Here is a 124241-nt window from a genome sequence, read left to right on the forward strand (position 1 = left end):
AGAGATTAGTGCCTAACCACTTTAAGAACGAAACAGAACAGAACAGAACAAAACAAAGGCGACATTTTCCCTCACCAGGGGTGTCAAGAGTCCGACTGGTAGAACTCCACTTGGAGAACTCCGACCTTCAGTTCTCGATTCCAACCTCACGTAGCTGCCCTGGAATTACGTGTGAGCCTAGAAGGACCAATTACGGCAATGCTCTTCAGGAGACGGGAGGTCTCTGCATTGCAACCAAGGGTGGAGGTGGCCAACTTTCACCCACAGTGGAGATACCCACTAGGCCAGTCCTGACATCAAGCTCCCGTCTAGGATTTTGGCAATAAAACTGAGTTTGATGCATTCCTACGCTAGGTTTTCTATCCAGTCTAGTAAAGTAAAGCACCTTTGGATTAAAAATATTGAGCTCAACAGCAACTAGACTTCTCAGTTTTGTATTTAATTTTCCTTAGGTCTCCATGGCTTAATAGTGTTCTGTTGCCAGAGAAAAATATCAATCTGTGGAGTCCAGACTTTCTGCTGGAGGGGCATATTTCAACCTAAAAGTACCTAGAGAGGGGGAAAAAAAAGAGATCAAATTTGAATCACCATAGAATTACTGCCATGATCTGTCCAAAGTTATTTCCAGAGTCACTGGTCAAGATCTGGGTGCTGGAAATCCAGACCACCTGTTCTGACCACTCCCAGCTCCCCTGGCTCCACCCCGCAAACTGGACGTTATCTTAACAAGTTTATCAAATCAGAGAAGGGGTGAAAAAGACTGAAGAGTTCCCAGTCTGTTTCTTCATTCTTTGGGAGCTCAGACAGCACAGAATTGGCCCCCTTCCTTGGGACAGGGCAAGGGAGGCCTGGCCGCCACCACAGGCCTCCGGGCTCGCTGCGTCAGGAGACGCAGCACCACCTCTATCAACGGGGGAGGGGGGGCCCACAGCCCACAGTCACTCCACCTGCCACCAGACCTGATTCCAAGTTGTCTGTAAAGCTCTCCAGGTGACTAAGGGGCACAGGCAGGTCTGGAACAACCCTCAAAAGTCTCCAGAAAGCAAGTGGCTGACTATCCAAGGTCGCACAGTGAGCAGTCGCAGGCTGGGACCCGTTTTCCCAACGCCCAGCCTAATCTTTCCAAGGAAAACAGCAAGAACAAACCTGGTGTGGTAACGACAGCAGACACACACTTGACTAAAGGAGACAAGAAAGAGTAGCAAAGGGGGAAGGAAGAAGATGCAGCACAGAGAGTGAAAACACCACGTAGCCGCCACACAACGCCCACGGCCATGGCCACTGCCACTCTAGACGGGGGAAGGGAAGCGGGGACAGCGAGTTCCACCTGTAGCGCCTGAACTCACATGCCACGCCCTCGGTTCTCAGTTAAACACCGGCGGCGGTGGCACTAAATCACCCATGCTTCCTCCCCAGTCACGTGGCACAAAAATAACAGACCAAGGAGCCACTGGGCCACAGCCAGCTAGCCACACTCTAAAATGAGAAGCAGGCTGAAATCACAGAGACAGTCTCAGAACCAAAGCAGACCTTCTGGGGGCTGCACAGCCCATCAAGAGTTTCGTGCTTTTTCAGAGAGCATTTGAAAAACCACTTCTTGCTTGCTTTAAAAAAAAAAAGGAAGTTGACTATTACTTTCACAGAAAGGACGCTCCTGTCTGGAGCTCTCCACCTCGGGGGCCTTTACCTTGCCGGTTGAAGTCCATGGACGGCTGCTTGCAGTCCTGAGCGCGGTGACCGGTGGCCCCACAGTTGTAACACGACAGATTCCCGCTCTTTTTGTGACTGGAGCCGTTGCTACTACCCACCAAGCCCTGGGCCTGGTAGACGCCCGCCGCCCCCATGAAGTTCTGCACGGGCGGGACGGTGAAGGCCGACTGGCCGCCCAGCACGGGCTCGGGGCCCACGCCGCTGCTGTAGGGCGAGTGCACGACCGGGAAGGCGCCGCCGCCGTACTGCTGGGCGCCCACGTAGCCACTGCCGCACATGGGACTGAACGGCAGGAACGGGAAGGGGAAGACGGACGGCCCCGAGAACGGGTGCTGGAAGTAGTTGGCGTAGCTGACAGTTAGGCCGCTCGAGCCGCAGCTCCCGCTGCAGCCGCAGGACGTGCACACGACGCAGCCGGGGGGCGGGGCAGGCGCGGGCTGCTGGGGCGCCGGCTGCTGCTGATGGTGGTGGTGGTGGTGGTGGTTCTGGGCCGAGGCGGGGAGGTTTCCGGGGGAGCCGCCACCGCCGCCGCCGCCGCCACCACTGCTGCTATAGAAGCTGCTTTCGGGGACCGAGGAGAGTGCGGGGCTGGAGCTGGGGGCGGGGCAGCTGGGCACGGTGGCCATGTTTGCAAAGGACGTGGCAGGGTGGCTACCGGCAGAGGCAGTGTTGCTGTTTGCGCAGAAGCTGCCCTGCAGGGGGCCCACGGGCACACTGCTCATCGCAGAGAAGGCAGCTTTGGTGTTGGCTGTGTACAGAGCAGTCCGAGGGTTTATTATGGCAGGGGGCACGCTTATTTGCACGTTGCCGGAACAGGACGTTTGCCCAGACACGGCAGAGTCTGCAGGGACAGATGAAGACACCAGAAGTTTGATGGGTGGCCGAGCCACATGGAAGACGGTGCTGGACGTCCCTGCGGCAGCAGTGCTGGTCTCCACCACCAGGGCCGGCTGCTGTGCCGGCTTCATCACCCTGTCGAGGGCGGACGCGTGGACGACTTTGGTGCGGGGACCAAAGGAGACGGTGGGCGACACAGAGCTGCTCTCGGTGAGTCCAGAAAGGACCTGCATGGGCTGATGGGGCGTGGACGCGGGTAGCATGTCCATCATGGTGCTGCCGAAGTTCTTGTCCACTTTGATGCCGCTTCTTGGTCCAGAGACTTTACTGCGCTCCTCGAGAGACAGCAGCGAGTGCACAGAGGACGAGAGGAGCTTCATGTCCGCGCCCCCCCTCTCCGCCTTGTGCACGGAGTTCAGCATCCGGATGGGCGCGATGTGCGAGGCCGCCGTCATCATCTGCGGGGGCAGCGGGTGGTGGCCTGACGGATTGGAGCCTGCTTCGTTCTGCACGGGGAGGACCTGGGCTGTGGGCCTGGCGGAACTTGAAGTGAAATGGTTCAGCAGCATCACAGGCTTCTCCTTGTCAGAGCCCTCCAAGTGGATCTCCACACCTAGAGAGGTGGAAACAGCGTCAGCACAGCTTCCGCAGACCAGGGCGGGGCAGCACAGCGCGAGCCACACGGGGCGTGCTTACGTCTGTCGTTCTCCTCCGCGCTGTCCGAGCTCTCTTCCCGGGCCTGCACGCCCATCGGGCTGGGCGAGGAGCTGGAACATTCAGAGGAGCTGCCTTCCCGGGCCGTCTGGTGCGGGGGCTGCGCCACCTCCACCCGCAGTGCTGCGGAGAAGGCACAGGTGACAGCCCGGAGGTGGCACCAAGGTCCGCGAGCCACGGGATGCCGACGGGGGCTGTGCCAGCCGGCGCCGACCGCGCCCTCTCCCACCCGCATGCATGCCTATCGGGCTCATTTTCTATCCTGTCCCTATTCATACAGGGCTGAGGCTCACAAGCTCGCCAGGCGGCGGACGCACACGTGGCCGTGCTCTCAGCCTCCCCAAGCGGACGCTGCAGGACAGGAAAAGGACCCCCAAACCACCGGGTGCTACAACAGCCACACTCCACAAACAGACACCTCCGTTTTCTGAGGACCGGGGACATAAGACCTTTTCAGTCAAATAAGCACTGAAAAGATGCACTGACATTTTTTCTTCCTGGTTTACTGTCACTCTTGATATTTCTAGTGCATGAGGAAAACAGCAGAACAGCTGTTACCGTGACCCTCCCCCTCCTGCCGAGGAGAGGACGGCAGGGAGAAGAGGAGGAAGGCTGGTGGCGCGGCATCAGGGACTTCAGGATGGACCTGCAGGGCAACGGCCTGAAGCCGCCTCCACACCTGCCGTGGTGGGGCGGGGGCGAGGCTGTCATCTATTTTGCATACTTCCTACTCTCTCCCTTTCACCAGAGCAGTTTCTGGGTCTAATGCTTTTGCCCAAACCACTTCAGGCGAGTCACCAGTCTCCAGCTTCTAACACAAACGTCTCTTCTATTTTCCTGTCGCATAAACTATAAAAGCTAAAATAATGAAAAGTAACTCTTAAGTATGAGAAAATGGAAACAGCAAAGTCCCAATTTTGGGACTTCCGTGGTGGCTCAGTGGTCAAGAATCCACCTGCCAATGCAGGGGACACGGGTTCAAGCCCTGGTCAGGGAACTAAGATCCCACATACCGTGGAGCAACTAAGCCCGTGCGCCCCAACTACTGAGCCCACGAACCTAGAGCCCATGCTCTGCAACAAGAGAAGCCACTGCAATGAGAAGCCTGCACACCACAATGAAGAGTGGCCCCCACTCGCCGCAACTAGAGAAAGCCCACGCACAGCAACAAAGACCCAACGCAGCCAAAAGTTAAATTAATTAATTTAAAAATAAAATAAACTAAAATAATGAAAAGTAACTCTAAGCACTAGAAAACAGAAAGGGAAAAGGGGCGTGACCTGTGGCCTGGCCCTCCTCCGAAGGGTCCCAGGTCCAGGCGCGCCCGGCCCCACCCACCTGCAGCATGGCTGCTTCGCACCGGCTGCACAGGCCCCACGTGGCTGGTGGGAGGAACGCGGGCCACTCCGCTGCTGCTGACTGGGGGAGGGGCCGAGGGGTTCAGGCACCGTTTCTCTGACTTCTCCCTGTGCGACAGGAAAGCACAGCAACAAGCGAGCGTTCAGTTCTGCTGCAGAGCCTCTCCGTGTTTCAGTCTCTGCTTAATGCAGAGCCTCTCCGTGTTTCAGTCTCTACTTAATGCAGGGCCTCTCCGTGTTTCAGTCTCTACTTAAGAAGGCTGATTTCTGCCAAAATAATCTCCAGGGTGGAAGATAATGCATTCTGACTTCTCAGATTCACTCTAAAGGGTCCTTCCTAGCAAACCAAAGCCACATTTGTAGAATCTTAAGAGCATTAATTAAGGTTTGATAAGCAATCAGCAGTAATAAGTCCTAGCGTCTGTTCCGCATGTTAGAAACTAAAATGAAGACACATTCTGTAAACAATCTCACACTCACTTCTCCAACTCCAGCTGAGTCTTGAGCTTCTTCTTTGCTCCCATGGTGAGGGATTCAAATTTATTTAGATCTTCTTCCGTAAGGCTCAGAAACTTCCACAGAAGAAACAAATTACAAAGTGTGAGAATTAATTAGGATTCTGAAGACAAAGAACTTGGAGTTTAATTTCATAAATGTATTCTACCTCTAGGATATGTAAACAGATCAAACTTAAGTAGATAATGAAAGACTGGGGATCGCTGTCAAACATTTACTTGCTAAATGACTTGGTGTCCAGGGTCCAAAATATAAGACGCTCATTGTGCGTCTGAGGGTCACGGGCTGTGCCCACTGAGCCTTCAGCACAGGCGTCCGAGTGACAGGTGGGTGAAGACTGGGCACCTGGAAGGTCCGTGCTATGCGGGCAGGAGACTGAAACAGTGTCTGCGTCTCAACTGCTGCAGAGATGCAGCTGGTGGAAGTGTCTCCCCTCCCGGGGCTCTCCCGCCAGCGACAGGAGCAGTCTTCTTTAGTGGCTCTTTTTTCTTGAGATCATGGTCATTTTAGGGACAACAGCAACTTTGTTGGGTAGCCAATGATCCAGAAAAGTAGATGCCATCCAAACTGAACGGCGCCCTAACTCACTGGCCTCATACTAAGAAAAAAGATACTTGGTTCTCACAACGGTCCATAACGTGATTTGTGATCTTAGCCTTTTCAACTCATACATTACGCTAAAACTTTTTAAACTGATCATGACCAAGGTTAGTAAAATCTGTTGTTTTTAAGACTTGTGAATCCTAAACTGAGAGTATTGAAAATTTACTTAAAATGTATTTTTTATTAGCAGTAAAAGCTTGATTTCTAGATTCTTCAATTGCAGATTTTTGGACAAACGCAACGTTTGCAGAGATAAAAGGCACCAAGTCACTTTATCCAGCAGGGGGAGCTCAGAGTTCAAACATCACATACAGGTCCAATTTACTTTTACCATTGACACTGAAACTTAAGAAATTTCAGAATTTTTTTAACAGTGAAAAAATGCTCCTTGTCAAAACTGTATTGTAAAAGATAACTGCTATGTAGGATTTCTTGAAAGACATAAAATTCATCTATTCCTTTAGCTCTAAGAGCCTACATGAAGGCAGGTCATCAGACAACCCTTTTGCACTGGGCTCTTGTAAAAGGCTACGCTGAGGGGCGTCTAAGAAAGGGGGACGCGGGGCCCACAATTCACTACCTCTACCCACTGAAGGGCTGCTGGAGACGTAGCCCTCAGTCACAGACAGTGAGTGTCTCGTTTGGGAAGACCCCAAACTATCCTAAGAAAGCTGTTTACAGACAACTGTGATCCAGTTTTTGCTTCAGCTGCAGGTCGCCTCCAAATTCAAATCCACGGCCCCTCCAGCAAGCTCACAGGACTTGCGGGGACACGCATCTGCAGGTGTTAAGGACCAGGTGGTATGACCTCCACGACACACACGCTGCAGAAACCCAACTCAGTTCCTCTAGGAATGAGGTCCAAAGAAATTGACGGGTTACCTGAGACAACAAGCACGTTCTTGCTGCCTGCTAGTAACCAACGTACCTTCTCCATCGTGAGCTGTTTAAAGACGGGGTAGTACTTGTGCAAACGCAGTTTCCGAAGCCAGTCTAAAATCCCATTTTGCTCCTGGGTCTGCGGGGCCTGCAGGCTGGAAGGCATCAAGATAGCGGGCGAGCTGTCCATCGGGGTCCGGTAGGCCAGAGCTGAGCCTGCACCCCCCGCGTGCGAGCAGTGGGGCAAGGCGGACGTGCTGGCCGAGTGCTGCACGTGATGCTGGGTGCCGCCCTGAGACGACGGGATGCCGGCCACTCCGCACACAGGCCTGCGAGGACAGCAGACAGGTAGTTTTCAAAAGACCACGGCCTCCACCGAGGACCAGCTCCTACAGCCTGGACTGCATCTGCAGCCACGTCCACTGCTGGCGCCAGAGCTACAGCCACCACCACCCTGGGGTGAACGTGTGAAGGCGTGGACATGTGCGTGCACGGACGTGTATGTACCCATCTAGTTGCTGCGCTTGTACGTGTGTACGTGTTATGTATATGTACACGTCTGTGTGTCACCACCAGACTTGTGGCTTTGCTGACTAGTTTCTTTCTGTTGCTTCTATCACAGGATGATACTGATAATCATATATTAAAACTCCAAAATCTTTAATATTCAAATTAAATTTTTTTTTTGAAAAGTAAATTCTAGAAAGCTGAAGGACCAAAGCATCACCCTCTGTCCCTGCCCCTTCCACACTAAACTGCAAACTGACATATTACATGTTTACACACTCCAGGCAGAGGGTGAAGAAAGTCAGCACCTTCAAAGACCTCATTACCTGACTAGAGCTCACAGAACCGTGTGTGTGTGTGCGCGCGCGCACGCGTGCACACACCGTCTGTGATGTTAGCCCATCTTAATGCTGGCTGTCAGTCCAGATGTGCAGTCTGTCTGTCACCCGCGCACTGCCACCATCACTGTCGGGCCCTGTGCTGGCAGAGGGGCCTCCAGAGCAGCGACTCTGGCCCTTCGTGGGCTTAATCACTCCCCAGGAGCTTGTAAAAATGAAGATTCTCAGAAATTTTGGTTTCCTAGAATGTGCAGGGCCCAGAAACTGGCATTTGCAATAAGGGTCTTTGGGAATTTTAATTCCAGGGGCTCTGAGAACCACTTTTTTTTTTTTTTTAAGAAATCAAAAAGTGGATTATCTCTATCCAATTCTTCTCTCAATATTATTATTCAAGACTAAGATCAAGAGTGACTTAACTCTAGAAACAACTATTTACACAAAATGAAAAGCTAGCTCTGCAACAAGGCTGACTGGAAATGTGTTGGTTACATGGTAGAAGTCTCACCTTCCAGACACGCCCATCATGGTACCGACTTTAGACAGGGAAGGGTTGCCAGGACCTACAAGTTAAAATAGATATAATTTATTTACAGACCATAAAAATGTTTCTACTTTTATTGAATTATGTTTTACAAACTCACCTGGACTTTGAAGCTGTTGGGTGGGAGATGAAGTGCTGAAAAATTTCTTAACATGGTCATTTTTTAATATGTGAGAAGGTAATGAAGCCAAATACCTAGAAATGAAACAGAGTGGTTTTATCAGCATCAAAACGTGTTACCAAAAAGTAACTGGCAGAGAAATTTTAACTTTCAATTAAGAGATATATATAGCAGAGAAAAACTAAACAGAAGTGCCTTAACCTATATTCTTCCTGCTTTATTCAGTTTCATTCTTGGTATGATTCATACTGTTTCCTGGTGCCCCTTTTCCTTATTTACACTGTACTACGCTGTATGAATTGAGTCTCTCAGGGCCCACGACCCGGGCCATGAGCACAGCTGGGGCCGTCACAGCTGCTGTGTGGCACTCTGATGTTGGCCCCAGTCCCCGGGGCCCTCTGTGCGCACGTACAAGACCAACGCGCCAGGACGTCATCAAGGGTCCAGAGCCACTGGGCCCAAGAGACTTTTTATTAGGTCCTCATTTTATCCTTTCAACTACAGGACAGAAGCAGATTTTATTTCATTAAGACTGTCAAAATTACATTAAATGGTGGCATACACTTTGAAATTCCTTCACTTATATATTCTCAAAATCATGCCTAGATTATTAAAATCCTTCAAATTCTCCATAACTGATGAAAACCCCTAGAGGCAAACAGGAGACCTGAACCATCCAGACCGCATGTCACCTGAGGAGCCCCTCAGATGCCTATAGGCAGCTCACGTCGGGCCCCACCCGCACTGCACAGGGCCATCGGCGGCGGCCCGCACTGCACAGGGCCATCGGCGGCCACAGCGCCGCAGGGGGGCCGCTGGCCGTGGCCTTGGGTGGGGTGACGAGCATTACCTCAGGTCCGCTTCCAGATCCATGTGGTTTCGCTCTACATAGAATGCATCTGGGCCAGCTAAGCAAGGAATGAATTTCTCCAAATTTTCTTCAGGACACAGCTGAGATAACTGAAAGACGAAAAGGCATGGGAAGTATGTCACAATTCATCTTACGGAACCAGAACTCCTCACTGCGGGAAACACTTGGGCAGGTCCTGGCTGCTGACACCTGCTGCTGTGATTCTGGGAGCCACCTGGGCTTCTGGGTCCACTTGGGACGCAGGAAGCAACGACCCACCACAACATCAAGAAGAAGCTCGACACCCCACACCGCTGTGCCTGCTCTTGAGCCCAGCAGAGGGCTGAGCTGCAAGGCCACCAGGTGAACCGAATTCCAAGACGGACCTGCCCCTCTGAGGACACAGGGCACGTGAACTGTCTCAGCCGTGGCAGAGCCCGCGGGAGAGGTGGCTGCCATACAAGCAGGTAGAAGAGATCGGCTGGGATGAACACATCCCCACAGGCTGAGTGTGCGTCAGTCAGCAGTCAGCCCGGAGCCCAGACACAGGGGGCCTGTGTCCTCATTCCCGAGCTCCCTTCCACAGGCGGGAAGGCTGGAGAGAGTCTGCACAGGTGGCACAGGGGTGAGGCAGCTGCCCCTGGGGGTGAGGCTGGAAACCCCATGCCTTTCCCTGGAGCCTGCTCTCAATCCAAAGCAAAAAGCCCGTAACCCGCTGGGGGAGGGACGAGATTGCTCGTGCTCCCAGAGCTCAAGCAAAACCCCCCGTTTCTGGGGGCTGAAATGCCTTCATGCCTCTGGAGGAGGAGGGGAAAGTCCTCCCGGCACCAGGTCACAGGCAGAGATACCCTGCTTCTCAGGGAAGATGAAAACAAAACCCCTCTGGCCCCAAGGAAGGGGCAAGAAAGCCCTCCTGAGCCGAGTCAGCTGCTGCTGGGGAAGGAAGGGGCAGGGATGCTGAGAAAGGCCCCCCACGACCCTGTGGCTAGAGCTGAGGCTGCACCAGCAGGACGGGGAACCGCTCCACCCTCACCACGCATGCATCACCACGCAACAGGTGACAGCAGTCTCCCAGGGAGGGAGGAGTCAGCGGAGCAGGGAGACCCCTCTGTGCCACAGGTGAAGCAAGACCACGCCAGGCTCCTCTCAAGGCTCAAGGGACCAGCAGGCCTCCCTGGAGGAACCTGAGGCCTGTGGTGCAACAGCAAAACCCAAACCCAGCTCCGCTCCTGATGACATCAACCTGAAGCCCCACCGCCGGCCCGACAGACGCAGCAGCAGGCCCGTCTCCAGGCTGGTTTCTAGATGTGACGTCTCACGTTCAGTCAAAAATTATAAGATAAAAAAGAGGGGGCAATCTATCATCAAGATAATCATCGGAACCAGACTGGAAAATAACCCAGATGTTGGCACTATCACACGAGGACTTGAAAATAACTATGCTGAACATACTAAAGGACTTCGTTTCAAAAAATGAACAACATGCATGAACGAGTGGGAAATTTCATCAGAGAGATGGAAACTTTCTATTAAAAGACGTCATCAAACGGAAAAGCTACAGAAAACAAAAGAACAAAAAACCCCAAAATCATGGTACTAGAGATGAAGGATTCAGCTCGTCAGCAACCTGGGCAGAGCTGAGGAGAAACGTAAGTAAACTTGAAGACGGGGTCACGTACACATGATTCAAGGCCCGGAAGAAGAGAGAGTGGGGCAGGAGAAATATCTGAAGAGATAATGGACAAGAAGTTTCCAAAATTACTGGCAGACAGCAAGGCAGAGACCAGGCAGGGCAGAGAACCCAAAGCCAGGTGAGTATCAGCCACTGCAAACACCCAGACAAAAGGGTGGCAAAGTCGGCCGGCATCAGCGGAGTCCAGAGAAGCGCTTTTTCACAAGACAAGAGGATAGGCACAAAGGAGAGGAAATTCAGTGTTCTAAGTGGTGCAGAGGAAACAGGGAACCCCCGGGGAGGATCACTAATCAATCCTAGAAAGCACGGCACTGGGGCGTCCTTCAGCGTATGGCAGGCCTGAGTAAGAGGCACACGCAAACAACTTCTGCCCAAGCTTCTCACACAGGATCCATCCACTCGATTCTCTCCTACGGGATTATAGCCTTAATTTTATAATCAAATTGCAAGGCACACCTTGGAGACACTTCAGCTATGTTATTCCACACAACAAAGGTGACTACTTCAGCTGAACAACTGCGGCAAAGACAGTGGTTCACTGCTCCGGCACAGGCCAGGCCAGGGGACTTTAGACACACAGGTGTGTACGTATATAACACGTGTACATGGGGGTAAAGAGGTAATTCTTTAGTAGTGCAGCTTGTTCAAATGGTAGTTTTTGAATCAATTTTAAGCCAAACAGGTTGTACATCATCTGTATTTCAACTTTAAAAAATAAAAACAAACAGGAAAATTCAATATGTAAACGGAATAAGGTGGAAAAAGGTGACCTGTCTGCCCACTGCCGCCACGTGAGCCCCTCACTCAGCTTCGGCTGAGCTGTAACAAAACACCCCTTGGGCACCTTCACACTCACATCTTTCTGTCCCATCTCGTTCTCCACAACCGGAAGGAATGTGGACCGTGGCCCTGAGGGCCACTCGCCCTGTTGGAGCACGAATCCCCGGCACTGCACTCACTGCACCCGCTGAAGGCTGCAACCACGGAAATTACCTGGCAGTCCAGTGGACCGTGGGGAATGAGACCCTTTTAATTTTTGTAAGAGCCCTTAAATCACCTTACCTTTGAAATAAATTCAGTCACTTCAGAGGAAGATTTGGTTACTGATGTTACTGAAGAATCAGACCACAAGACCTTAAAAACAAATAAACAAACAAACCTTAAAAACAGACGCCACATACTTAATTCCCAACACACTTGTCCAGGGATTCGTGGCCGGTACAGGCGCAGTAGTGGGACGAGCCCTAGTGCGCCTCTTGCCTGGAGCGTTTATATACCCCTTGGCTTGTTACAGAAAGAATGTTCACGTAACTCAAGTGCATTAAAGCTTAGCTTCCTGTTTTGCGCAATTATTCAAAGAGCAGTGTTATCACTCAAGTGTGGAGTCTAAGGCTGCTCCTCAAAGCGTCAGAAAGTCCCTGACGACCCCGACTGCAAGCATGTGTGTGAGCACAGCATCCTCACGGGGACCTCCTCCGTTCAGGTCAGTCTACGCAACTGTGGGTGTGGAATCAAGAAATTACCAGAAACGAGCCCATCCAAACAGTAAGTACTCCATACATTTCAGTGCTGGGGGCATGCTGACGGGAGGAGGCCAGGTCCCAGCCCTCAGGAATCTGACAGAACTGCGGGGGGGGGGTGGGGGGGTGACACAGGCCAGGGCAGTCAGTACCAGAACAGCGGAGAACATCCTCCATTGCAGGGGGCGGGGTAAGAATTCGGGGAGAAAACATCAGAAACGTCTTTCCGGAAGTTCTACAAAGCCCGGTGTGTCTGTTTTCCCTTCCTGCACCTACGACAGCAGCAGTTTTAGTTCATGACTCCACAAATGGACCGTTCCCCGGGGCAGAGGGCTTTCCTGCACCGAGGAAAGCGTGAGCTGAACTCAGAAGGCGCGAGAAGGACAGAGGGGACAGGATGAGATGGGAGGGAAGCAGGGTCCATAACAAGAAGGGTTAAACCACGAACAAGGACGTTTACCCTAAAATCCAGAAGGAGCGTTGGAGGATTTCAAGTCGGGAAATAAAATGACTGAGTGTATTTTATCACCAATAGGAAAGCGTTGTATTTACACTGATTTAGAGAAAACAGGCTGGAGACACCAAACAACTCTCATGCTCTCCTCCCACCCCGTGCTGGCCTTCATCTTCTGAGAAGCAGCCCAGCATGTTTGCTGACGGTCTCCGGGGCCTGAAGCGCTGGCCGTCTCTCCTCTCTGTTGAAATTCACGTGAGTTCCTCTCTGCTCTGGTGGCTGTCACATCACATAACAATTACTAAGGTATGTTTTTCAAGCCCCCACAAAATACAAGCCAATCAAGGAAAGGGACCTCTCTTCTTCATCTCTGAATTCCCTATGCCTCCCAGAATTTATCAAGGCAAGTGCTGGCATTTCTGAATGAACGTGCTGTACCATCCCAAATCTACCTACACTAAAATCAAAGCACCTACGCCATTTTTTCTGTCTAAAATAATTAAATCTTTTAACAACACTAAAAGGAAGTTTGGGGGAGAGTGAGCTGCTCCGCACATAAAACACCAGTAACATCCAGGATTAAAGGTGAGAACTTTCTAGCATTACATGTACGACCCAAAGTACAGCTGACGTGGTTTTCTCAGTAAAATATGCCGCATGTCACGTGGCACGAACGCACCCTAACCCAACTAAAGCGTGAAGTCCAACACCCAAATGGGGAGCACGGCATGGACACACCATTCTATGCTGAAACAGACAATCTGCTTCCCCGACAATTACATATTTTAAATAGGCGCAACTATTCTAGGTTGTCTGCTCCCGGTATATTTTTCTTTGACTTCCAAAAGGACTTGCTGCTCCAACCAGGGGCAAGGACTGGAAACCAGCAGACCTCAGCAGCACTCTGCTCTGCAGGTGACGCAGGCTGGCCTGACCCAGTCCCCTGACGCAGGCTGGCCTGACCCAGTCCCCTGAGAGGGCGGGCCCCTGGAGGGGCATGGACACGGGAGAGCAGCCTCGCACTGTGCCACGTGCTAGAGACACGTGATCTACCACGTCCAAGACAGCATCGATCATAAGCTACCCCACTGCTGATGTACCACCAAGAAGAAACACTGCCAATCAAATGACGGCACAGTGTTTTTCTACCACCCATAGTCGCTCAAAGAGCCACTGAGACCTGCTGAGATGGATTTTAATGTATCTTAAACATACACAAAAAAGCATGGGGACTTCCCTGTGGCACAGTGGTTAAGAATCCGCCTGCCAACGCAGGGGACACGGGTTCGAACCCTGTTCTGGGAAGACCCACACGCCGTGGAGCAACTAAGCCCGTGCGCCACAACTACTGAGCCTGCCCTCTAGAGCCCCTGAGCCACAACTACTGAGCCCACACGCCTAGAGCCTGTGCTCTGCAACAAGAGAAGCCACCGCAATGAGAAGCCCACGCACTGCAACAAAGACCCAACGCAGCCAAAAAAAGAAAAGCACGGTATGCACAGAGTACATAAGGGTACTGAGGATTTCTTCACACTCAGAGTCTAACTCCTCTGACCCACTGTCCGTCTCAGCTCTCAGCACCCTCTGGAGAAGGGGCAGCGTCTTCTTCACTCACACAGGCAGCAGCTCAGGCAAAGGCCCTGCCACTGCTCAGGCCACAGCCCTCACGTGAGCAAGCAACCCAGTGCCACCAGACCTGCCACCAGACCTCTGAGGAGCTCTGAAGTCGAATACAAGGACAGGCAAAGCAGTCACAAAGAACAAGGCAGCCTGGAGGTGGCACGGACCATGCACTCAAAACTCGCTTTTAAAACTAAAAACTATCAACGAGATTCTCAGTGAACTGAGAGCAGACAGCATCGCCAAGAACAGGATGCTACGAAAAAAGAATCGCCAGGGAACAGAGGTCTCTGTTGTTAAAAACAGGACAGCAGAAGTGAAACGTTCACTTCAAGAGATGGAAGATGAGGGAATCTTCCACAGGACAGATCAAAGTCAAAGGGAAAGAAAATAGAGGGAAAAAAAATAAAACAGAGGACCAGTCTTGAGGTCCAACAGGCAGACAGCAGGAGTTCCAAAACAAGAAAACTGAGAAAAACAGGACAGAGGAAATCAAAAGGAATGATTCCAGAAAAGGAACTCAAATTAATGGACTTAAGTTAAAAGGGCTGACTTGCATCTCAGCACAGTGGATGGTAACCTACACCCAAGCCTGGCTCTGAGAAACGTGCAAAGGCTGGGGACTAAGAGAAGATCCTAAAGCCTTTAGAAATTATAAAACAGCGCCAACACTGGATCAGGGGCCAGAGCAGATCCATGCTTCTCAACGGCCACACTGCAAGACAGTACATAAGAAGTGCCTCCGAGTTCCTAAGGAAAAATGACGCCTGCTCCAGAACCGTATTCCCAGTCACATGTCAGGTCAGATGGATGAAGACACTGCCAAACATGAAAGCCAGAAACCGCACCTCCCCGGGACCCTTTCTAAGAAGCTGCTAGAACAGCTATTAAAACCTAGAACTAACCCAAGGCAATAGATGAGTTAAGAGCTGAGAACAGGGTATCAGAGCCAGGAGGGAGGAAGGGACCCCGCGGGTGATGGTACGGGGGCCCCGCCATGAGACTGCACCAGGCCGAGTCCAGGTCGGAGCAGGGCCGTAGCTCCAGAGACGAAACCGATGGAATGCGGGATGCATTTGAACACAACCAGGGAAAACTTTAGGGGTGACTTTGTTTTCTAAGTACTTGTTCACAAGCAACAAACAAACAACAAGAGACAATTAACTCCCGGTAGAATAAAGTATTGGAAAGGAAAGGTACTAAATAAGCATATACCACAGGGCTTGGGTAGCAACAACCTTCACACAGTCAGGCTAATTACCATACAAGCAATGAGGTGTACTATCACAAGAAACAGTTCCCTGCTCCTCCGGGTGTGTAGGCACAATTACTGGACTCTCTGCACACAGAGAGCTGATGAAAACAACTAAAGAAAAGAAAAATAGTTTTCAAGACTCATCCTTAGCTAATAGTGATAAAATGTTCAGAGCAGTTAAGACTGTTTCAAGATGAAAAACTTCTAAAGAAAAGATACAGCACTAAAATAAAATGTAATGTCTGGGTTCTTAACAAAGACTGGCATAAAAAGAATGGGTGTTTTAATGAGTATTGCTCCACAGTTCCTTTTAAGTCAATACAGCTCTCCCATCTACAGGCGTTTCAAGTGTTCGCGTAATCTTCTGATGTTTTTTTCCCACCCTGTCCTTCATGTGTAATAAGTATACTTTAAAAAAGTTTTAGTTATTCAACAGTGAATTTGGAAAAGCTGGTAAAATTTGGACATGTCACATGTACACAGATACAAAATAATTTTTGTATTTTCAAAGATTCTGTCATTTTCTTCCTGTATTTGCTTTCCTCAGTAACTAGTAATTACAACTTCAGCAAAAACAAAACCAACTCCATGAAAAAAAAGAACAGGAAACTCAAACTCCTGCTTGCAGTCCATTTGTTACTTACGTCTTCCTATAAAATAACAACCTTTCATTTGTCTCCTGGAAAACAATGACACATAAAAACTAAAAGTAGAGATAAACAAAGCTGAGAAAAAGGGGAGGGGGAAGTCGCTGACTTCTCCTTGAATGAGTGAAAGCTTTCAGAAGAAACCGCTTCTCGAGTCTTCCTATACTGTTAGCAGTAGAGGGTACATCTCACCGTGGTTAAGGCAAAGACTCCTAATAAAGTTCTTTATTGTTCTGGCCACAGCACGATAGCTATTTATATCCATGTTCAAAAGACAACCTATTTAAAGGACAATTTATCCTAATTATTTAGGGCTCTGTGGACAAAAATTAATCCTCAGGTAAACTTCTTTCTTTCTTTCTTTTTTTGGCTGCATTGGGTCTTCGTTGCTGTGTGCGGGCTTTTCTCTACTTGCGGCAAATGGGGGCTACTCTTCACTGCGGTGCACGGGCTTCTCATGGTGGTGGCTTCTCTTATTGTGGAGCACGGGCTCCAGGCACGTGGGCTTCAAAAGTTGTGGCATGCGGGCTTCTCATGGTGGTGGCTTCTCTTATTGTGGAGCATGCGCTCCAGGCACGCGGGCTTCTCATTGTGGTGGCTTCTCTTATTGCGGAGCATGGGCTCTAGGCGCGTGGGCTTCAGTAGTTGTGGCACGCGGGCTCAGTAGTTGTGGCCCGTGGGCTCTATAGCACAGGCTCAGTAGTTGTGGTGCATGGGCTTAGTTTCTCTGCAACATGTGGGATCTTCCCGGACCATGTGTCCCCTGCATCGGCAGGCGGATTCCTAACCACTGTGCCACCAGGGAAGCCCTGGCAGGCAGATTCTTAACCACTGTGCCACCAGGGAAGTCCCAATCCTCAGGTGATGTTTTTAAAGGTTTTATTGAGTATAACTGACAATGAAATGCACATATTTAAAGTGTACAATCTGACCAGTTTGGACATACGTATACACCCATGACACCATCACTCCGATCTATATAATGAACATACCCACCCGTCCCTCCCCAGGAAGCTATTGATCTGCGTTCTATCACTGCAGTTATTTTGCATTTTCTCAATTTACATAAATAAACGCATACAGTGTATGCTCCTTTTTTCTGGTTTCTTTCACACAGCACGATTACGTACTTTCCCCCACACTGCCAAGTGTATCAGTAATTCACTCCTCTATTCTGAACGCTGAACTGTGTGGCTGCGATACCACAGTGTACATCCAGTCTCCTGATAATGGATATTTGGGGCGTTACAAACAAAGCTGTTATGAACATTCGTGTACAAACCTTTGTACGAACGTGTACTTTCATTTCCTTTGGTTATTGACCTAGAAGCGGGACCGATGAATCAGATTTTAGGGATATGTTTGACTTTTTAAAAATTGCCGAACTGTCTTCCAAAGTAATCTCACCATTTTACACTCCCATGGCAGTCCTTCCACACACCTGCCAGCAGCTGTCAACTTCAGCCACTGTGACGGGCGTGCAGGATGAGCTCACCGTGGTTTTAATCGGTGTTTTCCTAATGGCTACCGATAATGAACATCTGTCACGTGTGCTATTTGCCATCCATACATCTTTCTTGGTAAAATGTTCACTTTTTTATTGGGTTATTTTCTCACCATTGAGTTTTGAGAGTTCTTTTTCTAGTTTGAATACAAATCCTCTATCAAACATGCAATTTGCAAATGTTTTTCTCCCGGTTCTGTGGCTTGGCTTAACTTTCTCCACAGCGCCTGTCAAAGAGCAAGTTTAAACTCTGATGAAGTTTAATTCATTTTGTCTTTTATGGCTCATGTTTTTGGTATCCTACCTAAGAAATCTTCGCCTGTTTAAGTCACAAACTTTTCTCCTATGCTTTCTTCTAGAAGTTTTATGGTTTTACGTTGTACATTTAGGTCTGTGATCAGTTTTGAGTTAATTTCTATATAAAGGGTGAGGTTTGATGAAGGTTCCTTTTTTTGGCATATGGTTATCTGCTTCTGAACCATTTGCTGAAAAGACCGTCTTTTCTTCACTGAAATGCCTTTATACCTTTGTCAATAATCAGTTGACCAGGGTGGTGTGGCGTCCGGGGCCCTTAGCCCGAAGCAGACGTGGCCTGGCCCGCGGGATAGAGCAGTCGCCACCGCCAGGCCCCGAGCCGACCCCAGGGCCACCCTGCAAGGAGCCGCGGGCAGCGGGAGCCTGAGTTGCTGCCAGTGCTGGCACCAAAACTGACAAGCTGCTCCTAAAATTCACATGGAAATGCAGCATCCCCAGAAGAGCCAAGACAATCCTGAAAAGGAAGACCAAACCTAAGAGGACTCACACTTCCCAATTCCAACGTCAAAGCCACAGTACTCAAGACAGAGCAGTGCTGGCCTAACAACAAGAGAGATGAATGGAACTGAGCGTCCAGAAACAACCCCTCACAATTTCGCTCAACGGATTCTCAGCAATGGTGTGAAGACCCTTCAGTGGGGGAAAGAATGGTCTTTTCAACAAATGGTGCTGTCCAATAAAGATGTTAAAAAAAACTGTAAAATAAACAAACAAACAAAGGGTGCTGGACAACAGGACGTCCACATGCAAAAGGACACATTCGAACCCCTACCTCACACCATACACAAAACATCAATTCAAAATGAATCAAAGACCTAAATGCAAAAGCACAAACAATACAATTCTTAGCAGAAAACACAGGAGTGAATCTCTGCGACCTTGGCTTAGGCAACGACTTCTTAAATACAATACCAAAAGCACGAGGAATGAAAGAAGAAGTAGGGAAACTGGACTTTATCAAAATTTAAAACTTTTGTGTGTCAAAGGACAGCATCAAGAAAATGAAGAAAATTCCCACCCAATGGAAGAAAATATCTGCAACCCAGTAATTCCAGTCCCAGGTGTGTATCCAAGAGAAATGGAAGCACTTGTCCACACAAAAACTTGTACGTAAATGTTCATAGCAGCATTACTCATAAGAGGCAAAAAGTGGAAACAACCCAGAAGTGCATCAACTAACTGCTGAGTGGATGCACTAAATGTGGTCCATCCACACGGTGGAATTTCACTCAGCCATAAAAAGGGAAGCACTTATGCATGATATAACATAGAGAAGTCTTGAAAACATTATTTGCATGAAAGAAACCAATCACGAAGGATCACATATTGTATGATTCCATTTATGTGAAATATTCAGCACAGGCAAATCCACTGAGGCAGAAAGTAGGTTAGTATTTGCCAGGGACTTGGGGAGGAGAAGTGGGGAATGACTGCTAATGGGTATGGGGCTTCTTCCTGGGATGATGGAAGTATTAAAATTAAATCGTGGTGATGGTTACAAAATTCTGAATAAATTAAAAAAAGCCACTGAACAGTTTAAATGGATGAATTTTATGTTATGTGAAATCTATCGCATCAGAGGTGTAAAGAAGAAAGTCAATTAGAAAATTTTAAAACCGTCTAATCTTTAAAAACGCCACCAAGGATATTCTCCTAAAGTCTTCAAAACAACCAACTGAGCGCTTTACATGTGAGTCTAGCTAGGGCCCCACTGCCCCGGGGCACGGCGTCTCCTCCCTCTCAGCAGCACCTTTAACACGGGTGCTGAAATCGGGTACCGTGAGTCTTCCAGTGTTTTCTTCGTTTCAGAATTGTTTGGACTGCTCTATAGTGTTCTCCATATAAACTTTATTTTATTTTATTTACTATTTATTTATTTACTCAGGCTGCGCTGTGAGGCTTGAGGAATCTTAACTCCCTGACCAGGGACTGAACCCGTGCCCTCGGCAGTGAAAGCGCGGAGTCCTAACCACTGGACCACCAGGGAATTCCCTCCATATAAATTTTAGAATCGTCTTATTGATTTTTTTTTCTTTGAAATTTATTTATTTATTTTTGGCTGTGTTGGGTCTTCGTTTCTGTGAGAAGGCTTTCTCTAGTTGCGGCGAGTGGGGACCACTCTTCATCGCGGTGCGCGGGCCTCTCACTGTCGTGGCCTCTCTTGTTGCAGAGCACAGGCTCCAGACGCAAAGGCTCAGCAGTTGTGGCTCACAGGCCCAGTTGCTCCGCGGCAATGTGGGATCTTCCCAGACCAGGGCTCGAACCCGTGTCCCCTGCATTGGCAGGCGGATTCTCAACCACTGCGCCACCAGAGAAGCCCCTCGTCTTGTTGATTTCTAAAACAGAAAAATGCTACTGGGACTTACTTTTGCCGGGTGGTCATGTAAGATGACAGAAAGTTTGTAAGTTTAAAGGTACGTGGAAAGATGTTCTCCCACTGTCCACAGGTTCTCTCTCTTACAGAACTGTAGTCCTGACCACGACAAGCTAGAGAGATGGCGGTTAAACGCCCGAAGCTATGTAACTACAAGGCGCTTCACTTTTCGAGTGTGACAGGAGTCCCAAACCTAAGCACATGCATATCACACATTCGTATCCTACAAGCAGCCACTTATTTACGAGTAGGAGAGTGCAACTCACCTGCAGAGAACAAGCACACAGTTTAAGCTGCACAAATGAACCGTGTGCTTTATAAATAAGAAGATGGTTGTGTTTTTTTAAATCTTCCTTGTATCTTTCCTTTGTGCCTCAAATTACCATCAACAAATGTAGTGTGGGCAGTAAATCCCTCAGGGCGTATCAAGTTAGTATCCCAAAAGAAAATGAGTCGGACTGCTGGCTAGTGAAGGATTATCACTTTCCTAAACACAAGAATCCTTTTATCAGTTATCGCATCAGGAAAAGCAAGCTTTTCCGATAACCAAACCTTTTTCTTTAAGTACCAAAACACTTCATTCAGCTTAACCATTTGGGGTTCGAAGCGTCTTAAACTGAACTTCAACCCAGCTGTCCGCTCTGCTTTCAGAAGACTCACGGCGCCCTATCCTGCCAGCCTGCCGCCTCCCCACCCTGATCACAAGGCCCTCCTCTGGGGAAAGGCCACGAGAGGCCAAGTGTCTACCCTGCCAAGGCTCATTTCTTTGCAGAGAGGCTGTGGACTGGGGCCGAGTCCAAGCCCAGTTTGATCAGACGGGCTGTGAGTGGGATCTGAAGGGCTGTGAGTGGGACCTGAAGGGCTGTGAGTGGGACCTGAAGGGCTGTGAGTGGGACCTGAAGGGCTTGACGCTCAGCAGTTCCCACACACGCAGGCCCTGTGCACGGGGACCACGCCCGCCACCAGCCCCTCAGGCGATATCCGCCAGCCAGAGGCTGACTGCAGAGGAGAGGAGCCAACACACCCAGCGTTTCAGGGCCTCGCTGGGCTCCCCAACCCCAGCAGGCCTTGATGATGCTGGGGTCCTGAGGTTCTCTGGTTGCTGACACTTGGCTGCTGGTCGCAAGCTCTGACAACCTCCAAAACCGAAGGGAAGCCTTTCCCGTACATCTATGGAGTGACAAGTGATTTGCACGATGCAGGACTTCCCAAATCAAATGAGGGTTTTACCCTTGTGGTATTAAAAGTACCTGAAGTATTCTGATGTAGCTACACTCTTGGAAAGGTTAGTAAGCGCCACAGTGCAAGTACTAGACGCTAACCAGAAGCTGCTATGCCTGAGAACACTCTCCAGTAAAGCTGGAAGCAGATTCTCCTTATCAATCAGTTTCCTACGATGCATGTGGTCAAAGGAGAACCTCGCACAACAATGGGGTAGTAGCAGAACCCTGGTGACACAGCCAGCCACGCACACGCAGCTAAGCGGGACCAGGAAACTCAGTCTGGCCAGTAAGACATAAGTGGAAGTGTCTAGTGGCTTTTTTTTTGCCACGCCTCGTGGCATTTGGGATCTTATTTCCCCGACCAGGGATCGAACCCACGCTCCTGGCAGTGGAAGCGAGGAGCCCTAACCACAGGACTGCCAGGGAAGTCCCTCTAGTGGCTGTTTTTAAGAATGCTCCATGAAAAAGAGGTAAAAGTAACCTTTCACTCTCCTCTTCATCCCATGTCCTGTTGCCTGGAATGAAAACGTGAGGGCTGGAGTCCTAGCTGCCATCTTGGACCATGAGGCTAAGGGCCACCTCCTAGAGATGTCAAAGCAGTCAGCTGGAGGGAACCTGGCTCCCTACGTATTTTATGGAGCACAGATGCCATTCCAGCCCCAGGGCCGACTCCTTGTACACTCCGATGTTGTTTAAGCCACTGTTATCGTAGATCTGAGATTCTAATGAACAGTATGCCTCAATTTTCACAGTTCTCTACTTTAGCCAACTCTGGTGACCAGCCACCAGCAGCTGAGCATGTCAGTCTAGAGAATGTTCCCCACACACACCAAGGAGTTTCTGTCATCCAGGAGGCACAGAAGAACAACAGCTCATCTTTGCAGCCACTTACTATATCCAGACCCTGTACTGAGTGCTTTGAATGAACTGTCACATTTAATTCTCCCCCAAACTCCATCCTGTTCGACTGAATGGAGGTGCTGGGGCACAGAGGAGTCCAGCATTGTCCTCGGTCACACGGCGAACAGGAACACAACAGGACTGCGCACTCCAGGCTGTGGCCGAGCCCAGCCCCTCCCCCTCGTGGAGCCTGCTGAGGTCCAGGGGGAGCAGCCCCCCAGGCCCAACAAGCCCACCGTGGAGACGGTCCACCCACAGGGCCCAGTCCCCACTTCTGTCTCCCGCAGCAGTGGCACAGTGCTTTGCAAAAGACTCGTCTTTTATTTAGAGACATAAAAGTACCACTTCATGGTAAATGTTTCCTTCCTATCCCTTAGAGGAGAAAAGGAAAAAAAAACTTAGCATCTTACCTCAAAGGAACATTCAACATTTCTTTCATTTTTTTTGTGTGATAATCCCTTCAGGTCTATCTTTTCAACACTCACTGTAAAGGTAAACAAAACAAAACAAAACAACAACAAACAAAATTATAAAAATGAAGTAAGAGCTTGAAGTACATATGATTAGTTTGCATTGATACATTAGCAACTTTTCACAGTACGGCTCCCAACACCCGGCCCCGTCTCCTCCGTGGTGGGTGAGCTCGCCAGGAACGAGGAACGCTGCTCGCGCGGGAATGGAAGGCGAAGTTGAAAGTGACACAGAAAAAACAGGCAAAAAATAAAAACAAATCATAGAGAAGAAAGAGATCGGTGCTTGAAAATGCACAAGTGCACAGGCCATAATTATAACTGAAGATTAGTTATGATCTGTTCTCATTTCTGAAAAACTAATGCTCAACGTTTTCCACAGTGATTATTTAGAGACACAGTTGCCCAGAACCTCTCACTGGCATCTCCTCATCTCCTCCTCCTAGGACAAAGCCAGGCTGGAGGTGTGAGGAGAGCAGCTGCGGAGGAGACCCTGCAGACCCCCAGCACTGCCTCTGCAAAACAGAGCAAGGACGGGCAGAGGCCGCAGTTGCACAGGTGGACAGGGATGAGAAAAGGTCGTCACCGTTAGAGTTCCAAAGCCATCACCTCTGCATACCTCCCTTTTCACACGCAAGGGTGCATTTTTTTCTCCTCAAAAAAGAAAATGATACAATTAAGCTTCTAAGCCCTTAAGCTTTAAGATGCAAATATCTGAGCACAAATATTTGTTGAAAATAAAACAGCACTTATCAAACATGATGTAGTTTCCAAACTCCCAAACCACATTAAGGTACGTATGTCCTATTTCTGATTCAAATACTAAAGTTTCTCAAGTACCGAGTTAACTGATTCTTCAAGCTTATGAACCTTGGGCAGGCACACGGGCAGTCAGCTCTTATGCAAAGACCCTGGCAAATGAGGGAGGCTTTACTTTCTGAACAGCACACGCACCTTCTTGCACTATTTCTCACCGACATTTCCAGAGGTCCCTTGGCTGTGCACTATGGGGATTTCTACAAAGCTTCAAAACATGTCTAGCATGACACACTCAACATAACTTATTAAAGCTATTAAGTTACACTTTCTGCAGACGCCCCATCTCCTGGTCGGCCATACCTTCCATAGTTTTCTCCGGGCCACCCCCAGAAAGCTTTGTGCTCAAAAGTTTGGAGGGAAAATCTGAGAAACTCCTTTTTGTAGGATGCCCATGTACATTAGCATATTAAAGGCTCTGAGAAGTCCTGCAACAAATAAATCTACATTTTTAAACCACAATTCCTCAATTTCTTTGGCCACAGAACTCTCTCCTCCCCTAACACGTCTGAGCACCCCAGAGAGCAGCGAGCAGCTCTGTGCACCGGGCTTCGGGGAAGGTTCTAACCCTGCACTGCCCACGGCTGCAGCCACTGACCACATGGGACCACTTAAGTTGGTACTAATTACAATTGAGTAAAATTAAAAATCTCACTCCTCGGTTGCACTAACCGCATTTTAAGCGTTCCCACACGTGGCTAGCAGCTATACCATACTGCAGCAGACACAGAAGCCCGGTCATCCCAGGGAGCTCTACTGGGCGGCACTGTTCTAAGCGAGGGGCAGGCAGGCTGCAGGCTGCCCTCGGCCTGTCTGCCTGTGTAAACAGGCTCCGGGGCACACAGCCACGCCGTGGGCCGACGTACCGTCAATGGGTGCTCTCCACCCCGCGACGGCAGAGCCCGGCGGCGGTGCCAGACTCCGCACGCTTCCCAGAGCCAGAAATACTGACTTTCTGGATCTTTGCAGAAAAAAGGGTGCCAATCCCTGCCCTAAACCAACAACTGTTCATTCACCAACTCGTCTTACAAAGCTCCTGCTGTGTCCCGGGCTGTGTTCCAAGGGCTGGGCACACAGCGATCAGCACCGTCCATGGGTTCTCGCACTCACAGAGGTTACGGCCTGTTGGGGAAAAGCGCTTTCACGCCCTCAACTTTCCTCACGAGTCTCCCTAATTTTATAAAGTTGCATCGGGGTTGATATGGATCTTGGGAGACACTAGAACCCATTTGGTTTAGAGTAGTTTTAGCTTAAAATAGCTCACAGGAAGGAATTACTCTAAAAAAAAAAATAAGAATGTTTTCTTCCTTTCTGGCAAAACAAAGAAAACACTACATTTAGCAGCTGTGCACTGCCCGACCTCACTCAGTGAAACTACTCACTGTTCCTGTCTGACTTCCCCAGTCAGATTGTCAGCAAATAAACAGCTCTTATGTTTTCCCAATCACTATTTTTAAAAACTTACCCACAATGACCTCACCCTAATCCAGATCCTTTACTTTTTTAAACAACAGAATATACAAAGTCAACGAATACAGAAAAATGTTATTCGGCATTTTCCCAGGCCACAGAACACCAACGTGTACCTAAAAGTTCCAGGACTGAGTATGAGGATTTATGAAAAAAAAAGAAAAAAACCCCAACTGGACTGAAAGCGGGAAGTGACTCATATCTGGACAGGAAAATGTGAAAAGCAGATGAATGTTACTCAGCTGTTTTCAAATAAAAGAGGCATTTTGGACCACAGGACCGAAATGCTTGTGAGACCTCTTCAGAATCACCAGCCCACCTGACGCGGTGTTCTGTGTCCGCGCCATTGGCCCTCTGCAGGCAGCTGCAGCGGCCCCGGCACTGCCAGGATGGCTCTGGACCACATACACGGCCGGCTGACGAGTTCTGCTGCTTTTCTCTTGGTGCCGCGCCCACTGTGTGGCCACTCGGGGCTCTGAGGGTGGGAGGACGGCCTGCTGGGGCGGGGGCAAGGCGGGTGGGAGAGATCGTGCAGACGGACTTCTGTAGCAGATGCGAGTGGCGACGGTGGCTAACACAAGGGGCAGCTGGGGGGTGCTGAACCGGGCGGGCTTCAAAGGTGTGTAAGCATACTCTCGACTTTGGAACTATTAAAGACTATGTTTATAAAAATTAAAACATGAAAAATGCTTATAATATTACCTGAAAAATTATAAACTGTATGTATAACATGATTATAGTTGTTTAAAATGTTAAAGAAAGACTAAAAATAAATTATCAAAAATGATAGGGTTGGGCTTCCCTCGTGGCGCAGTAGTTGAGAGTCCGCCTGCCGATGCAGGGGACGCGGGTTCGTGCCCCGGTCCGGGAAGATCCCACATGCCGCGGAGCGGCTGGGCCCGTGAGCTATGGCCACTGGGCCTGCGTGTCCGGAGCCTGTGCTCCGCAATGGGAGAGGCCACAACAGTGAGAGGCCCACGTACTGGAAAAAAAAAAAAATGATACGGTTAATTGTGTTTGGTTGTGGAATTATGGGTAGTTTCCCTGCCAAATTTCTGTAATGCGGTTTCATAATTTTAGAGTGTTTACCTACACGCATATAAATTTGTTGACGACCCACTTAAAGTCTACTGGTAGATAATGCGGCCTCCCTCCCTCCCACCACCCTCGTGAGCCCTGCAGACTGTGTCATCTGTCACACACGAAGTCTCAGTACTTTCTGAAAAGGGCCAGCAAACTTGTGTCAACTTGAGGGGCTAGATACCAAACCATCACCTGCAGGGAGAGAACACATCCGAAGACAGGATTAGCACCAACTGGAAAGACCCCGAGCCCAAACGGGCGCGATGGGAAGAGCGCTAGGGGGCTGGGAAGGACGTGAGCCTCGCTGGGGTCCAGACTGTGCAGAGGCTCAGGGCAGGGCACCCAGGGCTGGGAACCCGGGACTCGAGGCCACCAGCCTGCTCTCACGTAGAGATGCAAAGAGCAAGGTGGTGTGCTGTCTGCTTTTAACATTTTGTGTGTTCAAACCTTTCTTCTTTTCTTATTCACGACGTACACTAGGAATTCTCCTCAAATCTTACAAGTTAGAGCACACCGCCTTCACTAAGATGTGTAATTGCACTGAACTACCATTTTTATAATTGGATCGATGCCTAATTTAAAAACCAGAACACTAACGTAACTGAAAAAGGAGGGAGGGAGGGAGATGTGCGTAGAAGAGACTGTAAAAGGCCCCGCAGTAAGAGCCCAGGCAAGCATCCCCAAAGGCCTGAGCGGGGTCTGGCGGACTCACAGATGGACCAGAAAACCACTCCCCGGACCTCAGCCAGGGGAGCTCCTGCGAAAACCGCCACAGCCTAAGGGCCTCCAAAGGCCTTCAAAGGATCTACAGGAGCTGATGGCCGGCCACCTCACACCGAGAGAACACGACACCTAGAGATTGATAGCTTTAATATGTCCCAAGAATGCGGCCCTCTTTTGGAACATTTTCCCTAAAGTCTTCTGGAAAAAACCGGGTGGTTGGTAGTTTTCTGCCAATTATGTGTTTTACTTGATTTCAAAGTATCTTTATGAAACAGCTTAATTCTGTACACTCAATAACAAGAAACCACAAATTACCAAAACTGTGCCAAAAGAAAGCAGAGTAAAGAGGGTATTATTCACGAGGAAAGGCAAAGATGGAGACAGTCATGTTCCAGCACAACACCGTCTTCTCTCGAGTTGTATACAACAGTACTCAGTGTCTTCATACTTAAAGACTAATATTTGAGATGCCTCCAGCTTTACAATCGTTATTACTGAAATCCAGTTTTCATCTAAAACTTGAAAACCTGTATTCTTAAAAGTCTCAGGTGAATAATGACGTTCCTAAAATATCAAGTTACTTTCTCACTTTCATTTAGTTGTCTGTGTTGATGGGAATAATTTTTTAAAAACACTGCTTCTTTTAACTGTCCTTAAAATTCAAACATACACTACTATGCTGATCCTCTTTCCTACATCTTTTTAGGTCATGTTATATTTAAGAACTCTGTAACTTATTTTTCTTTGATTTTTTTAATCATCTAGCTACCTTGCATTAATTTGATTTGTTAGTTCTCCAGAAATATAGAAACAAAAGCAGTACATGATCCAGAAAACATAAAGCTGACAGAACATATTTCTAAAGCAGCAAAAGTAGGAGATGAACACACATGCCATTGGAGCGGTTAGTGACACGCACTTGAACCCAGGGCCTGAGGAATTCACTTGCTCACGTATTAAGGCAAACGTTTTATTCAGCCTTAGTACGCACAAGGCACAGGAGCAGCCGTAAGTGATGGAAAAGGACACAGTTCACAGCAGTGCTGTGGGGCTAGACCTCAAAGGGAAGGGCCCAGCGGGCAGAGCGACACGGGGGTCAAGGCCCAGGGATGACAGCACCTGTGCTGGACGAAGCTGTGCCGTGGCGGAGACGGGTGACAGGAGGCCAGGGCAGAGAGGACAGACCCACAACCCACTCGGCAGGGCCAGGGAAGCCAAGGGGCTCTGCAGTCAGACAGGCTGTCTGAAACATGACACTTTCCAGCTCCGTGACCTTGGGCGCAGTTATTTAATCCCTGAACAAAACGTGCTCTGTGGGACTGCGGCATCATCTGGCAGGCTTCCACAAACTCCAAGTGGCTTCCCGAGGAAGGCTGTACCTGAAAATCTTCACAATCAATAGTACAGAGAAAAAGGTAATGCTTTCACTTCATGTGTACTTGAGTTTCCTTTTCTACTCTCTTCTAACACAAGTGTTGGGATCCCAGCTTATCTTAGGAACACTGCTTATCTGTGACTCAGTCCTCCTGTCTGTGAAATGGGGACTGTTGTTAGAATGAACCAGCTCATACCTGAGCCCCACAGGTTCTTAGGAAGATCAGATGAGTTAATGTATGTAACGAGCTTGGACACCACCTGACAAGAGCAGTCAGGGTTTCAGATTGTCCTTACTGCTGTCCCCTGAGCTTCAGTACTGAAGAAATACAAAAATCTGACCTCTTTACAAGCTAAATTGTGTCACTGAAAACTTCTAAGAAGCAGAGACAACCCACAACAGAAGTGGGATACAGAAAAGACAGCAAGAAAACTTTAATAACACTCAGAGTGGCTTCAGACTTTCCGAAGAGCAGTAACAGGGCACCAGGGAAAGTGCGAACGACAAAACCAGGTTTACCTGCTGGTCAATTTCTGGGCGGAGGAGACCATCATCCCCATGACCACTGGCTGGAGAATACCATAGATAATTAGCAAGGTCTGCCTATTCTCTAAGGATTACGATGTCTGAGCGCAGACAATAACGGTCCTACCACAGATCTGCCTTCCCGCACCCAGGCACATCGGCAAGCGAGTGACAGACACAGCCGTTCAACTGGCAATTATATTAAAAAACAGGAACGAGGGGGTCTTGATAATTGTGCCTACAGGAAAAAGCACAATGGTGAAGGAAAGGCCTTCCCCTTAAGACTGCGAGGGTGTAGGACACAGGCTCCAAAGGTGCGGGGACGGGCTGGGGACAAAGGAAGCAACGCTCCATCGGGAGGCGCTCCTCCCTGGGCGACACATGCAAGGAAGAAGTCCCTCGGAGCGAGTGAGCGACAACCACCCACCCGGAAACTGAGGTCCTGCTGTGTCTTCAGAAAGACTGACCCTCCAGCTGAGCCAGAGGTGAGCCGACCATGCGCTCCCAGGGCTGCTAGGAGCGCAATCTTCCCCCCACACACACCGAGCGCGTTTCCAGGCACCCGCGCCTGGCTCTAGACCAGGAGGCCCAGAGAGCCCTGTCTCTCCCCAGTGAGCCCCCCAAACCCCGCACAGCTGGCCGGGGGACAGCCAGCCCGACTCTGTCTAGTGTGGCTGCACAAAGCCAGACCTTCAAGAACCAGGGAGCTCGGCCTCCTCCCAGACGTGCCCTGCCGTCTCCAGAGGTGCACTGTCCACACTGAGCTAGTGCAACTGCATGAAATAAATCTAAAAGTTCAGGTCCTTACTCGCGTGAGCCACATTTTCCAGGCTCGGAAGGCACGTGTGGCTGGTGGCAACTGCCTCAGTGCAGAGAGAACATACCGTTACTACACAGAGCGCTACAGGGCGGCGCTGCCCTACAATTCAGGACCCACTGCCGTGTGGGGCGGGGAAAGGCACAACAACTTTCACTTTTTCCCCCTTAATAAACATCAAGATGTGAGATGTTTACAGCCGAGATCCACTCGTGTGTAACTTGCAGAATTTAGAAAAACAGTACATCTCACTAAGACTAGCATCCCCAAAGATGTGAGAGCATTTAACCAAACGCCACTGCGAACGTCTCCCCCTACATCCGACGCTGCTCCCCTCTGACCCTGCAGACCAAGCGCTCACCTCTGGAGTGCTTCCCTCCAGGCCTCTTGGGCAGCGACTCCTCAGTGGAATGCGCGGATGTGTGCAGGGCGTTCTCCAAACTGTTACCGACACTGCTGACGGGGGTCTCCGTCCTGGGAGTGACCTCAGGGGACAAAAATAGAAACATCTTATTTTCTTCCATGTAGTTCATATGGAATGATTTCCATTTTTATTTAAAAGACATTTAAGTTTATTGTATCTTCAAACTTTTCTATAAAATGTGTATTGCTAGTGCAACTAGAAAGCACTTCCAGCAAAAGACAAAAATTTCACCAACCCAGTCCTCACCACTGAAACTTAAAAACATCCCCAGTTTGAGCAAACGTGGAAGTTCATGTCTTGTGCCAGTGGTTCACTCGCTGGATAGAAACTGTTAACCAAGCCATCAGGAATCATATACCTATATGTGAGGTACAACCTGATTTTTTATTTCTTTAAATCATAGAGTTTCCTATAAAATTAATTACACAGCAGAACTTAATACAGTCCTTCTATAAATCTTGAAAAAAAATAATAAAATGCTCTAAAAAAACCCCAGTAAAGAACAGAATACAACTTGATGTATTGGGGGGGTACATTTCTAAAAAGCAGATTCTAAAATTACAATTCCATTTCTGGGAATCTGTCATACGAAGTACTTACACGTGAGAAAGATGTGGGGCGGGACGCTCACTGCAGCATTTGTAATAGTAAGATACTGAAAACACCTTAAACAGCTACTGATAGAGACCCAATAAATAAAGGACTGCTGCCCACAGATCCCCACTCTGCACGATAAGGAAAGCTCACCTAGACCAAGTGTCCAAAAGAAGCCAGAAGGAGTGTTCCCTGCCCCCTCCCGTCTTAGGGTTACAGTGAACGTGTCCATGTGTAAATAAACAGTCAGGGCCCGGAAGGATACGGCAAACTCGTAACCGTAAGTGATTTCAAGACATGAGAGGAGGCTCTCTTGGGCAGGGTGGGGAGGGTGCAATAACTTTCTTTTTTTCCCCGTAATAATGACCAGTATTTGAAAATTTTATAGCCAAATATATTTACTACTTGTAGGATTTAGAAGAATAAAAATGACCAATGCTTTAATGTCTTCATATTCACAATTTAATGTACATCAAAATTTCAAAGGACAGTAGAGAAAAATTAAAATTTTAAAGTTTATCAAAAGAGGTGAGTTTTAAAAGGTGGAGAGGGGCTTCCCTGGTGGCGCAGTGGTTAAGAATCCGCCTGCCAATGCAAGGGACACGGGTTCGAGCCCTGGTCCGGGAAGATCCCACATGCCGTGGAGCAACTAAGCCCGTGCGCCACAACTACTGAGCCTGCGCTCTAGAGCCCGTGAGCCACAACTACTGAGCCCACGTGCCACAACTACTGAAGCCCGTGTGCTAGAGCCCGTGCTCCACAACAAGAAAAGCCACTGCAATGAGAAGGCCGCGCGCCGCAACGAAGGAGTAGCCTCCGCTCGCTGCAACTAGAGAAAGCCCGCACCCAGCAACGAAGACCCAACGCAGCCAAAAATGAATGAATGAATGAATGAATTAAAAAAAAAAAGGTGGAGAAACACCATGCTACATACACAACAAAGGAGAAGATCTGGGAAAAAGTGGAGCATGCCTTCTGGTCCCAACCCTGACCCGTGTCAGGAAGCTCTCCGGCCTTCACTGTCCCTGGTTCTCCTTGTTACCTGGACAGCAGGTGGGCGGCAGCACAGCCCCATGCCCTGCTGTGTAAAGCCCGGGCCCAGGGCATCAGGCAGAGGCAGAGGGCGTGGAGCAGGCGGAGGTGGCACCACTCCTGCAGGGCAGGACGGTACATGCCATCTCGGAGACAGGACACCCAACCCTGCACAGACGGAGCCGCAGCGACACCACAGGCTGCCCGCAACAAGCTCCGCCTGCTCTCCCTGCCAGCCTCTGGCCAGGAAGGCCTCCTGCTGTGCACGGGGACACGCAAGGACCCCACGCAAGGACAGCAACTCACCGCAGGTCTGGTTAGTCTGCAAGTTTATGTAGCTCGAGGAAAGAACTCCTCCCCACCCAGTATTCCTCCAAAAGGTCAATTCATTTGATAACATTTACCAAGATGTTATCAAGACAGCTACATTTTTCAGTTACTTATATTTATAATTTAACTAAATTGGATTATTTCCTTAGGTGTGGCAAAGTTTCTTTCATCATCCAATGGTCAGAGTATTCCAGAAATGAACTTCTCTCCTATTAAATAAGATAATAGCACTAACAGGTACAAGTAATTACTCAAAGAGCAAGATTTTAAATTCCAAACAGTAAATATTACTTTGGGAAACAACTCAGGAGGTTACTATTTTCAGCTACACACTGAACATAACGGCAGCAGACTCCCCGCATCTGACCTGACTCCTAGGAACCCCTGTGTTCTCTTAGCTGCCCCGGCAAGTAATTCTAGGTCCTGGTCCTAAGAAGAGAGAGGCTGAGCTGTCTCAACAACCGACAACGGAAACACTGGGCCTGCTGGCCAGTGAGGAACCTCTCCGCCCCAAGCAGAGACACACATGCCCCTGCCCACCCTGCAACAGCCCAAACGGCGAGAGCAGAACGCCATCCTCCAGACTCAGCCTGTGGGGAGGTGGATGCAAGAGTGGACCAAGTGCCCTCCAGTCCCTCTGGTTAACACTGTGGTTGGAGAACGCAGCTTGTGAAGCAGGGGAAGCAGACCCACACGGGGTTCTCAGCCCTGACTGCACGGGGAACCCTGGGGCACTAAAAGAATGCAGGCCGACACCCCGCCAACCCAACCAGGACTTCTGGACTGCGGCCGGGACACTGGGGTGGTTCTTTTGTTTTGTGCGTGAAGCTCCCAGGGCCCCACGTCCAGATGTCTGACTGTCCCCAGAGGAGAACAGCGAGCTCCTTCCCTGGATTCACAGGAAAAGCTACAGGGTGTAGGTCAATGTGCCGTGGCTACGAACAGAAAGGGGAGAATCTGTGAGTTCCCCATCGAAATGTATGCACTGCATCTGACATAAATACATGAAAGAAAACGCTTTAAAACTGTAACTACTGGGAAAAAAATATTTGTTTTCCTTGGTACTTTTTCCGCAAAGCATTTCCTCCTACTCTTCCAAATGTTCACTTTTTCCAACCAAGCCTTTATCTTTCCTTTGCTCCTTTGTTTACATTGAAAGCTGTCTTCACTTGCATTTCCCAGAAATGCTGTTTGGGGTTATTTCTGGTCAAGTTAATTTGCCCCACGTGACCTATGCAGTTCAGCTCAAGTGCTCTCTGACTCAGGCTCACAAGCAGGGCCCAGTCAGCAGCTTGGTGGACACGAGAATAAAGACTCTCTCGGTTCCCAGTGTCGCCTTCTGCTGCTGCTGGGCAGGCGCTGAGAAGATGCTCTCCAATGACAGAGCCCAGCTCGACCTGGACGGATGTTTCCCATTAGGCTCAAAGTCCCTTTTCCTGCAAGCAGCCGGCTCTATTTCTAAACGACGCCCGACGTGCTTGCCGGCCAGCTCACCTCCCGTTTCACCTTCACAGCTGGCCTCTCCTACGGCCCGCGGGGTCTGGCTCCTGTCACGGCCCTGACATCCCCCACGGCTCCCCTCTGCTCCATCCACTGCGGCCACCGGGGGTGGGACCGATGGCCGGGAGGCCTTTGCCCCAGCTGTGCCCTCAGCCGGGAGCCCCTCGACCCCATCTCGTGCACGGCTCCGGCTCCACAGCTGCGGCCGCAGCCTGCTGACCATGCCACCATGGCCAAAACTTCGTCTGGCAACGTTCAGCTTCCTCCACTGCACCTAGCTCGTAGGGTTTTTGTGAGAATTAAATGAAAAGCATTTAAAGTAGCTAAGTGTGCTGGAAAAACAGCCAGGATTCAGTGAGATGTTAGCGGCTGCTACGACCATTGCACGTGCCGGCCAGCCATGAAGGCCATTACACAGGCTCAAGTGCCAACACACGGCGCTGTGAGGACACGTGGAGGCGACAAATGCCCACGAGGTCCCGCAGAGAAGCTCCCCTGGGCAGCCTCGAATCCGGGGGCAGCGTCCGTGCTCGACCCCACTGTCCGCACCCCGAGTGCAGCACGCAAAGCTGCACTGCTGACCACGCCCAGGGTCCAGGTCCAGGGAGCCCCACGGTTTCCACATCCCCGTCCCTGGAATCTGGGGGCTGCCTCCCCCTCTAAATAGACACTCCACCTACAGATGGACTCTTCCGTGACAAGCGATCAGCGCACTGCAACTACAGGTAGACAAATGCCCTTACGAGCAATGATCACATGTCACAGGCGAGCAGTCTCATCCCCAACCAGCAAGTGCAAATCGGTGCAAGTGTCCCAACAGCAATTAGGTGCATGTAACGGACTTTTATTACATCTGTACCTTTGGACCCACTAATCCCGCGGGGAGGAATCTATCCTAAGAATACAGCCAGCGATACAAAGGTTTGTGTGCAAGAAGGTTCATCTTAGCTTTAGAAGGACAAAAATAGGGAATTCCCTGGCAGTCCAGGGGTCAGGACTTCGAGCTTTCACCGCTGAGGGTGTGGGTTCAATCCCTGGTAAACTAAGATCCCGCAAGCCGTGCAGCACGGCCGAAAAAAAAAAATGACATAAATATCCAGCAAGATTAATATTTAAGTACGTAAATAAATTTACATCCAGGGGCTTCCCTGGTGGCGCAGTGGTTAAGAATCCACCTGCCAATGCAGGGGACACAGGTTCGAGCCCTGGTCTGGGAAGATCCTACATGCCGCAGAGCAACTAAGCCCGTGCGCCACAACTACTGAGCCTGCGCTCTAGAGCCCGCGAACCACAACTACTGAGCCTGAGCTCTAGAGCCCACGAGGCACAACTACAGAAGCCCTCACACATATAGCCCGTGCTCCGCAACAAGAGAAGCCACCACAACGAGAAGCCCGCACACCCCTTCGCCACAATTAGAGAAAGCCCGTGCACAGCAACGAACACCCAACACAGCCAAATAAATAAATAAATTTACATCCATATGATTAAATATTACGCAGCCTTTAAAAAATAATTTCAGAAAATGAAAGGCACGGAGAACACGCACACTTAGATGTGTGAATTTTGTAATATATAAATTGTGTAGATACATATACCACAGGCATTGAAAAAAGAAGAAAACACGCCATAATTTTAATAGTATTTACTATCTGAGTGATTAAAAATATACTCTTCTGTTTTTCAATTTTTCTGGAAGGAACAATCACTATTAGAATTAGGGAAAAAGTTAAAGATACTAAGTCTAAATGAGAGCACCTTCCTACAAGATGCAAACAGCACGAAAAAGTCCAACAAAAGCAAGTTCTAAAGCCGCAGCTGCTCATCCCTTGCGCGGCTGTCCTGCCCCCCCCAGGCCTGGAGCGGTCTGGGAGCTGTCGGAGGTGCTGAGCAGCACCGGCAGGACAGGAAACCCCGTGGTCTAGGGAGGACGGCGGAGCTGAGGCCTCGTGGGACCGGGAGTCAGCCAAGCAAACACCTGCAGGAAGGGCTTCCAGGAGCAGGGACAGATGGGTTGGGGCCCCGAGTCTCCAAGAGCTGGACAGCAAGGCCTCCTTGGCCGAAGCTCATGAACGCCAGGGACCTCCAAGCACAAGCATGAACTCCAGCAACTACAAACAGAGTCCCTGATTTTCAACGTGTTTTCCAAGTACCACCTCTATACTGGAAAGAACAACATGTTAAATACTTCTAAGTCAATGGGAAAAAAATACATAAAATCAAAAAGAAAAGTGATTTGTAAGCATTTTACTAAAATAGTGATTATGTGTCTCTAAAACCCAGAACAAGAAAATAGATAGTTTAATAGTGAAAGCTATTTGCTGACTTAGGACAAGCGGAAGCCAGAGCTAACCAAAAACCGTTTTCCACATAAAAACACTGCTTTTAATATTTCTTACCCTAGGGCTCTGCTCATTAAAAAAGAGAAAAGGAGGGAGAAAAAAACGATTACCACTCAAAAATCTCAGCACAAGGTAGCAAGTACGTAACCAGATGAGCTCCAGCAAAGCGGCTCGAAAGCATGCTCTTCCCTAGCAGCCTTCAGGGCGGTGCAGCCCCACCGCGCACCCAGCCTCACTGTGCACACCGGGAAGCTCAGAAATTCAACTCCAGGCCACCATGCAGCCGGCAGCCGGCAGTTAAACCAGAGCCTGGCGGTGGCGGAAGGCGCCCGGAGCCTGACACCTAGCAGGGGCCACCATCGTCCAGCTGGTGACATGGCCGAGGCGCAGGGCGTAGCAGGACAGGCTTCGTCTGCAGAGCCGCACTGCCAGCCTCTCATTCAGAGGTTTATTTTAAGCAACGTCAACAGCTTAGGTGTGTTCTCCTAGAACTGAACAGACAACAGGCAGCAAATTTAAGGCAGGGGCGGGAGAGCATTAAAAACAGTGGTGTCGAAAGAAAGGTGCAATGTTAGTGGTGAGGACCATGAATGACGCAAGGGGTCACACAGGAGTATTATTAAACCCAGAACTTCGAAAGGCACAGCCACGTGGGATCTCAATAAACTCTGAAGACAACACTGAATGTAAAATACATTCAGGAAGGCAGCCCCACCCCCTTTAGGAAAAAGGTAAGGCGTGTGACCGGTGTACTCGTGGAAACCACTTCAAATGCAGGGCTGCGGTCTTCTGCACGGCAGTGTCAATTTCAGGTAGAGTTTCTTCTCGTGGACATCACAGCCAAAGTCGGTCCTTTTTACCCTCAGGACTTTTGACATTAAGTGCATACTACACACCATATTGTTAGCGTGCGCATTATGGCCAGAAGTGTGCTTAAATATTGGGGTTTTCTTTGAGAACATGAGTCAAAGTCTAGTCATAACGAGTAAACTGGGCTCTAATGACCATTTTGGTTCTAGATTTAACATTCAAGCACCAGAGATGAACCTCGCAGAGCAGCACACGTTCCGGTGGTTGCTGTTGGACCCCCCGGGGTGCGAGCCACGATACGGGTTCAGTGCAGAACACTGGGGCATCCGGGATGGGGGACAACAGGCACCCAAAGCAGCTGGAAACGAGCAGCAGCCGCCCAGCTGCAGACGAGGACGCACCGAAGGTCCAGAGAGCGTGAGTAACACGGGCCCTGGGGCGTTGCTTCTACAGGAGCCACCTGAGCAGACGCCTGTGACGAGCACGGCCAAGCTGCTCAGCCGCTCAGGGCCAGGTAGCTGCTCAGGGAACGATCAGGCCGGAAAGGGCCCAACGCGTGATCAGAGAAGACACTCAGGTCAAGAAATTCAAGAGGCACCTCCAGCCGCAGATGGCAGCAGATCCTGCACCTGAGAGGCACACGGGTATGGGCGCTGGGCCTGCCCTTTCACACACCAGACCCTCCTCAGCACCCTGAGTGCCAGAACACCTCAGCAAGCATCTTATGTGTTGTCTCCAAAGGACACGCTGATCTCAAGGCACCGGGCCAGCCCATTTCTCCGCCTCTGCCCAGAGCCTCACCTTGACAGTGACGCGAGTCCCAGCAAGCGGGAAGCACTCCTTCACAGCTATACTTCCTCGGGGAGCGTTACTCCTTCTTGGACCCATGGTCTACACTGACCACAACGCTTGGATTACAAAACACAGGTGGTTCTCCATTCAATAACAGCTGAGTAGTCAGAGCAATATTTTGCAGATAAGCATAAGCTCTGGAGAAAGCATATAAAACAATGAACCAACACAACCAAACACAGGAGAAACCAGGGGGAGGTCTCAGCTTGGAAGTGAGACGTGCACGGGTGAGCTCCTGTGCAGCAGGCCTAGGCCGCACCAGAGAGAAGAGCAGCTGAAGCTCAGGGAGGGCCCCAAGCCTCACCAACTCAGAAAGCCAGAGATCGGAATGCTGGTGGACTCCAGCAGCTGGAAAGCGAGAGGGAAACCCCGAAAGGACAGCGCCCGGAAGGGGAACGGCAAATCCTGCATATGACTCCTGCCCACGCTCCGCGTGAGCCCTGAGCCGGGCGCCAAGGGCAGGCTCCTGGCGGTCACCCCAGGACCAATCAGCCGCACAGACCGCAGCAGCCAGCGGACACCGGAGAGGGCCTGGGAGGAGCCCAGCCAGGTCCACTACACCAAACAAACGCAACTCGGCGCCAACACCCTTCAGGAGGACAGCACAAAATCCAGAGTTTCTACAACGCCTCCCACACAAAGTCCAAGAAGCGATCCGTAATTACTGGCCACATAAAGAAACGAAAACGAGACCCACAAAGAGAGAAAAGGAGGGCAGGCACAAGACGAGCCGGAGCTGGGGCCCGAGGCAAGGGGCGAGAAGCGGCTGCTGTAACGAGGCTCCAGGACGGGAGGGAAAATATGCCCATGGTATACGAACCAAAGGGAGATCTCAGGAGACAAACAGAAACTGTTTCTAAAAATGGAAACTCAGGAAGCAACCAACGTCCTTCAGTAAGTGAATGGATAAATCAACTGTGAACTTCCAGACAATGAACTATGACCCAGCTCTGCAGAGAAATGGGCTCTGCAGCCATGAAAAGACGTGGGGGAAGCTTAAATCCATGTTCCTAAGTGAAGAAGCCCATCTGATCCCAACCATGTGACATCTGGAAAAGGCAAAACTATGGAGACAGTCAAAAGATCAGTGGTGGCCAGGGGTTGGGGGGGGGCGGGTATGAATGGGTGGAGCACAGAGGATTTTAATGACAGTGAAAATACTCTGTTACACTGTAACAGTGGATATACGTCATTACACATTTGTCCAGACATATAAAATATACAACACCGAGAGTGAGCCCTAACGTGAACTGTGGACTTCGGGTGATCATGATCAATTTTTCTGGGAGCCTACAAGTGCTCTAAAAATTGTCCTAAAATAACAAAAAAAATTTTTATGGAAATTCTAAAACAAAAAGTGCTATTTCTGAAATAAAAAATCCACTGGATGGCCTTAACAGCAGTTTGGAATTAATAGAAAAGTCAGTGAACTTCAAGTCAGATCAGCAGAAAGCGTCCAATCCAAAACACAGAGAGAGAGAAATATTTTGGGGGGGGGGGAGAAGAACAAAGCTTCCAGGACCTGTGGAATAATACCAAAAGGTTTAACATACCTGCAGCTAGAGTCCCAGAAGGAAAGAGAGATGGAGACAGGAAAACCGTGGAGAAATTATGGCTGAAAATCTCCCCAATTTAGTAAAAGACATAAATTTACAGATCCAGGAAGTTCAAAGAACAGCAAACGAGATAAATTCAAGAAAACAACATGGTCAAGCTGCTCCAATACCAAAGCCAGAGGTGATCTTGAAACCAGCCGGAGGGAAAGAGCACTTTGGATACAGAACCATAAACCGAATGATGGCCAGGAGACATGTCTCAACGCTTTTAAAAGCTAGAAGAAAAAGAACAGTCAACAAAGAATCCTACATCCAGTGAAAACACCCTTTAACAATACAGGGCAAAACAAAGCATTTTTGGATAAAAGAAAACAGAGAATTTCTTGCCATCAGCCCTGCACTCCAAAACATGCTGAAGAAAAGATTTCCAGACTGAAGGGACATGGTAACAAACCGGTTCTTCTGTAAGAAATGGCAAATACGTGGGTAAACGTAAAAGACTATATTTTATCTTAACTTAAAAAATATATACTCCTATTAAAGCAAAAAATATATTGTAGGACTAAACAGCCTATATAGAAGCAACACATATTTAACCACAGCATGAAGGACAGAGAAACCTTATGGGTACAATACAACTGCAAGGTTCTCAGTCTCCACATGAACTCCTGGAAGGCAGACTGTGAAACTTCAGGAACCCCTGGACCAGCCACTAAAAATCGTGCAACGAAGCAAGCCCACAGCCCAAATGGAGTCTATGAGTCCCCTTAAATGAAGCTCCAGAGAAGGTGGGACTAATCAATGGTGCGGGAAAAATAGAAGAGAAAAACAAGAAAAAAGGCAGGAGGTAGGAGATAGCAGGGTTTGGTGGCAGTAAAGGTGGGAACTGACCCAAAAAAGAATGAGGACATTTTCTGGGGTGATAGTAATGTTCTGTATCTTGGTAGGGGTTCATTCATTTACCAAAACTCAAGTGGTGAAAAACACTCACTCACTCACATGATACACTTAAAATGTGTGCATTTTGTGATATACCACCTTAACAAATTGAAGAATAAAAACCATATTATCATCTCAATAGATGAAGAAAAAGTTTTTGATAAAATTCAACATCCATTTATGATAGAAACTCTTCAGAAAGTGGGCAAAGAAGGAATATACCTCAACATAATAAAGACCATAGATGACAAACCCACAGCCAACATCATTCTCAACAGTGAAAAGCTGAAAGCGTTTCCTCTAAGATCAGGAGTAAGACAAGGATGCCCACTCTCACCACTTTTATTCAGTGTAGTTTTGGAAGTCCTAGCCATGGCAATCAGAGACAAAAAAGAAATAAAAGGAATCCAAATTGGAAAAGAAGTAAAACTGTCACTCTTTGCAGATGACAGGATACTATACATAGAAAATCCTAAAGATGCCACCAGGAAACTGCTAGAGCTTATGAATGAATTTGGTAAAGTTGCAGGATACAAAATTAATGCACAAAAATCTGTTGCATTCCTATACACTAACAATGAAAGATCAGAAAGAGAAATTAAGGAAACAATCCCATTCACCATCTCATCACAAAGAATAAAATACCTAGTAATAAACCTACCAAAGGAGGCAAAAGACCTGTACTCTGAAAATTACAAGATGAAAGAAACTGAAGTCGACACAAACAGGTGGAAACATACACCATGTTCTCAGATTGGAAGGATTAACATTGTTAAAATGACCACAGCACCCAAGGCAATCTACAGAATCAATGCAATCCCTATCAAATTATCAATGGCATTTTTCACAGAAATAGAACAAAACACTTTTTAATTTGTATGGAAGCAAAAAAGACCCTCAATAGCCAAAACAACCTTGAGAAAGAAGAATGCAGCTGGAGGAATCACGCTCCCTGACTTCAGAGTATACTACAAAACAGCAATGGTATTAGCACAAAAATAGAAATATAGATCAACGGAACAGAACAAAAGGCCCAGAAATAAACCCACACACTTACAGTCAGGAGGCAAGAATATACAATGGAGAAAAGACAGTCTCTTAAATAAGTGGTGCTGGGAAAACTGGACAACTACATGTAAAAGAATGAAATTAGAACATTCTCTAACACCATACACAAAAATAAACTCAAAATGGATTAAAGACCTAAATGTTAAGACCAGATACTATAAAACTCCTAGAGGAAAACATAGGCAAAACACTCTTTGACGTAAATCATAGCAGTATTCTTTTGATTTGTCTCCTAGAATAATGGAAATAAAAACAAAAATAAACAAATGGGATCTAATTAAACTTAAAAGCTTTTTACACAGCACAGAAAACCATAAACAAAACGAAAAGACAACCTATGGAGTGGAAGAAAATATTTGCAAACAGTGCGACCAATAAGGGATGAATTTCCAAAATATACAAACAGCTCATGTGGCTTAATATCCAAAAAGCAAACGACCGAATCAAAAAAATGGGCAGAAGGACTCCCCTGATGGCGCAGTGGTTAAGAATCCACCCGCTAATGCAGAGGACACAGGTTCAAGCCCTGGTCTGGGAAGATCCCACATGCTGCTGTGCAACTAAGCCTGTGCACCACAACTACTGAAGCCCGTGCACCTAAGAGCCCGTGCTCCGCAACAAGAAAGCCACTGCAATGAGAAGCCCACACACCACAGCGAAGAGTAGCCCCTGCTCGCCACAACTCAGAGAAAGCCCGTGTAAAGCAACAAAGACCCAACACAGCCAAAAATAAATAAATTTATTTTTTTAAAAAATGGGCAGAAAACCTGAATAAGCATTTCTCCAAAGAAGATATACAGATGGCCAACGGACACATGAAAAGATGCTCCACATCACTAATTATTAGAGAAATGCAAAACAAAACTACAATGAGGTATCATCTCACACCCGTCAGAATGGTCATCATCAAAAAGTCTACAAAGACCAAATGCTGGAGAGGGTGTGGAGAAAAGGGAACCCTCCTACACTGTTGGTGGGAATGTAAATTGGTGCAGCCACTATGCAGAACGGTATGGAGGTTCCTTAAAAACTAAAAACAGAGCTATCATGTGATCCAGCAATCCCACTCCTGGGCATATACCCAGAAAAGATGAAAACTCTAATTCAAAAAGATACACGCACCCCAATGTTCATAGCAGCACTATTTACAATACCCAAGACATGGAATGTCCACCAACAGATGAATGGGTAAAGAAGATATGGTACACACACACAATGGAATATTACTCAGCCATAAAAAGAATGAAATAATGCCACGTGCAGCAACATGGTGGACCCAGAGATTATCATATTAAGTGAAGTCAGACAAAGAAAGACAAACATCATATGATATCACTTATATGTGGAATCTAAAAAATGGTACAAACGAACTTACTTACAAAACAGAAATAGACTTATGATTACCAAAGGGGATAGCGGGGCGGGGGGACAGGGGGACGGTATAGATAAACTAGGAGGTTGGGATTAACATACACACACTACTATATATAAAATAGGTAAACAACAAGGGCCTACTGTATAGCACAGGGAACTATGTTCAGTATCTTGTAATAATCTATAATGGAAAAGAATCTGAAAAAGAATATATGTATGTATAAGTGAATCGCTATGCTGTACACCTGAAACTAACAAAACATTGTCCATTAACTATAATTTTAAAAAATGGTTAGCAAATATAAAATACCTAGCTAGTGGGAAGCAGCCGCCTAGCACAGGGAGATCAGCTCAGTGCTTTGTGACTACCTAGAGGGGTGGAATAGGGAGGGTGGGAGGGAGACGCAAGAGGGTGGGGATATGAGGATATATGTATACGTATAGCTGATCCACTTTGTTATACAGCAGAAACTAACACAGCATTGTAAAGCAACTATACTCCAGTAAAGATGATAAAAAATAAATCAGTTAAATTAAATTAAAAAATGGTTAGGGCTTCTCTGGTGGCGCAGTGGTTGAGAGTCCGCCTGCCGATGCAGGGGACACGGGTTCGTGCCCCGGTCCGGGAAGATCCCACGTGCCGTGGAGCGGCTGGGCCCGTGAGCCATGGCCGCTGAGCCTGCGCGTCCGGAGCCTGTGCTCTGCAGTGGGAGAGGCCACAACAGTGAGAGACACGCGTACCGGAAAAAAAAAAAAAAGGTTAAAACAGAAAAAAAAAAGTGTGCAAGTCACAGAATGTAAGTTTTACCTTTAAACTAAACTATACATACACTGAGCTGTAATACTGAGGATATCAACGACAGGCTACTGAAAGAATAAAAATGAATGAGTAGGGGTGGGGTGGCTGGGAGAAGAACCACATCACTATGACAAAAGGTTCCGAGGAGCAATCAGAGCCGCCCAGAGGTGGCTGGGCGCCCGCAGCTCACATAACTGCCAATGCCTCCCACTTCCTACTCCACGAGCCACAGAGCTTAGCCTCCTTTGTCTTCTCATTTCATATTCTTCAGGATTTTCCTCTCACTTTTAATGATGAAGTAAAAAACCCCACCACTTTTAACATAATTTTGGTGTCACATAATACACACAGCCCCTTACTCATGTCACCTCTGAAGTTACGTATCCTTAAGCCCTGTGTCTGTCTCCTTGCTGCCAGAATGGGGACAGGACGGGATGGGATGGAACCTCCCTCACAGGCTCACTGGGAAGACCGCGCACACACATGAGAAGCAGCCCGCAGAGTGCCCCGCACAGGGCACGTACCCCTCTTGTGTGCGTGCTACCTGTCCTCTACTCATCTCTTTCCTAACAATTCTGAAAGAAAGAGAGTCATTGTGATTGGTAAATCAGCCTCCCCAACACGAATATGAACAGCACACTGGTTCACGAGCTTCACACCCAGTCTTTAAAGTACAGGAAAAAACCCACACAAAATAAGTGTTTTCAGAAAAATCCCAGCCTGCAAAGTACCCGTACCAGAAACATACTCTGTCAGGAAGCTGGCGACAGGAGGATCATCCTCCCACAGGGAAGAGCGGAGTTCCGGAGAGTATTTTAATACTTAATTGCGTCCAGGTGGAGTACACGCACCACCCAGCGCTTCCCACACAACCTCAACCCCCAGTACGTTCAAAGTATGTCATTAATTTAATTGACTTTATTATAGCTAGGTTGTTACCATTATTCCCAAGCTTTTAATTTTTATTAAAATGCCCAAATGTGATGGGAGAAGGGACTGTTTCTCTTCCCCACAAATTAACTCTCCTCCTTTTTCAGTTATTTTTTCTAGCCTAGACTATAATATTTCTAGAAGTGGTTCCTACATATACATGTTTTAATTAGATTCACTGTGAATCAGTAAGAAAATTGAGGATACAATTTCTTTCTAGTAATTCTACTGAAGTTCTTATGTAAAGTCCCAAATAACTAGGAAATGATGCTGTAATGCTCCCTTCTTATGATGAATCTGGTGTCAATGTTTAAAGTATAAAAGACATACAAACTAACAACTGGGATGATAACAGTCGCTCGGTTTACTGCCGTTCTATAGCGCATTAAAAAACATCTAGGCTTACCATGATTTACAATTCTGCAAACACTAAAGGAAAACAGCGAAAGAGCCTTATGTTTAGAGATACGAGCTCTAAGCCACCTCTCCAAGACGACTTGATCCACATGCACGGCTCCACAAGTGGCCAGCCCACCAGAGCACCGGACGACCACACGCCCTGTCCCCAGCTCTCACCTCCTCCCCAGCTCTGGGTGTACTTGTCCATAAACTTAGTTTTGTCACAGCGTAACATAAAGCCAAACCATCCCACTCAGAGAGTTTCTCTCAACAGAAGCTTTTGCATGCTGGCTTTTGAAAAAAAACCAAGTAGGATACAGATGTTAAAATTTCGCTAGAATCTACGGCTGTGTAATGCGTAAGAGAAACAGCCATTGGATAAAGGCTACGGAGAGTGTGAGATGGTAACAGATATTACTACTAAGGCCACAGAGAAGAAAAGCACTAAGGAAGAAAAGGTTTTCACTGGGGGGGGCCTTTCATAAACACCAACAAGTCCCTTCCACTGGGTTTTCACAGACTCTCAGGACACAGCTCCTACTAGGTGGCAGGGACCGCTGGCCTCTGGGATTGAAAGACAGAGACACAGTCTCTGCCCTCCAATAAGGCAAAGTTTGGTGATGAAAACTTAAAGAACCCTACCATAGTAGGGTAAGGACTAGGTCAGCAGGAGCCAGAAGAAGGCTTATTTGATACGTGTGCACCAGGAAGTGTGGGCTAGGGTGCCCCTGGCAGCAGGTGTCCCATCTGAGAGGACAGCAACTGCAAAGGCTCAGGGCAACGAGGCAACACAGTGAACAGGAGCAATATAAAAGCTGAATATAGCCAGGCAAGGGGCAGATCACAAAGGACGCAGCACACCATGCTGAGAGCTACGTGCCAGAGAACAACCCTCCTACGGGCATCTTACCAGGACCGTTCCTGTGCCACCCTGGGAACTGCCGTTAGAGGCTCAGAGGGGCCCAGGGGGACTACGGGGTGCTACAGTACACAGACCCAGGCCAGGGAGACAAGTAGGTGTGGTACTAGACTACAACCAGGTTAAGGTCGGCACCTGAACATGTCACTGTTATTTCTAAAAGGAGTTAAGGTACCGAAATTTGTTTTAAATTTAATCAACAAACAAAAGAGAGAAGTTATAAAGTTGCCTCTTGTAGACTTAAAACAATGGCATCAGTTAATTCTACAAAGAGGTCGTCACTCACTCACATTCCCGTCTGCTTCTTGACTTGGGATGAGGCGGGGCCGTGTGGGGCTAGGGCTGTGCTTGTCCCCAGAAGATGGCTTTAATCTGTACCCTGAATCCCTGATAAACCACCCCAAATCCACCTACTAAGGAGTGTCCCACAGATGTAACCATCATGCCAAGTGTGTTAGGGAGAGGTGAGGTGGGGAGAGAGCAAGGGACAGACAGACAGAACCAACGCTGACCCGGGCTGCGGCAGGGCCGATGGAGAACAGTAAGTCTGTGGAGATGCTTGGGACCCGAGAACAAGCTGGTTGAAAACGAGAAAGCAGGCGTGGGCGCCTGGCTGGGGCTCAGGACAAGGGCGCAGCAGTAAAGGATGGGAAGAGAGGACCCTGCCTCTGGACACGCTGAGCTCCCTGGGACACCCAGCTGCAGCTCAGTCCCAGTTAGTTAGAGATTTGGGGGTAACCAGAGAGAGTGGCAAAATCACAGCTGAATAGGTCATGAATTATAAAGTTAACAAGAGAAGAGAGAGGAGGAGAGAAGCCTGAGGAATACCATCATCAAAAGGGCAGGAGAGAAACGGAAAACAAACGCTCATAGAAGCAGGAGGAAGTCGGCGGCGCCAGAGAAGTAAGGGAGGGGGCCCGGCTCCCAGGCAGCGGGTGACTAGGCCCCGCCCAGACCCTTTAACCCAGCATCTCAGCAGCCCCATTTGTTTAAAAAAAAAATAAAATAAATAACACCATCCCCTGGGGAATTTCACTGCGCAGGGAACCCACGGAACAAATGAGAGATGAGAAGGATAAGGGCTGAAAAGTAGCCAACGAATCTGGCAAATAAGAGGTCATCAAGATAGAGACATCAGAGAGACCCAATAGAGAGTCTAGAAGTAAACCGAAACATACTTGGGAAATACGCCGTACCGTAAGAGACAGCACTTCAACTCTGAGAGGGAAAGGATGCATCATTCAACAAATGGCACTGGGACAACTAGGTGGTCATCTGGAAAATATAGACGCAGCTTTGTACCTTACACCAAATAAACTCCAGATGGATCTGTTAAATGTAAAATGAGAAACCACACGAGTTTCGTAAGGAGACACCACCGGGAACGGTTATCATGTATAATGCATGATGTGTGTATGAGCACAATCCATGCATATGTCTAGTACTAGGCACGACACATTGTGTACACTGCATTTCTAATTGGGACACAACACCCAGAAGCCAAACGAGACTGGTAAGAATGACATTAAAAACAAACAAACAAACAACAAGAACTGCATAGTAAAGTCTTTTGGAAAAAACCCAAACCTGGAAAACAAATACCTACAACTTCCACTAAAGACAAAAGAACAATTTCCTTGAAACTTAAAGAGCTCCTAAAAAACAATAAAGAAAAGATCAACAACCCAACAGAAAGGGGCAAAGGATACGGAGAGCTCAACAAAGATAAATAAAATGGATCACCTGCAAACATGTCCCTGCACTGAGCAGCATTCCTCGCCTAAGTGTCCGGCAGCAGCCAGCGGTGCGCTGACGCCTCGCAGGAGGGGAGGGACGCAGACAGGTGCTCACACACGCTGTGGAGGTCCCACAAGGTGCAGCTCGGCGACACCCCAAATAACTACATAAGCGCAGACCATGTGACCTGCCACCAACGCCACGTCCAGGCTTCTGCTCTGGAGACACACTTACCAACATGTGAAAGGCCACATGCAGGTGACGTGTACATGGTATGGAAGTGACACACACTGTCTGTAACAGTAAGATGTGCTCATCAGTAGAGACACACAGGGCAGCCACGAAACAGAATGAAGCAGCTGTGGGCTGACATGGGAGTGCTCACCAAGAAAGTCGCCGAGAGAAGCAAACGAGGGGCAGACCTGTGTGTGCAGCAGGACACCAGCTACCTATTTGGAAACGCAGAGAGTCTTTCTAGAAGGTTCTACAAGGAATAAAGAGGGGAACGGAACTGCATGGGTTCCTGGGTAAAAAAAAAAAAAAACCAAAAACTTGTTTTTTTAATGTGATATAAAAGGTATCAACAACCAGGTAAAGGAAAGGAACCTGGAAACGTCCTGTGTGTCCTCCCCTGATTGCATGGGGGATGGGGGAGGGGCAAGAAGGGGATGTTTCGTTGAATATTCTTTTGTAGCTTTTCAATTTTCTTTTTACTTCTCATTATCTATTAAAATATTTTTAATTTAAAAGATTTATTGGGTTCCCTTTAATAAAAACTGTTCTAGTTGAAGAGGCTGGGGGCAGAAGCCAGGTTCCAGGAGGCTGGCTGTATTCTCTACCACTGGGGGTGTGTGTGTGTGTGTGTGTGTGCGTGTGTGTGTGTGTGTGTGTGTGTGTGTGTGTGTGTGTGTGTGTGTGTGTGTGTGTGTGTGTGTGCGCGCGCGCGCGCGCGCACGCACACACGGGCAGAATAGCATGTATGGGAGATCCTATTTGTATTTAATTATGTATATATGATGTTTTCAAAGAATACATAAGTATACATTTATATAGGCATTAGAACATCAGAAGGATTCACACCAAACTGTTAAAAATGGGCTCTCCCTGGAGCGCAGGCCTGCTGACTGCTCTGGGGCAGGACTTGGTCACAAAGGAACCAAGAAGTGAGCGGATGACGGAGGAGACACGTGGAAGGAAGGGTCTCGCTGTTTCCACGAAAGGGCTGATGCTCCAAGTGGGAAAACAGTGGAGGTCAAAGGTTGCTGTGGGGAGGTGGGGAGGTCAGGAAATAGCAAAGCGCAGCACGTGACCTAACGATGTCCCTGAGGAAACAGGCAGATGTGACCAGAACAGAGACAGAGGGACTGCCTGGGACAGAAAGGCAACCTCTGCCCCAAAACGTCCACCCGAAGCTCCAACCCCCAGAGGCGCGTCCACTGGCCCTGCCTCTGAGGTCCTGGCCATATACTGTGCCAAAGAGATTATGTGAAATGAGCAATTACTTGAAAGATAGTGGGTCTTGCCTTTGTCTTCTCTTCACTCTAAATAACGTCAGGCCTTCTAACCCAAAACAAAACAGACTGCTTAAGAATTAACCAAATATTTTATTAGTTCTTGATAATTGCTTTTCGCTTTTGACAGGAAACGCTGCTATAATATGTTAGGTCTCACAGGGCAGCTATAAAATAGAGTGGCTATTATAAATAGGGAGGCTCCCACAAAACCGCTACAGAGACTGGAGAAAAGCTGCCTGGTTGAAACTGATTTCTAAACTGTATATGTCAAGGGTAAAGTCAAACATCAGAAACCCTTCAATAATCTGTAAACCAGTTAGTGAACTTGGGGCAACAGTTCCTACTCAAACTAATGAGACACGTAGTGTTCTGAGGAGGGTTCTCAAAAAAAAAAAAGATACCCAAAGGATCTTTTTTTCTAAAATCCAATCCATCTAAGGCAGGAAAAAATAAAAAGAATACTGAAGTAGAGACTGTTTTTCCTAGATGTGATAAAATTTTTCCTCTGATTTACTAACAGCCTCTAAGGAGGTCAGCAGTCAACGATTTAGCAAACAGAAAGGATGTACCAGCTCGGGTCCCTTCTCCTAGCTTCCTTTCAAGTTGTAAAACTCGGAAGTGAATTTGCTGGGAAAATACGTATACTAATCCAAAATGTCCTCAATCCAAAAGGAAGGTAAATAAAGTATACAGGACTGAGAAGAAAGATGGGTACAATAAAGACTAAGTGAACAATGAACTTCAAAACTGCAGAAACGAGGCTAATGTTGATGTTCATCTGCAATTACGTTCTACCTTGTGTCAGTAATGCTACCCCATCGCTCATCACACCCTAATATGACATGACACTTCCAGCTCCTACAACTATACTCCAGAACACAGGTGGAACGGGAACTCAAAAATGTTTGCTGAGTTAAATAAAGCAAATGCTAACTAGCTCGTGTCAAAGTAAACAGCCTTAAATTAACCTGAGGGCAAAAGACAGTCATTAAAGTGCCACACAATCTGAGCCATTATACAGGAGAAAAACAGCAGGACTGCGACTCCAAGGACAGGTGAGGGGTCTTCATTTTCAATGAACACACCAGCAGCAGAAAAGCAATTAAAACTGTACCCCAGGATGTCTCAATTCCTTATCATGTACTTCACTACAAAAAGAGGACACTCTTTGGGACCTATAAAAGCTGGCCAAACAAAAACCACTCCAAGCTCTCTCAGGACGCCCTCTCCTGCAGTGTGATGAAGGAAGCCAGACTTGCGTGGAGACTGGTGACCTTGGACCTCAGCTGCCTGGAACAAGTGTGAACAGGGAGCCGCACTGGCCTTCCAGGCACAGCTCTTCCTTTAACCTGAGTGGGAACAACAGCAGCTCCAGGCAAAGTCCCTTCTTGTGGTTTCAGACGACTTTCAGCTCCAACAGTCCAGGGTTTAGGGTTAAAGGAGAAACCAGAGGAAGCCATTTCTACAGCACGTGACAAACCACCAGGTGTCTCACCTCTGAACTGCAACGATTTCCAACAGCTTACGAAAAGCAACGAGACAAAGCAAGCTCTCGCCTGCCTTGGGCAAGAGATTATTAGCAGGTTTGTTCACCGTATCTGCGTGGACCCCAAGCTTCTCGGGCACTCAGCCCCCAGAGGAGGACACACACCCAGAGAAGGGCCACCACCCACCACACTCCTGCACTAAGCACTTTAGACACAGTTTCGACGCCCTCTGGAAATAGGTCCGTGAGGATCCTGATCACGAGGATTCCGGAACGGGAGGGCAGGAGGGGCTCACAGCGTGACCACGGAGCTGACCATCAGTCCTGAGAGCAGAGTGGCCTCCGCCACCTCTCACTGCAGTTCCTCTGGGAGGCCAGGGACAGACCTGCCGGGCGCCGCGCCGACGCCCAGCAATCCGCCGGGTGGACTCTTAACGTGAGAGCCAGGTCCCTCCGGACGGCCGTGTGTGGGCGACGCTCCGGAGACGACTGAGCAAGCGTTAGGTGGAAGGGATTAAGACACGAGCCTACTAGCCGTGAATGAAAAAGTCTAGAAGCAAGCACCGGAGACAACTCACAAACCCATCAACTGATGGATGGACAGACAAAACGGGGTAGAGCCACACAACAGAAATTATTCAACCTGAAAGGAGTGAAGTGCTGACACAGGCTACACAGAACATGAGTGAACCTTGAGAACAGGAAGCTAAGTGAAAGCAGCCAACCGCAAAAAGCCACCTAGTGTGTGATCCCATTTCCATGAAATGCCCACAACAGGCAAATCCACAGACAGAAAGTGGATTAGTGGTTGCCACCGGTGGGGGAGGGTGAATGGAAGTGACTGCAAATAGGTACAGGTTTCTCTTAGGGGTGATGAAAATGTTCTGGAATCTGACAGTGGTGATGGCTGCACAGCTCTGTGAATATACTAGAAACCACTGAATTATACACTTCAGAGGAGTGAATTTCATGATATACGAATTAAGTCTCAATAAATAAATAAGCATATGCCACAGCACTTTGTCACTTATACATAGAAAAGATGGTAAAGGATAAACTTAAACTTTTCCCAAAACCATGGCTTTATAATGAAATAAAAGGGAAAGACCGTTTTTCGCACTGCACCCCTGCAGCACCCAGCTGCGAGCGCAGTGAGGCCACCCACCCGCCCTCCAGCCTATGAACACCTTCCCTTCTGAAAGTGAAAAGGTCTATTTTACATTCTTCCCACGTTTAAGCTTCTTCTGCAAGTCCTTGGAGCAAGAAGAAGTTTAAAATGACCCAGTGAGACTCTGGAGAAGGAACTGCAAACACTGTATCAGAAAATTTAATTACAAGAAGTATGTCCCTTTAAATAGGATAAAGAATAAAAAACAATCAACATCTTTATCTCTAAAAGATAAACACAAAGTCTCTAAGCTCAAAGAGTTCAAAACAAAGCACAACGTCTTACAAAAGAAATGCAAACACAGCTTTAAGGGGCTGCTTTTTCAGGACTGCACTAAATATTAGATTTAGGGATACTAACAAGGCAAAAGGCTTACTTGTTAGATTTCACAGGACTTGTGCATCAGTGTCAGGCATAAATTTGAAAGCAGCAAAGGAACAGAAAGTTAAATGAATATGAGCGAAGTTAAGGTCAGCAGTGACACAGGGGATGTACCAGGTAAAACTAGACACCATGGGCTTCCCTGGTGGCGCAATGGTTAAGAATCCACCTGCCAATGCAGGAGACATGGGTTCAAGTCCTGGTCCAGGAAGATCCCACATACCGTGGAGCAACTAAGCCCATGTGCCACAACTACTGAGCCTGTGCTCTAGAGCCCGCGAGCCACAACTACTGAGCCTGTGTGCCACAACTACTGAAGCCCACGTGCCTAGAGCCCGTGCTCCGCAATGAGAAGGCACCGCAATGAGAAGCCTGTGCACCACAACGAAGAGTAGCCCCTGCTCGCTGCAACTAGAGAAAGCCCGCGCGCAGCAACAAAGACCCAATGCGGCCAAAAGTAAATAATAAAATAAAATAAATAAATTTATAAAAAAAAACTAGACACCATGATTGTTTCTGAAACATGGAAGCAATGGCCCCAAGGTTCCTCATTATAACCTCATTATTAAATGTCAGGCAAAATTCTCCAATTTCCCACGGATGAACAGAACAACAAAAAAAAAGCCAGCTCCAAGTAACTACACATTCAAAAATCAACTTAGAAAACACCAAAACTCCAAAACATAAATATGTCACTCCCTGACAACGTGCCTTGCTTAAGTTAGTACTCCTAGGGAATTCTCTGGCGGTCCTGTGGTTAGGACTTGGCGTTCTCACTGTCAGGGGCCGGGGTTCCATCCCTGGTCGGGGAACTAAGATCCTACAAGCCCAGCATTGCAGCCAAAAACAAAGTTAGCACTCCTCTATGGAAAGCCAGAGAGGACAGGGCCAAGACAGCACTCATAGAACATCTCCTGGGCGCTTCACATGGGACCTCATGGAACCCTCCAAACGAGCCCATGAGACAGGTAACCTGCCTTCCACCCCAAAAGGGAAAACCAGGAGGAGAGAGGATTCTGGCCAAGGTCACACAGCTGGTCAATTCCCAGCCCCTGCATCTCATCAAAGGGGTTTCTGGCTTGACAAAAAGTCTCTCTTAAAAAAGGTATTTTGGTTCTAGCTTTAGCTCGCTGCCCCGCCAGAATAATCGGCACCTTCTGCTTTTATAAAGTGATTCATCCGTACACACACAGGAATCCGCTTCAAGAGGGGAGTACGACACTACCAGTGTTTACCAACACGAACAGAGGACTGAGACCTCATGAAACCGGCCACCAGGGACTGAAACCCCATGAACACCAGCACCCCAGAGCCTACTGAGTGCCCTGTGGACAATGACATCTTATAGGGCCCTGCTTTCCCTTTGTCATAGCTGGAAAAACATTTTTAGGATGGGATTTGAACACACGCTTAAAACAGGAAACCAAAGTCTCAGAGGTGGTTCATAGCTCAAAAAAGATACGACACGTTAAAAACCAATGTAGGGGGGCTTTCCTGGTGGCACAGTGTTTAAGAATCTGCCTGCCAATGCAGGGGACACGGGCTCGAGCCCTGGTCCGGGAAGATCCCAAATGCCACGGAGCAACTGAGCCCGTGCAACACAACTACTGAGCCTGCAGTCTAAAGCCTGCGAGCCACAACTACTGAGCCTGCGTGCCACAACTCCTGAAGCCTGAGCGCCTAGAGCCTGTGCTCCACAACAAGACACCGCAATGAGAAGCCCACGCACCACAAGTAAGAGTAGCCCCTGATTGCGGAAACTAGAGAAAGCCCGCGCGCAGCAATGGAGACCCAATGCAGCTAAAAAAAAAACCAACCAATGTAGGTATCACAACCCCGTCTCAAAGGAAATCATTAAAAGCCACAATCCACAGTTGAAAGAGCTTAAAAACCACCACTAGCAAACCAGAGAAACAAAGCTTTAGTTTCAGACAGCACAGACACTATCAAAAAGCACTTAGACTACTGGTATGACTGCAATCTTTTACTACCAAAGAAAGTCAGTTTTAATCCTAAATCACACAACACACGTGGTCAAAGATAAATCCTTTTGCTTGGAGCACAATTCTGGCACAGGGTCCCAGGGGGCTGTTAAAAAGACACTGGAGCCCCAAATGCTTTGTGTTTACATAATTTTTAAACATCTAGACAAAAGTTCACATTTCTAACTGAATGACCACTCTGCCCTTCCTGTTTAATTTGGAGACAGGAGATCTTTTAACTCATCCTAGTTGGACTCTCAATCAGCCTAGGATTTGTTTCTAAAAAGGAAGGCGGATCACGGAGAAATAACTGTTTCACATGCGTTGAAGGCTCCAAACCTGCTTTTCCGTCTGTTACAACAGCCCTGTTCTTACACACAATATAAATACAGACACACGTACACATTCAGAAATACACATATACACTCTATACACATATATACGTGAGCACACACTCACGTATACACACAATGCACATACACTCAAGCAGACGTGTACTCACGTACACGCACACACTGACACACGTGCACACGGCGGCCTGCGGCCCATGGCGGCCTGCGGCCCACGCCGACCCTAACCTCCTCGGGGCGACGCCGACCCCACCACTCCCGGGAAATGGACACCTAGGCCGTGGGAGCCCCAGCACAGCACCCCGCGAACGTCTCCTATCGTTACAGCGCCTTCTAATCTCCACCTCACTAGCGGCTTCCTTTTCTGATAATAAACACCAGATTTGGAGAAACCAAGAGGACACAATGTGTAACAGTTATCTGTCGCCCAAGAGCCCGATGAAGGGGACAAAGGCCTTATCGCGCTTCCAGCTTCCCGCGGAAGACGTGTACCGAAGGCCCGGCGGGCCGCGAACTCTGCCCGGTGCGCCCTTCCCCAGTCCCGGAGCCCCCTCCCCCGGGCCCCGAGCAAGGCGGGTGCGACGGGCCCCAGGGGGCGTGGGGTGCCGGGCGGGGTCTAGGGGTGCGGGTTGGGAGTGCAAGGAGGGAATAGGGGGTTGAGGTGAGGGTGGGGTCTGAAGTGCAGGAGGGAGACGTGGGACACGGAGTGAAGTGCGGAGTGGAAGCTTGGGGTGGCGAGGAGACGGTGGGGCGGAAGCCTGGGGTGCGGGTAGGGGTTTGCGGTGATGTGGGGTGCCAGTGGGGGCTTGGGGAGCGAGGTGTGAGGTTTGGGGTTCAGGCGGGGGCTTGGGGCGCGGGCACGCACCTTGTGGCAGGCCGGGCATGTGGGCAGCGCGCTCTTGCCCCCGGGGCCCCCGCCGCCGCCGCCGCCGCCGCTCAGGCTGCTCTGGATCTGCGTGAGCTCCTGGCGCAGCACCTGCTTCTGGTGGAAGCTGAAGGCCGGGTGGTTGGAGGCCATGGTGAAGAGCAGCAGGAACTCATCGCCTGTGCGGCCCTCGTTGAGCTGCAGCCCGTAGTTGTGGATGATGGAGTCGATGTGCGTGAGCGTGCGGTAGAGCACGCCCGCCGCCTCGCGCTGCTCCGAGCCCAGCAGCGCCAGCGACACGAGCAGTTTGCTGCGCACCACCTCGTCTGTCAGGTTGGTGAGGCTGCCCAGGTCGGCCGGGTTGTTGGCCTTGATCTCCGAGTCGCGCAGCGAGTGGTAGTCCTTGCGGGCCAGGTCCTCGAGGCACGAGCCGAGGAAGCGCAGCTCGAGCGGGATGCACAGGTCCAGCAGGCCGCAGAGGAACTCTACGCGCTGCGGCGACGGCAGCTCCGAGAACCAGCGGTACACGCCGTCCCTCTGCAACGGGCAGCGCTTCTCCACCATGCTGCCGCCCGCGCCGCGCCGCCACGCGGGGCCGGGGGCCGCCGCCCGGGGCCGGGGCCGGGGCCGGGGGCGCGGCCGGGCGCGGCCGGGGGCGCGGCCGGGGCCGGGCGAGGGCGAGGGCGGCCGGGCGCCGAGGGCCGCGCCGGGGCCGGGGGCGCGCGGCGCGGGCGAGACCCCCGCCAGGGGCCGGCGGGCGGGCGCGCGCGGGGCGCCGGGGGGGCCCGGGGCGGCCGGGGCGGCCGGGGGCGGCGATCGGCCTCGGGCCCCCCGCTCACGGGCGGGCTCCTGGCCCGCGCCCGTCCCCGGCGGCGGCCGGTGCGCGGCGGCGGCGGCGGCTGCTCCTCGTCGTCGTCGTCGTCGCCCGGGAGGCGGCCGCCCCCATCTCCCCCCGCGCCGCAGGGTCTGTCACTGCGGGCCGCCCCCCGACGGAGCCGCCCGGGCCATGCCGCCGCGCCGCCGCGCTGGGCCGACGGCCGTTACCCGGGACGGAGGCCGCGGCGGCTCGGGAGCGGCGCTCGGAGCGGGCTCGGGAGCGGGCGGCGGAGGGATCTGCGCCGGCACTTGCCACGGCCTCGCGCCTTTGCTCCCAGCGCCGCGGACGGATCCGGGCCGAGCGCCGCGTTCGCAGCTGACGGGCGCCGGGACAAGGCGCAAGTGGGCGGGGAGGCCGCCTCTCACGACAGCCAGGCGGCCGGGCCCGCCCCCCGAGCTGATTGGCTCGGGCTGCGCTTTCTCTACCCATGATTGTTCCGGGTTCCCAATCCGATTCGCCCCTGACCCGGCCACGCCTCCGTGGGGCTGTCGATCACGTTGGAACCGCCCCGGCCCGCCCCGCGGCTGCCGGCGGAGTCAATTGGCCGGCGGGCCGGGCGGGCCGAAAACCCGAGGCGGATTTCTGGTTGCTTTTGTTCACACAGATCTGCGTGGAGCATTGTTTTAGGTGGAAGCGGGAGTCCGGGCTTCCCGTTTTATTCCTGAGCGTCACAGTAGGAAGGCAGCGAGTGTCTTCGAAAAGCCGCTGGAGCGGGGCTCCAGAGACCCGCGTCCCCATCCCCCCTCTGTCTCTGCGAAGCTGTGTGACCTTGGGCGAGTCGCTTGGCCTCTCTGAGTCCTGGGCGCCTCCCCCGAAAATGAGGGTGATGACAACCGCACCCGGGGCCCGTGAGAAGGTCGTGAGCTCACAGAGGCCCGGCGCCCTCACCTCTGAGGCGGCTGGCCTGCCTTGAGATGTGACGGGAACAAGCTATGTACGAAAACCTCATCCAAATTGAGCCATTAAGTCGGTCTCCTTTCAGCGGGTTACTTCCTCAGCTCTGGGAACCGAGAGGATGCAAGCACACCGGCCAGGGTCAGGGAGCATTTGCATTGGCACGGATTCTGGGTTGGGGACAGGCGGGGGAGAAGCTGGTGGCCCAGCCACCTATAACCCTACAGCTGCAGGCAGCGGTCCGCCATCTCCAGATAAGGAAACCGAGGCCCGGGAGCAAGAAATTCATTCTTCCTTGCCCGTTCAGTAGAACCTTTCTTCTGACGTCCTGTGGTCTAGGACGGGGCCTGTTCCTGCATTTGTTCAGCAGCTCGACGGGGGCCTGGTGGACGCCAGGTTCTGAGCCCTGCGGGGCCCCTTGCGAACAAAGCCTGCCCTCCCGCCTTTGGAGCTGACAACCTGGTCCTGGGCAGTACACAATAGAGATTGAATAAATGAATGCATTTCTTCAGGACATGGTCCAAGGTACTAGAAACTTCCTAACAAGACGTTCTGCAACCTCTGGACTTCAAAGTTGAACAGACATTGCAGAGCCATACTTGGGGTGGGGGGAGAAGATTTGCTTCCCAATCCCCCACCCCCTCCACTCCTGGGACAAATCTTCCCTGAACCACCTGGTGTTCTTGGCCATCGTGGGAAGGAGCAGGCATCCAGGTGAAGGTCAGTGTAGCTTCCCAAGTGTATTAGGTCCTCATAGGCAACAGGGGCAAGGCTGGGTCCAGCTGGGTCTCCGCACCTTACTTCTCCAGTACAGACTAATTTCTGCGAATAATTTAATCCTTGTTCTCTTCGACCTCACCTTCTCAAGTGATTCCAGGGAAGTAGCCGCATTCCAAAATCTACGACATGAGGAAGTGAAGGAACATGAAAACCAAAACAGTTCACCGTTGCTTTCTTTTGATAAATTAAGTTCCTTGGAATGGAAAGATCTTGGGACCTTATCGGTGCTGGGGTTTTCCTCAAACCCAGCCCTTCATGGCTGTGAAATCCCTAAGCTCCAGTGCCAGTCGACCTGGATTCTACTCCCAGCTCTAGCAGGCTGTGTGACCTTGGCTGTACATTCAACCCCTCTGAGCCTCAGTTTCCTCATTTGTAAAAAGCAGCCGGGAGCCCCGCCTCCCAGCTGGCAGTGGAGGTCAGAGATGCTAATGGGAGCCCTTGACAGCTGGGACAACTGAGCCACAAGTAACTGGATCAAGGTCTCCCAGCTCCCAGCCGCCTTCTTGCCACTTCTGCCTGTGCTATTTGCTGTTTAATGTATGCACTGGGGTGAAGGGTGTCCACCAAAAGGTCTTGTTCACCCAGAACCTCAGACTGTGACTTTATTTGGAAATAGGGTCTTTGTAATTATAATTCAGATGAGAATCAAGATGAGATCATGGACTAGAGTGGGCCCTAAAGGAGAGTGTCCTTGTAAGAGACAGAAAAAACCCAGAGACTCGGGAAGAAAAAGCCATGCAAAGACAGAGGCAGAGCTTTGGAGCCAAGGGACACCTGGAGACACCAGGAGCCGGAAGAGGCAGGAAGGACCCTCCCTGGAGCCTTCAGAGGGAGCATGGCCCAGCAGACATGTTGACTTTGAGCTTCTGGCCTCCAGAACTGTAAAAGAATACATTTCTGTTGTGTTAAGCAAGTTTGTGGCTGTTTGTCACAGCAGCCCCAGGAAACTCATAGTGTTGTTTCTCCCTCAACTTCAGTCTAGCTCAATTTAATTCAACAGATATTAAATCCCTGCCCTGCTGGACCAGACCCCACTAAGGGTTTGGGGCTTCCAAGGAGAAATGAGACCCAGGCCCTCCGACTCTAAGGAACTGACGGCCTGGAGTCCCTGCTGTGAAGCAGCTGGGCCACCAGTCCACAAGGGAGCTTTCCCTTCCGCACACTGTTCCCTTCCCCAGGGGCCTCCTGGGAGCGGAGCTGGTGGGCACTGACTCCCAGCCGGCCCTGAGGCTGCAGTTTTCTCTGTTTTCTCTGCTCTCCTTGCTCTCCCAGCCACCCGAGGATCCTTCCCTGAAACAGCCTCCAGCCCTGGGCTATTTGGAGCTTCTCACTTTCCCTTGCTCTGCAGCAGGTGACCCCTGGCTTCCACTGGGACTTGAATGTTTCTCCAGCTGCTACAAAGTAGAGAGGCTGGGGACCCATGGGAGGAGATTGAAGGGGCATCCCTCCATGTGAGAGAAAGGGGGCTGCAGGTAACAGGGAGGTGGGGCTGTGTGTTCAGCAGGGAGAGATTCCCCACACAACGCTGAGCAGGACAGCAGGCTCACTTGCTCCTTCAGGCCATACCTGCCACATACCTGTGCCTGACACAGGGCCCGGGGATGACAGTGCAGTCTAGGAGAGCTCTCGGTCTACAGTAGGACAATGTGTCTGTCTGCATTTTCCATAGAGCTGGGGTGGAGCAGAAATTAATATTATCTTTGAGAAAGAGAAAGATTTGGGGTTCACCCAAAATTCCCCAAATGATTTTGCAATGAAGCTGTGATGTGCGAGGGATGACTTCTTGCATCTGAATCAGTGACACTGTTGAATTACTTCAGTAGGCAGGGACCAGGCTGAGACAAGAGGTCAGCCAGCTGGAGTACGGCTCTCCATCTCCCCCACCCCATGGCCTTGCTTCTCCTCTCACTTAGAATCCCGGCCAGAGAGGAAGAGCCTGGAGGCCAGGTTGTGGTTAGGCAAATGAAAACAGAATTAAGATTGAGACTCTGATTAAGATGAGGGTGCCTTAAAAACACAGGCTCCGTGCCTGGACCCACCACTTATTTTTCCCTGAGATGTGTGGCCAGGATGTGTGTGGTCTCCACTTAGATGCTTTTGTTTGTCCTAGGCCCTGCCTTCCTGTGATTGAGAAAGGAAAGGGACCCCTAATGTGCAGGACTTAAGCAGTGCGTCCCTAAATCCTACTGCGGGATCCTTGCTCGGTGCCTCGGCTCCCGATAGCCTCAGTGATGGCCATGAGGCAGTGATGGCCACGAGCCGGTGTGAGGAATCCTGATAGTGCTGTCCTTGTTCCCATTTTACAGATGCAGAGCAGTCAGTTGTGGGCCTGGGGGCACGCGGTTCAGATACGTTGGAACCAGATCCTGACCTAAGTCAACTGCCAGGACTCTGTCCCTCAGGGAGGAAAGCACAAAGGTGACAAGTCATTATTCTCTGTTTCTGCAAACTAGAGATTCCAAAGGTATCTGTGGCATGCCACTTCTTCCTAGCCCTAACTGCTGCCAGAGTCCACCTGGGGTCATAAATGGGCAGTTGACCCCAGCCACATCTGGCCCTGTTTCTGCGTGACCACACGTTCTCCTCCAGGGCAGATCTGCTTTCCAGGGTGTCTTTGACCTTGGGCTGGAGGCAGTGTTTCCCCAGTGGGAGTTACCTGGGCTCTTACTTAAGATGCAGATTCCCAAACCGGACCCCAGGTGTTGAGTCAGACTCTGTGGGGCGGGGCCTTGGAATCTGCATGTGGCGAGCTCCCTGGGGCACACAGAAGTTGGACGACCCCCCTCGGGCAAGGCGTTCTTGCTCTCAGGCTTCTAGTGTGCGTCCCTGGGTCGACAACTGCAGTCATAATCAGAGTGAAGTCCGTGTTACAGGCCTACCATTCTGCAAGGATCTCCCTATTTTAGTTTATTTTTTGTTTTATTTTATTTTATTTTTATTTTGGCTGTGCTGTGCGGCATGTGGGATCTTAGTTGCCCGACCAAGGATGGAACCTGTGCCCCCTGCGTTGGGAACACGGAGGCTTAACCACTGGACCGCCAGGGAAGTCCTGGATCTCCCTATTTTACAGGTGGGGAGACTGAGGCTTAAAGAGGCCATCCAATGATTAGTGATTCATTAATAATTAATAATTCTCATCATTAAGTTCTGCAGCCTTATTTCTGTTGTATATTTGCTTGTTATTTACATTTCTATGTTTCTTACGCCGAAAGAATGATATCCTCTGAAAGCTAACTGTTCACTGCTGCTCTCGGTTTTGAGTGTTTTGGGTTTCTTTTGTTTACCTTTTTACAATGGAAGTTTTCAAACATACCCAAAAGTCGAGAGAATAGCATAGTCGTTCCCCAGGTCCAACAGAGATGACAGTTTACCACTTTTATTTCATCTATTTCTCTCTGGAGTGGGAGAAATACATATATTTTCTTTCTGCAGTATTTTAAAGCAAATAAATTGGGGGTTATATATATGTATATTTAAAAAACACTTATTTTGTCTGATTGCAAGATAATACATGCTCCTTGTAAAGAGATTATCTCACTTAAAACAACTTAAAAGTCAAATAATGTCACTTGTCAATCATAACCGACATTAACATTTTAAAATATATTTTTCTAGACACTATTGTATTCATATATACACATGCACACCTATTTTTACAAAAATGGTATATTTCTCGAAATTAGGACTGTGCTCCCCTTTTTGCCATCTGTTTTGTCCACCTAACAGTATACCCCAGATGTCTATCCATGTCATGGAATGTCTTCCAAATCCTGATTTTCAAGGGCGGCCCAGAATCTTGTTTGAATGTATCATGATTTATTCAACTAATCCCCTGTTGTCAGGCATTCAGGTTGTTTCTGTGATCTGCTGAGTTTGAAAAGGCAGTTCTGCTTGTCCTGGACTTTGCCCTAGGCTGAAGCCTGACCCGCCTCCTCTAGATCCTGCGTGGGTTTCTGAGAAGTGTCAGGCAGGGGCAGAGACAGAGGCACTGGGTAGTTCCCAGTGCCTCCCCAGCCAAGTCTTCAGTTCTTGGTTTGAAGTCTCAAGACACAAGACACACCCAGACCCAAGTGTGGGTGAAAACCACCTTCCAAAGGGAGAGAACGTGTTGTTTGGGTGACAAGGTGGTGTAACTCCAAAGTACGGAAAGTTTCTTTTCAAACAATCATACCAGAGCTCACCCAACACAGTAACTCTCCCTCCTTCAAAGTAGTCACCCCGGAATGCAGTCCTCTTACTGAAAGAAAACTGTGATTGCTTGAAAATACATCCGTGAACTCTTTTAAAACTGTCCCCAGAGTCTTGTGTAAATAATGTCTGGATGTACCGTAGGCTGAAAAGTCTTCATGCTTCTAGGTACATTGAGATCTGGGAGTAGCCTGTGTTCACCAAATAAATTGCAAACCCAGAATTTGCTATGTCTAGTTTGAGCAGAAACAGGTTTATTAAATTATAGCAGAGAAGTGAGAATCTGGCAGGGTCGGAGAACCGGGTGTGGTTGCCATTCTTGTGTCTTTTTGTAAACGAATTGCCTGTTCATGTTTTTTGCCCATTTTTCTATCAAGTTTTGGGTCTTTGTTTCTGTCCATTTTTAAGATTTTTTTTTAGTATATTAGGAATATTAGCCCTTTCTCTGTGATTTATGTTGTAAATATTCTCTCTCAATTTGTCAATTGCCTTTGACTTCGTTTATGGTGTTTTTACCTTGAAAAGATTTCTTTTAGTTTTATGTAGTTAAATTTATTCATCTCTTATTGCATGGGGATTTGGAATTGTGGTTAGAAAACCTTTCCTTACACCCAGCTTATAAACAAATTGACCCATGTTCTCTTCTACTATGTATACGGTTTCGTTTTGTCATATTTAGATCCCTGATCTGCTTGGCGTTTACTCTTACGTAAAATATGAGGGATTTGCTTTTGAAACCCAGTTCTATTAGATGTGCTCATTAAACCATCTGTTTTTTGGGTTTTAAAATGCTTTGAAGAGCCAGGCAGAAAGCTAATGAGCAAAGCTATAGAGGGTAGAATAAAATAGGGCGTGGTGAGGTCTACGGCCAACCAGAGATTACATTTAAAAAACACAACCACACAGCGGGTATATTAGTTTCCTAGGGCTGCCGGAAACGAATGATCACAAACTCGGTGGCTTAAAACAACAGAAATTTATTCTCTCACAGCTCTGGAGGCCAGAAGTTTGAAATCAAGGTGTCAGCAGGGTTGGTTCCTTCTGATGTCTCTGAGGGAGAACCTGATCCAGGCCACTCTCCCAGCTTCTGTGATTCACAGCAATCCCTGGCTTTCCTTGCCTTACGGCCACATCACTCTAATCTCTGCCTCTGTCTTCACGTGGCTTCCTCCCTGTGTGTCTGTGTCCAGACTTCCGTCTTTTCATGAGGACACCAGTTGGATTCAGGGACCACCCTTATCCAGATGACCCCATTTAACTTGATTACATCTCCAAAGACCCTATTTCCAAATAAGGTCTCCTTCATAGGTTCGAGGTAGACATGAATTCTGGGGGGACAGAGAGGGAAAAGCAGAGCTATCCGGAGCCCCTGCAGCCTGTGTGCTGAGAGCCTGGGGGCCCTCCATGGATGCCTTATGCTGCTGTTGAAGTCGTTCAGGAGTGACAAAGAGTCTGCTGAATTGGGAAACTCATCAGACTTTACTCTGAGAATCAGTTTTGAAAAGCACTGACAGGTGGTCACTTTAAAATCTTCTGAGAAAGGGACTTCCCTGGTGGTCCAGTGGTTAAGAATCTGCCTGCCAATGCAGGGGACACGGGTTCGATCCCTGGTCCGGGAAGATCCCACATGCCACAGAGCAACTAAGCCCACGAGCCACAGCTACTGAGCCCACGTGCCACAACTACTGAAGCCCACGTGCCTAGAGCCTGTGCTCCTCAACAAGAGAAGCCACCGCAATGAGAAGCCCGCGCACTGCAACGAATAGCCCCCGCTCGCCACAACTAGAGAAAGCCCGCGCGCAGTGACAGTGACCCAACGCAGCCAAAAATAAATAAATAAATAATAAAAATTAATTAATTGTAAAAAAATTTTAAATAAAATGTTCTGAGAAAAGGAAAAAGAAACCAGAGGCCAAGTCTCCTAAGTGTGAACGAATAGTTGGCCTGCCCCAGAGCCTTACAGAAGACAGGCTTGTTTGATATACATATTTGGGTTTCCCCCTGGAGGCCTGGCCTCTGTTATGCTTTTTCCTTCAATGTAAGGGGTGAATTCATATTATAAATCCCTCTGTGCCAAAAGTCGGCCCAGTTTGTACCAGAGAAGGAGAGGGGTGGTGTCTCCACCCGGAGATCCAGGGGAGGGCTGTCTTTGCAGCTAATCCCCCCTAAAGACCCCACCAGGGTAGGTAGAATTCTAAGGATGCCCCCAGCCTCCACCCCAGCCCCAGTCCCTCGTTATCCAAACACTAACCCCGGTGCTGCTGTGAAGTGATTTTGCAGATTAACGTCCCAGGTCAGGTGATCTTAAAATACGCAGATTATCTGGGCGGCCCTGACTCATTCAGGTGAGTCTTATAAAAGCAGAGCGTTTTCTCTGGCTGGAGGCTGAGGGGGCTGACAGAGATGGTAGGAGAATCGGGAGGCCGTGACACGCCGCCGTTTCTGCTCTGAAGACCGCTGGGGCCACGTGGGAAAGAATGCGGGTGGCCTCCAGGGCAGAGCATGGCCCCAGCCCACAGCCAGCAAGGACACGGGACCTCCGACCCACAGCCTCGGGGAAGCAGATTCTCCCGCAGATGGGAGCCCAGCTGGGGGACACGGGGCTTTTCGGCTGTGAGACCTGAACAGAGAACCCAGTAGAGCCTGTTCAGATTTCTGGCCCACGGAACTGTCAGGTGATAAGTGGGTGTTATTTTAAGCCACTAAGTTTGTGGTAACTTGTGCAGCAGGAGATGCTAACCCGCCTCTGCTCTTGATGCAGGTCGGGGAGGACGCAGAGATTGGGGTCAGGCAACTCCATCTCTTCCACTGGCACACCTCCATCCTGTGTTCATCCGTGGGATCTACCAGAGCTCCTGGTCCCTGCACGCGATGTAAAGACACTACGATGAGCTGGCTGTGGGGGTCCTCTGCTCCAGAGGCTGATGGAAAACAGCCAAGCGCCCCTCTTGTGGTCAACCCGTTACTGAAGACCCGGGAACCAGGTGAGTCTAACCACCTTTTATCCAGGTGTTTTAGACCTTCCTAGAACCAAAGAACCTTGATAAAGTCCCTTAACACAATCAATTCCCCCTTTAGGGTAACAGCCCAGAAAGTTGCATTCCCGTCCCCCCACCGAAAAAACAAAAAATAAGTAGGCGGCAGAGTGTTGGGCATGTCACAGCTCTGGGTACGCTGTGCCTTGCTGCTCTCCTCCCTCGTAGAGTCGAGGTGGTAGGTGTGGGGCACTTGGCGTCCAGCAGATGCTCAGTTAACGTTAGCAGTGGGGATGATGACCCTGAGGTGGAAGGCTGATCGCACCACCCATCCTGGATATCACCGTTGTGAAGCTGCGTGACCCAGGGCGGGTCTCCTCGTCCCGTCACAAAGGTGAGACTAGGGGGGGACTTGCAGCCCTGCCTGCACCGGAGCATCCCCTGGTCTAGGGAGGAGCTGAGCCTCTGCCTGGGAAGATGACCCAGACCCCTGAGCATCACTGAATGGCAGTGTCAGGTGTGGGTGGGAGGAGGGGTCGGTGCCGAGCGGACCAGTTAGGGCTTTGAAAACCAGTGTTTCAGGCATGTCTGAGACAACCCTCACGCGTGAGGAGGAATAATCAGAGGATGCTGGAAGGTTTCCTGAGGAGGTGGGCGTGAGGCAGGAGAGGGGGTTGGGGACGGCCCTTGCTCAGGCAAGAATGACCCCAGGCATGGGAGCAGGGGTAGGGGGTCTGATCTTGGAGGAAGACGGCACAGGTGTGGCCCTTACCTCCCCTCCCGAAGAAGACAGAAGGCCGATGTGGTCTCTGTTCTGAGCTGAATTGCTTCCTCCCAGAAGATGTGTTTAAGTCCTGAACCCTGTTACATGGGAATGTGGCCTTATTAGAAATAGGGTCTTTGCAGATATAATCAGGTTGAGATCAAATCGTTAGGGTGGATCTTAATCCATTAGGCCTGGTGTCCTTATACGAAGAGGAAACACAAAGGCGAGAGGCCATGTGAAGACGGAGGCCGAGACTGGGGGGAGGCAGCCCCAAGCCAAGGATACCTGGATCCCCAGAAACTGGAAGAGGCAGGAAGGACCCTCCCTAGAGCCCCAAGAGGGAGCACGGCCCTGCCCACACATGGACTTCAGACTTTAGGTCTCCAAACTGTGAGAGAATCCATTGCTGTTGTTTTAACGCCCCCCCCCACCCCGCGCCCAGTTCATGGTCCTTTGTTGTGGCCGCCCCAGGACACTGCTCCAGTCTCCCAGGCCAGGGCGGGGATGGCCGATTGGTGAATGTGCAACACTGCCCATGAACTACCTGAGACCCATCCCAACCTGTTCTGTCTTGCTGTCTCAGACTACAAACGTGGGAAAACAAATTTTCATGTGCCCAGCTTCCCTTGCATCCAGGAGTCACTGTATGATCCCGTTCTGGCCAACAAGACCCAAGTACGTCTGCTGAGAAGTTTCTAGAACACTTCTGCTTCTTTAATAGAAGAAGTGTGTCAGGCATCCCTCTTTACCCTCCCCGACGGGGCTTCCTTGAGCACAGCATGGCCGCAGTGTAGGGGGGGCACGGCACTGGGGACCATGCTGCCAGTAATGCTGGGACGTCACCCAGGTGCTCAACTCAGCTTCTCCCACGAGAAAAATAAAACCACATCTGTCAGGTTACTCGGGTTTTCTGCTACCTGCTGCCGATTGCATGCCTTCCTCGACACTGTGGTCTCCCCCGGGGAGCCTTCCCAAACCTGTCTTCCCTCCGGTGGACCAGAGGGGTAAGGGCAGGCGCTCCGGACGTCAGACGAGCAAACTCTAACCGTGGCTCCCTCACCCCCAGCTTGCAATTCGCCCCCTCCTCCCAGCGCCTCAGCCCCCTCGATATGGAGATAAAGATATCGACTTGGGAAGGTGGCTAGATAGTTGAGATGATGCAAGTGCGTGGCAGATGGTTGACAAGTAGCGGCTGCCACCACTTCCAGGAGCATCTTCAGCCCCAGGTTCTAATGTACGTAGGGGCTCCACAAAAGCCCCAGCACCGGAAATGCTGTAGACAGGGCTAGGGCGAGGACTGGTCCATCTCACCGGGAATTTGAACAAGCACTTGACACCATATGGGTCCCCTATCCTCAGTGCGTGGGCGTGTTTACATTACAGACGCCCACGTCAGAGAACAAGAACAGCCCTGTATCATCATGGTCATTGCCACCAAGGGCGTGGGTTCTGTGCACAGAGCACGGCGCCGGGGAGTCACCTGCCAGAAGACAGACAGCAAGTGACAGAGCTAGGCCTCGAGGCTGGCAGCTCCTGGTGCCTCTGGCCAAGCTAAGGGTTTTGGCACCGAGAGCAGGAAGGGCAGAAGTGCCAGGGGACAGAGCACTTTCATGCCTCATTTAACCTTGTAACATGCTTTGAAATCAATAGATCCTTATCCTCAGCTGGTAAAGGAGGCGATCAGGCCTGGGGGAAGGAGAACAGATACCGGCGGAGCTCAGCCTAGAACAAAAGATTCCTGACCCCAAATCCTACTGCCCTGTGCCCTCCAGAAAGGCAGAAGATCAAGCCCGGGTCAGGATGACACCTCTGTGGGCGAGGAGGGTCACTGGGGCTCAGGTGACCCTGGTGTCAAGGAGCTAACACCTGTCGAGACCTACTGGAGGCTGGGTGCTTTGCTTCATAATCTTGCTCGGCTCTCTTTGGACTCAGAGAGGCCACTTGCCCACGCAGACAGCCAGCAAGGACAGACCCCATATCCTCCCCGCTGTGTGACGCTAATCACCATGGGGGTTTCCTGACCAAGTAGGGACCTTTGCCCAGCGTTTTCACCAGAGCCGGTCTGATACGTATGTATGATGTATGTTTATATATTAATATGTATTTGGCTTCTGCTTAAGATTTTGTGTGAAGAGGATGTCCTGTGGCTAATGTTTTTAACCGTTGGTCCACCTATCACACGTGTGATTCTTGGTGATGAGACTTATTTTCTTTCCTGCAGGGACAGTATTCCTCAAGAACTTCTGGACAGAGCATTCAGAACCATTCCTGGCTACAATATACAGCAAGGCCATGCTGGGATGTCCCAGGTGAAGGTTAGTACTGTCAAAACACATGTGCTGGTGGCTTAATTAAATTCTGAGTTCCCTGAGAGCAGGGACCAGGTCTGATACTTTTTTGGCACTTTGGGTTTCCAGCTCTAGACAGTTGCCTTGTACATAGTAGGCATTTATTAAATGTTTGAGATGGTCATTCTGAATTCCCAAATAAGTTTTTGTGATGTTTCTCCCAAACAGAAACATTTTCTTCTGTAAAGATCGTGGTACTGTGCTAATTTCTCCAATTAGTGGGATAGCTTGTCAATTATGATCTCTTGTGTATAATTATGGTTCTACCCAAGTGCTTGCAAAGTGGAATGTTTTCAAAAATATTGTTGATATTTCCTTATAACATAGCATCAATCCCAGGATGGGAAAGACTTGAGCTGAAAGAGAATTTAGCAGTCAGGCAGGTTAACTTCTTAACTAGCAGATGAAGAAAAGAGGTAAAGGGCTACCAGGGATCACCCAGCCAACCCACTTATCACCCGCATTGGGGAGCGATTGCTGGTGCAGAAAGTAATTGAAGTGATTTACAACCTTTTCAGATTTTTTATCAACTACATGTTTTTTTTTATAATTTTATTTATTTATTTGGCTGCATTGGGTCTTCATTGCTGCACGTGGGCTTTCTGTAGTTGCGGCGAGCAGGAGCTACTACTCTTCGTTGCGGTGCGCGGGCTTCTCATTGTGGTGACTTCTCTTGCTGTGGAGCACGGGCTCTAGGCCTGTGGGCTTCAGTAGTCGTGGCACGTGGGCTCAGTAGTTGTGGCTCGCAGGCTGTAGAGCGCAGGCTCAGTAGTTGTGGTGCACGGGCTTAGTTGCTCCGTGGCATGTGGGATCCTCCCGGACCAGGGCTCGAACCCGTGTCCCCTGCATTGGCAGGCGGATTCTTAACCACTGCACCACCCGGGAAGTCCGGATCAACTACATGTTTGACCAAATTTCTCTGATTTTCATATGTGTTAACATTTTGCAATAACATGTGCTAGTCACTATCGATCCATGCTTCTGACATCAGATTTGACTTTATCCATGTACCCTGCTAACTAGCAGCTCCCAAGAGCAGCTCTGCTTGCTCACGGTGACTAGTACATGTGAGGTAATCGACTGAATGATTGATGAAACTTGGATTGAAATGTTCCATATGACTTTCTCATTAAGTCTGATGGCCCACTCAGCAGGCATCCTAGACCATCCTGTCTAATTGCTGCTGGGTTTTAGTGAGAAATATCTTTGGTTGCAATGGACAGTGATGTTAAACATTTAGGGTTTGTTTTTCTCACATGACAAGAAATCCAGAGATGGGTAGTGTTGGTGGTGCTGCTCCAGCAATGATGCTCAGTGACATCAGGGACAGCATCCATGATTCTTTTTGGCCTTTCCTCATGGTACCAATATGGCTGCCACTGCTCCAGGCATCACATCCTACACTAAATGCAGGAAAATCGGAGGAAGGGAAGAAATCAGCAGTGTACAATTCAATAGTTTTTAGTTAAAAATTAAAAGATTACAACCATCACTACAATTTTAGAACATTTTAACCACCCCAAAAGAAACCCTCCCGTGAGCCATGGCCATTGAGCCTGTGCGTCCAGAGCCTGTGCTCCGCAACGGGAGAGGCCACAACAGTGAGAGGCCCGCATACTGCAAAAAAAAAAGAAACCCTGTACCTATTACTATCACTCCTCAGTTATCCACAACAACCCCAGCCCTGGCAACCACTGATCTATTTTCCACCTCTGTGGATTTGCCTCTTCTGGGCATTTCATATAGATGCAATTGTACAATATTTGGTCTTCTGCTACTGACTGCTTTAAGTTAGCGTGATGTTTACAAGGTTCGTCCATGTTGTAGCATGTGTCAGCTTCCCCCATCTTTTTGAGGTATAACTGACAAATAAAATTAAATACATTTAAGATGTACAACCTGATGATTTGATGTACACATATACTGTGAAGTGATTACCGCAATCAAGCTAATTAACATTTCCATCACCTCACATAGTTAGCTTCTTTTTTTTATTAATTGAAGTGTAATTGACCTACGTCACTACGTTGGTTCCAGGTGCACAACACAGTGACTCAGTGTTTCTATACATAACAAAATGGTCCCTGCCATAAGTCTAGTTACCATCTGTCACCATACAAAGTTACTACAATATTATTGTTTGTATTCCCCATGCTGTACAATTCCATCCCCATGACTCATTTATTTTGTAACTGGAAGTTTGTACCTGTTAATCTCCCTCACCTATTTCATTCATTCCTCCCACCCCCATCCCCTCTGGCAACCGTGTATAAGTCTGTTTCTGTTTTGTTATGTTTGTTCATTTGTTTTGATTTTTAGATTCCACATATAAGTGAAATCATTATATTTGTCTTTCTCTGCCTGACTTATTTCACTCAGCATAATACCCTCCAGGTCCATCCATGTTGTCACAAGTGGCAAGATTTTATTCTTTATTACGGCCGAGTAATAGTCCTTGACTATGCATACCGCATTTTCTTTATCCATTTATCCAGCAATGAACAGTTGGGTTGCTTCACTATCTTGGCTATTGTAAATAATGCTGCAGTGAACATAGGGGTGCATATATCTTTTCAAATTAATGTTTTTGTGTTCTTCAGAAAAATACTCAGAAGTGGAATTGCTGGATCATACGGTAGTTCTATTTTTAATTTTTAAAGGAAGCTCCATGTTGTTTTCAGAGTGGCTGCACCAATTTACGTTCCCACCAACAGTGTATGAGGGTTCCTTTTTCTCCACATCCTCGCCAATACTTCTTATTTGTAGTCTTTTTGATAACAGCCATTCTGATAGGTGTGAGGTGATAACTCATGGTGGTTTTGATTTGTATTTCCCTGATGATTAGTGATGTTGAGCATCTTTTCATGTAATGTTGGCCATCTGTATGTCTGCCTGGAAAAATGTCTATTCAGATCCTCTGCCCATTTTTCAAGCAGGTTATTTTTTTTTATGTTGAGTTGTATGAGTGGTTTGTATATTTGGATATTAACCTCTTGTCAGAAATCTCATTTGCAAATATCTGTCTCCCATTCAGTAGGCTGCCTTTTCGTTTTGTTGATAATTTCCTGTGCTGTACAAAAGATTTTTAGTTTGATATAGTAGCATTTGTTTATTTTTGCATTTGTCCCTTGCCTGAGCAGACAGGTATAAAAAAAAAGAAAATACTGCTAAAACCACTGTCAAAGAATGTACTGCCTATGTTTTCTTCAAGGATTTTTCTGGTTTCAGGTCTTACGTGTAAGTCTTTAATCCATTTCAGTTTATTTTTATATATGGTTAAGAAAGTAGTCCAGTTTGATTCTTTCACATGTAGCTGTCCAGTTTTCCGAACACGATTTATTGAAGAAGATGTCTTTCCCCCATTGTATATTCTTGCCTCCTTTGTCATAGATTAATTGACCATATGTGTGTGGGTTTATTCCCGGGCTCTCTATTCTGTTGCATTTATCTATGTGTCTGGTTTTGTGCCAGTACCACACTGTTTTGATCACTTTAGCTTTGTAGTATAGTCTAAAGTCAGGAAGTACAATGCCTCCAGCTTTGTTCTTCTTTCTCAAGATTGTTTTGCCTATTTGGGGTCTTTTGTGTTTACATACAAATTTCAGAATTATTTGTTCTAGTTCTGTGAAAAATGCCATTGGTATTTTGATAGAGATTGCATTGAATCTGTAGACTGCTTCAGGGAGTATGGTCATTTCAGCAACATTAATTCTTCCTATCCATGAGTACTATAAATCTTTCCATTTGTTTGTATTGTCTTCAGTTTCTTTCATCAGTGTCTTATAGTTACCTTTTTTGGTCTGTGATGAGAACACTTAAAAGTCTACTGTCTTAGCAAATTTCAGGGGCACTATACAGTATTAACTCTAGTCACCATGCTGTATATTAGATCCCCAGAACTTATTCATCTTGTAACTGAATGTTTGTACCCTTTGATCAACATCGATTGCTGTTTGTGATGACATTTTATTCAGCATTGTTGGGGCCATTGTTACCTGATACAGTAGGCAAACCTCATTGTTTACCCCTGGGATAGTAGGAGAGCATTCATTAAGCAGACACTGGAGCATAGCACAGAGGTCCAAGGCACTGTCTCTCTTAGGGAGTCTACATCTCTAGCCAGGGAGCATAATGTACACACATGAATGAAGAAAGCCCTCGGAATCATGGAGGTTTGCTGTGCTTGCTTCATATATTATCACCTCACAAGGCAATGAAAGCTGCCGGCTACCAGGGATTATAGTGGGCACTTTATATATTTAATTCTCAGCACGGCCCTGCAATAGAATGGATGCTCTTGACTACATGTACTGGAAAATCCAACCCAAAGGGGCTTAAACAAAAAAGAAATTCATTGTCAAAAAGTCCTGAGGTGTGAAGATTCTGGAGTTGGTGAATGTATTGGCTCAAGGACACCATTGAGGACCCAAGCTTCTTCTGCCCTCCTCAGTGTGTCAGCCTTGACCTTAGTTTGGCTCTCCTCATGCTCACAAGTGGCTGCAGCTGTTCCAGGCATCACATCTGGCATCCAGAAGAAGAAGAAAGATTATCTTTCTTTGTGTAACAATTTTAAGGGCAAAAAAATAAAAACAAACAAAACAAAAATCTTTTACTGAAGCCCCTTAACTTAGGTTGTATCATATGCCCATGCTTAAATTAATCACAGACAAGAGGAAGAGAGTCATCATGGTGGCCCTTGACCAATCAGGATATGCCTTCTGGGGCTGGAGCCAGCCTCTCCTGAAGCCCATGGATGTGCAGAGAGTGTGGAAGGCAGAACAATGTCAGGGCTCTGCTTGCAAATGAGGACACTGGGGCTCACAGAGGTTATATAACTTGCAGGAGGTCACATCTGGTATACTGTATGCCAGATTTCTAACGCAGATCTGTCTCACCCCAAATCTCTCTCCACCAGACTACCCTGGTTCTTTACACGCGGTGGCAAGATTGGATAGGGAAGGGCTTATATCATTACAGGGCTGTTATTACCTTTTTTACGGTCATAATCACGGTGACCATCGTACTCCATTAGAGCCAGCTTATGTGTGTGTGGGTGCTCCGTAATCATTATTCTTATAGCTGGGCAGATAGAGTCTAGCCCCAGATAATCCCATAGCTCATTCCAACATAGTGTGAAGGTCAAGTCTGCCAGCTTAATCACCTCCACTTCTCTGGAGATGGACTCTGCAGCCTCTCGTGCTTTCTTCCTCCTTGTCCACCCCTCAGCTAGTTCTCTGAATGAGCGCCATGCTAGGACTGGGAAGGAAGTTGTTGTGTCTGCCTGCATCACTCATTAGCATCCCTGGGAAGTTTGACGAGGGAGGAGGTTCGAGTGGCTGTGCATCATGAGGCTGGAGCACCCCTGGATTTGCTGTCTAACCCATTTATGGTCCACTGCCGCGGCTAAGTGGGGAGTGGGTGCCACTGGCATGGAAACGGGCTATGCCCTGCCTTGGTCCTGAGCTGATAGGGGCTAAAACCTTCCTGCCATCTGGGTTCATGAACAGTCAGCGACGTCAGAAGCGGGACAGCTGGGAAAGCCCAGAGCTTTGGAAACTTGGGTTCTGTCTTTCCTACCTTGGCTTTGGGCGTGCCACTTATGCCCTCTGTACCCCAGTTTTCTTATCTGTGTAATGGGGTGCCGCATTGCAGGGCTGCTATGTAGCTCAGGGACCAAGGATACTGAGACTTGACAAGAGGCTGGCACCCAGGGGCAGCGGCCATGAGTGCCATTATCACTGGACTCGGGCCAGTAAAACTTGGGACGAAGTCAGGGCTCCTCCATGAAACTGTTGAGTTTTATAAACTATGGGCCAATTTCTTACCACACTTGGGTGTGGCCGAGTTGGATTCAAATGAAGTGAATTGATCCGGTAGTCACCTGACATCTTGGCAGACTCTGAAATGAGAGTTTAAATTTTCCTGTGAAGGCAGACTTCAAAGTCTCGTGAGCTTCCTCACTTTGTCCAGGGAACTCCGAAAGAAACATTCCATGGATTTATGTTTCCTTCCGGGTGAGTGTACCAGCTCCCTCTGGCTGCTTGGTACCTTGACATGTATTTATTATCTTACAGTTCTGGAGGTCAGAAATTAGTCTTTTTAAAAAATATTTATTATTTTTTTATTTATTTAGGCTGTGCCGTGTCTTAGTTGCGGCATGCATGTGCGATCTAGTTCCCCGACCAGGGATCGAACCTGGGCCCCTGCATTGGGAGTGTGGAGTCTTACCCACTGGACCGCCAAGGGAAATCCCTGAAATTAGTCTTACAAGTTTAAAACGCGTGCATTAAAAGTGCAGTGTGCTCGGGACTTCCCTGGCCGTCCCGTGGTTAAGACTTCGCCTTCCAATGTAGGGGGTGAGGGTTCGATCCCTGCTCAGGGAGCTAAGATCCCACATGCCTTGCCGCCAAAAAACCAAAACATAAAACAGAAGCAATATTGTAACAAATTCAATAAAGACTTTAAAAACGGTCCACATAAAAAAGAAAAAAGTGCAGTGTGCTCAATGCTCCAGGCTGTGACCACACTCCTGGGGTGACACCATCTGCTGAGCACCAGAAAGAGATCCTAGGTCATTTCTGAAGACTAAGAGATCTGGCTCTGGATTGACATTGGCCCTCTGTATCCACGGGAGTCCAGACAGGAAAACAGACCACCCCAGCTCTTTTGGCAGGAGAATTCAACACAGGGCACTGGTGGAACAGGTGTGGAAGGCTGGAGGGGCAGAGAGGTAACATGCAGTAGCAGAGGGCAACACAAGCTCGGCCCCCGGAAGGGTGATGCTGCACATGGTCACTCCTCACCCGTCTCCCAACGCGTATCCTTTGGAAAGAGCGAGAATTCCCCTGCAAAGTCCCATTGGCTGGTTTGCTAGCTCTTAGCCTACTGCAACATAAAGTTGTGACATGTTGGCTTCACAAAGTGGATTTGCAGGTTCTATACCCACCTCGTCTAGTCCTAACTAAATTAAACACGTGCCTTAGAAAGATTCCTGCAAAGAAACTGAGGATTGAAGCAAATACTACGAAACTTGAACACAAGTAAGAGCCAGAAAGCGGCAGAGGCAACTGTCCTATTCCTGCCCAAGCTCTTTATCAGACGTGTCCCATGGAGAAAACAAAGACGGTCATCCAATCTGACCTCAAAGACAACCCCAGATTCCAGATGATCAAGAAGTCCCTTTGAAACACGTATTCAAAAAGCCATGATTATTGGCAAAAATCCTCACCCAAAGGCATCTTTCTGCCTTAAGTCAGTGATGATAGAAGCTGACAATTAGCAGGACATTAAGAAACATCATTTCATCTTTTACTCAGGCCTTAAAAATTTCCCTGTTGAGGGAATTCCCTGATGGTCCAATGGTTGGGATTCGCCAGGGTTCAATCCCTGGTCAGTCCCACAAGCCACACGGTCCGTGCCCCCCACCAAATTTCCGTGTTGATATGGGTCTCATGATTTTTGCATAAAATATGAGAACAGAGGCACATGTGTATAATTCATAAATTTTAAAACACACATATATTGTGCTGGAAAGTTTTTGCCCTAAAGAATTCATGTCTATTAGCTGTCAAAACAAAAATGGAAACAAAAACCCCATATCAAACAGTGACCGATGGTAGGCAACATTTTAGCTTTATGCACTATGTAGTCGAGAACTCTGTAACGGGGATGGCTGCAGGCAAATGGTGAGGGCCTAGATGTGTTTTTTTATTGGTGGGGAGAGCCCGCTGTACAGAGAAGGCGTTTGCTAGAGGATTTTGTCTGTTTGTTCGTTTGTCTACTGATTTATTAGAACTGGACTAAGGAGCCCCTTCCCCGCTCCGTGTCGTTCTTACTTCTCAGCAGAGTGAGGGTTGGGTGGCGGGGAGACTAGAGCATCTAATAACCAGAAATGGGGGGATGGCTCTGGCTCCCCTACCGCACGTGGGTGCCAGTCCTAAGTGCACAGGACCTTACAGAGAAAACACAGTTGTGGACCTTTCTCCCCTTCAAGACTTCAAGGGGCAGGAAGTAGAGACCAGTGTCCCTCCCCCGCTTCACCCAGAGCCCACGCCTGGCTTGGCGATGGAGTGTGGAGACATATGCATTTGGATGGTTGGTAGGGATTCTTATCCAAGTCTTTCAAGGAGAACTTGACCTCCCTGAAATTACACACAACATTTGCATGTAAATGTCTGTACCCACTTTTTACAGCAAAGGGTCCATAACTTTCACCGTATTCCCAGATAAGCCTGAGACCCAAGGGAGGTTGACAAGAGTTGGGAAAACATCGCTCTGAGCTCAGACTGGGTTCTGGCCGCGGACCGTCACATCACCTTTCTGAGCCTCTGCTTTCCTCATCTGGACGATGGGACAATCCTGCCCGCACCTCCCCACCCCCAGTTGTTGCCATGGACACGCAGAGTAGTGATGCCCTGTACCAGCAACACCAGCCTTTGCTGACCCTGTCCTGCTTCCCAGGGCTGCGCTGGCCTCCCTGGGTTCCTGGCTACCAGGTTCCCCAGCAGGCGTTTTGTTTGTTTGGAACAAGCTCCTGGGGTCTCCTGGAGAAAAGATTCTCACCCGAGTTCCAGAAAACAAACACGCTCCTCCCCGCTTGCAGGTCTCCCAGCTGCTCCCTTGGCCCCCCAGCTGAGAAAAAGTGATGTTAGGAATGTTTATCTCTTGAGGAAGCCGAAGAGCACCTTTTAGCAGAACGAGCAGAAACCACAGGAGGGGTGCAGCGGGGCTTGCCAAAGCGTCCTAGCGTGGCACTCTGGGAATATCCGTTTCCTTTGTTCTGCCTCGGCTAACAGTGCTTCCAAGAGAGGCTGTCAGTGGAGCTGGAGACATTGGCTTTCTTGGCCCAATCATGGTCGTTTCATGTCACAAAACACACTGATGTCTCAGACCAAAGAGACTGGTCCTCAACTCCAGCTTTCAGCCTGTAGGCAATGTGAGGGGCCCTATACTGTGGTTGATATCTCGGCATCCCGTCCTGTCCTTAGGTGCCCTCTTGCGTGAAGAAGCAGGGCTCTTGGCAAGGTTCGTGCTGATCACATAATGGTTAAGGGCCTCAGTTCTGTAATCACATTGACCGGGGTTTGAATCCTGGCTCCACCACTGAAGAGCTGTGTGGCCTTGGGAAAATTACTCCATCCTTCTGAGCCTTAGTTTTCTAATCTGCAAAATGGCAATAACAAGCATTCTCACCACAACGGGTGGTTCCGAGACCTGAATGTGGTCATCGTAATAAAGCGTTCAGTATAGGTAAACGCAGACATGTGGAAAGGAGGTCGCAAAGGGTAGCTAGTGTTATTTCAGTTGTCTGATTATAAAATCCGAAAGTGGCAAAACACAAAAAAGTTCAAAGAAGAAAACCAAAAGCACTCGTGACCCCACGCTCTGGAGGCAAACACTGCTGGCTTCTGGTTAGGTTGCCGTTCAGTCTATTTTCTTTCTTTCTCTTTTTTTTTTTTCATTGAAATATAGTTGATTCCCAGTCTATTTTCTGTGCATGTGTATTTCATAGACTCATCTCACTGTGGAATGAGTACAGCTTACATACGTATATACGTGCTAACTTTTCTTAATTCCAGGCATGATGTTTCTTAACCCACTTTTTTTAAACTTAAAAATATATCGAGAACATTTTCTCCAGATCATTACATTTTACCATATTGCATATTTTCCCACACTTTGATGTTTCTGAAATAAAGATGTGTTTTAGAATCAATGTCAAAAGAAACATGCCAGCTATTTCTTCTCTTTCTCTTTTTCCCCTGAAGAGGGGGTTATGAAATGGGTGTTACACGTAAGGAATGATGGTATCTCAGACTCAAAATAACGGCGCTTTCAGAAAAACACTTCTTAAAAACCATATAGTATTCTTGGGTGTCTTTGCCATAATTAACGTAACCCACTTCTAATTTTGGACATTTCAGCTCCTTCGGTTTTTTTTTTTTTTTAACTATCATCAACAATGCTGCCAAAGAAAACGTATGGCAGGAAGTACAGTCTGGTGGGTTGCTGACCCAGTGGGACGGAGGTGGGTGGAGAGGTCAAGGGCACAGCCAGCCTGTGGTGACCTTGTAGGGAAGAAGGTGGGAGATAAGTACCGGCCCCCTTCCCCTTCCTTCCTCCCTCCAATCTCATGCCAGGGCTCCCTGCTGGCGAGGAAGGGGGGCACAGTTCTTCAGGTCACCCCCCGGGCACCGTGGGGAGGCACCCCAGATGTGCAGACATGATGCCCAGCGCACATCTGCCTTTAGGCTGGGAGCTTACCGCGCGGGCTTTCCCTTCCCGTGGAACAGAAGGCGCAAACCGAGCATGGCCCCCACCAGCGCCAGGCACAGACTGGGGAGCCCACATGCTCCGAGTCAAGAGCGGGGATGCTTTCTCCTGTTCTGCAGTTCTGGCTCATGCCTGCGTCTTGGGTAGGATGCTATTCTTAAGCGCCTGGCTCTGTGGATTTGTACACGGGAAGGGAGGAGAGGGGATTGACACCGTGCAGGGGTGGGCAAGGGGGCGCTGCCTGTGTGCTGTGCTAACAATGGGGCTGGGGTTGGCGGGCTGTCACACCCACTGCCGATGTTAATCACATCCTGCCTTGCCTTCCCCAGCAGCTCTGACACAGGAGGCCACACCCCGCTTCTGGAAAGCTCCGCTCAGACTCTAAGGATGCTTCTTGGCCACGCTTCCCCTGTTGGGTCCCTCCCCCCCCGCCCCCCCCACGGATCCTGCTGCTGGCTCTGGAGGCTGGGTGGGCCCTGGGCGACCACGAGAAGCTGATAAAGCGCTTTGTACAGCAGGCTCTGTGACGGGAGGACGCCTGTCCCCTTTGGAATGTCAGCGGTTGTGTGGGGCAGGCTCACAGGCAGGGTGTGAGGCCCAGCGCGGTCACTTGCAGCCAGGGTTTTGGGGTTGCAAGCAACAGAAGTGGTTGGGGGAGGGGGTTACTGGAAGGAGGTGAGCTAGTTTACAGAATAGAGAGGAAGGATGGACAGCAGATTACAGGACAGAGAGGAGAGGCACAGTACCAGGGATGTGGGAGAGGCACGGTCAACAGCCTGGAGGCAGGGGGGGCTCAATTTGCCCCATTTTACAATCCGAAGTCAGAGGGGAGGGGACTTGCCCAGGGTCACGTGGCTCATTGGAGGCACAGCCAGCCCTGAGCTCAGACCCCTGACGTGGTGCGGTGGGACCAGCGCAGGTCCCCAAAGAAATCCAAAGCCAGCAGGTCCTTCCGGCAAAGGGAGTGCTTATTCCAGGGCTGCCTCCCCTCCTGGGTCCTGACCCCTGGGCGTTGCTTTCTTGGGATTGGCGGGCAGGCTGTGCCCCAGGCAGAGGGAGGCGGGCTCAGGCAGGACCGGGGTGTGACTCATTTCTGCCTACCCAGCCAAGCCCCAAGTGGGGAGGCTGGCCAGCAGGAGCCCGTGCGCAGCCGCTAAGCAGCTGCCGGAATCCTGCTCGGTGGCCTCAGTTTGCAGAGGCCACAGAAGCACGGCCTTGGCAGGATTCCAGGCCCTGCCTCTCTGACCACCAGCAAGCCCACCCCGTCGGTGTCCACTGCCATGACGAGTCCCGCCCTTCGGGCTCCGGACACACCAGACATCTCGCCCATCCCTACCCACTCCCCACCCATTATCACCTCACCCGGAACGCCACCGCCCCCCCGCCCCCCACCGTGTTCCTCCCAGCCCACTAACTTGGCATGTGAAAGAATTCGGGCTGTGCAGTCAGAAAACCACGGCGCCGTCACAACTTCCTGGTGTGGGTCTTCAGCAAGCTGCCTAGCTTGTCTCCACGTCAGTTTCCTCCTTTGTAACATGAAGATAAGACCTCCCCTGCAAGGTTGCTGTAAAGATGAGGGGTAGGGTGTGCAGACGCCGAACTCTGGCACACAATAGATCCTAGAGATGATGGCTGTTTTTCTCATTCCAAGGCCCGGCATCTCCCTCTGGGACCCAGGCTGGAGGAATGCTCTAGGCCGCAGGGTCGCTCTCCCTTGTGCTGCCTCTCACCTTGATCTGGGTCGTTTTTATTTGTTGTTGTTTTTTTTTTTTGCGGTACGCAGGCCTCTCACTGCTGTGGCCTCTCCCATTGCGGAGCACAGGCTCCGGACGCGCAGGCTCAGCGGCCATGGCTCACGGGCCCAGCCGCTCCGCGGCACGTGGGATCTTCCCGGACCGGGGCACGAACCCGTGTCCCCTGCATCGGCAGGCGGACTCTCAACCACTGCACCACCAGGGAAGCCCGATCTGGGTCGTTTTTGTAGCACTTCCCAAATGCCACCCTGTACTGTCCTCGTGGCAGAAGGGAACATTCTGGCTGCTTAAAACCAAGCCACACAAAAAACTCACTGTCATCAGTTCTTGCCTTCAAAAGTGGCAAACCATACTGGGGATGCTGGCCTCGGGATTCTGGTTACCCAAGAGCGGAGGAAAACGTGTCATTTCAAAGCACCAGCTAGTGCTTTGTGCTACTAACTGCTGGAGTCCTGGCTTACCCGAGCAGCTTAGTGACCTTGTATACTACTCAGGGCTCTTTTCGCTGTGAATGACAGATATTCAACCCAAATCTCTAAAGGAAAAATAATATTTATTGGTTCACTAAATGGAAAACAGAATCTATAGGTGTGCGTAGCTCGGGTACAGCTGTATCCAGGGGCTCAAATGGTGTCTTTCCTTCTCTTTATTCTGCTTTCTTCTGTGTGTTGGCCTCGTTTTGTAGATACCCTCATTTGTTTGACGAAGGGTGATGGTAGCTCTAGGTTTCTGTGTCAGGTTGTATATTCCAAATTTGGCCACATCTACATATGTCCCATCCCACATGCTCTTCTAAAATGTAATCTCGACATACTCCCATCAAAAGGGAGGGTTTGGGCTTCCCTGGTGGCGCGGTGGTTAAGAATCCGCCTGCCAGTGCAGGGGACACGGGTTCGAATCCTGGTCCGGGAAGATCCCACATGCCGCGGAGCAACTAAGCCCATGCGTGACAACTACTAAGCCTGCGCTCTAGAGCCCGTGAGCTACAACTACTGAGCCTGCACTCTAGAGGCTGTGCTCCACAACAAGAGAAGCCACCGCAATGAGAAGCCCGTGCACCCAACGAAGAGTAACCCCCACTGACCACAACTAGAGAAAGCCCGCATGGAGCAACAAAGACCCAACGCAGCCAGAAATAAATAAATATATATATTTTTAAGTTTATTTATTTATTTTTGTTTTGCGGTACGCGGGCCTCTCACTGTTGTGGCCTCTCCCGTTGCGGAGCACAGCCTCTGGACGCGCAGGCTCAGCGGCCATGGCTCACGGGCCCAGCCGCTCCGCGGCATGTGGGATCTTCCCGGACCGGGGCACAAACCCACATTCCCTGCATCGGCAGGTGGACTCTCAACCACTGCGCCGCCAGGGAAGCCCTAAAATAAATAAATTTTTTAAAATGATAGGGAGGGTTTATGTTCTCTCCTCTTGACCTTGAATGCCCTTTGTAACCACCTCAACAAATAGAAAATTGTAGAAATGATGTTAGGTAACTTCCAAGGCTAGATCTTAAAAGGCATACAGCTGCTGCCTGGCCTGTTCTCTTTCTGGACACTTGGAAGCCAGCAACCATGCTATAAGGAAGCCCAAGCTGGCCTGTGCAGAGAGACGGCCCACATGGAGAGGAACAGAGGCCCTTTGCTGACAGCCAGCATCAACCTCCAGCTTTGGAGTCTTCCAGCTGAGGCCCCAGACAGTGTAGAGCAGAAAGGTTATCCACACCGTGCCCTTGTCTTGGCCCGGCCCACAGAATCTGTAAGCATAGTATATGTCTGTTTTCTGTCCCTAGGTTTTGGGGTAATTGGTTATACAGCCTTAGCAACTGCAATAGATTTCGTGATCCCTATAGCTGAAAATGTTTGTTGAGATAGATCTTCTTTCTCCCAACATCCACATCATCAGTTCTTAGTAAAGATGCAGATCAGTTTGGCATGGGTGAGTCTCATCTCTGAACCACCTCTTGTGGCCAAAGGGATGGAAAACTCTGGCTGGTGAGGCTGGACCGTGAGTCATGGTCTGGCCTGGTGAAGAGTGGGGACAGAGATAGCCAAACCTGGTCAGGACCCCAGCCAGGAAAATGGGGATGGAGCTGTTAGATGAAGCAGGAACCATTCTAGCCTGTAAAGGCAGGTCCAAGCTGACTTGTGAATTGCTCTACCAGTGAAGAAAATGTTTGTTAAGGCAGAGGTGATGGGGAGTTGGGAAAAGGAACCCAGAAAAATAACATTCATGTTGTTTCTCCTGCCATGCATGGGTAGGATTTGGAGAAAATAGGAGAATGTCAAGATATGCAGGCAACGAATGCCTGAGTTACCCTTGTCTGTGTGAGGAACTAATATTCTTTGCCCAGCCTCGCATTGGGTGTTTTATATGCATTCTCACTGAATGAGCCTGTACTCTTGGAGGGGAGGAACTGAGCCTCCAGGGCAGTATCTGGCATGTAATAGTGTGTTTTAATTAGGATTATATCTTGGCTGCTGTAACAAAGGCCAAAGTAACAGTGGTTTAAATAAAATAGGAGTTTCTTTTTTTCTGTCACAATTGCCCAAGATTAAGCAAATAAGGCCCATGTGGCAATGCTAGCTGCTCTTATAAATATAAGATCTTGGTGTTCTGCCAACCCCAATATGTGACTTCCATCTTCAGATCTAAGATGGCTGCTCCAGGTCCCGCCAGCACATGTCCATTCCAGCCAGGGCAACAAGGGAAGAGAAGACGCAGGGTGCCGCTTCCTCCTTGTAAGGACTGGCCCAGAAGTGTTAGCCCTCTCTTCTGCTTACATCCCATTGGTCAGAACTTAGTCACATGGCCACATCTAGCTGCAAGGGTTGCTGGGAAATGTAGTTTCTAGCCAGCAACCATGTGCCCACTGAAACTCAAGGGTTGCATTGCTAAAGAAAGAAAGGGGAGAATGGGTATTGGGTGATAACCAGCAGTCTTGGCCTAAAACACTCGAAGCGGTATTCGTAATGAGAGAGGCAGTGTGTACACTGATTAAGGGCTCAGGCCCCAGGCAAGCTTCCAGAGGATTTTATCTCGGTTCTACCCTTTAATAGCGATGTGATGTTAGCCTCAATTTTCTTACCCATAAAACAGGGGTGATGATAAAACTATATTTCATTGATTCTAAGATTCACACATTGGGATGTGTTTACAAGTAATGACAGGCTTTTTCGTTCTTTTTTCTTTTTCTTTTTTTGGCTGCACTGTGCGGCTTGCAGGATCTTAGTTCCCTGACCAGGGATGGAACCCATGCCCCCTGCAGTGGAAGTGCGGAGTCCTAACCACTGGACTGCCAGGGAATTCCCATTTGTTTTTATTCTAAATAGTGTATACCATAATGGTCTATCTTACAACTAGTAGTGTCTAATATTCAATGAAATATTGTTTTGAGGATAAAATATGGAATATACATATTCTGTTTATTAATAGAATTATCAATAGAATATATAGAATGTTTACACTGATGTTTTCCACTTGAATAGTTCCAGGATCATAGTAAGAACTCAATAAATGCCAGGATCTTCAGAGGGTAGAAGGAAGTGGCTCATTCCGCTGGGGCTAAAATAATACCCAGGGCTCAGAGAGTATAAACCACCCAGCTGTCGTCAAGACAGGAGACAGGCAGGTCCTTCATCCCACGCACCACTGATTATAAAATCAATTTTGCAACTGATGGCTGCATGGTGGGGATGGGGATTATGTGGGAAGGGGTGGGGACCAGCTCACTTACTGTCTTAGCTCAAGATGCTATAACAAAATACCATGAACTGGGTTGGGGGGGCAGTGCCTGCAGATAGCAGAAATGTATTTCTCACAGCTCTGGAGGCTGGAGTCCGAGATCAGGGTGCAGCGTGGTCAGGTTCTGGTGAGAGCCCTCTTCCGGGTCGTGGGCTGCCAACTTCTCATTGTATCCTCACGTGGCAGAGAGCAGAGCCCGGGCAGCCAGCTCCCTAGAAGGACCCTGATCCCATTCATGGGGGCTCCACCCCAAGCCATCCACCAATCCTAATTGCCTCGCAAAGGCTCCACCTCCTAATACCGTCATATTAAGGGTAGAGTTTCAACATACGAATTTTGGGCAGGACACAAACATTCAGCCCCTAACACTTACCTTCTGAGGTTTTCCTTCGTAAGCCCTGGGGCTGCCATAACAAACTGCCGCAAGCTGGAGGGCTTCAGACAATAGAAATGTATTCTCTCACCATTCCAGAAGCCAGAAGTCTGAAATCAAGGTGTGGGCAGGGACGTGCTCCCTCGGGAGGCTCGAGAGGCGGGTCCTTCCTGCCTCTTCCGGTGGTGCATCACTCACTCCAGCCTCTGCCTCCGTTGTCACCTGGCCTTCCGCTCTGTCTCTCTCTGGATCCTGTCCTTTCTTTACAAGAAGAGGGCCCACCCTAATGCTAGATGACCTCCTCATAACCTACCTGTATATCTGCGAAGACCCTGTCCTTTACACGTAAGGGCGTGTTCTGAGGTTTGGGGGGGATGTGACTCCTTGCGGGGCACTGTTCCATGCGGAACATCCCTCACTGCAGTCTGTTCCCTCTCTGGCTTTGCGTGATTCTGCTGTGGGTTTTTTTTGCCGTCTTTCACTCCCTGGCACATCTGCCAGTTCCATGCAGCATCCCTGATTCCGACCGTTTTGAACATTCTGTTCCACGCAGATGGGGAAGGCAGTGCCCCAACCGTTCCGCTAGCTGCCGTTAAAATATAATAAGTTCGAGAAGATGGGGGAAGATAAGCCTGGGAGAAATAATTAACAGGAAGGAATGTCACATGGCGTGACCTCACTCAAGCACATCAAAATTTGTTACCATAGACTTCCTCAGATCTCCGCTTATTTTCTCCCCTTCAGTAAAACGTTCTAGGTAAGCACTGCACTTGTCAAAGCAGAAAGAGATGGCATAAGGAAGATTTTTCGTTTGAGGTGTCGACTTTTCTCTTTTTTGAGGTGAAAAGGAAATAAGGCGAGTGTTATGTTACAAGCCAGGTGGTTTTTCTAGCAGGGTCAGAAGGCAGCCTCTTAAGAGTCCACAGGCCCAGCTTGTTGAAATCAGCTGCTGGCTGCACTTGGGCCACGCTGGTGCAATGACGCTTTGGGGATTATTGGAAAGACGTTGTGCACTTGGTTTCATTAGGATTACGGAAAAAGTTTTCGGAGGTCAGGTTTAATTATTTAAAATCTGGAAGGGACCTGCAGAAATGATGTAGCTCAGTGGTTCCCAGATCTCTCTCAGCCCTAATTAACACCTTTTAAAGAAGATAACAAATATTTTGTAATGCTGCTTTTCTTATTCTGAAATGAAATTCATAGAATTTGTAACCTACCTACATACTAATTGCAAAAAAAAAAAAAAAAATTCATACAATGCCCTAACTGCAACATAAAGGAAAAGTCATTTAAAATAAAACAATGTGGAATTTCAAAAGGTAAATGTTCAGGTCTGATCATCCTGGACGACACAGTGAAGTGGTAGACGCTTGGCCCAGAGGGACTCGCGGTGACACAGGTGCATCATATGGCGGCTCAGACACCGTGAAGCATCGCTGCCGCTGATGGGCTTTTCCAAAATGGTGAACAGCTTTCAGTCAAGCTCTGAACAGAGGAAATGACCATCTGCCCTTGACCACATGATATTGTAGTTGCCTTCCCAGAGCTTCCAATGTATATTCCAGCTCTGCTAAAGACACATAAACAGAAAACAGAGCTGGCTCTAGACCCGTAAATTACAAGAGGACTTTTCATTTACATGAAGGTCTGGTGGGACATCGCAAAGTGGAGGGATTGGAGGAATTCTTCATTTTGGGGGACTGTCCCGCTCGTGGAATGCCTGCAAGTTTTCAGAACACCCCCTAGGAGGCAGCACTGCCCCTGTTGAGGACCCCAGATTTTCAGGGCCCCTCAATTTTTAAGGTAAACAGAATGAGGCTGAGAGATGGAAGACAGAAGCTTCTAGGCTAAGTAGCCCTACGAGCTGCAGAGTCACCTGACCTTGCATCCTGGAGGGAGGAAAAGGAAGCCTCCAGTGACCTGGACCTCACTTGACAGTGGAGGGTTTAGAGCACATGCTTTGGGGTCAGATGGACCTGCATCCAAGTCCTGGCTCTGCCGTCAACTGACTGTGTGCTCTTGGCCAGTTGCTTACTTGCTCTCTGAGCCTCAGTTTTCTCATCTGTGATATAGCGTTAATAATATGACCCCATTATCAGGTGGTTGAGAGTACTTAATAAGAAAGATGCATATAAGATGCTCACTTAGCACAGTACACGGTGACCTGAAAAGTCCTGCTCAACGATGATGAGACATTTATACGAAGGCCTCAGCCTGGGGGAGAGGAGAGCAAAGAAAATCCCTTTTCAATTAATTCTCCACTTTTTTTTTTTTTTAATTATCCACTTTTTGTTGTTGTTGTTCTGTTTTACAATTCAGTGCTTTGTAGGATGTCCACAGAGTTAGGCAACCCTCATCACTACCTAGGTCCGGAACATTTTTATCAGCTCCAAAAAGAAGCCCCTACCCGTTAGTGGTCACTCCCCGTTCCCTCCCCCCTTCAGGCCCTGGCAACCCTGTCACTGTAGATGTGCCCACTCTGGACATTCACAGAAGTGGTCCTCTGTGAGTAGCTTCTTCCACTTAGCATGGTGTTTTCCAGGCTCATCTATACTGTAGCATGTAGCAGGACTTCATTCCCTTTGATGGAGAAATAATATTCCACTGTTTGGATGGACTGCAGTTTACTTATTCATTTTTTCCGTTGATGGACATTTGGTTTTTTCCCACTTCTTGGCGTTATGAGTAATGCTCCACTTTTAGGACACCAGCCAGCCCCTGGCACATCGTAGGTGCAGAATGAGGGCACCAGCCAGCCCCTGACACGTCACAGGTGCAGAATGAGAGCTAATGGCATCTATTCTGCATCTGGGCCTTGGTTTGAATGAAAGGACATGAACAAGACAGGCTGGATTTGGACTCTGATTCCACATAAGTCACTGTGCGCCTTAGCCTTTCTGAATTTCAGTTTCCTCACTATGCAAGTGTGTGGTCATGAGGAATCAGCATGGTGTTTGTACATCAACCCTCTCTCCATCATCTCAGCCAGCCCTTTTGATGCCTTTATTTTAAATTAATTAATTAACTTAGCTGCATTGGGTCTTTATTGCGGGACACGAGCTTCTCATTGCGGTAGCTTCTCTTGTTGCAGAGCACAGGCTCTAGGCACGAGGGCTTCAGTAGTTGTGGCATGCGGGCTCAGTAGTTGTGGCACACGGGCTTAGTTGCTCCGCGGCATGTGGCATCTTCCTGGACCAGGGCTCAAACCCACGTCTCCTGCATTGGCAGGTGGATTCTTAACCACTGCGGCACAAAGGAAGTCCCTTGATGCCTTAATTAACAGGATTTAGCGGGTTCTGGTCTGGGCTGCGTGGGAGCTGGCCCATGCTGGCTCGTGAGAGCCTGCCTTGCAAGTCTCCTCCCAGCTGTGTAGTCAATGATGTCATGTTGATGGCTTGAAATCAACCGAAATGGGAGTGTTTACACCCTGGAACTCAAACCTTCAAATCAGGGATTCCCCCAACCCGAGAGCCTGCTATTAACATTAACAAGCACACCACAGGTTCTAATACTTTCTGTCAAGCTGGCCCGGGTGGCAACAGGCCAGAGAGATCAGGAGGGGGTCAGACGGGACAATCAGGGCTTAAACCCTAAGGTGCTGGAGCGGACGTGGTTTTCTGCACCCCAGCCCTGCCCACTCCTGTGGGGCTGCCACCCACTCCAGAGGTGGAGACCTCCACACCCTCACTGCCCCAGAATTTCCCTGGAGCCCAGCACAGCCAGTAGGACCTGCGGGAAGGTCTGTTGGGTGTATGGGGGGTACTTCTGGGAAAGCTTTCCTCCCCAGTAAAAAGTAATGCAAAACTTAATCCAGGGCTTCCCTGGTGGCGCAGTGGTTGGGAGTCCACCTGCTGATATAGGGGACACGGGTTCGTGCCCCGGTCCGGGAGGATCCCACATGCTGTGGAGCGGCTGGGCCCGTGAGCCATGGCCGCTGAGACTGCGCGTCCGGAGCCTGTGCTCCGCAACGGGAGAGGCCACAACGGTGAGAGGCCCGCGTATCACAAAAACAAAAACAAACAAACAAACAAAAAACTTAATCCAAAAATGAAGACCTAAATAGACATTTCTCCAGAGAAGATATACAGATGGCCAACAGGCACATGAAAAGATGCTCAACATTGCTAATTATTAGAGAAAAACAAAACTGCAATGAGATATCACCTCACACTGGTCAGAATGGCCATCATCAAAAAGTCTACAAATAATAAATGCTGGAGAGGGCGTGGAGAAAAGGGAACCCTCCTACACTGTTGGTGGGAATGTAAATTGGTGCAGCGACTATGGAGAACAGTATGAAGATTCCTTAAAAAACTGAAAATAGAGCTATCATATGATCCTGCAATTCCACTCCTGGGCGTATATCCGGAGAAAACTCTACTTCATAGAGACACATACACCCCAGTGTTCATTGCAGCACTATTTACAGTAGCCAAGACTTGGAACCAACCTAAATGTCCATCAACAAATGAATGGATAAAGAAGATGTGGTATAAACACATGTACACACACACACACAGGAATACTACTCAGTCATAAAAAATGAAATAATGCCATTTGCAGCAAGATGGATGGACCTAGAGATTATCATACTAAGTAAGTCAGACAGAGAAAGACAAATATTATATGCTATCACTTATATGTGGAATCTAAAAAAAATACAAATCAACTTATTTACAAAACTGAAGCAGACTCAAAGACATAGAAAACAAACATATGGTTGCCAAAGGGGAAAGGAGAAGAGAGGGATAAATTAGGAGTTTGGGATTAACAGATACACACTACTGTATGTATAAAACAGATAAACAATAAGGATTTACTGCATAGCAGAGAACTATAGTCAATATCTTGTAATAACCTATAATGGAAAAGAATCTGAAGCTGTATACCTGAAACTAACACAACAGTGTAACTCAACTATAGTTAAATTTTTTTAAAAAAGTGATGCAAAGTATGAGAGGTCCCTATTCCTGGGAGCTTTCATGTCCACACACAGATGCCTGGAACTACAGCAGTGATCATGTGAAAAGCAGGCCAATGTGCTAAGGATGGGAGGAGCAGAAAGAGAGAGTTTTGGTCCCCAGTGACATCATTGTGCCCCTGGACCAGCCCTGGGACTGCCTGCCTTTGGACTGCTCACAAGCATTGGTAAAAATACTTCGCCATTTAAGCCATTTTTGGTCACATATTCTACTACCTGCAGCCCAAACAGTACTGATACCGATGCCAACATAGGAGAAGGCTGGAATTTCAAAGAGATGAGGGCAAATTCAGAGTGATCTGCCTAAGATTTAGAAGGTAGAAACCTCGGGGTAGCCAGGTAAGGATTTTTCCAATTCAAGGAGTGGCAGAGAAACAGGAAAATTCTTAGAAAAAAATGTAATTGACTAAAACTGGCCCCCAAAGAAATAGAAAGTCTGAACAGTTCCACAACCAATAATGAAATTGAGCAGTAATTTAAAATCTTCCCACAAAGAAAACACCAGTCCCAGTGAGTTTTACAGAAGAGCTCTACCAAATATTTAAAGTCTATCATTCTAGTCTCACAAAACTCTTCCAAGAAATACAAAAAGAAGGAATAGCTCCAGACTCATTCTGTAGGGCCAGTATAATCTTGATGTGAAACCTGACAAGAGTAAGAACAGAAAGTTATAGGTCAAAATCACCCATAAAAATAGACCCTAAAATCTTACACATAATATTAGCAAACCCAATCTTCAACATATAAAAAAATAATGTATCATGACAAACGTAAATGTATGCCAGGAATACAGGAGTGAAATAACATTAGAGAATCTATAAATGTCATTCATCACATTAACAGGTCAAAGGAGAAAAACCATTCCATCATTCATACAGATGCAGAAAGAGCAATGGCTAAAACTCAGCATCCTTTTATTATAAGAAGTGTTGAAAGAGTAAGAACAAAATTAAGGGCTTCCCTGGTGCTTCCCTGGTGGTGCAGTGGTTAGGAATCCGCCTGCCAGTGCAGGGGACATGGGTTCGAGCCCTGGTCCTGGAAGATCCCACATGCTGCGGAGCAGCTAGGCCCGTGTGCCACAGCTACTGAAGCCCGCACACCTAGAGCCCATGCTCCACAACAGAAGAAGCCACGATAATGAGAAGCCCGTGCACTGCAACAAAGAGTAGCCCCTGCTCGCCGCAGCTAGAGAAAGCCCACGCACAGCAACGAACACCCAAAGCAGTGAAAAATTAAATAAAATTTTTTAAAAGAACAAAATTAAATTTTCTTAATATCTTAAGCCTATCTACCAAAATGCTACAGTACACATAATTCTTAATGGTGCACAAAATAGTTTTTTTTTTAATACATTTAAAAAAATTTATTTTATTTATTTATTTTTGGCTTTGTTGGGTCTTCATTGCTGCGTGCAGGCTTTCTCTAGTTGTGGCGATCAGGGGCTACTCTTCGTTGCGGTTCACGGGCTTCTCATCGTGGTGGCTTCTCTTGTTGCGGAGCACGGGCCCTAGGCATGCGAGCTTCAGTAGTTGTGGCTCACAGGCTCAGTAGCTGTGACTCGTGGGCTCTAGAACACGGGCTCAGTAGTTGTGACGCATGGGCTTAGTTGCTCTGCGGCATGTGGGATCTCCGCGTACTGGGGCTCAAACCCGTGTCCCCTGCACTGGCAGGCGGATTCTTAACCACTGCGCCACCAGGGAAGCCCAAAATAGTGTCTTTAAAATCAGGAACAAGGAAAGGATGGGTGTCTCTTTGCTTCTGTTTAACATTGTATTGGAGGAGCTACCAGCATAGGAAAATAGGAAAAGTAATATTTATCAGGGTTGGAAGGGAAGAAACAAAACTATCATTGCCTGTCAGATAATATGACTACATTGGAAAACTAGAATCTACAGAAAAAATTATTAGAAATGAAAAAAGAGTTTAGCAAGGTAGTGTCCAGTCATTGAAAATTAAAATCTAAGAGCCCAGCGTACAAACAGAGCAACAGGGAACATGACAGGTGAGAGGCACAGGGTTCTATCTGCAAGAGCTGAGCCCATCACAGAGCCGCTGGTCCCCAGAAGAGGTTCTGCCCAAGGACAGAGCTGCTTCCGGAATGTGGGTGGGTCTGAGCCCAGGCGTAGCTCTGTGGTTCTGGCTGGTTGGAGGGAAGGCATGGGAGGGTGGGGAGCAGGGCTTTTCTGCGGTTGGTGCCAACTGTGAGTGCAGCTAGCGTGGCTCTTCTCTGCTCTACGTGGCCTCATCCTCGGTGGACAGGTTGGGCATCTTGACGGCCTCCAGAGGGTGAGAGTGGGCACGGCAGGGTCTCTCGGGACTGAGATCACAAGTCACACGGCATCACCACTGCATCTCAGCTCCCCAGCCGTATCATCTCCTTTGGCAATTTACCCCCCAAATCTGCAGTTTTTTCCTCTGTACGATTTCCTACTGCTGTTGTCACAAACCACCACAAACTTGGTGACTTGAAACAGCACAAGTGTATCATCTGAGGTCAGAAGTCTAAAATGGTCTGCAGGCTGCATTCCTCCTGGAGGCTCTGGAAGCAAACCCGTCCTCTTGCTTTTTCCAGCCTCTAGAGGTGCTGCATCCCTGGCTCGCGGCTCCTCTGTCTTCAAGGCCAGGGGCCCGGCACCTCCTCTCCTCTCTGACCTCGCGCCTCCCTCCTGTAAGGACACGGCATTGCACGTGGGGCCCACTCGGATACTCCAGGGTAATCCCCTCCTCTCAGCATGCTTAAGTTAGTCACATCTGCAAAGTTTCTTCTGCCAAGTGAGGTAAATACAGCTTCTGAGGATTTGGACACGGAGGTTGTTGGGGGCTGTTGTCCTCTCTGCCAGAGGCTCACCCTTTCTTTCTAATCTGGTAGTTTCCAGACTTTTTCAAACATATTCCAATACAAGTTAAAAAAAAGAGCGTGGCCTAACATATGTAATGAAAGCCCTGGGCTTTGCAGCCAAACACCTGGATTCAAGCCCTGGTCCCACCTCCTGGCCGTGCTGCCTTGTCCAGACTCCTTAACTTCCCCATACTTCCACCTCCTCACCTGCATGAGGCGGGTGGTAGTATCCTGCGGGGGCCTCAACAGACGGGCACAGACTCGGTGGTTTAAGCCACAGACATTGTCTTACCGTTTTGGAAGCCAGAGGCCCAAGGTCAAGGTTCTAGTGATTCGGTGTCTGGAGAAGACTCTCCTTCCGGCTTGCAGACTGCCGCCTTTTCTCTGTGTCCTCACATGGAGGGGAGAGAGGCCAGCTAATCCTATGGGATCTCACTAATCCAGTGGGACCAGGGCCCCACCCTTAGGACCTCATTTCCTCTTTATTACTTCCTTGTTCCAAATGCAGCCATGCCTTGTTCCACTGTGCCACCAGGGAAGCCCCCAGAAGGCAGATTCTTTACCACTGGGCCGACAGGGAAGTCCCAGCTAGCTATTATTATGATTATGCATAAAGCCTGCATCTGTACTCTGCTGCCACCATTTAATGCACATCATCAAATCAGCTTGTGAATCTAGTGGGGGGGACACAATTCAGTCCATAGCAGGAGGTAATGGTACCTTGCAGAGCTGTGAGGAGTAAATGAATGAATACCCGTAAAGAGCTTGGAGCAGGGCTGTGGCACACGGGCAGTACGAGGGCTAGCTATTATTAGTATTATTTTTAAATCAAAGGTCAAGTTAAGTGCTTCCTTTTTATTTATTTATTTTTAAATATTTCTTTTCTTTTCTTTTTTTTTTTTTTGGCTGCGTTTGGTCTTAGTTGAGGCATGCGGGATCTTTCATTGTGGTGCTCCGGCTTCTCTCTAGTTGTGGTGTGCGGGGTTTTCTCTCTCTAGTTGTGGCACACAGGCTCCAGAGCACATGGGCTCTGTAGTTTGCAGCACATGGACTCTCTCATTGAGGCGCACGGGCTCAGTAGTTGCAGCGTGCGGGCTTAGTTGCCCCTTGGCATGTGGGATGTTAGTTCCCTGACCAGGAATCCAACCCATGTCCCCTGCGTTGGAAGGCGGATTCTTTTTTTTTTTTTGTGGTACGCGGGCCTCTCACTGTTGTGGCCTCTCCCGTGGCAGAGCACAGGCTCTGGACGCGCAGGCTCAGTGGCCATGGCTCACGGGCCCAGCCACTCCGCGGCATGTGGGATCTTCCCGGACCGGGGCACGCACCCGTGTCCCCTGCATCGGCAGGCGGACTCTCAACCACTGCGCCACCAGGGAAGCCCCCAGAAGGCAGATTCTTTACCACTGGGCCAACAGGGAAGTCCCAGCTAGGTATTATTATGATTATGCATAAAGCCTGCATCTGTACTCTGCTGCCACCATTTAATGCACATCATCAAACACCAAAGAGAAATTTTAAAAGGATGAGGTGAATTGAAGTTGAAATGATAATAGTTTCTTCCCATACTTTTAACAGACCTTCTTTCATATATATGCCTTGGGCTTCCCAGTGTCTGCGTTTTCCAGACATGATCTTGGTGTTTGAGAAAATGCTCGAGTGAAGTGTGGGGAAACGCTGAAGACCTGCTTACATCCCTCCTAACACAGGCTCCCAAGTCAAGGTCACCCCACCTGCTGAGCCTGACACCATAGCTGACGACATGGAGTTCTTATATTCACGAGGTCAAAGTCACCACACCAACACCCACATTCCCCAGCCCGCAGTTCCCGTCTTCTTCCCTTGAGATGAAAAACCATTTTTTTTGTTTGAGACTCTTATGTCACACCCAGGCCACCACTCTGTTTAAGGGGGGATGCCCTTTGACCTTCACCACCGGTGCCAGCCTCCCCCCACCATTAGCACAGTGACCCTCTGGAGATACGAGTCTTGAGGCCCAATTGCATGAGACCTGGATTCATTTGGAAATGTGAAAAACTTATTTCCCAACTCCTTCTCATGCATTTCCCCCCCTTTTCTCAGTTGCCCACGAGGTGGACAGCAGCTGGGCTGAGGGTCAGTGAAGCTACACCCTGAGGGCTGCTTCTCGGAGAATTTGAAACCCCTGCCGTCCTTTGGGTCGGGGAAAACAAATTCACGGGTTTCCCAGGAGTTGGTGCAGCGTTGGAGCAAAACACTCTGGAATCTGGTTTGCATTTCCATTACCTCTGGCTGAGTCCCTGCGTCCTCTGACCTTGGCAGCGCTAGGATTAGAAGAAGAGAAGGTTCCAGCCTCCATTCCTGGCTCTCTCCCTTCCTCCTGCCTTGTTTCCTCTTTCTCCCTTCCTTTTCCCCCATTTATCTGTTTTTTTGGCTGCGCTGGGTCTTCATCGCGGCGCGCAGGCTCTCTACTCTCTAGTTGTGACATATGGGCTCCAGGGCGTGAGTCCACTCATCTGTTTTTAACTGAAAAATTAATGTATGCAGATGATGAAACCAAACCCAAACCCTAGAGAAAAGTGTGCAATGAAAGTAAGTCTCCCTCCAGCCTACCTCTTCAGGGCGCCAGACCTGCCTTCACACAGCGAAGCAGAGTCATCTGGTTCTTGTGTATGTTTTCAGAAATCGTCTCTATCCACATCCGTTCACTCAGCGATATGTGTATGTATACGCATCCCATGGACGTGTGTACACACCTGGACGTTCATGTTCACAGTGCATCATGCATTTCTTACAGAAGCAGGAGCATCTCTACATCTTGCACTTTTTCATCAGTTTATCCTAGAGACTGTTGTGCATCGGCTCAGATAACCCAGCACTTCTTTTTGTCTGACTGTGTGTTTGTTGTTGGTATGTGGGTGTCAAGCTGTATGTATCCAGCCACCCTCCCGGCAGACATCAGTCCCCATCTTTGCTGTAGTAAACACAGCCTCATGGACGTGGCTGCTCGCACGCCTATGCAGTATGCCTCGGCACACACAAGCCAGGCGTTGGTCAGAAAGTACCCCTAGAGGCAGGACGGCTGCACGGAGGGACCCGCCCAGTCAGTGCTGACAGCTGTCATTTCACTGCCTTCCAAAGAGGCTGCCCCACTCCCATGCCCACCCACCATATGTCAAAGCAACGCCCAGCCCTTCTCTCGACACCATGCAGCGCGCCACGTGCCAGGGGCCCTGCGGGCCTCCCACCAGAGAACTCACCCTCATCAGAGAGCAACAGCGTCCATCGGCTTGATTTTCAAATGACTTCACCACAGATCACCTCCTTCACCCTTGGATTGGGAATGTGAGCCTTCCCTGGAAACACTGATATTAAAAAACACAAAAAGCTGTCCTTAGGACACAGACAGAATTGCTGCCTGCACCAGGGGAGCCAGATAGACTGGGATCCGGATCCACAGACCCCACCCTTCCGTCCCGCCAGAGCTCACCCAGCAAGACCAAGACATGAAATAGGCACCATCCTCGCCAGCACAGAAACAGCCCCTCTGCACCCTCCTCGGTCTCCGAGTCCCCAGAAGGGACTTGGAGCCCACCTGCCCACCCAGCCCCGGCTCAGCGTAGCCAGCTGGGTGCACGCATGTCAGATTCACAGAGGTGGAACACTCCCAGCTACGTTCTCTGAAGAAGAAATGGCTGCAGAATCGGAGGAGACCGCCCTTACCACTGGACGGAGTCAGGTTTAAGACGGACCTCCCTTCCCCGAGGGCCACGCTTCCGGTGGACAGTGGCCTGGCCTGCTGGTCACCACGAACCACTCTGCAGAGTCCACCCGTTCCCACCCCAACGACTGATCTAGACATTATTTATAGACCCGAACTCCACGGAAACCATTGTGTCTGCTGTTGCTGTGGCAACGGGATGAGAAGCGGGCGCCAGGCGAAGGCGGTTGACGTCTACCCCGCAGCCCGGCTCACAGGTGTTATCAGGGGTCATCCGGGAATGAGAGGAGGTTTTCCGTCGCACGTCCCATAGGGGCTGGTTCATGTCCCAGAAGCAGCACCACCTGGGTGTGGAGCTGCCGGCTGCCTGTTAGGTTTCATCAGACCTCTTGATGAAACCACCCAGAATGACGTCCCCCAGCCTGGCTGAGCTGCGGCCAGCCCAGGAGCCTCTCAGACCCTGACTTCTCACCCCAGGCCAGCTGCATCAGGCTCCCGGGGGGCGGGGCCCAGGAACTGTGTTTAATTTTCTGGATTGGTGGCATCGGCAGTCTAAACATGCAGAGGGCTTGTGACTTCCTGCACCCTGAATATCTGCTTTCATTACTTTCATGTATTTCCTTCTTTTTAAAAAATTTTTAAATATTTATTTTTTGCTGCGTTGGGTCTTAGTCGTGGCACATGGGATCTCTCGTTGTGGTGCGCGGCTTCTCTCTAGTCGGGGCGCACGGGCTTAGTTGCCCCACAGCATGTGGGATTTTAGTTCCCTGACCAGGGATCGAACCGGCATCCCCTGCACAGCAAGGTGGGTTCTTAACCACTGGACCGCCAGCGAAGTCCCCATGTATCTCCTTCTTGATGGAGGTGCAAGCATGTATATAATACACGTTCTTATCCTTCCCCCTTCAAAAAACAAGGATACCGCATCTACTGTTAACAGTCTGTTCTTTTTTTTTCCCCACTCTAAATGCATGTACTTTTTTTTAGTTGAAGTATAGTTGATGTACAATACTGTGTTCGTTTCAGATGTATAGCACAGTGATTCAGTTATATATATATTCCATATGTATAGTATAATATATATATTCCCTTTCAGATTCTTTTCCCTTATAGGTGATTACAAAATATTGAGTAGAGTTCCCTGTGCTACACAGTGGGTCCTTGTTGGTTATCTGTTTCATCTATAGTGGTGTATATATTTAACAGTCGATTCTAAAGGTGTCCCTGAAGCAGTAGCTGCTGCTCCCTCCTTTTTCCAACCACAGCTGTGCCGTTTCCTTTGTGTCGATGACTAAGGAATCGTTAACCCAGATCTGTTTCCTGGGACAGGTTGCCCAGAAGCAGAGCCTACCATGATGATTTGTTTTGAAGCGACAATTAGGGAGTGAGGGAATCTGGACAGGAGGGACGGAGGCCACGTGAGGATGCCTAGGGAGCAGGCTTTCACACTCCTGCCCAAGCCCACCATCTTGGTGAAGGGCTTCCTGGAGTGATACAAATCACAGGCATCTCGCTTATGCAGGCAGGTGCCCTGCAAGAGGCAAGGCGGTTGTCCAGACATAGCGCAGGTGCCAGCCGCTGGAGGTGTGGACACACCCGCACTCTGGGTACATGAAGACGGTACGAAGGGCTCCAGAGATCCCTGGCGGATCCTGACGGTATCCGCCCCACTGCTGAAACCGAAGCTGCTTCCATTGTCTGTGGTTCAGACTGGCAGCTTCTCAGCAGCTGGAAAGCAGGATGCAAAGGCACTTACCTAGTTTAGGGACCATAAATGACCAAGTCATCCTCTGTTTACATAGCGCCCCCATGAACAAGACATTGTGAGGGGTCCTGGAGGCCTGGCCCCCAGCGGGAGCATCAGACCTGTGGGCACAGTTTCCATCAGTGGGGCGGCCCTGCGTCCTCACGGCAGATTCTCAGGAAGAGGCTGCCGGCTGCACTGCCCAGCCTTGGTGTGTGCCGAGCCCCGCTGTCAACATCACTTGGTCCTCAGCTCATCTTATTTATCTGTTCATGGAGTCGGCGTAAAATACGTTCATTGGTAATTACTTGGTAATTGATTCTGACATTTGATACTAAAGTCCAAGGCCTGGGAGATAAGCAGAAAATCCTTGTAAGTGCTGGCAGAGATCACGTTACCCGAGGTCTCTTAACAGCCTCGTAATCACTTGCTGCCGCTTCCCACCTAGGCCTGCCTCGTGCGGTCCGTAAATCACCCTGCACGTGGAGGCTGGATCTCAGGAAGGGGCCGTGTGGTCCTGCGGAAGCCACGTGTTTCGCGGACCAGAGGCGTTTCTGTAAGGAGTTCCTCATAAGGATTTCCGACCCTTCCTTGGCCACCCGTTTGTACAGCGTTCCCAACCCCGCGTGGATCTCGCCTTTGGCAGGAAGGGACCCTCATTTTCTCCCGAGCGAGTCATCAAGCCCACGCTGCAGGTGGGACCTGAGGCAGTTCGTGGGATGTCTGTGCAAATCAGAAGAAAGGTACCCCTATCTGGACTAAGTTTAAAAAGGCATGGCCTTCTGGGTGGAGGAAGATTGTAGGGGCTCAATCCTTTCGGGCTGCTCGTGCATCCGAGCAGCCTGGTATAGTAATTAAGGTATCGACTGCAGTGCCCTAGCAAAGGAAGCCAAAAGAGCAGAGCCGGAAGCGTCTCTGTCTGTCTCTTTCACGTCAAGGTCAAGCTGACTTGGTGCAACTCCTCACCGGTGGCTCCCCTGTCCTGTGGTGCTGCCTTTCTCCGGGTGCAGGTCGGGTCCCCCGGGGGAGATCTGCAGGAGGAGGGTCCTGGGGTCCTGCCTGGCCAAGGGAGACCCTCACTGTGATACAGCCTCCACAGGCCTCACCCCGCAGGGAGCTCCGAGGCTGGGTGGCCCTTCAGGGGTGTCCTAAGCAAGGCGAGGGGCTGGGCCTTTGCGTCTTGGACCAGAGTGGGTGTGGCTCCAGGCAAGGCAGCTGTCTTCAGCTGAGGGTATTTCTGGAAAGGCTGTGTCCCAGAAGAGCAGGTATGAGCTCTCCAGTCCAGAAGGGTGGCCCGGCTGCTGGACACACAGTCAATCAGGTACACAGTGCGTACCTAGTGGGCTCACATGGGCTGCGTTCCAGCCGGCAGGGAGGGAGGGAGGGAAGGCGGGCCCTGGTCTTCAAGGACATGGTTCAGAAGCTTCACACCTCCCCTCCTCGCAGGTCCCTGGCCAGAACTCGCTCACATGGCTGCATCCCCCTGCTGGGAGTTGCAGTGTTGACGATGGGCACCCACGTTTCTGTTGGAAGCCAGAGGTCTCCGTCCGAGAGAGAGATGGGCAGAGCATAGTACCTGGCACAGATGCAGCCCACCCAGAGCCCAGGTGCTCAGTACATCCTTGAGCGAGCAAAGGGGGGGTGAAGGATCTGGCCACCCACTGTATATAGGAAAAGGGGGTGTTTTCTCATGGTTCAGGAGGACTCAGAGGGATCATGTGTGTGTTAGTTTCCTGTGCTGCATAATAAATTGGCACAAACTTAGCAGCCGGAAGCAACCCCCAGTACCGTCTCGCAGTTTCTGAGGGTCAGAAGTCCAGGCTCAGCTGGGCCGGGTCTCTGCTCGGGGTGTCTTGGGCTATGATCAAGGTGTCAGCCGGGTTGCGTGCTCATTCGGAGGTTCGACTGGGAGGGTCCAGCTTCCCAGCTCGCTCTGGCTGTCGGCAGGATTTATTTCCTCGTGGCTAAAGGACCGAGGGCCCTGCTTTGTCCCTGGGTGTCAGCTGGAGGCTGCTCTTGGGCCCTCCCCATGGCAGTTCATAGCCTGGCTCTTTCCTTCTCTCTCACTCCCTCTGCTAAGACAGAGTCTTGTATAATGAAACATAACCATGAGAGTAACATCCCATATTCTCATGGTTGGAAGCAAAGTCACAGGTCCTGCCCACACTCGCGGGGAGGGGGCCACCCTAGGATGTGTCTGCCACAGCACGAAGTTGTGAAAACACATTCAGGAGGCCTGGGCTCCAGATCCGGTTCTGCTACTGCTGTGTGACCTCAGTCAAGCCACTCACCTTCTCTGGGCCTCAGTGTCGTCATCTGGATGGCAAAGCAGTAGAGGCCAACGGTCTTTAGCTTCAACATTGAAACAGATGCACTTTTTTCTTATATTCAGAGAACATGTTTAGCAGTTCTATTTTTCGTGTTAATTGTACGAATGCTCCCAACTGTGGCTACACGAGCCAATGGTAACAGAGAACTTGCTGTTGGTGGAATGTTTCCCGTTCACTTCTGTGATCCTCTCAACGGTTCTACACTGAGGTATTGCTGTCCTCACTCTGGAGTTGCCGAGGGGCCTGCCCTGGACACCCAACTAGCAAATGGGCGCTGGGCGTAGGCGGGTCTGACTTCAAATCACCTGACCTTCCCGCTAACGCCCTCTGTCCCTTATTGGCAGCTGTCTCCTCTCTCTGATGGAATTTAACTTTCAGCAGGAGGGGTGGGAAGGGAGGAGGCTGCCTCCCTTGACCTTGATAAAGTGCTTGGGAAAACCTGGGCCTCGCCTCACCTTCCCGCCCCCTCCCTCCACCTTGCTGCTTCCATCAGAGCTCAGGGCAGAGCCAGGGGAGGCATGGGGATGGTTTGACTTTCCGGCAGCAAGGTTGGCCCTCGAGTGTGCCGACCATCATCGTAAATCTTTATGACATCTCATCTCGAGGAAAACAATGATCTGACCCAGACACAGTACTCACCAGTGAAATTGATCATCACTGGAACCTGCTAGCGCATTTGCCTGCCAGGGCCTTCCTGACTTTTACAGGGGTTCCTATCTCGAGTGATGGGCCTCAGCGGGTTCTAAAGAAGAAAGGGTGGCCCTTTCTCCGTCCGTCAGGAGACGCACGGCACACTCACATCAGGGTAACCTGAGGAGGGCACTGATGGGGTGTGATTCCCAGAGGTGTGGGCAGGCAGGGGGCCAGCAGGAATAATGCAGTAAAGCTGCAGAGCTGCTACCTTGGGGGAGCAGGGCCTTGGGGTAGGAAGGCGGGCATTGCTGGAACCGGGAGGGGGAGGTGTGTGGAGCCCACCGCCTTGACCGTCAAGGGATACCCCGGCCCGAGGCAGTCCTACAGGAAGGGATCCAGAGACTGAACACCCGGCCCTCACTCTGCACCTTCATGCTGACTGCACCAGGGCCCCCGGGGGCAGCCAGAGGCCAGAGAGCAAGGGTGTACCCTTCCACTGAAGGCACAGGCCAGCTCCTGGGGCAGGAGCAGGGTGCATAGGGTGCAGCGTGGTTCCGGTGTGGAGGCTGAGGGTGGAGCAGGCATTCGTGGCTGGGCATTCCTGTCAAGCTCTGTGGCAGGTGTGTGTGGCAGGCTGAGAAACGTGGCCAAGATCACACGGTGAGCAAGTTATCAGAGCTGCTGCGTCAGCAGCGAGCAAGAGCAGGGGGCGGCAGGGGCCTGGGGAGAGCGGAATTGTTCTGTGCCATCGACCGAGGAGAATTTGGAGTTGGGGCGTGTGGGCCAGGCGGGGGAAGTGAGGAGAGCCAGGGTGCAGAGAGGAGAAGGGCCCAGTGAGAGGGCAGGACACCAGGTGGGACCAAGTGGGGGGCACTGTCTCTGATGATTCTTTGACAGCAGGTTGGCTTTTGGCAGTAGAACGGTCTATAATGGCATAAAAGCAAAATGCATAAAACTTTTGCAGGGAAAAGCTGTATCTTATGACATTAAAGTAAGGAAGGATTTCTTTCTTTTCTTTAGTAAATTTACTTATTTTTATTTTTGGCTTCGTTGGGTCTTTGTTGCTGTGCACAGGCTTTCTCTAGTTGCGGTGCGCGGGCTTCTCATTGTGGTGGCTTCTCTTGTGGCGGAGCACGGGCTCTAGGCGCACTGGCTTCAGTAGTTGTGGCACGTGGGCTCAGTAGTTGTGGCTCACAGGCTCTAGAGCACTGGCTTAGTAGTTCTGGCAAATGGGCTTAGTTGCTTTGTGGCAGGTGGGATCTTCCAGGACCAGGGATCAAACCCGTGTCCCCTGCATTGGCAGGCAGATTCCCTGCGCCACCAGGGAAATCCCGGGAAGGATTTCTTTAACAAAATCCCCAAAGCACAAACTGTAGAAGAAAAGATTGTTGACTTTGACGTCAAAATGAACAGGCAAGTGGAAGAGGAGAGACGTGCCTGGTGGGCAAAACGCAGGTCCCGGCCAGGCAGCAGGGCGTGCACACCAGTCACGGTGTGGCCCTCTCCTCGCTGGCAGGTTGGCAAAACTCAAAGAACCCGAGCACACCAGGTGATGCCAAGGATGAGACCACAGGCGGCTGGTCCTTTGCTGCGGAGAAGGTCCCCGTGTGCAGTGTGCAGGGGCAGAGGCCACGCCCGCCGGAGACCCCACAGTGACCTTCCAAGTGCGGCCACAGGAAATGCTCACAAACGTGTAGAGACACACGGACGTTCGCAGTGGAATCCCTTGTAGTAGAAGCAGCCTGGAAGCTTCCGTCAGCGGGAGAAGGAGTCAAGTGACTTCGGGGTCACCACCAAGGTCTCTTCTCTCCTCGCCACCCTCCTGTCACCGGGCCAGGAGCGGGGAACACACGAAGAACGAGGTCCGTGACCGCCCTAGGGTTTGTGGCTGCAAGGGAGGAACCCAGTGACAGTGACAGGGGCCCTGGTGTGAGGGCCTCACGGCCAAGAGCTTTTTCTGGAATGTTCCCACCCATGCACTACCCCCACCGTCCAGCAGGTGGTGGCACCAGGCAGTTTGCAGCAGGGTCGGGGTGTGGGGGGAGCCCTCCCAACCCCCTGTATGCAAGCTGGGGACACTGAGGCCTGAGTTCTTCCTACCTCTGCTGGCTTTCCTACTCCCAGAATCTTCCTTCCACACCAGGGGGGTTGTTGCTGTAAGTGCCACGTGTTCATGGCCCTTGTTCTGTGCCGGGGGCTCCCTCTGGAGTTTGCATCCCTGAGAGGGGAACAGGTGTATGCCTGATGGGAAGTGCCTGGCCCTGAAACATTGCCCTCATCCCACACCCAGCACAGTGTCCATGGAATTGTGTTCCCCCGGAGATGTGTTTGAGTTCTAACCCCATTACTTATGGATGTGGCCTTACTTGGAAACAGGATCTTTGCAAATGTCCTCAAGTTAAGACGAGGGCATGCTGGCATAGGATGGAGCTCCAAATTTTGGAGCCCCAAATCCAATGTCAAGTGTCCTTATAAGAAAAGACACAGAGACACACACACCACGGCAGAGACTGGAGGGATGCGTCCTCAAGCCAAGGAGCACCAAGGATGGCCAGCAACACCGGGATCTGGGAGGGGCAGGAAGGACCCTCCCCTGGAGCCTCCAGAGAGCGCGGCCCTGCCCACACCTCGATCTCAGGCTTCTGGCCCCAGAATGTGGGAGAATAGGTTTCTGTTGTTTTAAGCCCCGTGGTTTGTGGTCCTTTGTCATGGTAGCCCAGGAAGCTGGTGCAGAGGGCGTGCACCGGAGTAGGAAGGGGACAGGCCTGGTCCAGCACCCGGCTCACAGCAGCCCTGGGGCGGGCTGGCTCCCGGGCTGCCCGTTCTCTGCTGGGCAGTGGCCACACGTGGGGAGGTGGTTCCTCCCCAGGCTCAGCACAGCTCTCTGTTCAGGGGCAGACCTCTCGGCCAGTGCTTTGTGTACACGTGTCCCGTGTGTCCTTCTCCCTCCCTGGCCCCGTGTGTGCTCTGAGGACATGGCTGCGTCGTGCTCCAGGATGAGGCATGGTCAAGAATCCTGCCTCTGCTGCTTATAAGTGTGAGCAGGGGGCTTTACCTCTGAGCTCAGTTTTTTCATCCGTAAAAGGGGCTGGTTACACACAGCTCATCATGCTGTTGTAAGGACAGAACCAGATACTGAAGCACATGCGTAGCAGGTGCTCAGTAAATGCCCCATAGCTACTGTAAGTATCAAATGCTTCTCAAAACGATGGACGAGGGAACAGACAAGAGATGGCCAGCTCCTTGATCTCCACTGGGCAGTGTGACCGGCCCCGGACTGGGGAAGCTGGGGGTGGGTCAGGTGGGAGGGTCAGAGCATTTGTCTCTGGCTGGACCCTTACTCAGAGAGGGTTTCACTGGAGAGCAGCGAGGAGAAAGCCCGTCCATGTGTAAGATTCACCCTCAAAAGACTCCTGAAGTTCCTGTGCTGTTTGGGGGTTAAAACTCAGGTATTTAAGGGAAAACAGAGGTTCCGCTGGAAGAGTGTTGGGAACACAGGAACAGGATGCTGCGAGTTTCCCGGGTGGAACATGAGAGCTTCGGAAGCCTTGGATGCACCTGGAAGATCTCTGAAGTAGGGTGGGACGCAAGGCACACGTCGGATTGTGTAGTTTTCTGGCAACGCAGGTTGGAAATCCAGCTTCAGAGACTACGCTTTTCAGTGCTCCCTGCCTTAAAATTCACTCACAAGGATCACAACAGCACCTGCAGGCAGGGGAGCGCAGAGGGCCTGGGGGCCTGAGGACAAGGGTGCCAAAAGGAGACAGAGGGGCCGAGGTCTCCCTCCGCATCGTGGGCCTGCCCCGTCCAGCCCTCCGGAGCATCCCCTGCGGCCCGAAGTATTTGCTTCTGTTTGTAGGAGGAATAGGGAGCTGAAGCCCTGGTTATGAGAGAAGGTTGAGGTTAGATTTTTGTTGCTTTATTTTCAGGTTAGGTCTTTCCATGGGAGTCCATGGGCTGCCTCCTAAGGGGGGTGCTACAGCCTGGATGTGAGTGGACACAGAGCCTCTCAAAATAAAGCTGTGATTCTTGTTAGATTGGTCACTCACTCAAACTTCAGCTTGGTGGGTGTGGCTGTTTTAAATGAAACGTGGGCCCAAAGGTCCCTGTACATCTTCTCTGTAGCCGATTCAGATTCTCAGGCAAGGCAGGCGAGAGCACAGTCCCAGATACACAAGGCGCCTTGTGCATGAAGATGTTGCTCTCGGTGTTAGTTACCATAGAAAATACTGGAAACAACGGACATGTCCCATCATAGCAGCTGGCAAAATAAATGCTGCTGCTTTCCTGAGATGAAACATTATGGGATCATCAGAAAAGAGGGTTAGAAATATTAAAAGGGGCCTGTCCTATGATCCAGCAATTTCACTTCCCCGAATTCATCTCAAAGACATACTTGGAAAGTGTGCCAGAGTTTCACAATTATTGTGAAAAATTGGAAACCACTGTCACCCAACAGAGACTTGGTTGAATAAACTGCTGAACTTGGATAGAACAGAGTGGAATGCAGTTTTAGGGTAGAAACAGATGAACAAGTTCAAGGAGTTTAGTGAAGGGACAATGTAGAAGGTGCTGGTGGGGTTAAAGGAGATTCACATGGGAGACAGAAGCAGCCCCGGTCTGGGTCGGGGTAGCTGTTAGCCCCCTCGGCTTCCAGGCGGGAATGCAGCCCCTGCCCAGGCAGAGCCGGATGTGGAGGGGCCAGGGGAACGGCAGTCATGTTAGAAATTGGGCCACCGCATTTAAAAATGTATATGTGGGACTTCCCTGGTGGTTCAGTGGTTAAGAATCTGCCTGCCAATGCAGGGGACACGGGTTCGAGCCGTGGTCCAGGAAGATCCCACATGCTGCGGAGCAACTAAGCCCGTGCGCCACAACTACTGAGCCTGCGCTCTAGAGCCCACGAGCCACAACTACTGAGCCCACGTGCCACAACTACTGAAGCCTGTGTGCCCTAGAGCCTGTGCTCTGCAACAAGAGAATCCACCGCAATGAGAAGCCCACGCACCGCAATGAAGACTAGCCCCGGCTTGCCGCAACTAGAGAAAACCTGCGCGCAGCAACGAAGACCCAACACCGCCCCCCCCCAAAGTATATGTGTACATTCAAAAATCCTAAATACAGCAGATTTCAGTGTCCTTGCTCTCCTAATCTCAGTGGAGGTATAAGACTATAAAATGAAATAAAAAACATCGTATGAATGTATGTATATATGTGAATACGTGTGTGTATATAAAATGAAAAAAATATATAATAGCAAGCACATATGTAGGTATGATCTTAAGTTTGTAAGGGAACAAATATATTGATATGTAGAGGGTTTTTTTTTTTTAATCACAGTCTGGCCAAGTGAGCGTCCAGCGGTGACGGTGACAACCCCAGGCATTGGGGTTGAGGGTGATCTTTTTATCTTCTCTCTCATCCCACTTTTCGGTCTCTGAATATTTTGCAACAAGTATGTACTATTCTTACAACCAGAAAGATGGCGATTTTGCAATAAATGCATAAATAAATGTTGCAAGGATAAGCGGTGTTTGCCAGGATTACGAAATCGCGTGGACAGATGCTTACTGACACACTGTGAAGTGGACGAGGAGGACAGGCTGCCCACACGTGTGCCCGCGACCCGGCAGACAGAGCTGCCCGCCTGGGGACACGAGGCCCCTGGGGCCTCCCCGTCAGGGCTGCGTGGGAGGGCCTGCTCTGCCCTTCCTCTACGCTCAGGTTTTCTTTAAGATCCACACCCCAAAATTAACCAAACGGGCTTTTAAAAGAGGACAGGGAGGGTCAGTGGCAAGGAAGGGAGCTGGACTCCATTTCCGGGTGACAGGAGGGATCAGGTCAGGTCTAGACAGTTCTGTAGGATGGGCCAGAGAGGTCTCTACTGTGAACTGCAGCCAACATTCCTTCCCAGGGCCTCCTGCAGAGCAGGTTTGGCTCCTGGAGCCTGACCCCCGAGATGATGTGATGCTTACCGTCTCCTGCAAGGGCTTCTCCCGGGCCAGGGCACAGTCCTTGCTGGACGCCACTGCCCTGCCTTTGCCCCTGATGTGAAATGCCCTCACTTCTCCACTCTGCCCGGGGTGGGAGGAGTGGCTGGGCTGCTGTGTGGGCAGAGTCCCTTTCCACCCACGGAGACCTGCCAGCAGCCTCAGGCTGCACCACCCACCCCCAAATCCCAGCCGTGGCAGCTGGTTACTCACAGCTGGGTGATGTCTCTGCTTCCTGGCCGGCCAGCGCTTTCCCATCCTGCCAAGACTTTCAGGAATACAGCTGGGATGGCTGGTGACCTGAGGGGTCTGGCTCTGAGTGGCCTTCCTGGCTGGCTGGGCCCAGGGCCATGCCAGGCACAGAAACAGCCTTGGTCCTCCCCAGCTGCCCAGAGGGGAGCCTGGCTGCAGGCTCAAGGTCTGCGTGACCCTGACAGGCCTGTCCCTGGCTCAGGGCTGGCCTTGTTTCCCTTCCAGGAGGAATAAAAAGCAAAACCTCAACCTTTAGGCCCAAGGGTTTCCAGTCTGGCGGGTGGGGGGCTCAGGCTGGAGGTGCAGAGGCCATGGCCATCTGACAGCCTCGACATGCTTGCTTACTGCCACTGGGGCTCAAGAGGTTAAAAAATTCCCACCGCTCAGGGTGGGCCCAGAGCCCCTGCCAGCCGCAGCCAAGGGCAAATGCCCGTGGGCTCCCATGGGGCTCACGGAGGGACTTCAGAGGTCGATGAACTTAGACAGGAAGGGAAAATTACATCCTTGTTTTCACCAACCTTTCCCTGATGCACACAGGCCCCGGACTCAGTGTGGGAGTAGACCTCAGGTGGGGTTATATCAGCCCGAGTCAGGGCAGGCATCTCAGAGCAACACCATCCTCGCCTCCAGCCTTATCCCCACTTTACAGATGAGAGAACCGAGGATGGGCAGGGTGACGTCATTACTCAAGGTTCTGCTTGTGAATAGTGGATCAGGATTCAAGCCCAGGTCCATCTGATCTCAGTGCTCACGCCCTGGACCCGTGCACCAGAACATACCATCCCACAGCTTCTGGTGGCCCCCCCAAGGTCCCACCCCCAGAAGGAGGGACAGTCACATTAGAGCTTGTTATTTAATGTGCTAATAAAGATATACACATCACTAGATCTCAATCTAAAATAATACTTTTATATAACTGTTTTGTTTATACCCTATGATTTTTTTTTTTTTTTTTTTTTTTTGCGGTACGCGGGCCTCTCACTGTTGCGGCCTCTCCCGTTGCAGAGCACAGGCTCTGGACACACAGGCTCAGCGGCCATGCCTCACGGGCCCAGCCGCTGTGCGGCATGTGGGATCTTCCCGGACCGGGGCACGAACCCGCGTCCCCTGCATCAGCAGGCGGACTCTCAACCACTGCGCCACCAGGGAAGCCCTACCCTATGCATTTTAGTTTGTGCTTTTAAAACATTATTCTGAGCAGGGATCCATAGCTTTCACCAGAATGCCAAAAGGGTCTATGGCACAAAAAAGGCTAAGAAGATGCTTTAGAGCATGCCTGGAAAATGATGGCAGTGAGGAGGAAAATTGCCAGTTTTCCAAGGCAGGGATTTGCCTCTTCAGTTCACTGCTCTATTTCAGCATCTAAGTGAGCTCCCACTCCGGGGAGCGCCAAGGGCGCCTCGGGGAAACTTACAGCTTTTAACCAGCCCCCACCCCGTTATCCCTATAGACAGACTCGCTGGGAACCACCCCCCTTCTGGTCAGGGTGCTGCCAGGGCTCCTCTCCTGCAGAAACCCTGGGGCGGCTGTGACCCTTGATGCCCTCCCGAGGAAGGGATGAGTCCTACAGGGTGGACACAGCACAGCTCTGGGCCAGACTAGCCTGGGTTCAAATCCTGGCCCCCACAATTTACTGGGTGACCTTGAGTAATGTCTCTAATCTTTTGAACCCTTGGTTTCCTCATCTGTAACATGATTTAATCAAACTTTAATAGAAGTGTTCTGTACTCGCTCACACATATCTGTGCGTCCGTCCATCCATCCCCCGTCTGTCCATCCACCTGTCCACTCATCCATCCACCCAGCCTTCCATCCATGCATCTTACTTTTCTGTATTTCAGGGTATGTACATCTCTTCCTAAATACTTCAACATGAATATCATTAACAAGGCTTTAATATTTCAGAAGCTTAATCTTACTTCTGGATACGCAGATGACCAAGACCTGCTTCTCCTCACTTCCATCCTGCAGCCGCAGGCTGAGAGACCCTGAGCCAAGGACCAGCAGGACCCTCTTAATTCCCACCCAGACCCCTGGTTCCTGGCAGACCCTCTTCCATGGAAAACCTGAGGACAGACAGGAGCTGGTGCCTTAGCTCACTGGAGGCTCGTTTCTCTCCAAGGCTTCAGCGTGAGCTGTGTGCTGCTTTTCCGCTATGGAGACATATGTGCAAATTCTCCCCCTAGACGTCCTGCCATCTCTGGTTCTGACGCAAAGCTCGTCACCTTGGACCAGCTGCTCCTAGAGGTAGCGAGCCCCCCATCACTGGGGTTAAGCAAAGACTGAAACGGCTCTGGAGGGGGTGGGAGGATGCCAGAGAGAGGATTCAAAGCCACAACAGAGGTTGAACTACATCAGGGTTTCTCAGCCTTGGCACTGTTGATGCTCTGGGCTGGATACCTGCCGTGGGGCGCCCTGTGCACTGCTGGATGGTTTGCAGCCTCCCTGGTCTCTGTCCACTGCATGCCAGTAGCACCTCCCACCCAACCAGAATAGCAACCAAAAATGCCTCCAGCCATTGCCAAACGTCCCCCAGGGGGAACTCGCCCCCGTTGAGAACTCCTGGACTAGAGGACATTGAAGGTCCGTCCCTTCTGTCTTGAAATTCCATGATTTATCCTGCTCCCAGGATGTTCCCTGCCCCCCGCCCCACCCCCCGCATAGTGCTGCATCCTTTCTGTTGCTATGGAAACTGGGGATTATCTTGCCTCTTCTATTTCTCTTTGCCCCACTCCTTTGTGCCGCCTTTCTACCGACAAACCCATGTGTGGAGCCCAGGGGACACTAACACACAGCCCTGTTTGCTGTCGTGTCAGACAGGAGCAGTTGTAGCCAGACCTCCCGGGGCGGATTGAGGATTGAGCGAGAGGTGCCGGGAGAAGTACAGCAAGGTGCGGCAGGCACAGGGCACGGCAGCCGGTAGAACTGGGATGAAAGTCGGCGGGGGCGGCCGCAGCAAAGGAGAGTGCCCAGGTCTCGCTGGGCGGGCAGGGGGCGGACACCCGACCTGAGGTTGAAGGAAGGATTTTCCGCGGAGAGGAGAGCCGTGGTTTGCAAGAGCAGAGGTGTGGCGGGGCTGGACAGGGTGCTCTCGATGCAGAAGAGACTAGTCTGGGGGAGGTCCTTGCCCCTGGAGGCAACAAGCCCTCCGAAGGCTTTTAAGCAGGGGGTGAATACATCTATTGGGGGTGAGAAAGGGGCAGGGAGGGGACTGGGAGGCTGGCGGGAGGCAGTTACAGCAGCCCGGGAACTAGATGGTGAGGGCTGGTCCCAGTGGTGATGTCCAGAGGAGGGGCTGGGTAGGAGGAACGCAGCGGGGACGCAGGTACTAAGAAAAAGGAAAAAGCCAAGGATGGGGCGAGGTCTCCTGAGGGTGAGGCAGACTTCCTAAGGGCGGAGCCAGGCCTCCTGGGGGTGGGGCCAGACCTCCTGGGATGAAACCAGACCTCCTAGGGGTGGAGCCAGGCCTCCTGGAGGTGGGACCACGCTTTTCTCGGGGCGGTGCCATGTAGCCTGGGCTGGAGACTGGGGGCGGGGCCAGGTCTGGGGGCGGGGCCAGGCCATTGACCGGATGGAGAAGGCAGACAAACAGTATCTTTAGAGATCACTGACAAAGCATGTGCCTAGAAGGATTTGAAACAGCCTAGTGTCCATCAGTGGGGGAGTGGTGACGCCCCCCCCCAGTCACAGCACACAGTGAAGGACGCATGCACCACCCCCGTGACGCCGCACCCCGTCCCTGGGGGAGCCTGAGCTTTCCTGCAGAGTGGACACGTACAGAGCAGTGTGCTCCCCGCTGCCGCTTGGGGAAAAGAACAACCTGTGATCACGGTGCTTGTATGTGCATCCATATTCCTGGGGAGACCTCAAGAATCCGGTCAGCTGCTTGCCTCCAGGGGAGCTGGGTGCTGGGACAGGGCTGAGAAGGAGACTCCTCACTTTGTTCTCATTTTATCCCCGAGCCTGTTGGGAACTGCACGTGGCTGCAGGGAACAGAACCAGACTCAGACCGTGGAGTAAGCGTGTTTCGTCCTGGGGCCCTGAGGCATCCAGACGTAGGTGTCCTGGCTGGAGCAGTAGCTCCACGCTGGCAACAGTGACCTCACCCAGCTCCTATCCTCGTGGCCACAAGACAGCAGCTGCACAGCCAACATCCTGGCCTTCAGGCGGGAAGGAGGGCAGACACCAGCTGAGTGGGAAGGACTTTTCCAGAAGCCCCTCCCTGACACCCATGTGCCATTGGCGGTGCTGGGCCCACACCTGCAGGGAGGGCTGGGCCACAGGCATTTTCAGCCCCGGACCTTGATGCCCTGGGCAAAGTTGCAGCTCTGGTAGGAAAAAGGAAGGGAGGCACGGAGACAGGGCTGGCACCCCGTGTGCCTTTTAAATTATGTCCTAGGGATTGCTGTTACTTGTCTAGGACAAACAGAGAGCTCCAACACTTCCTGAGGAGGTGCACAGCCTGGGCCTCGGCCCCCCACGGCAGCAGGATGCAGGCACAATATGGAGGGAGAAGGCTCAAGGCAGCCTGGGATGGGGACATGCCAGGTGACAGGTGAGGTGGCAGATGGTGGCTGAGGGGAGTGACAGTCTGCGAGGTAATGAGGTAGCTCAGTGTCAGGCCATTTTTGTTGGTGGTGGAGAGCCCAGCTGCCGTCCAGCCTACTCAGCCCAGGAAGCTGAGCTCTGGGCCTGCGCTGCCTGTCCAGAGAAGGCACAGACCTGTCTGCCTGCACAGCGTCCTTTGTCACCCCTCCGTGATGGGCCAGGGCTCCCAGATCTGCCACCTGGAAACAGATATGCTTCACATGCAGATCCTGGGCTCCCCCGCCCACAGAGGAAGAGCCAGTGGGTCAGAGGGGCCCAGCAACCTGCTGTCTGAGACAAGCTCCCGGTGATTTTCAGACAGTCGAGTCCCTGGCTCAGTTCCAGAGCCACACCCAGATGCGGCTTGTTGAGCACCCGCTATGGACTGGGCACAATTCCTTTTATCTACGTGAGGTTCTGTTTAATCCTCACGGAGGGGCGTGGGGGCAATCACTGCCCGCAAAGTGTCAGTAGTCCATTTCACGGACAAGGAAATGAAACCCAGGACGTGAAATCTCTGTCAGGGTCACAAACTTGTCCAGGAGGAGCCTCCCTCCTGGCAGACAGCCTTGTTCTCTGACTGAGCCTAGCACGTACGTTGTCTGGTGTAGGCTCACAACATACTCGAAGATCTGGCATTGCTACTCCCCTTTAACAGGTGGGCAGACTGGGGCCTTAGGGGCTGGGTCACCACTCTGAGTTCCAGCCCTACCAGAGAGTGGATGCTTGGGGAGGGGAGGTGGTGGTCCACCAGCCACACGTCCCTCATCTACTCTCCACCATAAACATCCTACCTGCCAGTCCCATCAGGCCGACTGTGAGTGAGGAACCTCGGCCCGCCTTTGCCTAGATCTCCGGAAGTGGGTCCTCACACAGCCCGGGAGAGGCAGCCGCCTACCTGCCTACAAGTGTGGCCTTAGACAGAACCGCTCAAGCCCCATTCTGCCACCCTCAACCGGACAGGAAGCCCGGCCTCTTGGGGCATCCAATTCCTCATCTGTAAAATAGGGGTGATGATGCTTCCTAGATGGTTTTGAAAATGCAATGAGATCTTGTAGGAACAGGGCTCATCCTAGATCTTGGCACATAGCAAGTACTCAAAATACATACTAAGGTGTAGTTTACAGGGCCACGTTCATTCGGGATACCAGCTCTGTTTATACCTGGCCAGCCTCTTGATACCACCACTCTTGTTGACATAAAATTCACCACTGAACTCTTTTAAAGTGTACAGTTCAGTGGCATTTAGTCCATTCTCAGCATTGTTACAACTATCACCACCATCTAATTCCAGGACATTTTCGTCACCCCCAAAAGAAACGCTATTCCCTTTAGCAGGCATTCCCTGTTTCCCCTTTCCCAGCTCTTGGCAACCGTGAATCTGCTTCCTGTCTCTAAGGATTTACCCACTCTGGACAGTCCATATCAACGCAATCAGACAGTATGTGATCTGTGTCTGGCTGTTTCCGCGCAGCATGTTTTCAAGGTCCATCCATGTTACAGCCTGTGTCAGCACTTCATTCCTTTCTGTGGCTGGATAATAGTGCGTTGTAGTACGGTGTTTATCTATTTGCAAGTTGATGGACATTTGGGTTGTTTCCTTTGAGTAACTTTTTTAACATATTTTATTAGTAGACTTTTAAAATTCAACTATAATTGCTTACAATATTACATTAGTTTCAGGTGTACAACATAATGATTACATACATTTTGAAATGGTCACCATAATAAGTCCAGTTACCATCTGTCACCATACAAAGTTATTATAGCATTATTACAACAGTCGGCTGGATATTACGTTCCCGTGACTTATTTATTTTATAGCTGGAATTTTTTTTTTTTTCACGGTACGCGGGCCTCTCACTGTTGTGGCCTCTCCCGTTGCGGAGCACAGGCTCCAGACGCGCAGGCTCAGCGGCCATGGCTCACGGGCCCAGCCGCTCTGCGGCATGTGGGATCTTCCCGGACCGGGGCACGAACCTGCGTCCCCTGCATCGGCAGGCGGACTCTCAACCACTGCACCACCAGGGAAGCCCTATAGCTGGAATTTTGTGCCTTTTAATCCCCTTCACCCATTTCACCCCTTCCCCCACCCCCCTCTCCTCTGGCAACCACTCGTTTATTCTGTGTCTACGAGTCTCTTTCTGTTTTATTTTGTTTGCTCATTTGCTTTGTTGTTTGTATTCCACATATAAGTGAAATCATACAGTATTTGTGTTTCTCTCTCTGGCATATTTCGCTTAGCATAACACCTCCAGGTCCATCCACGTTGTCACAGATGTCAAGATTTCATTCTTTTTTTTAAGGCTGAGTAATATTCCACTGTATATATATGCCATATCTTCTTTATCCATTCACCCATTGATGGACACGTAGGTTGCTTCCGTATCTGTGCTATTGTGAATAGCGCTGCAACAAACAAGGGAGTGTATATGTCTTTGCCAGTTAGTGCTTTCATTTTCTTTGAATAAATATCCAGAAGTCGAATTGCTGGATCACGTGGTAGTTCTACTGTTAATTTTTTGAGGAATGTCTGTACTGTTTTCCATAGTGGCTGCTCCAATTTACCTTCCCACCAACAGTGCACCAGGGCTCCCTTTTCTCCACATCCTCACTAACACTTGTTATTTGCTGTCTTTTTGATAGTAGCCATTCTGACAGGTGTGAGGTGATATCTCATTGTGGTTTTGATTTGTATTCCCTGGTAATTAATGATGTTGAGCATCTTTTCACGTGCCTGTTGCATACGTCCCCTTTGGAAAAATGTCTATTCAGATCTTCTGTCCATTTTTTAATTGGATTGTGTGTTTCTTTGATATTGAGTCATATGAGTTGTTGATATATTTTGGACTTTCTGTATTTTCTTTATATATTATCAGACTCAAATAGATTAAAGAGTTAAATATAAGACCTGAAATCATAAAACTCCTAAAAGAAAACGTAAGCAGTACGCTCTTTGACATCGGTCTTAGCAACAGTTTTTTGACTGTCTCCTCAGGCAAGGGCAACGAAAGCAAAAATAAACAAATGGGATCACATTACACTAAAAAGCTTTTGCACAGCAAAGGAAACCATCAGCAGAACAAAGGGGCCACCTACAGAAGGGAGAAGATATTTGCAAATGATGTCTCATAAGGGGTTAATATCCAAAATATATTAAGAACTCCCGTGCTTTCCTGGAGGCTGAGTGGAATGTGTTTATATTCCGGAGCAGAGGAATGCCTGGTTCCTGGAGACCGGCATCGGCAGAGCCCTTGGGCCTCCCAGTGGCGAGGAGGGAGAAAGGACAGTTGGTGGGGACCCAGAGTTTCCACATCTGACCAGCCCAGGGGCTTGCTCGGACCAGGAGGCTCTTTTCCTCTCTCTCATTCACTCAGCTTTTAGCTTTGGGCATTTAACAAATACGTGTGAGTGAGCGATTCATTCATTTGCTTATTTACTCAATGAAAAATATTAAAGTCTTATTCAGAAATGGTGGCCACAGAGGCAGCACAGCCACCGCAGAGGCCGCGTCGCCGAGTCAGCAGCCCATCTCTGGACGCGGTGGAGGGGGAAATATAAAGTCAGGGTGAGCTGAGCATCCGCGGGAAGGACCCCACAGCCTCCCCTCTGGCCCTCTCTCTTCCCTGAAGGCCCCTTCCTGGTAACGGGATATCCATTCACTTCTCAGCAGAGTTCACAGCCTCTTCAAGCCTAAGGACAGGATCACTGCAAACCAGCAGCAGTGGCGGGCAGAGTGGTCCCTGTGGGGAAAAGGCAGATGAGGCAGGGCTAGGGGGACAGCCTGGGGAGCCCTGGTCCAGGTCATTTGTCAGGGGGAGACCGAGAGTGGGGGCTGCACTGCCTTCTTATCCCACAGTAATGGCTCAATTCAAGATTTAGACGAGTGGGGGCCTCCTTGGGGGCACAGTGGTTGGGAATCCACCTGCCAATGCAGGGGACACAGGTTCGAGCCCTGGTCCGGGAAGATCCCACATGCCACGGAGCAACTAGGCCCGTGCGCCACAACTACTGAGCCTGCGCTCTAGAGCCCGCTAGCCACAACTACTGAAGCCCGCGTGCCACAACTACTGAAACCCACGAGCCACAACTACTGAAACCCGCAAGCCACAACTACTGAAGCCATGTGCCACAACTACTGAAGCCCGCAAGCCACAGCTACTGAAGCCTGCATGCCACAACTACTGAAGCCCGTGAGCCACAACTACTGAAGCCCATGTGCCACAACTACTGAAGCCCGCGAGCCATAGCTACTGAAGCCCGCATGCCACAACTACTGAAGCCCGCGAGCCACAACTACTGAAGCCCTCAAGCCAACTACTGAAGCCCGCGTGCCTGGAGCCCGTGCTCCGCAACAGGAGAAGCCACCGCAATGAAAAGCCCGCACACTGCAACAAAGAGTAGCCCTTGCTCGCCACAACTAGAGAAAGCCCGCGCACAGCAACCAAGACCCAACGCAGATAAAAATAAACAAATTAATTAATTAATTAAAAAAATTTAGATGAGTGGCGCTCTGAGGTCTCTCTTTCTGGCGTTTTCCTGCCTGACCCACGAGATCTGTGAGTCCTCGCCATGGCCTCTTCTCTCTGCCCTCTGCCCTCCCCTGCCTCCAATCGATCACAGTGACCAGCACACCCAGGCCGAGGTGGGGCCGCCCAGATCTCACTTCAGTCTCATTCCAGAACTCCACCTTCCTCTGCCAGGCCCTGGTGTTGCCCCACTCCGGGTCCCCACTTGCCTCCCCGCCTGGGAAGACAGCCCTGAGAAGCCTGGTCCACCTGGTTCTCTGCCCCTGCCACATGGGGGACCCTAGTCTGGGTCACTGCTGTGGTCCCCACCCACTGCTGCTTCGAGGCTGCCATCATTCCCGGGAATGGCGAAAAGTGGGCCATTCGTGGGATGCATCCAAGCCGGCTCCCCTGAGTCCTGGCGGACTGCCCAGCAGAGTGGGCACTGCCTCCCCTAGAGGCCGAGTTGGAAGTTTCTGGAAGGAAGTCGTTTGTCACAGTGATAGGGTGCCACTCGCACTTAAGGGTGTGGACAGGGCTCTCAGACACACCACCGGAGCAGCTTCTGACATCTCACCTGGTTCTAGGACATCCTTTGGGACAGTCCTGCAGGGGAAAAGCCTGTTTGTAACTGTGCTCGTTTAGGACCAAACGCTATTTTACACACCCGTGGGAAGCACGGTTTTGCACGAGTTTGCACCGTTGGCAAGAATGCAGCCGTTTTGCAAATGGAGGGGACACTGCGTCAGGTTCAGAACTTTGCCAAGAGGTTTCCGCCACATTGGAAAGCCATGTGGCTGGCAGGTGGGTCCCACTGTCACACCCGGGTCAGGTGCCATCTGTCACTGTTGCGCTCACATGAGCCTGTGCGCCAGTGCAAGCAGCTGAGGTCCAGGGAGGCTGGGCTGATCGTGGACACATTGAAAAACCTGTTATTTTATGTTTTTGTCTATTCCTTCTAGAGCTGCTGCATATTACAGCTGGAGCATTATGTGGAGTTGAAAATGTTGTTCAGGATTCTACAAGTTTCATTTCAGGATAGCAATGGGGGTATAAAATTGTGTGCTATGAGGAAGGGCGTTGGTCTGTTGGATTGGGTGCCCTTCACTGAGGGTAGTAACCCTAGTGGTTGTGCCAATGTTGCTTTTCTTTTCTAGCTCTGCCGCTTGCTCTTTTTTTAAAAAACAACTTTATCGAGGTATAATTGATATACAAAAACTGCAACTATTTAGTGTGTACAATTTGATGAGTTTGGACGTCTGCATATACCCATGAAATCGTCACTGCAGTCAAGTGATAGACATACCCACCCATCACCTCCAGAAGTTGCCTCATGCCCCTTTGCCATTGTTTTTGGTTTGGGGGTTTTTGGTGGCAGGAACACTTAACATGAAATCTACCCTCTCAACAAATTTTAATGTGCCCAAACAGAATTGTTGACTATAGGCACCATGTCATGCAGTATATCTCCAAAATGTATTGACCAATGCTTTTTTTTTTTTTTTTTTTTTAGAAAAATTAGTTTCCACTTTTTATTATGGACCATTTGGAACATACACAAAAGTAGAGAGAATACCATAGTAACCCCCCACGGAGCCATCTCCCAATTTCAACGTTTTGCCAATCCTGTTTTAGCTGCCTGCCGCTCTTTTTTTTTTTTTTTTTTTTTTGCCCCAAAATGTCCAAGCAAATTCCAGACATTTCGTCATGCCACACCTAAGTATGTTAGTATGCTCTCTGATAAAGACGTTAAAAAGAAGAAGTGCGCATTGTACCATTAGGACACCTGACACGATGATTAGTATTTCCTTAATATCATCAATAACCACGTCGTGTTCAAATTTCTCCAATGTGCCAATGATATCTTTATGTAATTTCTTTTAACATCTTTATTGGAGTATAATTGCTTTACAGTGTTGTGTTAGTTTTGCTGTATACTTAATTTTTATTGGAGTATATTTGGTTTACTATGTTGTGTTAGACTGCAGTTTCTTATAATTAGGACCCAACATGGGTCGCACGATGCGTTTTATGTTTTTGCCCCATGCTTTTGCCCTCCCTGGCCCCTTCCTCCTCCCCCTTCCCACCCTATCCCTCCGCGGTGCACCTACTGCGTGCCAGGCACTGTGCTGGGGACATGGTTGTGATAAAATTAGCCTCCTTGTTCTGAAACGACCTCAAATGATATGGGTCCTTATAGGGGACTGGAGGGAAGCAATAAAAAAGGACACAAAAAATAACATACATTTAGCAAGAAAATTAACATAGATTTAGCAGATCTATGGGGAAAATTGCGTATATGCGTGGGAAACTGTCCGCAAGGAAACACCCCAAAATGTTAATAGTGGTGATCCCTTGGGAATAGAAAGGGCAAGTATTTAGTAAAGATGGTGTTGGACCTACATGTGCATCATACACACACAGCTCTGGGCCTTTTCACAGACGCAAACACCATGTAGAGTCCAAGCAGCAGAGGCCCAGCCTCCCTTCCAGGCCCGGCACCTCCTCCAGGCTGGCCGCCCTCCTGGCTTCTAATTCACAGGTCAGTCAGGGCACCTGAGAGGGTCCGGCTTCTTGCCTGTGAGGGTCATCCTTGTGCCAGATCAAGTTGGTTCATTTCCTCGCCATGTAGTGCAATTGGGATGTTTTAAACTCTTCTTATGCTTATTTATATTTTCTCATTTTTCTACAGCAAATATATATTCCATAATGAAACGTATTTTTTAAAAAATCAAAGGGGGAAAAGAAAAGCTAGGAGAATTCAAGGAATTGCAAGGAGAATTCAAACATTAACCACAAAAAAGGCAGAGTCCTGGGGCTTCTGGTTCAGGGACAGCTTCAAAACATATAATTTCTGGCCAAGGCCAGCCTGTCTGTCGGCCAAGTGGGGGGAGCGCAGGCAGCGGTCACCACAGGCGACGTCGTCCTCTGGTCCCGTGACCCCGCCCGCCCGGAGCAAGCGTTTGAGGCCAGAAGCCAGGGAGGAGGTGATGAGCTCCTCTGCTTGCGGGCACACCGCTCCTAGCCTTTTGGTCTCTAGCCTTTTTCTTTCCCACTAAAGCTTGCAGTAGGGAGAAAAGGAAACCACCCTCGGAAGAATGAATGGTCAGGCGGGAGGTGCCGTGGGGAGTGCACACGGCCCAGCATGCTGCGGGCGGACGCTCACTCCCTCCTGGTGGCTGTCGCAGAAAGGACACAGGAGCTCGCACAGGCTCTTGGTGACGGTTCTGCAATTTGGAGGGCACACGGGGTCTCGCCTCCCATCTGGGCCCTCAGGGTCCAGGTGGGTCCAGACCCACACCTGTCACTTCAGGCCGTGTGAGGTTGGGGGAGTCACACTTCTCTCCCTGGAGTCTTTTATCCCGACTTTAAAGTGAACATGCAGACCAGATACACTCTAGATATGCACCTAGGCTGAGAAGGAGCCGGAACAAAAGGAAGGGTGGTGGGTGGAGGCATCACTCCACTGTGTGGCTCAGAAGGGAAAAGAGGCTTGTTTACGTCTCCAGATACAAGCCTTAGAGGCTCAGAATGTGGGCTGCGGAGTCAGGCTGTCTGGCTTGGCATCCTGGCCCCACCATGTACCAGCTGTGTGGTTTTACGAAAACCGCTTTGCCTCTCTGAGCCTCAGTTCTCTCATCTGCAAAATGAGGATAATAGTAGGACCCATTTACAGGGCTCTTGTGAGGTTTGAAAGGGTAATAAGGGTAAAGCTCTTAGGACGGCGCTGGACCCATGATGAGTGGTCAGTAACTGTTATTAGGTGTGCAAACACATGTATACACACATAGTCCACGCAGTAGGGTATTATTCAGTTGTAAAAAGGAATGAAGGCAACCTACCGAATGGGAGAAGATATTTGCAAATCATGTATCTGATAAGGGGTTAGTTTCCAAAATACATAAAGAACTCATACAACTCTATATCACAAAAACAAACAATCCAATTTATTTTATTTATTTATTTTTAAATATTTATTTATTTATTTGGCTGCACTGGGTCTTAGTTGCGGCACGTGGGATCTAGTTCACCGACCAGAGAGCGAACCCGTGTCCCCTGCTTTGGGAGCACGGAGTCTTAGCCACTGGACCACCAGGGAAGTCCCTCCAATTTGAAAATAGAGTATCTGAATAGACATTTTCCCAAAGAAGACATACAGATGGCCAACAGGTACATGCGAAGATGCTCAACATCGCCAGCTCCTGCTGTCTTCGTATGAATAAGGTGAATGCTAAGCCACAGCCCTGTTTGCTGAGGGCTCTCCCCGATCCAGCGGCTCCCTTCACCTGCCTGAATTCTCTCTGCTGTCCTGGGGACGGTCCTGGAGGTGGGTGCAGTTTTGACCCTGCTTTACAGATGAAGAGAGTGAGGCTTGGGGAGGAGAAGAGGTGGCGGTAGGGGATTGAAAACCCAGGTCCGTCTGACTCCAAAACTTCTTGCCATGGGGGAAATCCCAGAACACTGCCTGTGGCAGAAGTTGCTGGATTCTGTGTCAGTAATGTACCTCAGGAAGAACACTCAACAGGGAGCTAGTTGCCTGCAGCTGGGAGCTGGGTCTGAGTTTATTTTGTAGTATTACAATCCCTGGAGGGGCAGCCGGTCAGGGCTGCGAGGGAATTGGCAGAGAAGGGTGGAGTCGGAGGAGAAAGAGGAGGAGGCGTTTACCACCGTGCTCAGCCCCATGTGCTGATGGTTCCACGCTGGTGGCTCCTGGGCCATCACACTCCTTCTGAGGCCAGGATGCTGTGAGGTGTGGGTGGTGAAGCCAGCTGGACTCCCAAGTCTGCCTGCGTCCCGCCTCCTGGCCTCTGAGGGAGGCTGAATAGGTGTGTCAGTTATCTGCTGCTGCATAACAAATATCCCCAAACTCAGGGGCTTAGAGTAGCACATGTGTATTAGCTCATGGCTTTTGTGGGGCAGGAGTCCAGGAGCTGCCTGAGTGGCTGCAGTCAAGGTGGTTGTGCAGGGTGTCAAGGATCCAGTTCCAAGCTAACTGCGGTCGTCGGCAGCCCTCGGCCTCGCTGGCTGATCACGGGAGGCCTCCATTCCTTGCCTTGTCTCTGCAGAGGGCAGCTGGCTTCCCACAGAGTGAGTGATCACAGAGAGAGGGAGAGAGACAGACAAAGACAGAAGCCCCAGTCCTCTTATAACCTGATGATGCCACACCACTCCCGCCTGTTCTATTTGTTAGGGGTGTGTGCGGCCCATGCTTAGGGCAGCAGAATTAAGCTCCACCTCTCAAGGGGCAGAGGGTCCAGGAATTTGTGGACATACCTTTAAACCACCACGACGGGTGGCCTCACCCTGCTAGGGTGTGCGGTTCAACCGGAGCTCTGACCCTGCTGTGATCTTCTGCTGGGGAAGCAGAGGACACCGTGGATTTGGAGTCTGCAGACTTGTGCCCGTCTCCCGCCTCTGCTGCTTCCCCTCTGAGCATTTTGTCCTCTTTGTCTGAAAACAATGACTAGAAGCAAAAATCAAGAACCCCCCATAGGCTTACCAGGATGTGGGCTAGTTAACTCAGCTGGGGTTCATTCTCACAGCGGAATAACCTCTATCCTACCTTTAAAATGAATGAGAGCTGCAGGAATCAACAGAGATGAACCTAAAACGTTATATCTGGTGGAGGGAAAAAGAACTGCTAAAGGATGTGAACAGTGTGATAATCTTCGTGGAAATTCTGTAGGACACACATGATGGCAGACGGTGGGAAGGACACACAGTAACTCTGCAAGAGGTCACCTCTGGGCCTGGTGAGAGGGGAGGTAGAGCTTCCACTCTAACTTGAACTGCTTAAAAAACTCTCCAGAGCAAATATGAAAAAGATAAACACTTGTTCATCTGGGTGGTGGTACATGGGTGTGTGGTACAGGCTGAGCTAGTCGTAATTTTAAATCTTGAGTGTGGTTTTTTTTTTTTAATTTTATTTATTTCTTTCTTTTTGGCTATGTTGGGTCTTCGTCTCCGTGTGTGCGCCTTCTCCAGTTGCGGCGAGCGGGGGCCACTCTTCATCGCGGTGCGCGGGCCTCTCACTGTCGCGGCCTCTCCCGTTGTGGAGCGCAAGCTCCAGATGCGCAGGCTCAGCGGCCATGGCTCACGGGCCCAGTTGCTCCGCGGCATGTGGGATCCTCCCAGACCAGGGCTTGAACCCGTGTCCCCTGCATCGGCGGGCGGACTCCCAACCACTGCACCACCAGGGAAGCCCCTTGAGTGTGCTTTGACAGTGGAGCTGCCTGAAGCTGTTCTGGGGGGAGGTGGGTTGAATGCACCCCCATAGACACTAACGTGCTGGAGACTTCCAGGGTCGTCACACTCCCTGTGATGTGCACGGACGCTCACGCTTGTACCACGTGCAGGTCGCACGTGTCACTGAGTTGTGATACAGGAAACGGTCATGTCAGCGTGTAGTAGAGTCTGACTCCATCTTGGATGTCAGGGTGCTGGCAGCTTTCCTCCACCCACCTTCTCCAGGCTTAGGCCCTGCATCCAGGCAGGCTGGTAGACGGTGGGTGCTCCGTCCTTCGGAGCTGCTGGACACTCCTTTCTGAGAGCAGGACCCCTCACCTGGCCCCGCCCCCAACTGCAGCAAGACCAGGTCAGTCTCCTTTCCATTTGGACCAACTTCGGAGGCCGCCCTGCTCTACCCAGAGAGCCTCATCGTGAGAGCATGTGCCGCTCATCACTCCCGACGTGAGACCCCCACTTGGCGGGGGACTGGGTCCAACCCCATCCCTTCAGCCTGGCCACAGCACACTGACACCTGGGAGCTCTCACCTCCTGATTCAGGAAGGTCAGGGCCAGGTGAGTCCCTAATCCACGCACACATTGACATCTTTCTTTCCCGGGATCAGACAGAGGTTGACATCTCCAGCTCGGAGCTCTGTCCCGCCTCCCTCTCCCCTCCCTCCCCACAGCTCCTCCCTGGGATGGGCCCTCAGAGTCTTTGTGGGAGAGAAAAGGAGGGCAGCTCCCACAGGTGTGAAGCAGACGCTAGCCTGTGGGGCCTCTTTCTTCCTCCTTGGCCATCAGTCTTCATGGGTGTGTGGCTCCAGGAAGCTGGAAAGAGAAGATGGGGGGCACTGACCCTCCAAAGTTCCCCAAAGCACTGACAGTGGAACTCAGCTGTCGGGGATGGAGGGGCCCAGAGCACCCTACGCCTGGCATCTTAGATTCCATGAAATATGGTCAGTGTTGGTGGCAACGTGTGTGAAACGTGTACCTGTCTGTCAACATCGTGCATCCTGAGAATGGGCCGGGTATAAAAACGACCCCAAAGGTTTGCTGTGAGCTTAACATTGAACCACATGAAATTGCCCTTTTGGAGGGCAAAAATGGCCCCAGATCTGCAATTTCATGTGGCTCATACAGAAAGCAAAAACCCCCTACGTGTTTTGTGCCCTCCCCCCTACTTTTACCTGGAGTAGAGTCGTTTGTTTGACCCCTGAGCCCAAGAAATGCCCAGGCTTTTCAGCCCCTTGGGCTGGAGCGGGAACCCAGCGGAGCACACTGCATCTTACGGGGAGAGCGCGAGAAGGGCTGCACGGACGCTCCCGTCCAGATGGGGTCTCCCTCTGCTCGCCCGTCCGCTCCGGGCCTGCCCGCAGTGCCGCTGCAGGGACCGAAGCCCGCAGGCCGGAGGCTGCAGGAAAGGCCCTCCCTTCGCAGGGCTGGACCCCAGCCGCCTGGCCTCGGTGCACAGAGCTGGTCTCTCTTGGCTTCTCTGGGTGGATTGGATTTGCTGGAATTGGCTGCATAAACAGCCCAGCTGGACTGGCGGCTGATGGCAGAGATTCAGGCCTCATGGGGATACGCAGGCAGCATGCCAGGACGGCCTTCCAGCCCCGCCACTAACACTGCCTGAGGCTGTGGTCTGCCCTGCCCCACCGAGCACCCAGCTTCCTACAAGAGGGTCTGGCAGAGAACAGCCCCTCTTGAGCACCTGAGCACCCCCCCCCCCCCCGCACAGGGGCAGGGAGTGGTGGGGGCGGGGGGGGGGGGCGGGGGTGTGTCCTGGACCAGGGGCATCACACCACCTGCCTTAGAAACGCAGTCTCAGGCCCCGCCCAGTCCTGCCAAATCAGAATCAGAGCCAGGACATTCTGTGCATGGGAGGTTGAGCAGTGCCGTAACCGGGAGGGCCACCAGGCAGCAGAAGCAGCAGCGGCCGTCGCAAAATGCATGTGCCCTTTGGTCTGGCCGGTCTGCGTTTTGGAATTTATCCCAAGGAAGCGATCAGGGATGCACATAGGGAAATATTTGACCTGAGAACACAGCACTTACTGTGACGTCCTGCTCCAGGCATAGCGGGCGCGCCATTCATTTCATGTCCTCGGGCACAACCCTGGGAGGGGGTGGCTGATAAAGAGGGGACTGAGGCTCACAAAAGTGAAGGATCCCAGGGTCCCTCCAAGTTTGGGCTGCCTGGCAGCAGTCCTGCTGCCTCCCTGGGTGAGCGTGGCCATCCTGGTGTCCTTTACAAGTAAGGGGGCACCCACCCCGCTGGGGTGGCCAAGGGGGACGTGGTCTGTCTCTGTAACGGGGCATCCTGCTCTCTGGTTTGGGGGCATGGATACCAGCCCGTGGTAGGGACGTCACATACACTTGAA

The 124241-nt window shown here is 50.0% G+C and overlaps 1 protein-coding gene across 1 annotated transcript; it reads right to left on the bottom strand.

Moving 5' to 3' along the window:
* Positions 1 to 409: 409 nt before the first annotated feature.
* On the bottom strand, positions 410 to 55673 carry ZCCHC14 (zinc finger CCHC-type containing 14; the record flags this gene model as incomplete). Its single annotated transcript, XM_082676302.1, has 13 exons — positions 410 to 549; positions 1688 to 3160; positions 3244 to 3384; positions 4600 to 4727; positions 5100 to 5191; positions 6667 to 6946; positions 7968 to 8022; positions 8104 to 8198; positions 8975 to 9084; positions 11730 to 11801; positions 22890 to 22963; positions 30120 to 30243; positions 55110 to 55673. 13 exons carry the CDS (start codon positions 55671 to 55673, stop codon positions 494 to 496), a joined length of 3264 nt encoding a protein of 1087 aa, XP_082532428.1. The 3' UTR covers positions 410 to 493.
* Between the last annotated feature and the right edge of the window lie 68568 nt (positions 55674 to 124241).

Source organism: Grampus griseus (genome assembly GCF_964374135.1).
Source record: "Grampus griseus genome assembly, chromosome: 19".
In the NCBI taxonomy this organism is placed as follows: Eukaryota; Metazoa; Chordata; class Mammalia; order Artiodactyla; family Delphinidae; genus Grampus; species Grampus griseus.